General features: G+C 38.0%; 1 long non-coding RNA gene and 1 pseudogene across 2 annotated transcripts; both read left to right on the top strand.

The window, feature by feature from the left end:
- Positions 1 to 43,781: 43,781 nt before the first annotated feature.
- LOC138818849 (uncharacterized) lies at positions 43,782 to 140,608 on the top strand. 2 transcript variants are annotated; one of them, XR_011369233.1, is made up of 6 exons: positions 43,782 to 43,849; positions 46,254 to 46,387; positions 135,190 to 135,253; positions 137,899 to 137,979; positions 139,504 to 139,642; positions 140,555 to 140,608. It is a non-coding gene; the product is annotated as an uncharacterized lncRNA (long non-coding RNA). The 2 variants fall into 2 exon arrangements; XR_011369232.1 differs by having other exon boundaries at positions 139,494 to 139,642.
- On the top strand, positions 52,918 to 53,014 carry LOC138818852 (U6 spliceosomal RNA; annotated as a pseudogene).
- Positions 140,609 to 144,179: the final 3,571 nt, after the last annotated feature.

Below are 144,179 nucleotides of genomic sequence, written 5' to 3'. Positions count from 1 at the left end.
TGTATTAATAGTCAACAGATATAATGAATTAATAATACAAAAAATAAACACACTGAAAGCAATATGCAGTAAACATAAATATGTAGATATTAATCATTTCATATGTGGATGAATATTAATTAACAGGGTTGGGATTGAATTCAGGTCTAGGGAACAGGCCTGAATTGCTTGTATTCAAAGAGTGTGAGTTTCTCCATCCCCCAGAGTGCATTAGATTTTCCCAGACTCCAAGTGCAAATCCCAGGCCGAGCAGAAAAAAACGAGCATGAAATCCAAGCCAGAGAGCACCATTAGTATTTTTAAATTTTTAAAATTCATTTTATTTTATTTTCTATGTATGTATGTATGTATGTATGTATGTATGTATGTATGTATGTATGTATGTATGTATGTATGTATGTATTTTGCCAAGCACGGGATTTGCACTTAGGTCGTGGCAACTCTGCCTTAGCTTCCATCAGCTTAGGCTGGGTTTGTGCAGCCTTTGGACCCACAGCCCATCCTGGGAGCCTAGGCCTCATGGCTGACAGGAAAAAAAAAGAAAATACAAGGAAAAATAGCCACGAATTGCAAACAGTTAGAGGTTTCTCGGTTTTCCTTCCATGCATGGTGACCATCCCGGGTCCAAATGACATGACTGCAACCTGTAAGTCACCTGGCACTGCTGTCAGTGGGCTGTCAGCAAAGCCATAGGCCCATCTGCACACCTAGGCCCTGAGTTTGAATCCCGGTCTTGCCACTTACAAAGGGCTGGAGAGTGTAAGAAACTATTGCCTGCCCATAGGAACACCATAGGAATGTGATCAATGTTATGGTTGGATGACAATTAGTCTAGCAAAAACTAAATCCAGTATTCACAAGATGTGGATTGATTTTAATTTATAGTTTATTATACATTAAAAGAAATATTGTGTATGTGTGTGTGTGTGTGTGTGTGTGTGTGTGTGTGTGTGTGTGTGTTTGTGTGTGTGTGTTTTGTCAGTAGTGTGGACTGAACTCGGACCTGGGCGTTATCCCTCAGCTTTTCAGCTCAGGGTTAGGGCGGTACCATGTGAGACACAGTGCCATTCCCAGCTTTTTCTGATCATGTGTTGCTGAGGAATCAAAACCGGGACTCACGCATGCAAGGTAACGCTCTCCCAATAAGCCACCTTCCCATCCCCTAAAAGAATACTATTGATTAAATGGAGTCCTCACTAAATACCTGAGAATCTCTAGGAAGGTAGTATATGTCATTGAATAACAGATAGACATCACTGGCAATATCTACATATCTAAATATATATTTGTATACCACTGTCTGCATAGAAAGGTATTGCTATTTTGGCCAAACCTGTGTCTCCATCCTAGGTCCTGGGATCCACCTGGCACCTGAATGTGCTAGAGGCTGTTGTGCTGACACTCACCCATTTGTGAATGGGGCCTCTAGGCCCTCAGTTCAGTTTCCAGCATTGCTAAAAATGTCTTCCTGGAGTCAGATTGCAAGTATGATACCTGTTTTCCTTTTCTGTGCAAGTGCTCTGTGTCAGGTATGATATTTATAATATGTCTGCAAAGCTACCTACTATGGAATAGATTTGAATGAATGTAATAAATGTAATAGGTGTACTCACAGTCCATAAAATAAATTGTAAACAAATAAATATATAATAAAATATAATTAATCATTCCAACAAACAAGATATAGACTGAATGTATGGATGTAAGTATAAATGATAAAATAAAAATGGTTATAAATGTTATGTTCTCCGGGGGGGCTTGAATTCAGGCCTAGGGTACAGGCCTGAATTGCTTGCATTCAAGGGAGGAGATCTTCCTTTCCTCCGGCTCCCCCAAGTGCATCAGAGTTACCTAGATCCCAGGTGACATCCCTGGCATGGCAGACAATAAAATGGCACGAAATCCAAGACAGGGAGCTTCAATAGTGTTGTTAATTAATTAATTAATTTTTGCCAAGCACAGGGTTTGCACTCAGGTTTTGGCAACTCCTCGTCATTTTCCATCACCCTAGGCTGGGATAGTGCAGCCTCTGGACCCACAGCCCATCCTGTGGTCCTAGACCTCAGGGGCTCACAGGAAAAGAAAATGAAAATAGCATCGAAAAAAAGACACAAACCAAGGACGGTCAGCAGTTTCTGTTTTCCTTCCTTGCACGTTGACCATCCTGGATGTGAATGACATGGCTGCAACCTGTAGGTCATCAGGCATTTCTGAAGGCTGGCTCTTTCAGCGAAGCCATAGGCCAACGTGGACACTAGGCCCTGAGTTCGAATCCCGGTCATGCCACTTACAAGGGGCTGAAAAGCCTAAGAAAATATTCTTGTCCATAGGAATACCAGAAGAATGTGGTTAATGTCATGGTTGAATGAGTAGTCCGTCAATCTGTCTTGCTTAAAATTAGACCCAATAATCACTGGACAGGGATTGACTTTAATTCATAGTATATTATGTATTAAAAGAATACTATTGATTAAATGGTGTTCTCACTAAATACATGAGAATCGGTAGGAAGGTAGTATATGTCATTGAATACTAGATAGACACCTCTGGCAGTACCTAAATATCTAAATTTATATTTGGGCTGGGAAAGTGGCTCAGTGGTAGAGTGTTTGCCTTGCATGCCTGAGGCCCTGGGTTCGATTCTTCAGTACCGGAAGTGGCACTGTGGCTCAAGTGGTAGAGTGATAACCTTGAGCTGAAGAGCTGAGGGACAACCCCCAGGCCCAGAGTTCAGGCCCCACGACAGAACCCCAAAATAAATAAATAAATAAATAAATAAATAAATAAATAAATAAATAAATAAATTTATATTTATTTATATACCACCATCGTCATAGAAAGTTACTGCTATTTTGGCCAAACCTGGGGCTTACTCCCAGATCCTGAGATCCACTTGGCAGCTGAATGGACTAGAGGCTGCGGTGCTGACACTCACCCATTCATTCATCAATTGGGCCTCTCAGCCCTTCACATCAGGTCCATCATTACCAAAAATTTCTTCCTGGTGTAAGATTTCAAGGGTGACACCTGTTTTCCTTTTCTGTACAAGTTCATAATATGTCTGCAAAGCTACATGCTATGGAATAGATGGGAATAAATGTTATAGGTGTACTAACGGTCCATAAAATAAATGCTAAGTAAATAAATAAATGATAAAATATAATGTATCACTCCAAAAAACATGATATAGACTGAATATATTGATGTAAGTATAAATCATATATTTAAAATGTCTATAAAGGTTATGAGGTGCTTGAATTCATAGGAAATGATAGGCAAGATGTATGGCACAACAATTAGTTAAATTAAGAGCTCATGAAGTGTGACAATAAGAATAACATTCAGGAATTGTAGGCATTGGGAAAGATCCAAGAATTGGTACTCAAATGGTAGATAGGATTCGAATACAGCTCACTACATCTCCTACTCTATCTAAATAGGTAATTAGCATACTAGCTTCAGCTTATGAATGGATGAATATTGTGCCCCATCCCCACCCTGGGGCTTGATCTCAGGTACTGGGTATGGCGTACCTCCTTAGTGGCTCACAAGCTGAGGGGCTCATATAGACCTATTTGGCTGTTGGGCTTCCTAGACCCCAAGTTCAAATCCCAGCACTACCAAAAGATTTATACTGATGTGAGAAGCCAATCCTTGCACCTGTTTGCCTGTACTGTGCATATGCTGGGTCACAGCAAGAGTCGAGAAAGCATATGCAACTCTAGACCCGTGGGAATGGGTTGTCATCCACATCAGCACAATTTTATGTGTCATTCTATGCTCAATAAAATACACAATACATCCTTGAAAAAGACACAATATAAAAAGTATAACTACACTGAATGCAAGATGCATACCACACCTGTATGTAAATAGAGATCTTATGTTTAAAAGAGCTGGGCTTCTTATTTTGTCCAGTGCTGGGGCTTGAAATCAGGCCCTGGACCAGGCCTGACATTCTAGTCTTCAAGGATGGTGAGACTCCCCTTCCCCCACAGTGCAACAGAGTTACCAAGACCTGAGTTCAAATCCCAGCACTGACAAAAGTTTCATCCAGATGTCAGAAGCCAGTCATTGCACCTGTTTTCCTCTCCTGTGAAAGTCCTGGGTCTCAGCTAGGAAGGAGAATGAATGCATAGGCAACCCTATAACAATGGGAACAAGTTGTCCTCCATGTGAGCACAGTTATAATTGTCACCATACTCAGTAAAATACACAATACCTCCATGAATTAGACACAAATTAAGGAGAAGAAGTGCACCGAATGCAAGATGCTGTCTGCACATATATGTCAATATAGATCTTATGTTTAGATTATGAATTTAGGACTATACTGGCCTCAGCTTCAATCACCTCAGGGTTGCGGGCTGCCATGGGCCCTTAGCCAATCCTGGGATCCTGAAGACTTGCAGGAAAACACACACACACACACACACACACACACACACACACACACACACACACACACACACACACACACACACAGAAAAAAAGCAACAGGATGGATTTTTAACAATGGTTTCCTTTCCACGGTAATCATCCTGGGATTGAATGACACCCCTACAAATGGTACTTCACCTTGCATTGGCGAAGGCTAGTGGGCTATCAGAGAAGCCATAGGCCCATGCAGCAATGTTGGCCCTGAGTTCAAGTGCTGGTCCTGACAACTACCAACCGGGGGATTTCCCAAGAGACTCATTCCTCTGAATTAGAATACCGATGGAATGTGAGCAAACTCATGATTGAGAAGTTTCTCCATGGATCGGACTAGTCTAAAATTAGACCCAACGATCCTAGGATGCTGACTGATCTTATTGAATAGTTTATTAAGCATGAAAAGAATCCTATTATTTCAATGGTGGCATAATAACTACTTAAGAGTTGGTAAGAAAGTAGTTGATGTCATTGAATCCTAGGTAGATGTCTCTGGCACTCTACACAAATATATATTTATTGGTATACTACCCCTTGCCTATCCATGTATGGCTATTTTGTCCACCCCTCTGGCTTGATGTCTGGGAACTCAGTTTCCTGGAATAGAGGTTGCCGTTTTGACACACCCATTTGTGAATTGGTTCTGCTAGGTCCTGAGTTCAGATCCCAGCACTGCCCACACATGGATCGTGGAGTAAGAAGCCGGGTGTGACACCTGTTTTCCTTTGCTCTGAGCATTCTGGGTGTCAGACATGATGGAGAACACATCTACAAATCTAGATACTATGTGGTAGGATGTCATCAAAATAATAAATGGATTGTGTGTTACCACAGTCAATAAAATAAATGATAAATAAACGAATAAAACAGAAATACAATAAATAACTACAACAAACAGGATAGGTACTGAACATCTATAAGTAAGTACAAATCTTATCATTACAATGTATATAAATAGTATGTTTCCCAGGGCTGGGGCTTGAATTCAAGCCTAGGGACTAGGCCTGACTTTCTTGTCTTCAAGCACGGTGAGTGTCCCCTTTGTTCACAGTGCTGCAGTGTTACCCAGACCCTGAGTTCAAATCCAAACCCTGGCAGATAAAACGGCACCAATTGCAAGGCAGGGAGATAATTTTTTGTTTGTTTGTTTGTTTGTTTTTTGTGAAACAAGGTCTTGAACTCAGGTATGGCAACTCTAACTCAGCTTCCACCACCCTAGTCTGGGATGCAGCCACTGGAACCACTTAGACCTCCAGGCCTTGTGTGTCGGGGGAGGGGAGGAGGGAAACGCACAGAGAAGAAGTGGTGGGATGGCGCTTTAACATTTTGCACCATGATCATTTGGGTCTGAATGACAAGGCTCCAATGGGTACTTCACCTTGTATTGCTGAAGGCTGGCAGAGTACTGGGGAAGACATAGTCCTGCAGGGCAATATAATCCTAGAGTCAAATCCCAGTCATGTAACTCCCGAATGGTGGGAGATCCTAAGAGACTCGTTCCCATTTATAGGAATAATGATTGAATGTTGTTAGTGTCATGGTTGAATGAGTTGCTCATGAATAATACTTGTATAAATTTAGACATAATAATTTCAGTAGGCTGCTTGATTTTATTTAATATGAAACATTAAAAGACAACTATTTCTTACAGAGACACAATGATTTCAGGACACTGATTTACTTAATAGTTTATTAATGATGAAAACAATAATATTAATTTTATGGAGGCATAATAAATACCCAAGAATTGTTAGGAATGTAGTCTATATAACTGAATAATGGATAGACATCTCTGGCACACTATATATATATATATATTAGCATACTACCATGTGCATGCCAATCTGTTCTTAGTTTTTCAACCCCAGCGGCTCAATCTCAGGTCCTGGGAAATGTCTGTCAGCTCAGTTTGTCCCAGGATGTCATGTTGACACTCAATCATTCATGAATTTGGCCCTGTAGGCCATGAGTTCAGATGCCAGCACTCCCAAACAATGAATCATGGAGTAAGAAGCAGATGGTGACACATATTTCCTTCTCTGTGAAAGTCTTGAGTGTCAGGTATAAGTGGAATACATATACAGACCTATATCCTATGTAATCAATGTGATCAATATTCTCTGTGCCAGTCAATAAAATAAATGGTTACTACATGAACAAAAGAAAAGGTAAAATGAATAACTGCACTGAATGAAATATGGAGTCAATATTTGTATGTATATATAAATCATATATTTAAAATGTACACAAATAGGATGTTTTCTAGTGGTGGGGATTGATTTCAGGCCTAAGGAACAGACTTGAATTTCTTGACTTCAAAAAGCAAGCTTCCCCTTCCTACACAGTGCAACAGAGTTACCCAAACCATGAGTTGCAAGCCCAGTCCTGGCAGAAAAAAATGGCATCTCTATGCTATGTGACAACCAATTCTAAGGTATTTCATTATTTATCCTTTTAATGAATATAATTTTTTAAACGCTTCATAAAGTTTTGATTAAAATCAATCAGTATCCTAGAATATAACTGTATATAATTTTATCCTAGAATCATTCAAGAACTGACCATCCAATCATGACATACATCACATTCCATTGGTATACATATGGATAAAAATGAGTTTCTTAGGATCTCCTGCCATTTGGAGGTGGCAGGAACAGGATTCGAATTGTGGCCTCCAGCTCCTACCAATTAACCTGAAGATAGGGAACTCATCGTTCTGTCCAAGGACATCAGCAAGACCGATGATTAAGCAGGCACCAGTGGCTCTCAGCAGTCCTCCATGATACTTCCAAGGCTATGAAAGGAGATTCATGGTCAAAGTCACCCTAGGCTGGAAAGTACTTGAGACCCCTGTCCAACTTCAGTGTCAACAAAGTCAGAAGTAGAGCCATGTGGCTCCAGTGTAGAGGGGTAGATTTGAGCAAAAGCAGCTCATGGACTGTGCCCAGATCCTGAGTTCAATGTCCAGGACTGGCAACAAACAGATATACACAACAATCTGTGCAGCCATCCGGCCATCTGTTGGTTGACAACACTACCAGCAGTTGAGGAAGGTAGAGGTAACTGAGTGGTAAGCAAGAGTCTCGAGGCGAATTTGGAGTACAATAGGAAATTGACAACCTAGTCAGTGAGTGGGAGAATAGAGGATTTCCCAGAGCCTGGGAATGTGGCCAGCCCATCTTTCCCATCCCAGCGTTCAGATGTCTGAAACAACAAGACTCTTAGACAGAGCTGTGGGCAACAAATTACTGCCAGAACACCAGCAGAAGAATCCTCCCATCAGAACTTCAACATTCAAGAAAACAAAGAATACAAAAAAGGGAAGGATCCCAAAGACAAACACCACTGGGGAGGGTGATTCAATGGAGGGTCTGGTCAAAGGTGATGCCTACCACAGGGTTCCCCTGCCTTTGGACACAGTAACAGCCACCAGGGTCCAGAGTGTCAAGGGTCCTGATACCACCAAGAATCTGCAGAGGTGCTACCGACATGTGGTGCCTGCCCTGGATTGCAGCAAAAGAAGAAACCAGGTGCTCTGTGCCAAGATTCAACCACGGAAGCAGGAAAAGACAGACCTGCAGGACTGACAAGAGAAAGAGAAGGAGAAGGTAGCCCAAGTGCACAAAGCACCGAAAACAGAGCTAGACATCCACAAGCTACCAATACAGAGGTTGGTTTCGGCAGCAAGTGATTTACAATCGGCACTAGTCCACATGGAGCTCACGGCCGATGACAGAGAAATGGAGCATGAAGCTCTCACCAGCTGCCTACAAGCTGCAGAGCAGCGCATGGGGGAGCTGGAGAGGGTGGCTTCTGTGGTTACTACTTACAGAAGGAGACTGAAATGTTGTTCAAACAGCTGAATGATGTAACACTTCAGTTCAAGGAAAAGAGCAGAAGATTCTATGAACACAGAGTTTTAGGAGAAGTTGAAAGCACTCTGGACATAGATCAACAACAGGAAGAACAGAATCTGCAAGTTCCAACAGGTGCTGCAAATGCATGATGTACTAAAGAGGCTACAGTACAACCTGAGCTGAATGGTGACCGCAGCGAATCTGGAGACAGACAACTTCTCGCAGAACCTGAGCATTGAGAGGTCCGCGCAGAAGGAGGAGGCCTGGTGGCTGACCGAGCAGGTAAACCAACTGACAGAGGAGAAGGAGTGAGGATCGAGGTAGGTGCTACACCTAGAGAATAGCTGGGGGAACTGAGAATGAAGCTGGCAGAGCCATGGCCCCCCGAGGGTCCATCTCAGGAGGAGCAGCAACTGCAGGTCCATGCCTACCGCACACAGATGGGGTTGAAAATCCTGGAGGAACAACTTCACATCTAGGTCCAGGAAAACCAGAGGTTCCGTCTCCAGATTGTGGAGCAGAGGGAGCAACTGGCAAGACTAGAGGAGAAAACCAAGGATTGGCAGGAGAAACCCGAGACCCCACGATGTGCATGTGTGTGTAACCCACAGCTATAGGAACAGCTGGCCTTGCTGCGGGATGCTCTCCACAGGGTGAGCAGTGAGAAGGAAGATCTCACCAGCATTGTGGACTGAGAGCAGCAGGTGAAGAAACATCTGCGGGAACAGCTCGACTCCTGAGTGGAGAAGATAGAGGAATGGAAAGAGGTGGCTGAGAGAGAGAGAGCCAAGCAGGTCAGGAGCTGCAGGAGCGCAGGAGCAGTCCCTGGCCCAGCTGCAGGAGCTCTGAGCCACCTGTGAGCAGCACATCACTTCCAATGAGCAGCTGTACTCCAAGTAGCAGGTCCTGCACTAGCACCTGCAGAAGCAGACCCAGCTGTTGGAACAGCTGAAACAAGTGCATGGTCCGACCAAATGGGGGGACTAGGTGGTGCCCCCAAAGTGACAGGACAGTTTCAAGTGCCTGGAAGTGACCAGTCTACAGGAGGAGCACCTGCAGGCCCAGCTGAGCTTCCTGGCTTTCTCTGGGGATAGGGAAGTTGTGAACCCTGGAGAAGCAGAAGCTGAGGAAACGACTCTCCTCGATGTGCCCATGGCAGAGGATGGAGATGTTCCCCAAACACAGAGGGACTTGGCACTGTTACCTCTCTCAGATGCTGAGATCCACAGGAGGAAACTCCTGCGACTGCTGCAGGCTCTCCCCCTCCCCAGGACAGCTCAGTGCCAGATAGAGCCAGAGCCACAGGTCCCCCGCCCCGTGAGCTGCCACCACAACATGTGAGAGAATGGGAAGTGGGACATGTGGGCATCCGAGGAGAAAATCTGCTTCATCCACAACCTGCCTGATGAGGTGGACTTCCAGAGTCCTGCAGATGAGCTCCACCATTGATGCAACCACCTGTCGGCACATATCCGTACCATCCAGGAATCCCTCCTGGCATGTAAAGGACAGATGTTCATTCTGGATCAGCTGTGTCAGGAGAAATCAGAGTGCATGTGCCAGCAGTCCCAGGAGAAGATGAAGAATAGATAGCTGCAGGAACTGCTGTCGCTCCTACACGGGGCTCCAGATGCGGACACAGGCTGAGCTCCCCACCAGTACAGCTACTTCAGAGGCCTCAGGCTCCTGGGTGGTCAAAATGAGGGAGAAGCAGAGAGGTTTTGAAGAATTGCAACTTCAGGATAGTGTGGAAACTGCAAGAGGAGAGGTTAGGGTTCCCTGCCCTCTACAGGTCTCCCCCACAGCGCATGTCCTGATGCAGATTCTCACATCCAGAACTGCCCACAGCTGGTGCGCTCAGGCTTGCAGTGCTCTGTCCCTTTTTTCTGTAGACTGATGGGGATGATGACTCCCTATGTGACATACTGAGTCCCAAAATCCTCAGCAGCCACCAGAAGTAGGTGGCCAGGTGGGCTTCTCTAGGTCTCCATCTGCCTGGTGATAGGAAGGGTAAACTGCAGGCCTGTAAGAGCAGAGGCCGCTGGGAGAAGCTCCAAACTCCAGGGACATCTAATGGCCCATTGGTGGCCAGGGAAGAAGCCCATGTTATGCTTATCACAAAGAATAAATTGTTTCCAATGGGAAAATAAAGCCTCCACAAAGATTTGCCTTCGAGTTATGGGGCTTGAACTCAGGGCCTGGCCACTGTCCTTGAGCTCTATTTGATCAAGACTGGTGGTCTACAAGTTGAGTTCCACCTCCCCTTCCAGCCTTTGCTTTGTGGAATCGAACCCAGGGTTTCAGGCTTGCTAGGCGACCACTCTATCACTGAGCCACATTCTCAGCTAGGATGATCCCCCACTCCCAAACCCATATGGCCAATCCTCAGATAAATAGAAATAAGGGGCTAGGATGAATATGAAGCACAAGTCTGGTTCACACGGAAATACTTCCCTGTCCTCTCTTCGACACCCTTATTTAAAGTTTCTCTTTTACTATTGAGGGATGAGAGAGGGAGAGGGACGTCTGAGAGAGGAATACCAAGAACAGTGGCCCCCTGAGTCCCACAGCCTCCCCCACACAAGTGGTCCTACAGATTCCCGTCTTAACTGACTCAATATTGTGTCTACACTGTCTCCCTAACCATGCAAGGCTCAGAATGAAATAAATGTCAGTCGTGGCCTCAGCCCACACCCAGAATAGAAGCTCCTAGTCCCAGGCTGACTTCCACCTCTGACTTCCCTGAGTTAGACTGGACCCACCACTCACCACTGTGTTGATGTCAATGATCTCATGGATGGATTTCAGGAAGAAGGTCTATGGCAAAGAGCAGAAGCAGCAGTGTGAGTAGGGAGGAAGAAGCCGGAACAATTGGTCTGGGATCCTTAGAGCCTTCCTGTCAATCCAGAGCCATCCTGATCTGAAGCACAGCCAAGTCCAGGGGATGGACAAGATAGAGGAGCAAGGGAGGTACTGCTTTATCTTGGTGCACTTGAAATTTCCAATATTTGGCCCATGCCAATCCCAAAGCCAACATGCAATGCCTCTTCTTGTTGTTGTTGTTGTCCATGAGCATTGTCCCTGAGCTATTTTTTCTCAAGGCTTGCACTCTTCCACTTGAGCCACAGGGACACTTCTTGTTTTCTGATGGTTCTTCGAGGATAAGAGTCTCACACACTTTCCTGCCCAAGCTGGCTTGGATGCCAGATCTCACCTTCCTGAGTAGCTAGGATGACAGGCATGAGCCACCAGTGCCAAGCATGTGATGACTTTTTAAATGATCTTGGCGAGTCTGTCAAAGGAACTCCACAGGGTCTGGATAGACCATGACCCAATCAAAGAGCTGGGTTTGGGGAAGGCTGAGGTTATAGACATTCTTTTCCCCAAAATTATAGATGTCAGGTGGTGTTGGATGCATCAAACTCCTAGGCCAACCACCACTAGTCTTAGTGGGGAAAATGGTAGCTAATACCCAAAGGTTACAGTGTAGAAATCTTTGATTTTGCATGCATATGGGTTGTGTGTGTGTGTGTGTGTGTGTGTGTGTTTGTGTGTGTGTGTGTGTGTGTGTGTGTGTGTGTGTGTGTGTGTGTTTACCAAGGCTTGAAGATCCTAGGTGGTAACCTTTAGGATGTTTGCACAGGTTTGGTGCTCGAACATTTGAATTATAGTATTTGTTCTTCCCAGCTTTTTGGTGATTCTTTGGAGATAAGAGTATGCCCAGGCTAGCTTTGAATCTTGATTGATCCTTCAGTGTCAGACTTGAGTAGCTAGGATTATAGGCATGAGCAACTGGCAGGCAGCTGCACAGATGTCTTTTCATACTTTCTGTTCTAACAGCTGTCTACTTGCCCTGGCCTAGATCTCTGACCTCTACATCAGCTCCCAGCAGCCCTTGACTGTGTGGAGAAAATAATGCTCAAACCTGTCAGAGCATCCTATTTCTTTGTCCTCAGGGGAGAGTATGTTTCCTCTGAAGCCTGGAGGAGAAGGGGAAGGGGAGGGAGGGATAGCTGTAGATGGATGCTTGGCTAGGAAATAGGTATTCTGTTTTATCCAAGAAGGAAAGTGTGCCCAGATGCTAATGGCTCATATTCCTAGCTCCCTCAGCAGGCTGAGATCAGAGGACTGACATTCAGATGCAGCCCAACCAGGTTGAGCTAGAAGCTTTTCTTAAGCAAGAGTTCTTCCTTGCATTTGCCCTGACTCCTCCATGCAAAGAGGGCCTGAGGGTCAGGAGCTGTGAAAAATAGGCTTCCAGCCACAGAAATTGGCTGGGGTCTTTGGAGAAAAATCAAGCTAATCTTTCCCTGGGTCTCATTCTGGGACTCCACTTTCTGCCCTACCTGTGACTCAAGTACAAAACTTGACCCAGCCTTCAGTGTTTGGCTAGACTTGTCTGAAGCCACAGAACCTTCATTCCATCCACACCACCTGCTTTACACCACACCTCAGGACCTTTGCCCATGCTCTACCTTGTGCCTGAGGCTCTCTGTTCTTTTCCACAACTTAGAAATCCTGTGGAATTTTGGCACTGATTATATCACTTCCTGGAGCAAGTCTCTCCTTCCCTGCTCCCTCTTTTTTTTAACGAATGTTTCTAGAGGTGGAATTTGTGCAGGCTGACTGTCAAATTCTCTATCTTGGTGTGTGTTTGTGTGTGTGTGTGTGTGTTACATGTGCGTGTTTGCATGTGCCAGGCCTGGGGTTTGAATTCAGGGCCTGGACGCTATCCCTGATCTTTGGTGCTCAGACTAGCACTCTACTACTTCAACCACAGCTCTACTTCTGGATTTTGGGGAGTTTAATTGGAGAAAAGAGTCTCATATACACTTTCCTGCTTGCATTTGGGATCCTCAGATTTCAGCCTCCTGAGTAGCTAAGGTTACAGAGGTGAGCCAACAGCACCTGCCCTCTACCTGTTACCCATAACCTCAGCCCTCTTCTAAGTCCCAGTAGATAATGTCTCACCATGCTCACCTTTTTTTTTGGCCAGTCTTGGGGTTTGAACTCTGGGTCTGGGCATGTGCCTGAGCTTCTTTTGCTCAAGGTTAGCACTTTTATTGCTTAAGCCACAGTGCCAATTTTGGCTTTTTCTGTTTCTGTGGTAGGGAGGAATCGAACTCAGGGCTTCATGTGTGCTAAGTAAGCACTCTACCAGTAAGCCACATTTGAAGCCCAAGGCTTACTTCAAACGGGAGTTATGACAGTGGGATTTATTGGATTACTCCTTTTGGCACAGAAATTTCTGGCTATTTTCTATCTTTCCCAGGATTTGGGACCAGCCTGAGACTCGGCAATGAGGAATGATTAATGAGTGATGGCCACCAGGCCCCAGAAACCTAGGCTCACATTCTACAGAGGGATAGAGGATATGGAGCCACAACCTTCGACAACTCCTGCAGCCTAAGAATTGTGGTTTCCCTTGATAATTGCCAGGACATAATTCACCCGTTGCACACTCCAGTTGCACACACCAGCCCAGGCAAAGCCTTCCTTACTTCAGTTCTTAAACTGTAGTGAAGGATGCTTGTTCAAGCTACCTGCTCAGACTTAATACTCTCTGAGGGCTTGTTCCAGCTTGCCCAGGTTGAGGGGCTGGGCATGGGCAACTTGCTGAATGCCCATCATCCAGGCCCTTTCCCTGAGCTCTTTTGCTCAAGGGTAGTGCTCTGAAACTGGAGCCACGGGGCCACTCAGGATTTTTTTGTTATTATTTTTTTTGATTTCCTGTGATCTCTTAAGAAATATGAATGTTGCGGTCTTTCCTACCCAGGCTGAATTCAAATTGGCATCTCAGCCTCCTGAGGAGCTAGGATTACAGGCAAGAGCCATTACACCTGGCTTCCTTTTCTTCTTGTTGTTCTTTTTTTTTTTTTTGCAACAATCTGAAATCTTCACGGTGTCATTCCAATGGTTTACATTCGAAGTAAAATCCCAGGCCTGGAATTCAAATGCTAGGATGGCCACCCACAAATGGAGGGAGATCCTGACTAACTCATTCCTATACATGTGAATGCTAATGGAATGTTATAAAAGTAATAATTAAATTTGCAGTTAATTAATGACTTTATTTTAGAATGCCACACAAAAATTATTGAATTTATATCTTCCATTCTAGCACCTTTTTGGCAATTCATTGATATTTTAGTAATGATTTTATAAGTATTAGATGATGATACTTCATTAAATGGAAGCATAATTTAACAACTAATAATTTGTAAAAATATATAATTTAATAATATCCTCACATTCCCTCTGTCAGTATATATATGTATGCATATATATATATATATATATATATATATGTATGTATGTATATATATCGCACTACTGTGGCTTGATCACAGGTCCTCAGAACTTCCTGGCAGCTCAGTTTTCTGGAGGCTGTTGGGCTAAGTCTGTGACCCCATTTATGGATTGGGCATTGTAGGCTGTGAGTTGAAATCCCAGCATGGTCAATAATGTATTCATGGAGTAAGAAGCCAATTTTGACACATTTTTTTTCCTTCTCTGTTAATGTCCTAGGTCTCAGTATATGTGATATGATGTAATAAAATAAATTTTTATGTGTAATAATACTAAATAAATAAGGGTAATAAATTCCATATGGGAAAAACCCATGTGTGTAAATAGATCTCATATATGAGTATTATTATTTCCAGTACTGGGACTTCAATTCAGGCCCTTGGAACTTTCTGAACTTCTTGTGTTCAAGAACAGTGATCTACCCCTTCAACCAGAGTACCACAGAGTTACCCAGACCCCGAGTTTAAATGCCAGTAAAATGGTGCAAATTCCAAGCCAGGTCCTTATTCTTGTTATTGTTATTGTTATCATTATTATTATTATTTGGTATTAGGCCAACCACTGGGCTTGAACTCAAGTCTTGCATCTCTGCCATAGCCGATCCTGGGATCCTAGGTCCTGAATTCAAATCTGAGGGCTGGCAAAAAAAAAGTAAAAAGGAAAAGCATAAAACTGAGAAGTTCAATCAGGTGGTTTTACTTTTTTTTTCCTTTGTATTGTACCATCCTGGGTCTAAATACAATGCCCAGACAATGTACATGACATTATATTGCTGATGTTTGGCGGGCTATTAGGTAAGCCAAGCCAAAATCAGCAACTTAGGCCTGAAGTTTGAATCCCGGGACTCGCATTAATGAATGGCTGGCGGGAGATTCTAAGAAACGCTTTCTAGGCTGGGAAGGTGGCTGAGTGGTAGAGTGATTGCCTTGCATGCTAGAGGCCCTGGGTTCGATTCCTCAGCACCACATAAGCAAAAAGAAAAAAGCCAGAAGTGGCGCTGTGGGTCAAATGGTAGAGCTATAGCCTTGAGTTGAAGAGCTGAGAGAAAGTGACCAGGCAAAGAGTTCAGGCCCCACGAACCGACCCCAAAAAAACAAATTAAAAAAATTAAAATAAAAAAGAAATGCTTTCCAATAGATATCCGTACAAATAGAATGTTGTAAAAATAACAATTACATTAGTAGTTAGTGTACGATTATATTATAAAATTATATACAACAATTATACTACATTGACTAATTTTTAATGAATACTTTATTATGTATTCAATCATGATAGTTATAAAAGGAAGGAATAATTTAATTGGCAATATTTGGTAGAAATATCATATATGCAATTTCATAATTTGCAGACATCTCTCATTAAATATATCTACATCTCTCTATCTCTCTATCTATCTCTCTATCAATCTACACATTTATCTGTTTATACACTTGTCACTACTGGGGCTCAGTGGTAGAGTGCTCGCCTAGTAAGTACGAAGCCCTTGATTCAAGTCCTCACTACCATGTGCATAGAAAAATCCAGAAGTTGTGCTGTAGCTCAAACACTGGCGCACTAGCTTTGAGCACAAAGGCTTAGGGACTGTGTCTAGACCCTTACTCAAGACCCAGGACTGGCACCAAAACAAACAAAAAGGAAAAGAGTCTAGTGCTGACATTTGCCATCTAGCCTGAATTAGCCAGAGGTAAACCGCTGCAACCCAGTTCCATGGACTAGATGCTGCTGGCTTGCTCACCCTGTCATCCAAGATACTCGGGGGCTGACATATGACACTGGTGGATGTAAAACCCAGCCCTGGTAGGAATTCTGCGAAACTCTGAGCTGTGGCTTAAAGTGGTAGATGTCCAGTATGATCAAAAGATATAAGGACAGTACCCCCAAAATTTCAGTGCAATCCCTGTGGCTGACTTCCCCCCACAAAAATCTCATCCCTCTGAAATCTAAATTTGGATTGTTTGTGGTGTGTTTCTGAAAGAATGGTGATACTGATGAAAGTACCCTAATTCTAATGACATTATGTGGGTTACAGCTATGTGATGAGTCTTTCATGATTTGTTGTGTGCTGAGTCCTTTATGGGGTGCATTTTTTCATTTTTTCATCTGGTTATTATAAGAGCTCCACAAGTAAGATGATTGTGCAAATGAGAAACTTGTGGCTCAGATATGTCCTCATGTCAGGGCCAAAATTACGTATGTACCTAACTAGTGAGTTGTCTCCTGCAGACAATTGTTTTGGCTTATGTTTCTTGATCAGGAACCTTGAACTCAGGGCCTAGCCACTGACACTTATCAGTGGAGATCATGGATAGCACCCTACCACATGGAGCCAAGGACCCACTTGCAATAGAGTGTTACAGTCTAGGAATGTAGTAGCTGAGGTCTGTCACCCTGCCTACTTACGAAGCTGAGATCTGATGATCTGGGTTCAAAACTATCCCAGACACAAAAGGTCCCATGAGACTATTATCTCCTATTTACCACTTAGAAATTTGAAGTGGAAGCCAGTCACTGCTGACTCGTGCCTGTCATCATAGGTACTCAGGACTCTGAGAGCTGAGGATCAGGGTCCAAAACCAGCCTGGGCAGGAAATACTTTGAGATGCTTCTCTCCAGTGACCCTCCAAAAACCTCAAGGGGTACTGTTGCTCAAGTGGTAGAGCGATCGGCTTTAGCTAAAAAACTCAAGGATAGCAACCAGGCCTAGACCTAAATTCCTCCAACTTCCAACAAAAGAAAGAAAGAAACCTGAAGTAGAATGCTGGGAATGTGTCTTAAGAGAAGAGTGCTTTGCATGTATGAATCCCTGGGATTGATTCCTTAGTACTACATCACTAGAAAAAAGCCTGAAGTGGCTGTGTGCCTCAAGTGGTAGAGTGCTATCCTTGTACAGGAGAAACTCAGGTACAGTGTTCAGGTCCTGAGTTGAAGCTCCAGGACATGTATATGAACACACATGTATGTACACACACATACACACACAAATACCAGAAGTGAAGCTGTGACACTAAATGATAAAGAACTGAGCTGTCTGAGCTCATGGTCAGTACCCAGGTCCTGTGTTCAACCCTGAAACACAGCCACCTAGGACCCAACTAGGAGAGGTCAAAGTTTCAAAATCTGATGAGTTTCACCAGCCATAGATGACAGGAAGCACAGTGATATTACACATGTGCTTTGATTTAGCAAGCTTCTTTGAACACAGGGAGGCATCATTACCAATAATGAATCATTTCATTAGGTTGAGCTCCCTAGTTGTCTGCCCGAAGGACCCTTGAATTAATTGTAGCAGGTTATTTCAACACTGGAACATAGTTTAACAAAGACAGAATATGTGCAGGGAACTTGGACACGGGAGGTGCACAAATGAAGTCTACCTGTCACATCAGAGCTCTCGGCAAAGTGATAGCTTGTGGTATATAGAGGCCTTTTCCTCCTGGCCTGCAGAGCCCACCCACACTTCTCACTAATTGGCCTAGAAGGAGTTTTTTTTATCACTCAGCTGTACAGGAGTGAGGCCTGTTCCAACAATGAGGAAGACTTCTTAAAGCAGTCCCTGATGTGGAGAAAACCTAAAGCTACAATGGGAACAGTGAGAGGAGCCCCGGAAGATGCACTTGTCTTGAAAACTCTCTCTGTTCTATGAAATAATTCTATTCAAAGCAAATTTCCTAGCTGGATACCTTTCATCATAGGATCTCTAGACCTTCACCAATAGAAATACATGCATACATACAGGGGGAGACATGTTGTTACTGGCTTTTTTTTATTGGCAGGTGCGGGGGTTTTACTATGAGCCTAGGCAGTGTTCCTGAGCTCCTTTTGCTCAAGGGTAGCGCTCTGCCCTTGAGTCATAGCCCCATTCATGGGAATTTTTTATTCCTGTAATCCCTCATAAATAAGAGTGTGGTGGAATTTCCTGTCCTGGCTGAATTCAAACTGGCATTCTCTACTTCTCAGCCTCCTGAAGAGCTAGGATTACAGGTAGGAACTACTGACAATTGGCTTTCTTTTCTTCTCATTCTTTTCTTTCATCCTGACAATATGAAATCTTCACAGTGTCATTCCAATGGTTTGCATTTTGAAGTAAAATACCAAGGCCTGGAGTTGAAGTGCCTGGACTGACACCTATAAATTGAGGGAGATCTTGAGAAAATCATTCCTATCCATGGGAATGCCTAATGGATTGTTATAAAAGTAAAAATTAAAAGGCTGTATATGACAAACCTACAGCGAGCATTATACTCAATGGTGAAAAACTAAAGCCATTTCCTCTTAACTCAGGAACAAGACAAGGATGCCCACTCTCTCCACTTCTCTTCAATCTAGGATTAGAATGCCTAGCTACAGCAATAAGACAAGATGCAGACATAAAGGGGATCCAAATAGGGAAAGAAGAAATAAAACTCTCCCTCTTTGCAGATGACATGATCTTGTATTTAAAGAATCCCATAGACTCCACTCCCAAATTACTCAAGCTGATTCAAAACTTTGGCAAAGTAGCAGGTTATAAAATTAACCCCCCAAAATCAATGGCTTTTCTGTATGCCAACAATAAGAAAAGTGTGGCTGAAATTAGGAAAGCAACTCCATTTGTAATAGCCCCACAAAAAATAAAGTACCTAGGAGTTAACTTAACTAAAGAAGTGAAAGACCTCTATGATGAAAACTTTAAAATCTTGAAAAAGGAAACCAACACAGAACTTGAGGAGATGGGGACAAACAAGTCGTTTAAGGATTCAGGTGGACCTGTTGCAACAATGAGAAGTACAAAATGTCATGTTAAAACCAGCTTTACAATGTCGGTGTGGGGGGGGTGAGGGGGGTATGATTGGGTGTGGGGGAGGGGGGAGGCTGGGAAGGGAGGTGAAGTGTAAACAAAGGAGGAGGCTGCAATGCTTGGTAAGAAATGTATGCATTATCCTGCCCATGTAATTGTACCCCCTCTGTACAGTATGTTCTGAAATAAAATAAAATAAAATAAAATAAAATAAAAAAAAAGAAAAATGGCAAAACCTCCCATGCTCCTGGATTGGCAAGATTAACATCGTGAAAATGGCAATACTTCCCAGGCTATCTACAAATTCAACGTGATACCTATCAAAATTCCACCCTCGTTCTTCAAGGAAATAGAAGAGGCAATCCAAAAATTCATATGGAACAATAAAAAACCCCGAATAGCAAAAACGCTTCTCAACAGAAAGAACACTGCTGGAGGAATATCAATACCAAATTTCAAACTCTACTATAAGGCCATAGTAATCAAAATAGCTTGGTATTGGCATAAGAACAGACCTCAGGACCAATGGAATAGAGTTGAAAACCCAGAAATTAACCTACAGACCTATACCCATCTAATCTTCGATAAGGAAGCTAAAACAATAGAATGGAAGTAAGACAGCCTCTTCAGTAAATGGTGCTGGCAAAATTGGTTAACTACATATAGAAAACTAAACCTAGATCCTTATATATCACCCTGCTCCAGAATCAACTCCAAATGGATCAAAGACCTTGAACTCAAAGCAGACACTCTGAAAACATTACAGGATGGAATAGGAGAAACCCTAGGTCTCCTTGGCTCAGGCCGAAATTTTCTGAATAGAGCCCCGGAAGCACAACAAATCAAAGAAAGGTTTGGCAAATGGGATTGCATAAAGATGCAGAGCTTCTGCAGGACAAATGACATAGCTAGCAAGATCAATAGATAGCCCACCGATTGGGAGAAGATCTTTACTAGCCATAAAACGGACAAGGGTCTCATATATAAAATATACTCGGAACTCAAAAAATTAAACCACCCAACAACAAATCCTCAAAGAAACAACTGCCCAATAAAGAAGTGGACGAAAGACTTAAACAGAAGCTTCTCTGAAGAAGAAAGAAGGATGGCCAATAGACACATGAAGAAATGTTCAACATCCCTAGCCATAAAAGAAATGCAAATCAAAACAACATTGAGATATCACCTCACTCCAGTTAGAACAGCAAAAATCAAGAACTCTAACAACAACAGATGCTGGAGGGGATGTGGACAGAAAGGAACCTTACTTCATTGTTGGTGGGAATGTAAACTTGTTCAACCACTTTGGAAAGCAGTATGGAGGTTCCTCAAAAGACTTCACATAGATCTCCCTATGATCCAGCAATCCCACTTTTGGGCATTTACCCAAATGTTTACAAACAAGACCACACTAAAGCTACCAGCACAACTATGTTTATTGCAGCATTATTTACCATAGCTAAGATATGGAACCAACCCAGATGCCCCTCAGTAGATGAATGGATCAAGAAAATGTGGTATATATACACAATGGAATTCTATGCCACCATCAGAAAGAATGACATTTCCCCATTTGTTAGGAAATGGAAAGGTTTGTAAAAAATTATCTTAAGTGAAGTAAGCCAGGCCCAAAGAAGCATAGGTCCCATGGTTTCCCTTATTTGCAATATCTAGTATAGGTATGAGTCAAGCGGAAAAGGTCAGATAATGTGATGTTAGGAAAATGAACCCTTAAATATTTATTTTAATGTTTTCGTTTCTTTCATGCATGTGTTTCTAATGCATTTATAAGATTATTTCTTTGTTGCTCTGTATGTCCCTCCCCGACAGTGTAACCCCCACTTTCACTATATTTGATGTCAATATAACATGTGGAGGAGACGGGGACAAACAAGTCGTTTAAGGATTCAGGTGGACCTGTTGCAACAATGAGAAGTACAAAATGTCATGTCAAAACCAGCTTTACAATGTCGGTGTGGGGGAGGAGGAGGGTATGATTGGGTGGGGGGAGGGGGGAGGCTGGGAAGGGAGGTGAAGGGTAAACAAAGGAGGAGGCTGCAATGCTTGGTAAGAAATGTATGCATTATCCTGCCCATGTAATTGTACCCCCTCTGTACAGTATGTTCTCAAATAAAATAAAATAAAAATAAAAATAAATAATTAAATTTGCAGTTAGTTCATGATTCTCTTATAGACTGCCACATAAGAAATATTGGATAATGTCTTCCATTCTAGCACCATGGTATGATTCTCCCAATTAAGGAATACTGACTACTTTTACATTAATGCTTTAATAAGTATTCAACCATGATACTTCATTTCATTGAAAGTAGAAATAATTTAATAACAAATAATTCATAATATATACATACATATATATTAAATTATATATATTAATTTAATATCCTCATATTCTCTCTCGCATATACATAGCAAACTACACATCTATCTATCTATCTATCTATCTATCTATCTATCTATCTATCTATCTATCTATCTATCTATCTATCTATCTCTCTATCTATCTATCTATCTATCTATCCGCCACTACTATTGCTTGATCACAGGTCCTCAGAAATGGCTGGCAGTTCAGTTTTTCAAAGGCTTTTGTTTTACAACTGACCCTTCATGATTTGTGCATTGTGGGCTGAGTTCAAATCTCAGCATGGCCAAAAGTTTATATGTGGAGTCAGAAACCATTTTGACCCATTTTTTCCTTCTCTGTGAAAGCCCTGGGTCTCTGTATGATGTATAATCTATATGCAAATAAATCCATGTCATAAGATGTAATAAATGAAATAAATGTTATATATGTAATAATACTAAATAAAATAAATAAAAAGTAAATAAGGGTAATGAATGTCATATGGAGTAGCACATGTATGTAAATAGATCTCATGTATGAATATTATTTTTTCCAGTACTGGGGCTTGAATTCAGGCCTTGGAAACTGGTCTGAAATTCTTATCTTCAACGATGGTGGGTTTCCACTCCCCCACAGTGCCAGAGTTAATCAGACCCTGAGTTGAATTCCCAGGCCTGTCAGAAAAATGGTGCAAATTCCAAGCCAGGATCTTAAATTTTTTTTGACCAGAAACATGCACTGTCTTGAAAGCACTCTCTTTGGTATGACATCATTCTATTCAAAGCAAATTTGTTAGCTGGTTGCTATTCTTCCTAACGACTATGGATGTTCACTGATAGAAATACATGCATATATACACAGACACATGCAGTAACTGGCTTTTATTTTAGTGCAGATCCTGAAGCTTGAACTATGAGCCTAGAAATTGTCTCTGAGCTCCATTTACGCAAGGAAACACTTTATTGTGCCTTAATCCATGATACTTCATTAAATGGAGTTATAATTTAATACCTAATAATTATTAGTAATATATTACATGAAATTTAATAATATATAGACATCTCACATTCTATAAATATATTTATTTTTAAATGTACAGTGGAATATATATATATACATCTCTCTCTTTTTCTCTCTGTATATATTTATATACACATATTTGCAGCAATTTACACATCTATCTATTTATATATTGTCCACTCCTGGAGCTAGAACTCAGGTCCTGGGAAGTGCCTGGCATTGAATTTGTTTGAGGCTGCTGTGTTTAAACTGACTCCTTGATGAATTACACATTCCAGGACCTGAGTTCAAATTTCAGGAGTGCTGAAGTCAATAGGTGGAGTAAGAAGCCAATGTTGACCTGATTTCCCTTCTGTTGAAATATTTTGCCCTAGGTACAATAAGTAATATGTATACAAATACATGTATATGATATATATTATCATATATATAAGTATATATATATATATATATATATATATATATATATAATTTTTGCCAGTTCTAGGGCTGGAATTCACAACTGGGAAATGCTCCGGATTGTTTTTCTTCTAGGAGGTTAGCTTTCACTTCATCCAGAGCACAATAGTGTTACCCAGTCCCTGAGTTCAAATTCCAGGTATGGCAGAAAAAATGGCAAAAACTCCTACCCAGGACCTTAACTTTTTTGGGCAAGCAGGCACGGGGCTTGAACTCAGGTTGCCACAACTCTGCCTCAGCCTTGATTACCCTAGGCTGGGGTTCATCTTTTACACCCACCAACATCCAGGGATCCTACGACCCGTGTTCAACTCCCAGCTCTGGCAAAAAAATAAACCAACCAAGATGGAGGAGGAAAAACCAGGAAGTTTTAGACAAGAGTTTTACCTTTGTTTCCTTTGCACTGTGACCATCCTGGTTCTCAATGACTCGGCTTGAAAATTGTACATGACCTTGTATGGTTGAATGCTGGCGGGCTGTCAGTGAAACCTGAGCCCAACCAAGACACCTAGGCCTAGAGTTTGATCATGGGATTTGACTTACTCGTTCCTATTTATAGGAACAATAATAGAATCTTTGTAATGTACCAATTGAACTACTAATTATCTAGTCATTGTAGTTTAAGATTGTTCGCAATAAATATAGGACATTGATTAATTTAATTAATACTTTATTAAGTCTCCTACTGTGACTAATTAATGGAGGCATAATTTTAGACCAAATAATTCATAGTAATAGAATATATAAACATAAGATATAGGTCATCATTCTTTATATAGAGTTATACACTAGAATCTACATAAATGTCTATCTGTCTCTATAACTTTATTTATAGATTCATATACATATGTAAATACACACACACACACACACACACACACACACACACACACACACACTGCAATCTACCCATCCATCTGTTTATATATTGGCCAGTCCTAGGGCTTCATCTCAGGTCCTCAAATTTGCCTGAAAACTTCACCTGTGTCAGACTGGTGGGCTAAAATTGACCCATTCATGAAGTGGGCCTTCAAGGCCCAGAGTTCAAATCACAGAACTGCCAAAAACTTGATCCTGGTGGAAGAAGGAAATTGTCCCACTTATTTGCCTTACCAGTGAAAGTCCTGGGTCTCAGAAATGATGTATAATAAATAGCCAAATCTATGTTCTGTGTAATAGGATGTAAAAAATGTTATACATGTAATCATACTCTCTAAAATATATAATAAATAAATAAATAACAAAATAAAATGTATAACTACACTAACTGCAATATGTAGTAAACTTGTGTGTGTAAGTATAAATCATGTATTTAAAATGTATACGAATATTATTTTTGCAAGTGCTAGGAACAAGCCAGTCTTTCTTCTCTTCCAGCACTGTGAGCTTTCCCTTCCCCAACAGTACTGCAGATTTACCCAGACCCTCAGTTCAAATCCCAGGCCCGGCAGAAAAAAATGGCGTGAATACAATGCCAAGTAGCCTAATAATTGTTTAAATATTTTTAATGTATATATGTACTTACGCATGTATGTATTTCGTATTTTTATTTTGTCAACCACAGGGCTTGAACTCAGGGCATGGCAACTCTACCTCAGCTTTGATCACTCTAGGTTTGTTGCAGTCACTGGACCCACAGCCGAACCTAGGTTCCTGGGCCTCAAAGGCTAACAAGAAAAATAAATAAATAAAATGACACAGAAAAAAACCCAGATGGCTGCCGGTTTTACATTTATTTTCTTTTCAAGGTGACCATCCTGGGTCTAAATGACAGGGCTGAAAAGTGTTGGCAACTTGGCATTGCTGAAGGCTGTCGGGCTTCCAGAGAAGCCATGGGCCAACCCGACAACATAGGCCCTGTGTTCAAGCCGGGTCCTGACCCTTACCAATGGAAGGAGATCCTAAGAGTCTTATTCCTATTCAATGGAATACCGATGGAAAATTATGAATGTCAAGGTTGAATTAATTGTTCCTAAATGATACTAGCATAAAATTAGAGAGTGATTTTAGGAGGCCGATGGATTTTAATGAATATTTTTTGACACATTAAAAGAATACTATTAATTACATGGACACAATAGTTTCAGGACAGTGGTTGATATAATCAATAATTCATTAAGGATGAAAACAGTAATATTAATTACATGAAGGCATAATAAATTCCCAAGAATTGGTAGGAATGTAGCCTATATAACTAAATAATGTACAGACATCTCTGGCACTCTATAAACATCTATATTTATTTGTGTACAACCATCTGCATGTCCATCTGTTCTTGTTTTGTCAACCCCTAGGGCACAATCTCAAGTGCTGGGAACTGCTTGTCGGCTCAATATGCCCCAAGCTGGCATGCTGACTCTCATCCATTCGTTAATTGGGCCTTGTAGGCTGTGAGTTCAGATGCCAGCACTCACAAAAATTGAATCATGCAGTAAGACACAGGGAGACACATGTTTTCTTTTTATGTGAAATCCTGGTTGTCAGGTGTGAAGTTTCATACATAGGCAATGCTACATCCTATGTGATAAATGTAGTAAATATTCCATGTGTTATAGCAGTCAATAAAATAAATAGTAAATGAATAAAAAATAAAATGAATAACTACACTGCACAATTTAGAGTCAATATACGGGGCTCAATCTCAGGGCCTGGGCATTGCCTGGCAACTGAATTGGCTAGTGCTTGCTGTGCTGTCAGTCACACATTCATGAAGGGAGCCTTCTTTGCCCTAAGTTTAGATCCCAGCACTCCCAAAAATGTAATCTTGGAGTGAGAAGCCGAGCATGACATCTTTTCCTTTTCTGTGAAAGTGCTCGGTGTCAGGTAGGATGCATAATTTGGATGCAAATGTATAAGCTATGTAATATGATGTAATAAAGGTAAAAAACATCATAGGTTGAAGAATTACCACTACAGTAAGTGATAAACAGATTGAATTAGTAGTGAATCATTCTAGGATAAAATTAGATGCAATAAGTGTAGGATGTGCACTGTTTAATTAATATTTTATTAAGCATTAACAGAATAAAAATTACATGGAGTCCTAATTAAATAACTAATAATTGGGAGTAACACATGATGCATAATTTAATAATATTTAGACATTGGTCTCATTCTATGAAATATCTAATTATATGTATGGATATATGTACATATATGATAAACAATTATAGGATATTGAGTAATTATTAATTAATGCTTTATTAATTGTCAACTGGGACACATCATTAAATGGAGACATAATTTAATACCTAAGAAATGGTAGCAATATTATCTATAATTTAATAATATGCAGAAATCTCTTTTTGTGTATATAATATTTATATACAGCAATGTCTATCTATTTATACCTCGTTCACTCCTGAGGCTCGGTGGTTCAGTGCTCTCATAGTAAGCACGGAGCCCTGGGTTCAATTCCTCAGTGCCACAAAACAGAAAACTCAGAAGTTCTGCTGTCTTTCAATCAATTGAGTGCTAGCCTTGAGCACAAACGTTTAGGGACAGTGTCTAAGCTCTTATTCAAGCCCCAGGTCTGATGCCAAAAAAAGGTAGGATATTCTAACTGTAATTATAGAAGGACAGAACTTCAAAAACTTCATTACAGAGCAACTTAGGAGTATAGTGCTGACAACTGTCACCTAACCTGACTTAGCCACATGTAAACCGCTGCAACCCAGCTCCACATGTTACCCATGTCATCCTGGCTTATGCCCATTATCCTAGCTGCTCAGGGGCATTAAAACCAGTCCTGGCAGGAAGTCTGAGAGACACTTCAAAACGTGGCTCCAAGTGGTAGAGCTTTGAGTTCAAGCCCCATGGCTAACAAACCCTGCCCAGAAAAACACCTCATTAAACCATCAGATGTGAACTGGTATGGTTTGAAAATTTTTCCTCAAAGAATGGTGATACTGATGAAAGCACCCTAATTCTAGGGACAGCTTGTGGAATGGAGCTATGTGCTGAGTCCTCCATAGGGTGCTACGTTCTGAGTGCTGCACAGTGTGCTATGTGCTAAGTCTTTCACAGGATGCAGTGTGCTGAGTCCTGCATTGGGTGCTTGGTGCTGAGTCTTTCACAGGATGTTGTGTGCTGAGTGGTGCGAAGAGTGCCATGTGCTATGTCCTTAATTGGGTTCACGCTTACATCTTGTGTATGTAAGAGCTCCACAACTTAGATGATTATACAGACAAGAATATTGAGGCTCAAATAGGGCCCCATGTCAGGGACAAAATTATGTATTACTGAAGACTCATGAGTTGTCTACAGCAGACAATGGTTTGGTTTGGATTTTTATGGGTCATGAACCTTAAACTCGGGGCTGAGGCACTGACCCTTACCTCTTGGGCTCATGGCTAGCACTCCACCACGTGGAGCCATGGACTCCCTTGCAGCAGAGGCCATCGCCAAGGGGTCAGTACCTGAAGTCTGTCATCCTGCCTTCTCGAGAAGCTGAGTTCTAAAGATCTGGGTTCCAAACTATCCCAGACACAAAAGGTACCATGACACTATTATCTCCAACTCACTAAGAACCTGAAGGGGAAGCTGGGTGCTTGAGCTCATGTCGGTTATCCTACCTACTCAGGAGGATGAGATCTGAGGATCATGGTTCAAAGCTAGCCTAGGCAGGAAAGTCCTTGAGAAACTTAGCTCCATGAACCACCAGAAAACCTGAAGTAGCTCTGTGGCTCAAGTGGTAGAGCACAAGACTTGAGCTGAAGAGGTCAGGGACAGCACACATGCCAAGACTTCAACTCCTTCAATCCACAACAACCACAATAAAAAAAGACAGAAATTAACAAAGCTGAAGTAGAGGGCTGGAGATGTGCCTTAATGGTAGAATGCTTTGCATATATGAAATTGTGGGCTTCATTTCTCAGGACCACGTCACTAAGACAAAGCCTGAAGTGGCTCAAGTGGGAGAAGGATATCATTCTACAAGAGAAACTATGTACAGTGCTCAGGTCCTGAGGTCAAGCTTCAGGACTCATGTATATGTGTGCACGCACACACACACCCGTGCACACACACACCGTGGTGTGCACACATACACACACACAAATACACTCACAGACCAGAAGTGATATTGTTACACAAAATGGTAAAGCACTGGGATTCTGCACTGAGTTCATGGTCAGCACCCAGGCCCTGTTTTCAACCCCAAAACCTAGGCACCTAGGGCCCAACTAGGAGAAGTCAAAGGTTTCAAAACCTGATGAGCTTCACCAGTCCTAGATGACAGGAAGCTTTGTGATATCCAACATGTGCTTGGATTTCCCAATCTTCTGGAAACATAGGAGAGGCATCATAGGCCCAACATTGCCTGCAATGAATCGTTTCTTTATGTTCAGTGCCCTAGTTGTCTGCCTGAAAGGCTCCTGAATTATATTGAGCACTGTAACTGAACACCAGAATATAGTCACACAAAGGCAGGATAAGTGCACAAACTTGGCCTGCCATGGGAGGTGGCACAAATGAAGGTCTCCTGTTAAAACAGAGCACTGGGGTGAGAGATAGCTAAGGGTACAAAGAAGCCTTTTTCTCCTGACCTTCAGAGCCCACCCACACTCATCCTCACTAACTGGCCCAGATGGAGTAGTTTGTTACCCAGTTGTACAGGAGTGAGGGCTTTTGTGTGCCTATCCAGACAATGAGAGAGACTTCTTCCAGCAGGCCTGTGATGGAGAAAAACCCTCAGGTTACACTGTGAACAGTTAGGGGAGTCCCGGAATATGCACTATCTTGAAAGAAGTCTCTCTGTTATGAACTCATTGTACTGAATACAAATTTCCTAGTTTGGTGCCATTCATCATAGCCACTCGGGAATTTCACATAGACAAAGACATGGAAGTACAGGCTCTTTTTGTGGGGGCTGGTCCTGGGGTAGAAATATGAGCCTATGCATGGTCCCTGAGCTCCTTTTGCTTGAGTCACAGCCCCACTTCTGGGTATTTCTGTGATCTCTTAGAAATAACTGTGTCATGGACTTTCGTACACTGGCTGGATTCAAAGTAAGTTTCTGTACATCTCAGCGTCCTGAGGATCTGGGATTACAGGCAGCAGCCACTGGCACCTTATTTCTTCTCTTCTTCATTTTTTAATCTGGACAGTCTGACTTCTTAACAGGGTCATCCCCAAGGTTTTAAATTATAAGTAAACTACCCAATGTTCTTTATAGCTGCTTTCCCTGAGAAGGATTTTCTTTCTTCATCTTGCCCTCTGGTCACAGGTTTGAGGCCAAAAGTAAGAAATGAGTGTCACAAGATTTGGGAGTAAATATCCACAGTACATGCCAGTTCTGTCACTTAGCATTGAGCTGCTGTGAATTTACTCTCTTAGGATATGAGGACCGAAAGCTTGAGCGATCCTCATACAGTCTGCATTGCTCCTTTTGCCTATAAAATGATCTAATAATTATGAGTGTTTTGTGTCTCCAACGGTAAGTGTCTGGAACACACTAGTAGCATCTTCATGTGAAGAGTTAAAGTTTTGAGGCAGTGACCGCTTGTTGCTTGTTTCTAGCAGAGCAACACGTGGTGGTAATCCGAACACCTGGTTGGTTGTGTGCCTTTATAAACCCTGCAAATCTGTAGCTTGTGGTTCTCCTCCTAGGCTCCGCTGTGGTGGAGTGTAGGATGAGACCCAAGCTGCAGCCCGTTTAAATAAAACCTTAAAACAGCTGTAAAGTCTGACTCTCAATGGTCTTCTTGGTGGGGATCCTGCGACCTGGATGTAACATATTATTGGGGGCTCAACCGGGATCCCTCCAAAGACCCCGAGATCTCAGACTCCAAAGGTAAAACAGAGCTGTCTTTGTTAATTTGTCTTGTCCTGTCATTTGTCTGTTTTACTTTTATTTTCCTTTGTGAGGATGGCCACTCCGATTCGTAAAGGCTTGTTGAAGCAGATGCGCTTGCACCACAACCCTGGAGGAACTGGGAGACGTCCAAGAACCTCTTATGGGGTGGGGGTCCTTGGAACCCCGCTGTGTGGGGCAGGGGGGGAGGAGGCGGTCCTTGGAAAACTGCCGTGTGAATTGTGGGGCGGGGGTCAGTTCAGTGTTGGGCTGGAACTGACTAAGAGGGCCTCCTAACAAAGGCCCAACTCCCCCACTGTAGCTCTGCTCCTTCTGCTATGTGGCGTTGGTGTGAACCCCACCGTGACTGTAGTCAGTGGACCAATTGGGGAGATCTCCACTTTGTAAGTTTTTTTTTTTTTTTTTTTTTGGGAACTGTCAGGCCTGCGTGTGTTTTGTTTGTACTGTTTATCGTTTTTTTGGACTGTAGGTCTGATGGTACTGGAAACCATAGGCACCACTCCATCTAGCCCCCTAGACTTACAAAAAGAAACTGAGACAGAGGGAAAGAAAAGGTACCCCCTCCCCGGTTTTTCAGGGAGATTAATTGGAAGAAGAAATGTTTCCTCCCCCATACTCTTCTTTCTAGGTTCCTTTTGCAGAACCTGAGAATGATCAAGAGGAGGAGGGAGCTATAGAACACTTGGCACCTGCCCCTAAAGTTTCTGAGGGGCCAGTCACTCGACGATGCCATGTGATCAACCCCGCTTCTAATGCAGCTGTTTTTCCCTTACGCGTCATAGGTCCTCTGGATGCAGATGGTCAACAGCAACTCCAATATTGGCCATTTTCTAAAAGTGATCTATACAATTGGCCCACCCAAAATGCCCCCTTTTCTGAGAAACCCCAGGATTTACTTCATTTGCTTCAAATTATTCTCTTTACTCATCAGCCCACTTGGGATGATGTTAGTCAGTTTTTACAGGTCCTTTTTACCACCGAAGAGAGAGACTGTATCTAAGAGGCAGCCCAGAAACATATCCCTGGCCCCACAGGAGCACCTATCACCGATCCTGCCCTGATCACTGCCTATTTTCCTGAGATCTGACCAACATGGGACTGCAATACATTTGAAAGTATGGATAGACTCCTTGTCTATCACCAGGCTGTTGGCAGGTCTCAAGGCAGCAGGTTACCAACCTATTAATATGGCTAAAGTTTATGATGTTAGACAGGGAGAAAGTGAAAATCTGGCAGCATATCTTGAGCGGCTTATGGAAGATTTTAGTCAATATACCCATATGATCTTGAGACCCCAGAGTCAGCTCAGATGATTATGTTTGCCTATATAAATCAAGCTGCAGCAGACATAAAGCGAAAGTTGCAGGCTCTAGACAGACTTGGTGAAAAGTCTGTTAGTGATCTAGTAGCTGCGGCAGAATAAGAGAGAAACAGAGTTGCAAAGACAGGAAAGGAAGGACAGAGAATGTGAAATTGAGTGTGAAAAGAGCAACCAGGCCAATGAAAAGAGGCCAGAGTAGTTGGACTCGCTACTATCGCATGCCAAGCATACCTGGTTCATAGACAGAAGCAGTTTCATTTGAGATGGAAAAAGGTACTCTGATGCAGCAGTCACCATGGGCACTGAGATAGTGTGGGCAGTAGCACTCCCCCAGGGAACGTCTGCACAAAGAGAAGAATTAGTGGCACTAACAAAAGCCCTACAGATGGGAAAAGGAAAGAGACTAAACATTTACACGGGCAGTCGGTATGCTTTTGCCACTGTGCATGTCCATGGAGCCATTTACCAAGAGAGGGGGCTGTTGCCAGCTGAGAGAAAGGCTATTAAAAATGAACAAGAAATTTTAAGCCTCATCTGGGCCTTATGGGAACCAGCAAATATTGCCGTTATGCACTGTCCTGGCCATCAATAGGTAAGTGATTCAATAACTTGGCCGATCAGGCAGCTAAGGAGGTGGATCTCCAGCCCAGAGCAGAAGTAGACCCAGGGCCACAAGCTTTGCCTCCTGAGCCTCAGAACTTCCAAGAAGACTTGGAGTGGATAAAGAAAATTTCCATGGCCTATAGACCCACAAACAGAGAAAGAAATAAAGACTGGTGGAAAACTGGTGAGGGGAAACTTACCTTGCCACAAAGACTGGGCAAGAGGATTCTTATGAGAATCCATCGGGTCTCTCACATGGGTACCCAAAGAATGGAGGACTTCCTCCTACACTCTGAAGTAAAAATCAGGCAAGGAAATCAACTCATTGAGGACATTGTTAAAGATTTTAAAGCCTGTCAGCTCAACAATGCCCCTAATCAACTGGTTACAAAAGAAGCTCGCCTCCATGCAGACAGGCCAGGGGTTTATTGGGAAATAGACTTCACAGAAATTAAAACTGGAAAATTTGGATATAAATATTTGCTAGTTTTTGTAGACACCTTTTCAGGATTGGTTGCAGCCTACCCAACAAAGCATGAGACCACGAACCTCATATCTAAGAAGGTCCTGGAAGAAATCCTACCTAGATATGGCTTCCCATCCACCATTTGGTAGGACAATGGACCGGCATTCGTCTCAAAAGTAAGTCATGGAATAGCCGTGGCACTGGGAATGGATTGGAAATTGCACTGTGTTTATAGACTCCAGAGTTCAGGGCAGGTTGAAAGAATGAATCAGACTCTAAAAGAGACCTTAAGTAAATTGGCCTTGGAGACTGGCCCAGACTGGGTATCGCTGCTTCCTTTTTCCCTGTTTAGAGTAAGAAATTCACCCTATCAGCTTGGCTTTACTCCTTTTGAAATAATGTATGGACACCCTCCACCCATTATCCCTAGCCTTCAGACTGAATTGCTTGCTGATTTGGATGATATTGAATTTCTGTGTAAGCTTGACTATTTACAGCTGGTGCATAAGAGGATGTGGCCCCAGCTTAGAGTATTATATGATTCTGCTTCTATTCCTACCCCCCCATTTGTTTACACCAGGGGACTGGGTGTTTGTTCAAAGGCACAACTTGAGATCTCTGGAACCACGGTGGAAGGGACTTTACATGGTGCTACTGGCTACACCTATTGCTCTTAAGGTGGATGGCATTGCTGCTTGGATCCACTGATCACACGCCAGACTAGCTTACCCCTTTGCCCTAGACAACCATAGGGAAACATGGGAAGTCTCCAAGCATCCTACCCAACAACTCTGCATACACCTCAAGAAAATAAAAATGAACTGACTGTTACTGGTATTGTTGTTTAATAGTATGGCTAAGGTCAGTTAGGGACCATACCCGTTCAAGATCAAGAGCTGTTGGAGTTTAGTTTAAGGCTTGAGCCAAAGGATTGTGTCTCCGGACCATAAGTCAAGGGGGGGAATGAAGGGTTAAAGTTTTGAGGCACTGACCACTTGTTGCTTATTTCTAGCAGAGCAACATGTGGTGGTAATCCAAACACCTGGTTGGTTGTGTGCCTTTAAAGACCCTGCAAATCTTTACCTTGGGGCTCTCCTCCTAGGTGCTGCTGTGTCGGAGTGTAGGACAAGGCCCGTGCTGCAGCCTGTTTAAATAAAACCTTAAAACAACTGTAAAGTCTGAGTCTCGATGGTCTTTTTGGTGGGGTTCCTGCGACTGGGGTATAACAATGTTTCCATTTTTCTCTAGTACTCCTTGAGATTTAGACTAAGGGTTTGTGTGGCGGGGCTCCTCAGTGAATCCCTGAGGAAACCACTTGAAGCCTCCTCAGGAGAACGCCATTCAAGCCAGCCAAGCAGGAGAGTCTCTCAGACTATTTTCTCCAATAAACCACCAGAGAACCAGAAGTGGAGTCTCTGAGACTATTTTCTCCAATAAACCACCAGAGAACCAGAAGTGGAGCAGTCGCCCAGAGGGTAGAGCTCCAGCTTTGAGAGAGAAAACTGAGCAGGAAATACAATCCCGATGAGGCAGAAAAGCCTGGGAATTGCTTATGTCCAAATAACTACCAGCTGGCGGGAAGTGGAGCTGTGGTGGTGGTAGAGCCTCAGCCTTGAGCAAAGCAGCTCAGGAACACATCGGACCCTGAGTTTAAGCCCTGGGATGGCCACAAAAAATTCAAAAAGAGAAGGCCAAGTTTATGTATCAGTGTCCTACCTACTTACGTGTGTATCTATATTACCTCTCATAGTGCAAACTCTGCTTTTATTTTCTGGTTTGTTTTTCAGATATGCTAGTTGTACATACTGCATCATTCTCTTCATTTCAGGCCCATTGATTTTCTGTTCCAGGGTTCTAGGCCTGTGTCTTTATATGATGCACACTGAAGCTCTCATCAGCCTTTATTTACATTTTATTATGAGGGCAATGCAGTAACACTCACAAATCACGCAGGGGAAGAGAAGATCAGCTTTCTTAGAGGTAACTGGTATTCAGAAAATTAAATTTCAAAACATAAAATGGTAGTATACTTATGTAAAAACTACCATTAAGAAGAAAATGAAGGGGCTGGGAATATGGATTAATGAGAGAGTGCTTGCCTAGCATGCAAGAAGCCCTTGGTTCTATCCCTTAGGGACCCGTACACAGACAAAGCCAGAATATGTGCTGTGGCTCAAGTAGCAGAGTGTCTCAAGTAGAGACAGTGCCCAGGCCTTGAGTTCAACCCAACAACGGACAAAGAGATAGCTACCTAGGTAGGAGGGTAAGTAGATAGATAGAAAGAAAGAGAAAGAGAGAGAGAGAGAGAGAGAGAGAGAGAGAGAGAGAGAGAGAGAGAGAGAGAGAGAGAGAGAGAGAGAGAGAGAGAGAGAGAGAGAAAGAAAGAAAGAAAGAAAGAAAGAAAGAAAGAAAGAAAGAAAGAAAGAAAGTTGATAGATGAATCTGTTTTTGACATCAGAAGGAAAGAAGGGAACACTTCCCAGTCATGAGGCTTTTTGCAGTGTGCCAGGACACCAGCATCGCCTTCACACAAACATAGAGCAGGATGACTGTCTCCGTCCCACTTCTCAGGCAGCCAAGAGCCCCAGAGTCAAGAGAGCAGAGCCAGGTTCTAACTCAGGTGCTTGGAGACAGAAAAGAAATGGCCCTGCCCCTCCCTGGATTGGGGATTTGCATTAATGATGTGAAGAATGAAGTAAGGAGAATGGACTGGCAGAGATAGAAGGGCCTTCAAACCTGACAAATGGAGTCTCAAAAACCCACTCCCTAAGACCAGAGAGCAGGGTTTTGCTACTCTGTTCCTCCCCTTTCCCCCACTAAACTGGCTCTCTATTGGTAACCTAAAGATAGCTTGAGGCTCCCTTCACCTGAGGGAGGAAGGTTAATTAGTCATCGTTTGAAGAGACTGAGAAAAGCCTGACCCTGCTGTAACTATAACAAATGTTTCAGGTTTCCCCCATTGCTGGCTGTGCCTGGAATGAATGAAGTGGTTTTGCAGCTCACTTCTCTGTTGAGTGTGTACATTCTGCCTCCTAATCCTGCAGGCCTAGTTCTCTGCACCTTGCCTGGCTTTTGAAACTGTTTTCTGTCCTTCAAATACAGTGTTACACTGGATTTCTTCCTGCTAACAGAGATAGGGCTTGGATCCTGAGAACCTCTTTTGAACCCCAGATGGGTCAATAATATTTCTTTCCTTTTTCTGTAGCTCAAGAACTCCAAGAATGTTTAGAGTGCAAGTAACTTCTCATCACCAAGGGAAACATAGGAATTTCTTGAGCATGTGATGTTTCAGAACAGGAAGTCAGAATGTCCTAGACTTTCCTGCCTTGGCTGGGTTCACTCTGTGATAGAGACCTCAGCCTCCTGAGTTAGGGTGATGGTCATGAGCTACTGGTTCTCTGCTAGGGTCAGAACTGTAATGACATTGACAATACAAGTCAACTGCTTATCACAAAGGGCTTAGAGAGCATATTAAGCCTTTCAACAATGGGCCTTTCAGAACCCTGTAGGACATAAGTTTATAATGCTAGAATCTGAGAGGCTGGGCTTATGGGTGTGCTACACTTGAACCTTGAAGTCTGACTCCAATTCTGGTGTATATCAGCATTCATTTCCAAAAAATATTCTCATAAATAGTAAATAGGAAAATTACTTTGATTATCCCTCAATCTTTTTCCAGTTGTGTGTCTCAAACTGAAGCCTGGGCGCTGTCCTTTTAACCCCTCAACTCAAGGCAAACACTCTACCACTTGACCCACAGTGCCACATGATTTTTTTTGATGGTTTATTGGAGGTAACAGTCTAACAGGCTTTCCGTCCTTAGGCTGTCCTCAAACTGCGATCTTCAGATCTAAGCCTCCTGAGAAACTAGGTCTCCAGAGCCACTGGAATCTGGTGTATTGTTTTTGCCAGACCTGGGGCGTGAAATTAGGGACTGGGTACTGTTGTTGAGCTTCTTTTTCTCAAGGGTATCACTCTACACTTGAGTCAACCAGAGCTTCTGGCGTTTTCTAGTATGTGGCACTGAGGATTCAAACCCTGGCATTCATGCATGCTGAGCAAGCTCTCTACCACTCAGCCACATTCCCAGCCCCAACCTTACGATTGTATCCCTCAACTTGCCTATACACAAGAAAAGGCTTCTGAGTATAAATCATCTAAACAAATCCCTATAGGAAGTTGTCCAAAGATAAATAAGACAAAGTTCATATTGGGGACAGACTCTAACCATGTGATGACTTGACAAATGCCTCCATTTAATTATGTATCATGTTTCAACACTTAATAAAGTATTAATGAAAATGAGTCAATGTACTGAATTATTGTGTATAATTTTATAATATATGTACACAACATAATAAATATTATGTGTATAATAATACTAAATACAATAAACATTAAAATGAATGAAATAAAAATTAAATACAAAATCAATTATAATAATCATAGTATGAAATAAACATACATATGTACCTATATATTATATTACACATATATACAAATATTTTCTCTATTGCAGGGCCTTAATTCAGGCCCTGGGAACTCTAGCTTGAAAATCTTTTCCTCAAGGACAGGCAGCTTAGCCTTCACCCAAGGTGCAAAAGAGTTACTTGAACAGTGAGCTCAAATCCCAGTAATGGCAGAAATACTGGCCCCATTTCCAAGACTGTGACCTAATATTTGTAACAGAAACAGTTATGTTTATTCAGTTCAATACTAAACACTGAAAAAATCAGTGTAGAATTTTGTGCAGCTATTCAGACATCATCCATCCCTTACCCCCAAAGTGCTTCTTGAGCACTACATAATTTTTGTACGTTTTTTACTGTAAAAATGTTGTACAGAGGAGTCACAGTTACATGAGCACTTTCCTATTGAACATTGTTATCTCCAGGTTTGTTTTTCCCCTACCATCCCTTCCCTCCCATCTTCACAACTAACTTCCCTGCTGAGGTCAGTGGCTTAATTATTTTTGGCTTGGCATGGGGTTGTAACTCAAGTAATGGCAACTCTGCACCTTACATCACATTGCTATGGATTCATCAAGACTCTGAGTTCAAATCCCAGGCTAGGGAAGAAAACTGGCAGAAATTCCAAACCAAGGAGCTTTATTATTTCAATTTAGTTAGTTAGTTAATTAATGAATTAATTAGTTAATTAATTTTGCCAACCATGGGGCTTGAACTCAGGTCATGGCAACTCAGCTTCACTCTTCCTAGGCTGGGGTGCAGCCTCGGGACCCAAAGCAGATCCTGGGAAGCTAGGCCCAGAGTGCTTGCAGGAATTAAAAATAAGGAGAACAGCACAAAAACTGGGGAGCTGTAGAGGGCTCAGGGTTTTACAATTTTTTCTTTGCATGGTGACTAACCTAGGTCTGAATGACATGGTTTCAAAGTGGACCTGGCCTGCCATTGCTGATGGCTGGCAGGCAATGAGACCAACATATCAACCTAGGCCCTGGGTTTAATTCCTAATCCTTACACTTAGCAATGGCAGGAGAGCACAAGAGACTCGTTCCTATGCATAAGAATACAGATTGAAAGAGTAGTTCATGCATTTGTCTAGTCTAAAATTGGATGCAATAATCCTAGGATGCTGATTGATCTTAATTAATAGTTTATTAAGCATGAAAAGAATAATATTGTTTCAATGGAGATATAATAAATACCTAAGAGTTGGTAGGAATGTAGTATATGTCATTCAGTCATAGATAGACAGCTCTGGAACTCTAACAATATATATTTATTTGTATACCACCCTCTGCCTATCCATGTTTTGCTGTTTTGGCCAAACTTCAGGCTTGATCTCAGTGCCTGGGAACCACTTCACAGCTTCATTGGCTAGAGGTTTCTGTGCTCACACTCACTCAATCATGAATTGGGCCTGCTAGGACCTGAGTTTAGATCCCAGCACTGCCAAAAATTTAATCTTTGAGTAAGAAGCCGAGTGTGACACATGTTTTCCTTTTCTGGGAGAGTCCAGGCTCTCAGGCATGATGGAGAACACATCTACAAATATAGATGGTATGTGATATGATGTAAACAATGTAATAAATGGTATAGGTGTCATCAAAGTCAATAAAATAAATCGTAAATAAATGAATAAAAAAGAAATAAAATGAATAACCACACTAAACATGATATGGACTGAACATCTGTATGGATGTATAAATCCTACCCCACCAAACAGGGTACCTAATGAACATCTGTATGGAGGTATATATCTTATCTTTAAAATGTATATAAGGAGTATGTTTTTCATGCCTGAGGCTTGAATTCAGCCCTGCCCAATGAGAAAGCAATGGCAGGAAATCCTGATATACTGGTTTCTGGAGCAGGAAAAGTCATGGAATATGATTGATGTCGTCGAATGAGTATTTCATGCATGATGTGACTAGGAAATGATAGGCAAGACTCATGGGGCATCACTTATTTGTAAAGCAGTGTTGATTAAGCGTGACAATAATCATCACTGTCATGAAATGAATGCATCTGGAAAGATCCAAGAAACAGTAGACACACGGTAGATTGGATTCCATCACAGGTTATCATATCTCCTACTCTATACAAATGTGTACTTATTTGCGTACTACCTTCAACTTATGAATGAATGACTGCTGTGTGCCCTCCCCCCACACCCCCACCTAGGGGTCCATCTCAGGTCCTGGGAACAGCCTTACTCCTTAGTGGCTCACAGGCTGGTGTGTTCACATGGACCCATTCGTTAATGGGATCTGCTGGTCCCCGAGTTAATATCCCAGCAGTGCCAAAAGATTCATCCTGATGTCAGAAGTCAATTGTTGCACCTGTGTTCCTTTTCTGTGCAAGTCCTGGGTCTCAGATAGAATGAAGAATACATTGGCCACCCTGTGGCCATGGGAATAGGTTGTTACCATGTGAGCCCAGTTATACCTGTAATCATATACTGAAGAAAATACAATACGTCCATGAATAGCATACAAAATAGAATAACTACACTAAATGCATAATGCAGTCCACACACGGATTTGAATATATATCCCATATTTAAATGATGCATTCAGGACAATTGTGGCCTCCCTGGTGTCTGATCTCTGTTCCTGGGAACCCAACAGCTCCTTAGTGGCTCACAGTCCGGTGTGATTACGTGGACCCATTGGGCAGTTGGGCCTTCTAGGCCCAAAGTTCAAATCCCAGCACTGCCAAAATTCACCCTGATGTGAGAAGCCAGTCATTGCTCCAGTTTTCCTGTGCTGTGCAAATCCTGGGTCTCAGCTAGGATGGAAAATGCATAGGCAACTCTATACTCATAGGAATAGGTTGTCATCCAGGTCACCACAGTTATATGTCATCCTATACTGAAGAAAATACAAAATACATCAATGAATAAGACAAAAAATAAAGAGAATGACTACACAGAATGCAAGATGCTGCCCATCCATGTATGGAAATATAGAACCTCTGTTTAAATGATGAATTTATGACTGTATTGGCCCACACCAGGGCTTCATCTCAGGTCCTGGGAAAGCTTTATCTCCTTAGTGCCTCACAGGCTGGTGTGTTCACCATGGCCCATTCACAACTGGGCCTGCTAGACCATGAGTTCAAATCCCAACACTGCCAAAAGATTCATCTTGATTTGAGAAGCCAATCAATCCACCTGTTTTCCTGTCTTGTGAAAGTCCTGGGTCTCAGCGAGGATGGAGACTTCTATATAGACAATTCTATAGCCATCGAATACATTGTTATCCAAGTCAGCATAGTTATATCTATCACTATACTCAATAAAATACACAATACATCCATGAATAAGACACAAAATAAAAAGAATAACTACACTGAATGCAAGATGCATACCACATTTGTAGGTAAAGAGAGATCCTATGTTTAAAAAAGGCAGGCTTGTTATTTTGTCCAGTGCTGGGGCTTCAAATCAGGCCCTGGACCAGGCCTGACATCCTAGTCTTCAAGGATGGTGAGATTTCCCTTCTCCCAAAGTGCAACAGACCTATCCAGACCTCGGTTCAAATCCTAGCACTGACAAAGATTCATTCTGTTGTCAGAAGCCAGTCGTTGAACCTGTTTTCCTCTCCTGTGTAAGTCCCGGTCTTCCACTAGAAAGTAGAATGCATAGGCAACCATATACCTATAGGAACAGGTTGTCATCCATGTCAGCTCAGTTATACCTGTCACCATACTCAGTGAAATACACAATAACTCCATGAATTAGACACAAATTAAGGAGAAGTGCACCTAATGCAAGAAGATGTCCACACATGTATGTAAATATAGACCCTATGTTTAAATTATGAATTTATGACTATCTGGGCCTCCCTGGGACTCAATGTCAGGTCCTGGGAATGGCCTATCTCCTTCATTGCTCACAGGCTGATGTCGTAACCTTGACCCTTTCCCCAATTTGGCCTGATAGGCTCTGAGTTCAAATCCCAACACTGCCAAAAGATGAGTCCTGATGTGAGAAGCCTATCGATTCAGCTGTTTTCCTGTCCTGTGAAAGTCCTCGGTCTCAGCTTGGATGGAGAATGCATAGGAAACGCTATAGCCAGGGCAATAGGTTGTCTTCCATGTAAGTTCTGTTATATCTGTTACATTATTCAGTAAAATACACAATACTTACATAAGACAGAAAATAAGGAGAAAAAGTACTCCAAAGGCAAGATCCTGTTCATACATATATGTAAATATAGATTCTATGTTTAAATTATTAATTTATGACTATGGTGGCCCTCCCTGGGGATTAATGTCAGATCCTGGGAATGACCTAACTCCGTTGTTGCTCGTTGGCTGCTGTGATCACCTTGAACTATTCACCAATTGGTCCTGCTAGGCCCTGAGTTCAGATTCCAGCACTACCAACAATTGGATCATGCAGTAAGAAGCCAAGTGTGAAACTTTTGTCCTTTTCTCTGAGAGTCCTGGGTGTCAGGCATGATGGAGAACACGTGTACAAATTCAGATTACATGTGATAGGATGTCATCAATGTAATAAATGGAATGGGTGTCATCATAGTAAAATCAGTGGTATATAAATGAACAAAACAAAAAGTACAAGGAACAACCACAACAAACATGTATGGACTGAACATCCATAGATAAGTACAAATCCTGTATTACAATGTATATAAATGGTATGTTTTCCAAGGCTGGGACTTGAATTTTGGCTTAGAGTACAGGCCTGACTTTCTTATCTTCAAGTACGGTGAGCTTCCCCTTCTTCCACAGTGCTGCAGATTTATCCAGACTCTGAGTTCAAATCCAAAGCCTGGCAGAAAAAAAGGGGGTGAATTGCAAGCAAGGGAGCCAATCTCTTTTAATTATATTTTGCTCAGCAGGGGGCTTGAGCTCAGGTTGTGGTAACTCTGCCTCAGCTTCGATCACCCTATGCTGGGGTGTGGCCACTGGACCCACAGTAGATCCTGGGATCCTAGACCCCCAGGCCTTGTGTGGCAATAATGTACAGAAAAAAATGCAGCGAGATGGCCTTTTTATGTTTTCTTCTTTTGCCCGGTGACCTTCCTGGGTCTGAATGACACTGTTGCAAAGGGTACTCAACCTTGCATTGCTGAAGGTTGTCAGACTATTGAGGAAGTCATAGGTCCACATGGCAATGTAGGCCCTGATTTCCAATCCCCGTCTTGACACCAATTAATGGCAGGAGATACTAAGAGACTCGTTCCCATCCATGGGAATACAAGGTAATATTATCAATGCCACAGTTGAATGAATTGATGGTGAATGATGCTCCTATAAAATTAGACAGGATCATTTCAAGAGACTGATTTTATTTAATATTTATGAAGCATTAAAAGAATACTGTTACTTACAGAATGTAATAATTTCAGAATATTGATTGATTTACTTAATAGTTTGTTAAGAATGCAAACAATAACGTTAATTACATGGAGGCATTATAAATACCCAAGAATTGGTAGGAATGTAGTCTATATAACTGAATAATGTATAGACATCTTTAGCACTCTATAAAGATATATACTTATTAGTGTACTACCATCTGCACGTCAATCTGTTCTTATTTTGTCAAACGCTGGGTCTCGATCTCAGGTACTCAGAACTGCCTGTCAGCTCAATTTGCCACAGGATGGCAGGCTGACACTCACCCATTCATGAATTGGGCCTTGATGGCTGTGAGTTCAGATGCCAGCACTCCCAAAAAATGAATCGTGTAGTAAGAAGCTGATGGTGACACATGTTTTCCTTTTCTGTGAAAGTCCTGGGTTTCAGGAAAGATGTTCAATATATATGCAAACCTATATCCTATGTAATCAATGTAATCACTGTTCTATGTGTCATAATAGTCAATCAAATGAGTAGTCAATACATGAATAAAACAAAAAATAAAATAAATGACTACACTGAATGCAATATGGAATCAACATATGTATATAAATATAAATCATATATTTAAAATGTGCACAAATAGGATGTTTTCTAATGGTGGGCATCGATTTTAGGCCTAAGGAACAGACTTGAATTTCTTGAATTCAAGGAGGCAAGCTTCCCCTTCCCACACAGTGCAACAGCAGGGTTTCCTACACCATGAGTTCAAATCCCAGTCCTGGCAGAAAAAAAAATGGCATCTCCATGCTATGTGATGCCCAATTCGTAGGTATTTCATTTGGCCTCCATTTAATGAATGTGATTGTTTAAATGCTTCATAAAGTATTAATTAAAATCAACCAGTGTCCTATAATGTAATTGTGTATAATTTTATCCTCAAATCATTCAAATATTGCCCATTTCATCATGACATACATCACATTCCTTTGGTAATCATATGAATAGGAATGAGTTTCATAGGATCTCCTGCCATTTGTTGGTGGCAGGACCAGGATTCAAACTGTGAGCTCCAGCTCCTACCACTTAAACCTGAGGATAGGGAACTCACAGGTCTGTCCAGGAACATCAGCAAAACCAATGATTAGCCAGGCAATGGTGACTCTCAGCAGTCCTCCTTAAAACTTACAAGGCTGTGAAAGGAGGATCACAATCAAAGTCACCCTAGGCAGGAAAGTCTTGTCCAACTTGTGCCAACAAAGCCAGAAGTAAAGCCGTGTGGCTCCAGTGGTAGAGAGCTAGCTTTGATCAAAAGCAATTCACAGATTGTCCCCAGATCCTGAGCTCAAGGTCTGGGAACAAACAAACATACACAACAATCTGTGCAGCCATCCAGCTAAAGCAGGTCACCCTCTTGTCCCCAACTGGATTGGACAGAGCTGACTCCGCCCATTCTGCCTGCATCAGAGGATTCCAGCCACACCTCCATTGTTTCATGGTTCTTTCTGACCAATGGGATACAAGAATAGTGGCCTCGCCCACATTCCATGCTGCCCAGTAGCACCTTGATTCCCTCTGTTTGTTGACACCATTACCAGCAGTTGAGGAAGGTAGAGGTGGCTGAGTGGTGAGTAAGAGACTCGAGGCCTTAGAAGGATAGGCCTTCCTCAGGCCCTCCATTAGCCTGCCTGAGCCCTGGCCCCCTCCCCCTTTCTCATGGAGCAGCATTTCATACCTGGTGCTGCAGGCTCAGACCCATGGTTTCCTCAGGCAATGGTACAATGGTGTGCCAGGAGCCAGCTTGTGGCCCTGACCTGGTCCTGGCATCCCTATCCTCTGCTCAGGGCCTGAGTGTCTGTCATGCCTCTGCCATTGTTGCTTGCCCCACCTGGAACAGCTGCCAACAGCTTCTGCCAGCAACACATGTGAGTGGCTGCCACACAGCCCCGCACCTTGTGACTCCATATCCCCTCCCCTCTGACCCGGACCTATGCCTCCCCTGTGGCCCACACTCTGGCCCATGCCCTAACACAAATGTGCCCCAGGGTGGTGGTGAGTGTTGACCCGAGAATCACACCCCCATCCCTAGCGGCTAGTGTCCCAGGAAATGGGGAGATAAAGGGTTGGGTGAGGAGTGGGCGCCACAGATCTCCTGGCCTGGAGCAGTGGTAGCCACACAGCCACACATCTGCCCCCTTCCTCTCCCCGCTGGGAACCCGGTGGCTTTAGTCAGAGGTAGGGAACAGCATGTCTACACCTGCCTTCTGTTGTCTTTTTCTTTTTTTCTGGGGATGGGAGGTGTTGGATGCAGAAGATAGAAACCCTTGCTGTGTGAGCCATTGTCTTCTGTGATCGGTCAATCTTTCACCTAAAGACAGAGAGCCAGACAAATAGAGTGAGAGAGAGACAGAGAGAGAGAGATCATCTTTTTCCGTGTACAGCCTGACTGTGCTCAGGTGAATGATCAGTTGGCAATTTGCAGGTGCTGCATGGATGAGTCTTCTGTCACCAGTCTGGATGTGTGTGTGTGTGTGTGTGTGTGTGTGTGTGTGTGTGTGTGTGTGTGTGTGTGTGTGTGTGTGTGTGTAGAAGTGGTTTGTCACAAGGAGGATGAATGCTTTGGTAACTTCTACCGGCTATCTTTGGGGCATGTATGGGCTTCACAGCTGAGGTCTGGGGGCCTGGTGAGAAGCTTGAAGGGGACATAGAACTGTTAAATTACAAGAACAAGGGATCTGTGTGCAATGGAGCTGTGTACTCCCTTGGGCCTGGTTGGTGGCAGTGGGAGCTGGGGAGGACCTGGGAGTGTGGCCTGCAGGGGATGGCTTCCCAGGGGGACAGAGAGCATGGCCAACACTTAGTAAGGATATGAGTTCTGCTAGTATGGAGCGCAATAGCATAGGTCAGACTCTGGGTCTTCTCATCATGATGTCTGATGGGCGACACCAACCATATTTTAAATCTTGAGCTGTGATCTTCAGATCTCAGCCTCCTGAGTACCCAGGATTATAGACATGAGCCTCTGGCACTGGAACTCTGGTTCTTTTTGGTATATTAAGCTTTGACCTCAAGTCCTTAGGCTTGCCAGTCAGGACTTCTACCATGCAAGTCAAGCTTTTTTGTCTTGGGCATTTCTGAGATGGAGAATTAATATATACTCAGCCTGGTCTGGATCATGGTCCTCCTCTCTGTGACAGGCATGAGCCACCAGGCCCGGTCTTCTGTAGTTGGGATGGCAGACATGTAGCGCCACGCTCAGTCATTGGTTTAGATGGATTGTCCCAAACTCAGTCCACGGCAGCCGATTCTTGACCAGAGGTGAAGCTCTGGGTTGGGCCTCAACCATTGTACTTCAATCTCCTCATGGGACAGTTGTAAGGAAACAAGGGATTAATACAGAGGGATCTCTGGAGCAGGGACAAGCACAGAGGGAGGGGCCATCTGATACTGTTCTTGGCAATTCTGTGAGCATATAATAAGAAGATACCCGGAAAGATCTCAGATGGTGTGTGTTATTAATGGTGTAACAGGTATGGGATTATGAAACAAAACATGGCTCTCTTTCTTTATTACCCTATCCCCATGAGTAACGGGATTCTTCACCTTGTTCAGTTTTGAAGCTGGGGAAACTGAGGCACAGAGAAGCCGGGTGACCTACTAATGACTCCCAGCTGACAGAAAGCTCAGCCTGACTTCTCTGCCATGCTCCCTAGGACAATGGGTGCTATTCAGTCCACTTCTTGTGGTGGGAAGTCCAATTCTTTTCAGTCATGGGGCTTGAAATTTGGGCCTGGGCATCTCCTCAAGCTCCTCAGCTCAAAGCTAGCACTCTACAACTTGAGTCACAGCACCACTTCCAGTTTTCTGGTGATTCTTTGGAGATAAAAGTCTCACAGGTGTTCCTGCTCGGGCTGGCTATAAACCATCATCTTCATATCTCAGCCTCCATTGTACTTATGATTATAGGCCTGAGCCACCGGCACCTGGCTTAAGTAAAATTCTGACCGTCTTTCTTTCTCTTTCTCTCTCAGGAACTGATTCAATGCATGCTAGAGGAGGTGGCCCAGCTTCCCCATGTGGTTGGAACCAAGGTGGCCCTCTCATTCTGGAGGTAGGCTGTGGGTAAGGAGCTGTCTCACTCAGTCTGCTGTACTAGCTCCATGAGGTAAGTCCCTCTGTGCCCTGGCTACACTGTGACAGTTATCCATTGTTCATCTAGCCTTACTGGACTCAGTACTGTGTTTAATGCTCTTTTCTAGAAAAAATTTCTGGCTAAAATTATGATACATAGTTACAGAATGAAAATGTAATGCCAGCTTAAGAAAGTCATTTAGGGTTCTGGGAATGTGGCTTCATAGTATGGTGATTGCCTAGCATGCATGAAACCTTGGGTTCAATTCCTCAGTACCATAAAATTGAAAAGGAAACACTGGAAGTGGTCCTGTGCCTCAAGTGGTGGAGGGTTAGCGTTGAGGAAAAAAAAAAAAGCTGAGGAATAATTCCCAAGCACTGAGTTTCAGCCCCAGGACTTCCAAAACAACAACAGCAACAACAACAATGAACATTTAGTTAGTTAGTAAAATAAAGAACCCATACTTGGAATATATAATTGCTCTTTCCATACTGATACCTGAAAATAGTCCCTAATTCATATACTTTACCTATGATAGGATACTGTGTTGAAAAAATGTTTTGCTCATTAGGTCACGGCAATTAATGCCAGGAATGTGCTTAGATGTCAGGTGAAGATTAATTCTGGAAATTCAAAGATTCCAGGCTTTTCAGTGGGGTCACTACCAGTCACAATGAGAAGGGTAGTAAGTGAGATTTGGAAACTATTTTGGCCAGTCATCACACCAAAAAGGCAGAGGCTAATTAACAGTTGTGATAGAAGAGAAGGAATAACTCCAGATGGAATGAAAAAATGTTAGTAACTAAGGTATAGCAGAAACCATTCTAGGGAACCATTTTCGGTTATTGAAGAACTAGTTATCAACTAGGCTTATTCCTCATTGCCTTTATCATTCAAAATCTCCTAGGCTAGTTCTAAATCTCTGTGTGATAAATGTATCTCCTTCTATGCTGTTCTTTCATACCTGATCTCCTTTGCTTTCTAAAAATCTGTCTTTCTATATTTTTCTATGAACATTTCCTGATACTAAATACACCTACAAAGATGAAAGACGATGCTAATTTAAGAGTCCCATAGCTCATGAGTCATTAATGTAACAAAATGGAAAAGGAGGACATATTTATTGCTACCTCAATTCTTCTGAAAAGCTGTCATGTCACATAATTTGGTTCAGATTTCCATTCTTTCTCATAAAAATGCAAATATGAGCCAGGAGGTGGTGGCTCATGCCTGTAATCCTAGCTACTCAGTAGGTTGAAACCAGAGGATTGTGGTTCAAATCCAGCCTGGTCAGGAAAGTCCATGAATCACTTATCTTCAATTAACCCCAGAAACCCGGAAGTGGTGCTGTAGCTAAAGTGGTAGAGTGCTCAAGTTGTGCTGAATTGCTGAGAGACCATGCTCAGGATCAATGTTCAATCCCCACAACCAACAAAAAAGTACAAATATGGCTTTAAGTTTCCCCCAAAGGAATGAAGTCAATAATAATCTTCCCAAATGATTTAGTAGTGCTCCTACTTTTGCTGAGTTATTATGGCTTCTTTGCTAAACATATTCTCTTCTTTAAAAATTGTCAAATAATAATAATATTATGAAGTTTATAATAAACTTCATCTAATATTTCTTGGTTCAAAAGTGAAGTCCATACAGTTGATGTCACTTCACTTTCTCACTGTGTTAGTTCAAAGCCAACCCAGGCAAGAGAGTCTGTTAAACTCTTATCTGTAATTAAACACCAAAAAAGACAGAAGTGGAGTTTTGGCTCAAGTAGTGGAGTACTAGCTTTGGGCCAGGTGGGAAAGAAAGACAACTGTTCAAGGACATGGCCAACTCTCTAAGTTCAAGCCCCAGAACCATCACAAACTAAACAAACAAGCAAACAAAACAAACCCTGAGTATTTCTTTGGGACTCTTCTTAAAATAGTGGTGGTCTGAGAAGAGGCTGCCTTTGCTGATCATACTCACTGGATCTTGGTTTTTTGGAATCCTTATTGCTATGGAAAACTCAGGACCAGACTAAAGGAATTGATAACTGATTCCTGCAACAAGGTAATCATCTCAGGAGTGAAACATCCATCCAAAAGACACTTTAAAACCTCCATATCTTTGCTTCTTTGCAGTAGAACACTTTTAAAACAAAATTACTTCCTTTTGTTCTATGATGGCCTTCAAATGGCATATTGTAATACTCTCAAACAGAAGTTTACAGACAAGTTTTATATGAGTAAAGGACACACTCAAAAAAGTCAAGGACAGAGTTTCCTTCCAGCCTTGGATTCTTTTCTTGTATAGTAAAAAGGAAAGCAATACTTAACTTGAACTTTGTCATTTCTCTATGTTCAATTCCTCTCCTGGGATCAGTATCCACATCCAGTAACAGTTACTTCCAGTAACAATCTATAGTGCTGCTCCAGAAAAATAATGAATGTTTTCTGGCTTCATTGAAATAGCACAAGGACACTTTTGGACATGAGGTAACACGTGTTTCAGAGACAACTTAGTAAAGAGAAATGAAATTTAAATTGCTTATATATACATTATCCATGAGAACATTTTGTTCAAACTTCTTATGTGTGTTCTGTAAATTAAGGTGAACTTTAAATGGGAAGAAATTTCTCATATCATTTTTCGTGAGTCTATGTGCTGTGCATTAATTTCCCAAGTGTACATAAGTTAACAGTAAGAGAAACAATAGCAATTATAGGAGAAAAAGAAGTTCTGTGTTTATGTATAAGTGTTCAATACAATATAGAAGACTCTCCAAATAAGAAAACATTGAAACAATAAAGCCAAGTCTAGTATGTAGATTTATGGGAGTGAAATAGAGAAAGCATTACTCCTAAGTGGAACATGAAGCATGAGGCCACTCCCTTTCTAAATCACGCTTGCTAATCACGTAAATGTGCAAAAAGGAAAATGGAAGAATGATTGTGTTTCCAATACAAGTCAGATATGGGAGAATAGACTTAACTGGAAAAAAAGAGTCCATCTTGTGAGAACAGGTATACTAGGAATGAACCTGGTGGCTAAGATCACATTTCTGTTTCATTCCTTTTCTTATATTCTTTTGTTGTTGTTGTTGTTGTTGTTGTTCGTGGGATTATCCCTCTGAAACGCATGTCAAGGCTAGGGCTCTTCCACTTGAGCCACAGTGCCACTTCCAGTTTTCTGGCAATTATTGGAGAAAAGAGTCTCCAGGACTTTCCTACCCGTGCTGGCTTTAAACTCCAATCCTCAGATCTCACAACAACTTAGTTTATGATCACATTTCTAACAGTGTACACTCAGGATATGTAATGTATATTTTCATCTATCTTTATGTGAATTCTTGAGTTAAAAATCTGGGCTACAGGTTAGACTTTACACTCACAAAAGTGTTTGAAGTTTGAAAGTTGTTACTCCTGGAAAAATAAAACCTAAGATATAAAGGAGTCTGAGAAGTTCAATTTGCATCCAGCTTGGACAGTATAGTCTTTGAGACACTACCTATAATTAACCAGCCAAAAGCTGGAATTCCAGTCACGAGCAAGATTGCTGAATAACAGTTTTAGTTTTTTGCATACATACATACAAACATACATATACACACAGAGCAGTCAGTCTAGTGGTAAAGATCATAGGAGAAGTTCAGAATTGCTAGTTTGTTTCTAGATTAAATAAACAAACTATGGCAGGGCAATGTGATACAAGCCTGGAATTCTAGCACTCAGACAGGAGATTAGAGAATGGAATTACATAACGATACCTTCCCTGGACCAGGTAGAATAATTTTGTCTCAGTGAAACAAACCAAACAACAAGAAAGGAATACACATTTGGGAGTTTGGGCTAATTTTGTCATTATGTTTTGAGAAGTCAAGATTCCTATTGAATGCAACTCATATATATCCTCACTTGTGTTTTAAATGCTCTCATCATTACAGAACATTCCTAGATGCAAAATAGCTCATGATTCCCATCCAAAAATTTGCAAAACTAAATAAGCCTCATTCTGTTGGATTCCAAATAAATGTTGAAGGATTACAAAAGCTTAAGTCTGGAGAAATAGCAAAGTTCGTCTAATGTAGGACTTTGTAGAATTGCTAAATTAGAATTTAGATTTAAAATATATTTTTTTGTTTTGTTTATAATTTCATATTCTATAGGATACTACAAAATTCTTTTTAAGTAAAGGGATTAATTGAAAATTTCACAAATGATTCTGGCATTCTATTTGCCTAGATATTCTTTCAAGAGAGTTATAATTAGAACATAGATAATAGATAATTCCCATAGTTCATGTGTACCATGCTAATGTGAATAATCTAGACAGAGTTGCCAACAAATGGATGACATTAATTTATATATTTAGAAAAACAATTTTTAAGAGTTTGGTTTAATATGGTATGAAAAGATTAATTGCCTGACATCTTCTTTCTTCTACCTATATGTAACACAGGAAGCCATTTCTTATTTACGTGCCTCTGTATACATGGAGAAAAATGCTAGGTTTGGGGTTGGTTTTCAATTTTGTTTTTGTTTTATTGGTTCATCCTAGAGCTTGAACTCTTGGCCTGGATAGTGTCTCTGAGTCTGTTTATGCTCAAGGCTTGTGCCCTACCACTTCAACCTCAGTGCCACTTGAGTCTGACTTTTGTGGAGAAGTTTTTTGGAGATAAGATTCTAAGAAGCCTTCCTGCCTGAGTGGGCTTTGAACCATAATTTTCCTATCTTAGCATCCTGAATATCTATGATAGCCAAAAAATATAAATATAAATAATATTTGCACGTGTTCTGATCTCAAGAATACCAGTGGAGGAAAAATGATGCAGCTCAGTTTATTGTGGTGTTCTTTTCAGAACAAAGAGGGTGTCACATTAGCAGAGGTGTAGTATTTTTTCAAAATAGAGATAAGGTATTCATGATGTGAATTAAGTAATTTTAAACTGCCCCTTACAAGTTGGAAACTGTTGGGGTAGGATGACTTTATGACATAAATCTTGGGATTAATGGTCATAGAAATAATAGCTTACTCTAATAAACAATTGCTAAGTTGCCTTGCATTTCACAATTGCTTACTGCTAATTCCTGCATCTCAAGGAATTGGGGCCCTGAAATATAGGAAATGACAGATTGAGATGGGTCTTCAATTACTTTATGTTGACATGTTGCATGGGTCTTGGTGAGAAGTCTTGTCCCTGTTATCTGATGATGCAGGTAACTGGGACCTGGGATCCTAAAACCCATGGGTAATGCACAAGAATAATATGTTTTAGACATCTTAGAAAAATTTTGGCATAATCAGTAGGAATTCTTCAGAAATATGGAGAAAAACAGTTTGGGACCAGCGAGTTAAAACAATAAACAGAGCAGCAGAGTAAAATTCATTATAGATTAGAGGAAAACATTGTTTTTTTACCATGTGGATTCATAAGACAAAGAACAGTTAGAATGTATCACAAGTTTATATTAAAGACATTTTATTGATACTTTTTTATATTCTAATATATATTTTAAAACTAATTATTTATATTCCAATTCTATTTATTTGAATAAATATCAATTTATTTGTCAAATTATCAACTAATTCTAGTAAGTTTCACTGTGTGAAATATAAAATCAGCACATATAAATATAAAATATATAACTATATATAATATAATTAAAAGGCACACGTTTTGCATTGTTCTGTTGTAGTTACTGTATCAAAGGCAACTCTGTTTTAAAGTATTATTCCATTATCTCTACCTCAGTGTTTGATAGAGTTAGACCTAAAGCTTTACCATTTGCATGGAAGCAAGAGGAAACACTGTGATTAAAACATTATCAATTTAATGCCTAATAACGAGAAGAAACATATGGACTTCTCCTGCAACTATGAAAATATTTGGTGATACAAAGGCAGTAGTGTAAGTTCCTGCCTGGTTGTATGGTAGACAAGCCAGGACATTAAGTAATCATGCATATGAACAATTTTTTCACCTTCTTGGCTTTAGTTACTTTTGAAATGGAAGGTATAATAAACAACTATATTCTTATAAAATACCTTCTAGTCTGAACAGTTCTGTTTGAACTGTTTGTCTCTCTATGATCCCTTGTAACCATGATTAGTTTTGTTCCAGTAAGACAATCTATGCTGTCAGGGTAACATATTCTGATTGGTCTGTTCCCACATGGAAGAAGGGTAAAGGCTCAGGTAGACGTTTGTGCCAGTAACACCTCATTTGGGAAAATGTCAGCTAAAGAAGATTAGAAGTAGCTCTTAAGCAATGCTTACTTTGAATCCATTAGGTCCACAAAGCTAATTAAGTTGGATTCATAGTACTTGAAAAAGCCATCACCTTTGGACCTATCTATGAATAATTGAGAGTACAATCAAATTCCAAATAAAAAGACTTAAGATAGTCAATGACAAAAAAAAATTGCAAATGTGAGCAATTTTTCCACTATTCACAGAATTTTATGGAAATAAGATTGATAGCATTGTTAGGAACAAGAAGGTTTCCTTGTTTTCAAGTAGGCACCCATAGATATAAGCCTGTATATAGATTGCATCATTAACTACTTAAATTTAGAAGATACTACATGATTCAGCAGCACTTATACTCAAATTACAATACAGAGATTAACATGGCACTTGCACAAGGGTAATATGAAAGTTTGAGAAGCATTCCATATTTTTCATTCTTCAGATGCAAGAAATGAAAAACAGTTATTAAAAAGTTGATTACAAAATTACAAGTGTAACAAAACACGTAATTCATATAATTAAATTTCGTTTGACATCAATGTATTAAATCTTCACCTCAGAAAGGCGTTTACATAGCATAAACTTCACAAAACTTCAAATTAGACATTGTTATTTTATCCCAAAGAAAGATAATATTAAGACCTAGAAAAAAAGGAATCAAACTGTTTCTATATGGAACGTAATTGGAAAGGACACATTAATGAACTTATGTATTATAAAGTAATGTAGATTTCAAAGTATATATAGGAGAAAATAAAATAAATTATGAACATTATGCAAACATAGAATATAGAATATTTTAAAATATACTTTTTCAGACAAGCACTAGAAATATTTTAGTTTCTGTACTACTCATTTCAACAGGTAATTTAAAATTATTTCTGATTTAAAAAATCACAAACTCTGAAGAAATCATTATACATGTATACAAAAACTATTGAATACATTTTGACATCCAATGCAGGCAATTCACTTGGAAGAATTCCACGGAATCCATATTTACAGTAAAATATTGGTGTTGCTGGGCACTGGTGGCTCATGGTTCAAAGCCAGCCTGGGAAAGGAAGTCTGTGGTACGGTACTCTTATCTCCAATAAACCACTAGAAAACTGGAAGTGGACCTATGGCTCAAGTGGTAGAGCACTCACCTTGAGCTGAAGAGCACAGAGATAGCTCCCAGGCCCAGAGTTCAAACCCCATGATCGACCATTAAAAAAAGGGGATATTGCCCTTGTTTGTATTGTGAAAATATTTTGTAGGGACACAAAACATGGACTTGCATTTTTGAAATTTAAGAAACTTAACCCGACCATTAGGACTTAGGTGAACAATTTGTACAGCCTTCCACAATTTCATAGAGGAAGGGATACATGCTTATCCTTTTGGCAATTTCAAATGCAGTTTCTTCTATGTTGTTCTTCAGGCTTGGTTTTATATAATGGTTCAACAAAAGGAGACCCAGCATATCTTTGCTATCTCAATTCTCAGCAGCAAGATGTAAGGGGGTCAAGAGGCCTTTAGTTTGGGCATTGGTATCTGTATCATGATGAAGTAAGAAAGAAGCCACTCTGGTATTATTCCACAAATATGCACTGTGCAGGGGTGTCCAGTCAGCCACAGTTATTGTATGTGCCAATAGAGACACAAACTCACTGACAATGTCTAACTGTCCACTGTAGGCTCTCAATGAAGAGGGGTATACTAATCGTCATCCCTACTATTCACATGAGTGGCCTTTTTGGGAAAGAAGTCTCTGCACTGTAGTAAGCCAAATATTTTTGGCAGCCCAATGAAGAAATTTGCTTGGATCTTTCTCCATTTTTTTCTCTAATTGATAACATTCCTTACTTTTTCGTCTTGTTCCTCATATTCCTTAGAATTGCCTAACCAGAGATTTTGAGTGCCAGTGGGAATGAGATGGCCATGTATTTCCCTAATAGTTCACATTGGTTGAACTGGTCAGAAATATCCTGTGAATTTTCTGCATCTGTTTATTCACCATGATTTAATTTCTTTTTCTCCAATTTTACTATTCGAAATTATTCTAGCTGGAGAGTAGGGAATTGATGGAGAGTAGAGGAAAGATGTTCCTCCATATTCAATTGTACACACTGAAAATGAGGATCAATGATGTCTTCATGTGAAGCTTATTCTAGGAATGAGAAAATAGGAAATAATGCCTTCTATATAAATGATTTGGGAAATGGCAGAGCAAAAACTGAAATGAGGCAAGCAAATAAATAAAAGCAAAATAAATTAGAATAATTATGGAGCAATCATATTATCTATGAGAATGAAGAAAGGGAGAAAGAGACCGATGTGCAATGACCTATCTAGCCACAAAATCCATGCCTCTGATCAATTTATAGAGCAAACAAAATTTAGTTTTTAAAAAAGATGGAAATAGAATTTATGTATTTACTTGAAATTAGTAAATACATTTTTAGTAGCCTACATAACGAGATATAACTTTGACCAAATTACAGACAATAAACTAAGTCCTTGATAATTCTAGTAACAGAACTGACTGAAATCAGTTAAATCACACTTTTCCTGTACAATGAAGGAATAGGAAGGTAGTATAGCAGCAGAGAAGGCAGGGAGATTTGTACCTGTGAAAAAACTTTGTGGAAATTGGTATTGAGGATTTCTTACTGGTGATCCACTTGCACTGGAAGCATGATTCTGAACTATTGCTTGCTGATTCTGAACTATTGATTTGATCATTATATTCTACAAGAAGAAAAATGTGAATTGATAGTTAAGGACTACTAATACATTTTGACCTTCTCACTAAGCATGTTAAATCATCAAAATCACATGAGGACAATAGACAAGCCTCCTTTTTAGATGAAAGCAAGTGTCTTTAAAAAACAAGGAATGTATGTAGTCATGCAAAGGACTTCTATTTTACCAATGCCTCAGACATTTTTCTAATGTTGGGTACTAACAAATAATGGATCTATCAGAAAGCTCTTCAAGGTCATATGTTCAATAATGAGTTCTCTTACACTATATCATGGTATTGTTTGTGTATGCTCTTAAGAATAAATTTATATTACTAACTTGAATTTCTGACAGGACAGTATCATCACTGTTCATCTTGCTTCTATTCTCTAAGTTTTAAATTACTATCTAAGTAAGTGCAATAGATAACTATAGAGGAAAAAGTAGAAGCCACACTGATAGCTTATGTCTTTAGTAGTAGTTAATCAGAGAGATGAAATCTGAGGATTGTGTTTTGAAAGCAGACCAAGAAAAAAAAGTCCATTAGAATCTGATTTGAAAATAACCAGCAAAAGCTAAAAATGGAGCTGTGGTACAAGCAGTAAAATGCTAGCCTTGAGAAAACTGAAACAAAAAGTAAATTCTGGGACAAAGCCAGGGCCTGAGTTCAAGCCCTAGTATTAGCACCAAACAAATGAATCATTAACGTAATTAATTAATTAAAAATAAATTAAGTGGTCACATGTGGAGAGGCAGGTAAAATGTAACGTGTGGTGATGGTTTATGAATTATTTTTTAATAAGGCATATTATCATTTGTCCTAATCACTAACATTTTATTTGAACTTTTTTGTACAATAAACCATGAATTTAGCATGCATGTATATGTGTGTGTACATGTGCAAACATGTGTGCATGTGTATATGTGTGCATGTGCTGTTGCAATGTTGCTTGCCAATGTGGACACGGTGAGGCTGAAAAGAGCTAACTGTGTTGGAATGTTTTTATATACCAGTGTTCTGTCATGTCATTTCAGTGGAACCACCCTTCTGTACATATTATTTGTCTAATAATAACGTCATCATAATCAAACATTTATAACATTAAGTTAGATAAAGAGATCGCTTTCAGCTCTTATTGTATGTTGTGTAAGAAGATACAGACATAATTAGGTCGTAAGTTATTTTGCTGTAAGATGATTGTCAGTACACAATACGTATTTGACTTCTTAAATTGGTTATACTTTTAAGATACATTCATGGAGCGATTTGGACCGACTTGACCAAACAGGTATTACTCTCTGGTTATTCCTGTGAAACACAAGTTGGATAAACCCTTTCCGGATTTCTGTTGAAAATAACTTTCTTTACAAGATCATATCTATTCTCACTAAGAGATAATCAAACCCATATTACGTTTGAAGATCCCATCTTATTGACTGAAAATAAGTATTGTGGATATGCTTGTTAGATATTCCTTTCAAAAACGAATAAACAAAAAGGATGTGCATGTACAGATTGTGGATGCATTTGAAGGTGTTTTGTACATGCACAGGGATCTTAACTAATGGCTCTTTTGTGGGAGTAACTATGGCAACTTTAACAAATAAGGCTTTTTGAATATCTTTTCCAATATACATAACAGCCCAGAGCAAGTCTTTCAATTTCTGAAAATCCTTTGAATATTTTAGTATTATTTCAGTTCATTGACTGTAGAGCTAAAATTTCTGAAATAAATATTGTTAAGATCTGAAAATGTAAGTGGGTTTATAGTCTTTTTTATGGGTCATTTTATGAAAACCCAGTTTTTATCAAAGTAAATGGAATAGAATAAAAAATGAAAGTGAATTCGGTAAGCTAATTACTAGTATAACTTTGTTTTCTATTAACAGTCCATTGAATGAACATGATGCAATTAAATGATATCCTTTGTGTCTCTGTACTTCAGTTAGTTTTAGAATCTATAGTTATGAGTGAGTTTTGAGTATAAATAAAGGTCTTTTTAAATGTGGTAGGATTAACCTTGTGTTTTGTGTCCTACTCCCAAGAAAATGAGTTATTTTTAAGTGTTAATAGTTTATCATTATCATTATCATAGGGAATCAATTTCATTATCATAGGGAATTAAAAATGCAGTAGTATTGATGTCTTTTTAAACCAATTGTATTCACAAGTTGGAGAGTGTTTAATTCATACTTAGGTCTTGGTGTCTATGATTTTTAAACTCTCGTTCCTACTATTAATGATATATCAGACTGCCTTTTTGGGTATATGAAAGGTAAAATATTTATCTGGGGTCAAAAGTGATTTTTATATCAGTCTTTCTTTAATAACATTTTAAAGTAGTACATTTCTCTCAAAACGTTGGGTATAAAAAGCAATCACAATACTTCTAATGATAAACAATTTAGGTGAGCTACAATGTGGAAACGATTGCTCCAAAAGACTTGCAGTGTTTCCATGAGGAATTGGGCAGGTCATTCTTTCAGTAAGACTGTGTTAGCCAGAGATGGGGTCCCCAGGCAGTGCAGTGTTGAGAGAAGGGATAAAATATGGTTTCTACTATTTTGAGCTAGAAATCAAGAATGTTATAGTTCATCAGTTCCTTTCACCAGGGAGGTATAAATTGTTAATAAACTTGGAGTTTTCATATTACAGTTACTTATTTTCTTTTTTTGTTGTTGTTGTTGTTGGTCATGGGGCTTGAACTCTGGGCTTGGGTACTGTCCCTGTGCTCTTCTACTCAAGGCGAGAGCTCTACTACTTGGAACACAGTGCCACTTCCAGTTTACTCGTGGTTTATTAGAGATAAGAGTCTCACAATCTGTCCTGCCCGAGCTGGCTTTGAACCACAATCCTCAGATCTCAGCCTCTTGAGTAGCTAGCATTGTAGGAGTGAGCCACCGGTATCCAGCTTAGTTACCTATATTCTAAGAAAGATAAAGTGAAATATTATTAGAGTGTGCACAATAATTTTGGGAAATTTTCCTAGAATTAGTAGACTGAGTGCTAGTATTTAGTTATCAAATAGAATGAGGTTATTTCATATGGTGGGAATTGAATGCAGGCTAACACTTACCGTGTGTGCAATGTTGTACTAGTAATTCCAACTCTGAAGGCTTAAATATCATAATCTTAGAATTAAAAATAGAAGTAGTTCCACTTTATGGGATTATTGTGAGGATTAAATTAGATACCAAAGGTAAAATACTTGGAAAAACAATCAGAGTTTGATACTTTCTACCTGTTATTTTATCATGTGATATATTCTAATATTTTTATTGTGATTTTTATATTGTGTCTATTTAGGATATGCAAAGTGATGTATTTATATTCATTGTGTTGTTCACTTTTCTATCATTATGAGGAAAATACCTGCAAAGAAAATTTCTGAGAAGGAAATTATCATATTGACTCACGGTTTAAGATAAGATGTTTCCATCATTTTCAATTATATTTTTATAAAATATTTGTACAAAGGATTTTCCATTCAACGAATCAGTTTATAAGTACAATGGATCTTTACATAACTTTCTCACATCCTTCCAAACCTCACCCCACTTTCATTTTTTCAAGTTTCATACTATCTGCATTGAATATTATGGCTTCACTCTCTACTTCCAGAATTCTCTTTATTCCTTCCCTTTGACTTCCCCTCACTTTTTCCAAGTGATAGTTTCCTGGTATTCATTTTGTTGGATTAAAAGTTCAATTTTATAAGAAATTACACCTTTTAAATACTCCTCTGCAGGGCTGGGAAGGTGGCTCAGTGGTAGATTGCTTGTCTTGCATGCCTGAGGCCCTGGGTTCAATTCCTCAGCACCACATAAGCAAAAAGAAAAAAGCCAGAAGTGGCGCTGTGGCTCAAGTGGTAGAGCTCTAGCCTTGAGCTGAAGAGCTGAGGGACAGTGCCCAGGCCCAGAGTTCAGGCCCCATGACCGGACCCAAAAATAAATAAATAAATGAATAAATAAATAAATAAATAGATAGATAGATAGATAAATACTCCTCTGCAAATAGCATGCTTTGATTAATACTGTTGTTTAACTTCCATAAAATTCTGGCTTCCAAATGCGCATCCTTTGTGTGTCTGGCTCTGACTTCGTTTACTTATAATTTTAGATCTATCCATTTCTTTGCAAATGCTGTAACAGTCTTTATAATGGATGGGTGCGATCTGATTTTGTATTTGTGCAACACTTTCTCCAACCATCCCTCCACTAAAGGTCGTCTGGGCCGTTTCCATAAGTTCTCTACAGTAAATAGTTCAGTAGTGAACATGATTGTGAGAGTGATTTTAGTGTAACCTTTTGGAAGAATTAACCCTACTTTTCTGGGAGCAATCCTCTAGCCAATTTTCCAGAATAACCACATCCCTTCCTTCATCTCCATCACATTTATCAAATCCTCAAAAACACACTACCCCCTACAGGTCTCAATCACCTAAAATCACACTGTGCCCATATTCTTTGTTGTTGTTTTTCTGTCCATTTGAGGAGCCTGAACTCTGGGCCTCGGCGCTGTCCCTCAGCTTTTCTGCTCAAGGCTAGCGATCTACCACTGGAGCCACAGCTCCACTTCCGGCTTTCTTCTTTTTGCTTATGTGGTGCTGAGGAATCAAACCCAGGGCCTCATGCATGCAAGGTAAAAGCTCTACCACTGAGCCACTTTCCCAGCCCCAATGTGCCCATATTCTTTTAATAAATTTTTTCATAATTTTACACATAATTTAGTGAGAATCTTCTATGTACTTTCCTAATGTGAGCATAAGGGATATGACAATAGAATAAAAGTAAGAGATATGGAATTTAATTAGCTATTATCATATTTAAAATAATGTTCAGCTCTAACTCATAGTCTCAGTTACTATTATTTTAATCTTTATTTGATTACTTCACCTATCCGCTAAATTATAAGGTGATTTAAATACAAAGACAAAAAAGTTTGGTTTGACTTTGACACTCATGTGTGAGGATGCACGATATGGGCAAATAAAGAGATTGAAATTAATAGTCATTATCCATTTTGTTAAATGTTTTCCTCAAACTGATTCTCACAATTCATATTTCATTCAAAAACAAGAAACGTGACAATTCTCTTTGCTTTGATCCTCATTAAACTTGTTTCCACGTTATTTTATAATGAAGGATGATTTCATAAATCTACTGTAGATACAAAAATATGTTAAAATATTTCTATATGTATGCTCAACTCTCCTTCATAACTGAAGGTCAAATAAAAATCTTCCATAGCAAAGACAAACAAACAATATATCTCCACCAAATCAGTTCTTCAAAAGATACTTAAAGATGTCCTACACATTGAAAACCAACAAGACCATAATAAAGGCCAAGAAACCACACTCAAACAGAATCCAAGAACCATAGGAAGAACCCAGAAGGCGTAGCACCCAAGAAGGTGGATAAAATGGAAGGAACACCCAAATACCACTAGGTCCTATCTCTCAATATTAGTGAATGTAACTCTCCAATTAAGAGACGTAGACTGTCTAGTTGGTTTAAAATGCAAGATTTTTCTATCTGCTACCTTTGGGAATCACAACTTGCCCATAAAAAAACAAACACATTTTGAAAATGAAAAGCTGGAACAAAATCTACCAAGCAAACGGCCCCCATAAACAGGCAGGAGTTGCAATCCTAATATCAGATAAAATAGACTTCAAATTAAAATTATTGAGAAGAGATATAGGAGGTTACTACATACTAATTAAGGGATTTCTCCTTCAAGAGGATATTACAATTCTAAATATTTGCCAAACAATAGTGCACCCAAATTTATCCAAGAAATACTACTTTAAATCTCAAATAGATCCAAAGACATTAATTGTTGGGGACTTTAACACACAACTATCCTCACTAAATAGATCAACTCGGCAAAAACTCAACAGAAAACGCCAATTTAAACCAGTGCATACAACAAATGATTTAGCAGGCATCTAGCGAATGTTCATCCAGCAGCATCAGATTACACTTTTTACTCAGAAGCACATGGAACATTTTCCAAAATACAACACATTTTAGGTCACAAGTCAAACTTGTCAAAATTCAGAAACATTGAATTCATATCTTGCATTCTCTTACACCAAAAGGGAATAAAATTAGAACTCAACACAAAAAGCCACAAAAGAAAGTCCAGTAACACCTGAAGGCTGAAAAACACATTGTTGAAACACCAGTGTGTCATGGAAGAACTTAGAAATGAATTTCAAATGTTCATGATATTCAACAAAAATTAGCACAGAGATTATCTGCTCCTCGGGACGAAGCAAAGGCACGATTCAGAGGCAAGTTTATAGCTCTGAGTTCCTACATCAACAAATTGGAGAGATCTGAAACCAACAATTTAATGAGATTCGACACTCTTTGAAAAAGAGCATCAAGATAAACCCCAATCCAGTTGATGGAAAAAATAATTAAAATTCTCTCAGAATTAAATGAATTAGAATACAAAAAACCCATAGGAGGAATCAACAAAATGAGAAGTTTCTTCGAAAAAAATTAACAAAATTGACAGACCCTTAAAAAATCTCATCCGAAAAAGAAGAGTACACACCCAAATAAATAAACTCAGAGATGAGAATGGAAACATCACTACAGAAACAACAAAGATTCAGAACATTATAAAGGAATACTGCTCAAAACTTTAGGCTAATATGTTTGAGAACTTGGCAGAAATGGACCTTTTCCTGGCAAATATTGACATCCCGAAACTAAACCAAGATGAGTTAAACCATCTTAATTGGCCCATATCAAGCATTGAAATAGAAACAGCAATGAGACCTCCCATCTAAGAAAAGCCCAGGACCAGATGGTTTTAAAGCAGAATTCTACAAGGCCTTCAAAGCAGAGCTCACACCAATACTCCTCCAACTCTTCAATGAAATTGAAAGAGAAAGTTCACTACCGAACGCTTTCTATGAAGCCATCATAACCCTCATCCCAAACCCTAATCAAAGAAAGAGCACTGTAGACCCATTTCTTTGATGAACATTGATGCAAAGCATCTCAACAAAATTTTGCCTAATTGACTTCAACAATTCATCCAAAATATCATACACCACAATCAAACAGGATTCATTTCAGGGATGCAAAGCTGCTTCAATATATGAATTATATGCAAATATATATGCAAAAATATATGCAAATCAATTAACATAATTCATCACATCAACAAGAGCAAGGATAAGAACCACATGGTTATCTCAATAGATGCAGAAAAAGCCTTTGACAAGATCCAAGAACCCTTTATGGTGAAGGTCCTGGAAAAATTAGGAATCCATGGAACATTCCTCAATAAAATAAAGGCTGTGTATAACAAAAACTAAAGCTATTTACTCTAAACTCAGGAACGAGATAAGGATGCCCACTCTCTCTACTGCACTTCAATCTAGTATTAGAATTCCTATCTACAGCAAGTGGAGAAGATGCAAACATAAAGGGGATCCCAATAGGGAAAGAAGAAGTAAAACTCTCCCTCCTTGCAGAGCACATGATCTTGTATTTAAAGACTCTGCTCCCAATTTACTCAAGGTGACTCAAAACGTTGGCAAAATAGCAGGGTGTGAAAATAACCCTCAAAAATCAATGGCTTTACAGTATGCCAACAATGAGAAAAGTGTAGCTGAAATTAGGAAAGCAATTCCATTCGTAATAGCTCCACAAAAAAATACAATATCTAGGAATTAACATAACCAAAGGAGTGAAAGAACTCTATGATGAAAACTTTACATACCTAAAAAATGAAATCAAAACAGACTTAGAAAGTGGCAAAAACTTCCATGTTCCTAGATTGGAAAGATCAACATCATGAAAATGGCAATACTTCCCAACGCTATCTACAAATTGAATGTGATACCTATCAATATTCCAACCTCATTCTTCAAGGAAATAAAAGAGGCAATCCAAAAATTCATATGGAACAATAAAAGACCCCGAATAGCAAAAATGATCCTTAACAGAAAGAACAGTGCTGGAGGAAATCAATAACAAATTTAAAACTCTCCTACAAAGCCATACTAATAAAACCACCTTGGTAGTGGCACAAGAACATATCTCAGGACCAATGGAATAGAATTGAAACCCCAGAAATGAACCTAAAGGCCTACAGCCATCTAATCTTTGATAAGGGAGCTAAAAAAAGTAGAATGGAAGAAAGACAGCCTCTTCAGTAAATGGTGCTCTCAAAATTGTTTAACTAGTTGTAGAAAACTAAATCTAGATCCTTATATATCCCCCTGTATATCACCCTGTACCAGAATCAACTCCAAATTATCAAAGACCTCGGAGTCATGAAGACACTCTGAAAACATTACAGGATGTAATTGGAGAAAACCTAGATCTCCTTGGTACAGGCCAAAAGTTTCTTACTAGAGACCCAGAAACACAACAAATCATAGAAAAGTTGAACAAATGGAATAGCATGAAATTGCAGAGCTTCTGCATGGCAAAGGACATAGCTAGCAAGATCCATAGAAAGCCCATGAATTGGAAGAAGATCTTAGCTAGCCATACAATGGACAAGGGTTTCATATCTAAAATATATCTGGAACTCCAAAAAATTAAATCCCCCCAACAACAAATCCTCAAAGAAACAACTGCCCAATAAATAAGTGGGCTAAAGACTTAAAGAGAAACAACTCTGAAGAGGAAAGAAAGATGGCTAATAGACACATGAAGAAATGCTCCAACTCCCTAGCCATAGAAAATGCAAATCAAAACGACATTGAGATACCACCTCACTCCAGTTATAATGGCTAAAATCAAGAACTCTAATAACAACAGGTGTAGGAGGAGATGTGAATAGGGTAACCTTATTGTATTGTTGGTGTGAGTGTAAACTTGTTCAACCACTATGGAAAGTGGTATGGAGGTTTCTCAAAAGCCTCCACATAGAGTTCCCCTATACCCAGTAATCCCACTTTTGGGCATTTACCCAAATGATCACAAAGAAGACCACATTAAAGCTCCCAGCACAACTATGTTTATGGCAACATTATTTACCATAGCTCAGCTTGGAGCCAACCCAGATGCCCCTCAGTAGATGAATGGATCAAAAAATTGTGATATATATACACGATGGAATTTTTGTATCCATTAGAAAAAATGACATTGCCCCATTTTTAGGACAATGAAAGTCTTGGAAAAAATTATATTAAGTGAAGTAAGCCAGGCCCAAATACACATATGCCCCATGGTTTCCATTATTGGTAATAAATTGTATATGTCTGAGACAAGCAGAAAAGGTAAGATTCATTCATGTTAGGTGAAATGTACCCCAAGATAAGTATTCAAATATTTTTTTCATGCAATTGTTTTTAACACATTTATAATATGAATTTTTGTTGCTTTGCTTATTCCTCCCCCACGATATAACCCCTATTATCACTTATTTTATGTTGGTATAAATTGTGGAGGGGAAGGGAAAAAAACAAATCGTTTAAAAAGGGAGAGTTGGATCCATTGTAACAATGAGATGTACAAGATGTTATGTCGAAAAACGAACTTTAAAACTTTTGCAAGGCAGGGTATAATGGGGGGGCAGGAGAGTTGAGATGGAAGGGAATAGGAAGGGGAAACACAGGAGGAGGCAACAATGCTTGATAAGAAATGTACTCATTATCTTGCCCATGTAATTGTAACTCCTTTGTATGGTATTTTCAGGATAATAAAAAAAAATCCTTCATACCTATTAATGGTATACGAATTCTTTGTGCTTAGAAGGGTCTTTTTATATTCACAGCCATCTATGGCATACACAGACATCTCATGGATTGTATGAAGATAATAAATTTCCAGATGCTTGGCAGGAGGAGTAAAACCTATAGTTTAATTTTTTTTTCCCATAGGCTTCCCTTTTCATTAAAGAAATATGCTTCTTGATGAAGGATTTCACAAAATTATATTTCTAGGAAGAACTTAAACAATCATCTAACATTACAGAGTTTAGGGAGATGAATTGATCTACTAAATAATTTACTTTTGGGTCAAATAAAAGCAGGTTGCCAAAGGAGATTAGACTTTAGATAAACATGATGAGTTGTATGTAAATAGGTGCTTAGCTGATTTTTGTTAATTTGTGAACTAATACAGGGAAATAAAGTACAGCAAGTTAAAAAATAAGGAACTGTGCATTGAAATACTCATTTGTGTGTGTGTGCACACCTGCCTGTACACACACATGCATGTTCATGTGCTCATGCATGCATTCATCATTCCTGCTCTAAGTATCTTGCCCAAGGATGGTGGTCTACCACTTGAGCCACTGCTGCACTTCTGGTTATTTGGAGATAATCATATGTTTTTTTTCACGATTGGACTGGCTTTGAACAGTGGTCTTCAGATCTCGGCCTCCTGAGTAGTTAGCTAAGCTGATTCACCCTCTGAGTAGCTAGTTAAAATTTTATCTGTCCTCTATGCTTCACTGCTCTTTTTATTCTTTTCCTGAGGTTATCACAAGCCTGTCATTTATATATGTCTAATTGCTTTAAAAATACTGTTACTGCTTGGCACCAGGGGCTCCAATCTGTACTCTTAACTACTTAGGAGGCTTGAGAACAGAAACTAGGACAAATTTTAGGGGAGTTCCTTCGCAATTTATAGCTGGGTGCATTGGATCATTTCCACCATCCTGCACTATCTAGAGACTAAGATTGGAAGGACTGCAGGACCCAGGAAGCTAGACAAGTTGGTGTGCAACTCTGATGCCATTGATGATGGGAAGGACAAAAGGACAGATTAGGTGCATGTTCTTGTAGAAAGGGAACCCCTATCCTAAAATTGACCACTGATATAATGCCAGCCTAGTAATAACAATACCCCAAGTTGAAATCCCCACAATTTTCCAAAACCAAAATAAGTACATACATTAACATCCCAAATCTTTGTACAATCTGTTCTTTGCTCTAATATCATCTTTATCTGATTATTATATGGTGTGACAGAATAGTTTCTTCATTAAATTTATGATATATTTTAAAAGACCTAGAAAATTCTTTCTCACTTATTAAGTGCAAACGAATGGCATATTACCTCATTTCTTACATATTTGACTGCCACTAAAAATCCATCCAATGATTATTATAGTAATATATTCTGATTTATTACTTTATTTGTAACAGTTTTTAAACATTTTGCTTTTCTGCTGAAGTTTAAGTATTTAAATGGTATCATCAAAGTATAATCCTTGGGTACTTGGGGCAGTTTTTTATAAAGTTTTTAACTAATGGCTTCTAAGAATTCTTAATTGCTATATTATTTGTTTTATTTTTAATTTCAATATAATTTTATTGTAAAGGTAATGTACAGAGAGGTTACAGTTACATAAATAAGGTAATGAGTACATTTCTTTCGGAAGGAACATTGATATCCCCTCCATCGATTTTTTTTTGTACACTCAATTTCTGATGCTTTTGCTGTTGCTATTGATCAAATGTACTTTTGCTTTCTTTGTTCATGCATTTTTATTATAAAATTGATATAAAAAGGGTTTAGAGTTACTTAAGTCAACTAAAGAGTACACTTCATTTTATTTTCTATATTTCAAATTTTGATCTTAATTACTTATTTTCTTGTTTCTTTAGGATAATTCTTTTTTCAGAGTTGTAGGATTAGTTAATTTAATTTTGCATGATTTTTACACATGTAAATTATTCAGACACATATATGTTGCTTTTAAAATATTTAACATGTGAATATTTAAAATTATTTTCTTAATTTTTATATGGTTAGTGAATATAAATAAATTGATTTTCTTATAGTTCTAAACATATTTTTCCAGGTAACAAATAATTACTGTATTTTCAAGAAGCACATACTATATAAAGAAAGGTTTCATTTCCTGGTCACTTTTTTGTAAATATTTGTACTAGAATTAAAAAAAAAAATTTGAGCTGGGCATGGTGATTTGTAGCTTCCATTTTCTACCTATGGTAGGAACTGCAAATAGGGTTTGTAATTCGGGAGAGCCTGAGAAACTCTGAGACCTTATCATAAAAATATCTAGAGTGAAATGATTAGCGATCTAGCCACCCATAGCGAGATAGAGAGCACCTGGTTATCATATTCTAATTGTTGAGGTTAAAGCACCAGTAACATTAAACTTTTGTCAAAATAAAAAGATACATGTTTCAAAATTTTCATTATTTAAAAGTTATTTGCAAAGTTTCTCATCTCTTCTATTTCTTAATTTTCAATTTACTTAATCTATAAGAATCCAAGTATATCATGACTATTTGATTTCTACTAAACGTTTAAATAGTATGAGCAATATTATGATTTCATACCTTAACCTATTTTTATTATTTGTGATAATTTCCTCTATTTACTATTATAATATCAATATTCTAAATATGTGTATGTGATGTGTGTGTATGTGTGTGTATGTGTGTGTGTGTGTGTGAGTGTGTGTGTGTGTTTATGTGGTTTTTGTGTGTGTGTGCTTTGTGTGTACTTTGTAATGCTTGGGAGATCACACCATTATTTCACATATGCTATAACAAGATTTTACCACTGAACTATACTGTGTAGTTATAATGTAAATAGTGTTTTAAATGATGACTTTTAAATTTTCATTCCTAGTATGTTTTTTCAAAATTATATGATAAAATGTGATCCATTTTCTATCCATGTTAGCAATTTTTATTGTTATTTTATTGTTATTTAGAATATTTCCACTTCTTTTTCACTTCCAAATTCTTGTATTTGTTATTGATAAAGGTTTTACTTTGCTTCTTTTCTCTCTTCATTCTTTTTGCCTTTAGAGTTTACCTATTTTTCCTTTATTTCTTTGGAAATTAATTATCATATTCCTATTACAATTTCTTTACATTGTAACAGGTCTATACAATGCTTTATTTTCTATTTTATTTTTCCCATCTTCTCTGACTCTCAGTCCACACTCTTAGGTGGATTAAAAAGAAACTTGATTAAGGACACTTTGATTATTTTCCTCCTTCTCTTGTCTGAAGTTTTTCTGTTTTTGAAACCCAATAACAATGACATACAGCTCCTAGGTGTTACATCATTCTATATTCTCACTCTCCTCTGTAGTACAGCTCAAGTCGTAATCATTCAACTTTATAATGCTATAGTGTTATCTAAATCTTAACTATTCCTAAATTAATTTTAGTTGTTTTAAGCATTCTCTAAAGACATTTTTCCCTATATATGGAGTCTTGTGTTTTCACAAGGTGCAAAATATGGGTGACTATCAAACATCTAGATATCTGTAGAATATTGGTCCACCTGCTCAATAAAACATGTATGCTCAATAAAACATGTATGCTCAATAAAACATGTAAATTCAAGGAATTCAGGTCAGTCAGAACAATCTTGTAAAATGGTGTAGCTTGAGCCCTCATACTAGATTTGAATCTTATTATCATGTTTATTAGTGAAAAAACTGACACATAGAAGAATATAACAGATTTATCAAAAATAAATTCTTAGTTTTATTGTCAATCGATTTTGAAAAGGATTCCATGACTTAATGAAATAAAAATAGAATTTTAGAGGCATTATTGCCTCTCTAGTTATAAAGGATGATCTTAGGCTACTACTTCAAACCTTATACAAAAATTAAAATAAAATTATAAAAAAAATTTAAAAATAAAAAAAATAAAAAAATAAAGTGAGTTGTAAAAACTTACAAAACATAAATGTAAAAATTCATGACAATGGATCAGTAAAGGTTTCCAAAAATTTGACATGGAAAGCATTAGTGGCTAAAGAAAAGCAAGAATAAACTAATATCAACTGAAAACCTTTCTTAATTCTATGAAAGTAGTGAAAACATATCCAACAGATAGAGGGCACATATTTGTTAATGCTACAATATTAATGCTACAATGATCCTGAATCTTAAGTAGTTTTATATCTTCTAATTCTGTATAAATTTTTCCTGAACAGGATATTTCTATAAAGAACATATGTAAATTAATAGTCAATAGGAGGAGTATATGAATTAAGCTCCTCTTTAGTATGTAAGAAAAAAGAAAAAGAAAGTTCACTAGTATGACCATAATATAAAAAATGACACAAAATATTAATGCATTTGTGGAGAAATTTATATACTCCGCATAGCAGAATGATTTGTGTAATACTGCAGTCATTTTAGCAAGCAAGTTTTCAAGTCTTCCAAAAGGGCAAAGAGAATTGTATATGTTCTAGCCATTACACTTCCACTTACTATTAAAGAGAAGTAAAAAACTTATATGGATCGGGAATGTAGTTCACTGACAGTGCACTTGGACAGTATGAGTGAGAATGTGGAAATAATTCCCCAAAACAAATTTTGAAAAGACACCCTATACAAGATGTATGCAGGACAAATTCCTGTAACTGAATTTTATATCTATTTTAATATCTGTTATAAAATGTATAGCATTTCTATTTGAAGAAATGCAAGTTTGTGAAAATTCGGCTTGGAAAACCTATGATTGTACAATTCACTTACAAAGCACTAAAATGTATACAATGAAAGGAGATAATATATTGCATGTGAATTTCATGTCAGCAAAAAAATAAAACTATAGTTAAAAATTCTTCACACAAAATGCAAAATACCTAAAAAGATGTTTTTGGTGTTGGCTAAAAGTTCTTTGTAAACTACAGCTTCTAAAACAAAGATGTGATTTCTGTTCATTTTGAGTTTTTTTGTCTGTTTTTTGAGTTTATGCAGAGATAACCCAATCAAAAATGAATGTGATAACTGGAAGATCTAGGAATTACACATCACTTATACGAAATTGATAACCTTTTCTGAAAGAAACTTTTAGCAAATGATAGAAAACACAAATCTATGCATCTGCATTTTATGATACCCATATGTTACTTGCTCAATCCAATTGCTTTTCTCTACTTTACTAGAAAAAATATTCTCAGGATAAGAGCCAATAACGTGAAAAGAAACAAAATACACAATCTTCTTGATTTATTTGTGACAAAAACGAATGAATTAAAATAATTCCACTTAAGCGACTCCATTATTAGTATCTATGAAGATGATCCTGAATGCCAACATCCATTGAATTTTTTGAATTTTAATTTGTAAGAACATATGAAAACTAGAACAAGAAAACAAATATAGTCTTAGAGCAAACCAGCCTTGGAATAATTTTCTTAATTGTTTTGAAATTACCAAAGAATTAATACCATTAAAATTATCCTTTCCTAAGAAAATAATTTAAAAATGTTTATCACTTATTATAATTTAAAAACCAAGCAAGAGCAATTTTTCAGAATAATTACAAATATCATTTTATTACTATCGTAAAATAGAATAAAAGACCATTCCCAATATATTATCATTATTCTTAATTTCGAATCATAACCTAAATATCTTAAACAATCTAAATAGTCATGTCTTTAACATAGACGTAAATATTCTATACTTTTAACCTAACATTTTCCATGGGCGTGTATTCATGTGTCTAAGAAATGTTCACAGGAGGTGAAAGATGCTTCTGTGAAATTATTGTGATATATTTTGTTGTTGTTCTTGATGTTGTTTGCAAGGTTAGGCATTGTCCCTAAGCCATTTTTGCTCAAAGCCAGCACTCCACAACTTGAGACATAGAGCTAATTCCTGTTTTTAGTGTTTAATTGGAGATAAGAATCTAAACAAGTACTTTTCTGTCTGGGCTAGTTTCAAATACAATTCTAAGACCTCATTACCCAGAATAGCTGGAATTATAAGTGTGAGTCACTGGCACTTGGTTCAATGTATTTTTTTTTAATTTTAATTATACTGCAAGATTTTTGTTTCACTAAAATGTTCATCGTTCTACACATAAATTTAGAGATATGTATATATTTCTGATAATGAATAATCTCTAAAATGTATGTCTTTCTACACATAATATATATACAAATATATTTCTGAAAACAGACTCTCTCTAAAACTTTTTATGCTACTGTTTTTTACCTTTTTGTTTCAAAGATATACAGTCTATTTTTCCAAGAGTTTCCTAGAATAAAATAACTAATATTTCAATAGAATGTAGCATTTATTACTTTTAAGGGAATTTTAGAGACACACATGATATTCTAGTAATATTTATAGTATATTACTTGAAATAATTCAGTTCAAACTCTTAAATATTTGTGTGTAGTGGTGGGGAGAGAGGAAGTTAAGTCATACTGGTTAAGAAATTGCAATACTTCAAAAATCTATCCTATAATTTGTTATAAGCACAGAGTCAAGCTACCTGTTATGGTTTAGTTTTTTTTTTCTTTGTTCAAAATTTTTATATGGATGCATGCACAGTGGTAACATTAAAATTATTAATCAAAAGACAAATATTCACAAAATCAGAGATACATATCAGAGTTTCAATAGTTAGCACTTATGATGCTAATAATAATTTTGATGAGGATGATGATGACCACAGTGTACCTTGATAATGACAATATTGTGATTGAAAAGGAAAAAACATTACACATTTTTGAAGCTATATTTCCCATATTGAATATATAGTAATAAATAGCGTTGGATTACATACAATAAGAATAACAAGAGGAGAGTTTCAATATCAAGAAATACTATCACATAAACAGGGAGAGACAGTAAAAACCTTAATGTTATTCCTGCAGTCTCTCTAAGGTGTACACACTTTTCTTGTTGGTATTATTTTCTTATGAATAAACTTAATTATTTTCACATTTTGATGGACTAAGATGTAGTTTTCAGCTTAGTGTGATTAGTTCATATAGATATAGTATCATATAGATCTAGTTCATATAGATATAGTATCATATAGATACTATTCAATAACCAGTGTTTCCAATGATATATTAAGAGTATGTTCTTCAATACATCTGAAAAAACATGACACTATTTACATAGTACCACTTACATATCTGTAGTTACCTTAAAAGGACATAGATCTTAGAGCCAGGAGGTGAAATTTATTTTTATTTCTCCAGGAAACAATTTGTGAATTTATACCAATAAATTTAATTTGACTCTTTCCTTATTTGTAAGGTAAGGTGGAAAATGTAAGGACTCTTCACTTTTTCTTTTTCTTGCTCTAGAAGTCAACACATATATTCTTCATTATTTCTGGTAGATTACATCCGTTTATAGATGAGAAATGTAAGGCCAACTGTCAATGTAGTGAGTAAATAATGATACTAGAATTTGTGTCTTAACTCTTCACTCTGTGTGCTTACAAAGAGAGTAATTTGGTGATGGAGAGGACTAATATGAAAAGACTATGGGGAAAAAGCATAATTTGGAAATGGTTGTTTTAGGACGAGGTGACAGTGTTGAGTAAATGAAACAGGCTGGTGTCAGGGGCATAAAAAAGGAGTATATAGAAATCATTTGAGTGGAGGCTCGGAAGGTGGTTCAGTGGTAGAGCGCTTGCCTTGCATGCATGAGGCACTACGTTCAATTTCTCAGCACCACATAAGCAGAGAAAAAGAAGCCGGAAGTGGTGCTGTGGCTCAAGTGGTAGAGTGCTAGTCTTGAGCTGAAGAACTGAGGGACAACGCCCAGGCCCAGAGTTCAGGCCCCACGACCAGAATCACCCAAAAATCAGAAATCATTTGAGTGATAAAAAACTGAGAAAATCTTGATCATTCATCTTATCTAATGGGAGCGAGTAGAAGGGTAAGAAGAAATCTAATGTGCTTACACACGTTTGGCTGGCAACTGTGTTAGTGCTAATCTTAGTTATGAGGACCACAGGTGGAAATGATGGATTTAGGGGGAAAATTCTGATAGTTCTAAAGTTTAGATGCAAAATAGGTCTGTTTAAACATCATCAAAATATCCACTACCATGAATATGAAAAAGAGTAATAAAATTGGGGGCATTATTGAAGGGAAAAGGAAAAGGAAAGTTCTGACACAGGTGTGAGCAATGTGGGCAACACTATAAACAAGATTGGAAGAGATAAATAAGGAAATGGAAAAAGTAATAAACACAGATTGACAGTAGTAAAGGAAGGAATTTGCAAGAAGATATTGAAAAAAATATTCTATTTGGATTTGAAAAGTAAAAGGACATAGACAAGTTCAATAAAAACATTGTTTTGGTGAAAGTCATATTGAAAAATTTTGGTTTATGGGTGTGAAGTCATAAAATTCTGAATCCATAAATTCAACAGATCCTGTTGATTTTAAATGTTGGGAACCAATGCTTTTATCCTGACCTTAGAATAATTGTACAGATATAACTGTCATGAACATTACTCATAGGTATTGTGTGAATATTTTTGAAGACTTTGTTTATTCAGTAGTTTATAAATTGAGCTACAGCACAGACAAGCCTAATTTGTCCTACATTTCCAATGTGTGGCCATCCATCCACATTAGTTTGGGATTTTATTGAAATATCTTTAGATATCTTTGGATGTCTTATCTGTCTGTTCATTATAAATGTAGGACATGTAACATCAAGTATTAGGTTGAGCATACAGCATTACTGATGTGACTGAAGACTCCTCGAATTGATTCTTCTTTAGAATAGAAAATGCCTCAATAGCGATTGACACATCATAACTGTCATATATTCTATTTAACTCTAGTTCTTGTTAGTGATATCTCCGTGGTGAAATAACCCTGTCAATCAACCTGCAACAAATTCTTATATGTAGGGAATTCTTTTATAAACTTCAAGCTTTTATGGAATGCCTAAAAAGATAAGACATTTTACTTTAATGTCTTTCTTTCATTTTTTCATACCCATTGGCAAGTAGGGAAGGATTCTGATGTAACAATAATACAATGGTGACTTGTACTAACACAACATCTAGGATCTAGTGTTAATTCGGATACTTACTAATTAGCTCTAGATTTTGTGGATATTTATATTTCTCATGGGAAAACTAAAGAGCTCCAAGTAAATTGACCTAAGGATACTTTCAATTCTAATATCAGTTTGTCTCAAAATGCTTTAAATTCTACATCCTCTAATGTGGGCATAGAGTTACACTGTGGAACTTTTCTCCTCAAAGAGTGAGTACTACCTTATTGCTTAATATGGACAAAGTACTTTCATACATAGACTGATCTTGTGCAAACAAGAAGTAGTAGTTGAACAATGTTCTTAGCAGTTTGTATAGATGAAATGGAAATAGAGCAACTATGAACTCAGAAAGAATGTGCAAAAAAGCGAAAGGCACAACGTAGAATGTGCCAAGGAAATGCTGAAGTATAATTTCAAATTATGCGCTCAGGTGTGAGAGTGTGATCAAAGTACAGCTTAAGAAAATGTAGTTGGATATCTTGGGGAAAACTGCTTTAAACTCTTCTGGGATAATTGTACAAGTAGAAGCCACTAACTCTGACTAATCAGCCACATCATCATCAACTTAGGGACTATTTTCCAAGTGCAAAGAGAAAAAGAGGGCTCATCACAGTTAGTGTTCAGGTTGAAGTAATGGAAATAACATAATTTTTCTTATGACTTCACTTATTTTGGAGGGTTAAAGTAGGAAAAACTCAAGTAAATATTTTGCATGTATCTAAATTAAGTGGGACATAGTATATTACTCTCCTTTTAACTGGGAAGTTGTAGTTTATGTCTTTTTATACTCTAACATGGGACAATGATCTGCTGTCAGTCATTTTCTTCCTCCTCCCCATCTTTTGCCCTTCCAAATACATAATTTTTATTTAAAGAGACATTCTTGACCTTGCATTTCTAAATCCTTCAAAATTATCTGAACTACTTTTTACTTCTGGCAGCCTCCTATATCTTTCTCAAGGGAATATTTTGTCACTACCATTTTAACCCACATGATATTTGATATCTTCCTGCTTAATTCAGTGCAAGATATACATTAGACTTAACCAGATATCTCAACACTTGTACCACCATGAAATCCTATCTTCATAAAAATCATGATTTTATAATATCTGGAGAGGTGGCATCATACATGCAATCATGTTTTAAATCAACATGCCTCTCAGTAGATGAATGAAGTGACAAAATGTGATATATATTTATATCCACTGTGGAATTCTATGCTTTCAATTCATACGGAAATGGAAAAATCCTACTAAGTAAAATAAACAAGACACAAACAAAGAGATTCCATGTTTTCCCTAATTGTAACAAGTAGGAAATATCTAGGATATTCCTAGCAGATGAGCAGAATGGCTCAGTAGCTATGTATAAGATGACGATGAGCAAAATGAACTCCTACATATGGAAACAAAGGTTTACTTTGTGATTGTTGTTTTTAATGTACTCTGTGATTCTTTTTTCTTTTGTGTTTTCCCCTACGGTTTGTCCCCTGCTGTATTTGATTTCAGTATCATGTGTCATTGTATATGTATTTATCTTAATTAGGGAAGGGAAGAAGAGCAACAACATGGCGCGACAACGGACAAAGGACAAACCAATGTAATAGCAATGTTCACAAGACAACATGATGGAAATTTACATTACAACTTGTGAAAGATATTGGGGTGAAGGAAAACTGTGAGAAAAGTGAGGTATTGGGTAAAAATTTCGACATGTTATATATTCACCATCTTACAATTATGGCAACCCCTTCTATATATCACCTTGACAATAAAATTCAATTAAAAATAACTTACATAAAATATAATTTCACTGTATTGATATAGTAAATACCATTCTATTCCCCCTTTGTTTATCAGACGGTCATCAAATTGAATGTTATCAAACTATACAATATCTTCACAATATACTTGCCTTTATGTTGAAAAAACCCCATTATCTCATACGAAAACACAAAACAGTTCAATTCTACGGAAACTCCTAACTTTTAAAACTGAATAATTGTTAAGAGGACAGAATTTATGTATTCTTCAAAAATTCAGATGACTACTAACTAATCATTTTTAGATCATACCATATCAGAGACCTTTAAAACAGAATCTGTTTGCATTTTAATTAATTCTGCAATAGATGAAATTTCCAATGCTATGTTACATATTTTTTTTTAAATTTTATTTTATTTTAGTTGAATACATACTGTACAGAGGGGCTACAATTACATCGGCAGGATAATGCATACATTTCTTACCAAGCATTGCAGCCTCCTCCTTTGTTTACCCTTCACCTCCCTTCCCTGCCTCCCTCCTCACCGCACCCAATCATACCCCCCTCCCCCCCACACCGACATTGTAAAGCTGGTTTTGACATGACATTTTGTACTTCTCATTGTTGCAACAGGTCCACCTGAATCCTTAAACGACTTGTTTGTCCCCATCTCCTCCACATGTTATACTGACATCAAATATAGTGAAAGCGGGGGTTACACTGTGGGGGAGGGACATACAAAGCAACAAAGAAATAATCTTATAAATGCGTTAGAAACACATGCATGAAAGAAACGAAAACATTAAAATAAATATTTAAGGGTTCATTTTCCTAACATCACATTATCTGACCTTTTCCGCTTGACTCATACCTATACTAGATATTGCAAATAAGGGAAACCATGGGACCTATGCTTCTTTGGGCCTGGCTTACTTCACTTAATATAATTTTTTCCAAACCTTTCCATTTCCTAACAAATGGGGAAATGTCATTCTTTCTGATGGAGGCATAGAATTCCAATGTGTATATATACCAGATTTTCTTGATCCATTCATCTACTGAGGGGCATCTGGGTTGGTTCCATATCTTAGCTATGGTAAATAATGCTGCAATGAACATAGTTGTGCTGGTAGCTTTAGTGTGGTCTTGTTTGTAAACATTTGGGTAAATGCCCAAAAGTGGGATTGCTGGATCATAGGGGAGATCTATGTGAAGTCTTTTGAGGAACCTCCATACTGCTTTCCAAAGTGGTTGAACAAGTTTACATTCCCACCAACAATGAAGTAAGGTTCCTTCCTGTCCACATCCCCTCCAGCATCTGTTGTTGTTAGAGTTCTTGATTTTTGCTGTTCTAACTGGAGTGAGGTGATATCTCAATGTTGTTTTGATTTGCATTTCTTTTATGGCTAGGGATGTTGAACATTTCTTCATGTGTCTATTGGCCATCCTTCTTTCTTCTTCAGAGAAGTTTCTCTTTAAGTCTTTCGCCCACTTATTTATTGGGCAGTTGTTTCTTTGAGGATTTGTTGTTGGGGGGTTTAATTTTTTGAGTTCCAAGTATATTTTATATATGAGACCCTTGTCCGTTGTATGGCTAGTAAAGATCTTCTCCCAATCGGTGGGCTTTCTATTGATCTTGCCAGCTATGTCATTTGCCCTGCAGAAGCTCTGCAATCTTATGCAATCCCTTTTGTCCAACCTTTCTTTGATTTGTTGTGCTTCCGGGTCTCTATTCAGAAAATTTCGGCCTGAGCCAAGGAGACCTAGGTTTCTCCTATTCCATCCTGTAATGTTTTCAGAGTGTCTGCTTTGAGTTCAAGGTCTTTGATCCATTTGGAGTTGATTCTGGAGCAGGGTGATATATAAGGATCTAGCTTTAGTTTTCTACATGTAGTTAACCAATTTTGCCAGCACCATTTACTCAAGAGGCTGTCTTTCTTCCATTCTATTGTTTTAGCTTCCTTATCGAAGATTAGATGGCTATAGGTCTGTAGGTTCATTTCTGGGTTTTCAATTCTATTCCATTGGTCCTGAGGTCTGTTCTTATGCCAATACCAAGCTGTTTTGATTACTATGGCTTTATAGTAGAGTTTGAAATTTGGTATTGATATTCCTCCAGCAGTGTTCTTTCCGTTGAGGAGCGTTTTTGCTATTCGGGGTCTTTTATTGTTCCATATGAATTTTTGGATTGCCTCTTCTATTTCCTTGAAGAATGAGGGTGGAATTTTGATAGGTATCGCGTTGAATTTGTAGATAGCCTTGGGAAGTATTGCCATTTTCACGATGTTAATCTTGCCAATCCAGGAGCATGGGAGGTTTTGCCATTTTTTGAGATGTTACATTTTTAAAAGTCAATAAAAATACCCACATTCTGGTAGAAGATAAAACTGTGACCTATCTATAATAATTCCTGAAGAGTAAACCTTTGTTCATCATAGTAAGCTATTATTTCTATGACCATCATTCCCAAGGTTTTATGCTGTATAGTCATCCTAGCCCAACAGTTTGCAACTTATAAGGTGCACCTGAAAATTGCCTGAATTCACATCATGACTAGCTTATCACTATTGTGAAAAAAATACTACACTTCTGCTGTGATGCCCTCCCAATTGTGCAAACAGCACTACACTAAACTTTTCTGCATCATTTTCCCTCCAGTGGTATTCTTGAGATAGGAACACTTGCAAATAGTATTTATATTATTATTGTATATTGATGTTATTATATATTATTTTTATCTATCATAGATATTCAGGAGATCTGAATACTGAGATTTGAAGATTATGGTTCAAACCCACCCAGGTAGCAAGGTTCCTTAGATTCTTATTTCCAATAAACTCATAAGGAATAACCAGATACAAGTGGCACTGAGGTTCAGGTTGTAGAGCAGTAGCCTTGAGCAAAAACAGGCTCAGGGACAGTGCCCAAACCCAGAGGTCCAGCCCTAGCATAAACTAAACAACAAAAACAAAATAAAAACAAATATTAAAACTAGGTTTTTTTCCTCCTCATTGTATGAGTAATTAAGTGGTACATAAGGAAATTTCTTCCTGTGCTATATATAGGTAGAAGAAAAAAGATGTCATACAATTACTTTCTTTATACCATGTTACACCAAAGTCTCAAACAATTCTCCTTTTCTAAATTTATAAATTAATAGCATCCATTTTTTGGCAACTTTGTCTATATTATTCAGATTATCATGTAATACATGAACTGTTGGAATTATCATTTAACTAATTTCTAATTATACCTCACTTGAAAGAATATTCTAGGCAAATAGAATGCCAGAATCATTTGTGAATTTCTAAATCATATATTTTAGTTGAAAACAATTTTGTAGTATCCTAGAGAATATGAAATTACAAACAAAAAACATTTATTTCAAATCTAAATTCTAATTTAGGCAGGTCTCCAAAGTCCTACATAAGATGCACTTTGCTATTTCTCCAGGCTTAAGCTTTTGTAATCCTTCATCATTTCTTTGGAATCCAACAGAAGGATGCTTACTTTTTCAAATTTTTGATTGGGAATCATGAGCTATTTTGTATCTAGCAATGTTCTGTAATGAAGAGAGCATGTAAAACACAAGTGAGGATTATATATGAGTGCATTTCAATAAGAAACTTGACTTATCAAAACATAGTGATAAAATTAGCCCAAACTTCCACCTGTGTATTCCTTTCTTGTTGTTTGGCTTGTTTTATTGAGACAAAATTATACTACCTGGTCCAGGGAAGGTATCACTATGTAATTCTACTATCTAATCTCCTATCTTAGTCAGAGTGCGAGAATTCCTGGCTTGTATCACATTGCCCTACCATAGTTTGTTGGTTTATTTAATCTAGAAACAGGCTAGCAATTCTGAACTTCTCCGATGATCTTATCCACTAGACTGACTGCTCTGACTGTTTATGTACAATTTTCAAAGACGTTCTAACATTTGTCACAGGATATGAACATTTTCAGATGCACCTGCAGGGTTCTCTGATTCATTCGTCCATGGATCTGATCACTTTAATAATGATTTCTTGACTTTCTTAATATCTCTGGTATTTGTAATTTTCTCAAGCTTTTTTGGGAAAGTTCACTTGAGGACTGTATAATATTAAAAATTATCAGTTTTTCTAGTCTTAGGACATATTTTCTATTATTTTCTAACTTTTTCTACACATTCTGAGTGTTGTTTCATATGTGTGTTTACACATATAAATGCCTCTGTGTATGTGCATGCTTGCATGTATGTATGCCAAAACCTCAAGCTCTTATTCAGCAGTCTTGCTCATACCTAGTATTCCATCACTTCAGCATTCTTACAATGGAGGTTTAGGCTGTTTAATTATAGAAATTGTCACAAATACTTTTTTCCACCAGGCTGGATGCAAATGGAATTTCCCAGAATCCTTTACATTCTTAGGTTTTATCTTTCCAGGAGTATCAACTTTTAAACTTGAAACAGTTTTGTGAGTGTAAAGTTTAACTTGTAGCCCAGATTTTTAACTTAAGAATTCATATAAAGATAGATGAACACTTAATATAATTTTTTCCAATTTTTTCCATTTCCTAACAAATGGGGAAATGTCATTTTTTCTGATGGAGGCATAGAGTTCCATTGTGTATATATACCACATTTTCTTGATCCATTCATCTACTGAGGGGCATCTGGGTGGGTTCCATATCTTAGCCATGGTAAATAATGCTGCAATAAACATAGTTGTGCTGATAGCTTTAGTATGGTCTTGTTAGTAAACATTTGGGTAAAGGCCCAAAAGTGGGATTGCTGGGTCATAAGGGATTTCTATGTGAAGACTTTTGAGGAACCTCTATAGTGCTTTCCAAAGTGATTGAACAAGTTTACATTCCCACCAACAATGAAGTAAGGTTCCTTTCTGTCCACATCCCCTCCAGCATCTGTTGTTGTTAGAGTTCTTGATTTTTGCTGTTCTAACTGGAGTGAGGTGATATCTCAATGTTGTTTTGATTTGCATTTCTTTTATGGCTAGGGATGTTGAACATTTCTTCATGTGTCTATTGGCCATCCTTCTTTCTTCTTCAGAGAAGTTTCTCTTTAAGTCTTTCGCCCACTTATTTATTGGGCAGTTGTTTCTTTGAGGATTTGTTGTTGGGGGGTTTAATTTTTTGAGTTCCAAGTATATTTTATATATGAGACCCTTGTCCGTTGTATGGCTAGTAAAGATCTTCTCCCAATCGGTGGGCTTTCTATTGATCTTGCCAGCTATGTCATTTGCCCTGCAGAAGCTCTGCAATCTTATGCAATCCCTTTTGTCCAACCTTTCTTTGATTTGTTGTGCTTCCGGGTCTCTATTCAGAAAATTTCGGCCTGAGCCAAGGAGACCTAGGTTTCTCCTATTCCATCCTGTAATGTTTTCAGAGTGTCTGCTTTGAGTTCAAGGTCTTTGATCCATTTGGAGTTGATTCTGAGCAGGGTGATATATAAGGATCTAGCTTTAGTTTTCTACATGTAGTTAACCAATTTTGCCAGCACCATTTACTGAAGAGGCTGTCTTTCTTCCATTCTACTGTTTTAGCTCCCTTATCGAAGATTAGATGGCTATAGGTCTGTAGGTTCATTTCTGGGTTTTCAATTCTATTCCATTGGTCCTGAGGTCTGTTCTTATGCCAATACCAAGCTGTTTTGATTACTATGGCTTTATAGTAGTGTTTGAAGTTTGGTATTGATATTCCTCCAGCAGTGTTCTTTCCATTGAGGAGCATTTTTGCTATTCATAGGTCCCATGGTTTCCCTTATTTGTTATATCTAGTATATGAATAAATCAAGCGGAAAAGGTCAGATAATGTGATGTCAGGAAAATGAACCCTTAGATGTGTATTTTAATTTTTTTTCTTTCATGCATGTGTTTCTAACGCATTTATAAGATTATCTCTTTGTTGCTTTGTATGTCCCTCCCCCACAGTATAAGCCCTGATTACACTATATTTGATGTCAGTATAACTTGTGGAGGAGATGGGCAAAAACCAGTTGTTTAAGGATACAGGTGGACCTGTTGCAACAATGAGAAGTACAAGTTGTCATGTCCAAAACGAGCTTTACAACGTCGGTGCGGGGGTGGGGGTTGGGAAATGGGGGGAAGGAGAAGGATTGGGATTGGGGGGAGGGGGGAAGCTGGGAAGGGATGTGAAAGGTAAACAAAGGAGGAGCCTGCAATGCTTGGTAAGAAATGTACCCATTATCCTGCCCATGTAATTGTAACTCCTCTGTACAGTATGTTCACAAATAAAATAAAATTAAATTAAAAAAAAAGATAGAAGAACATACACATTACATATATTGAGTGTACACTGGTAGAAAGGTGATCTTAAACCGGGTGACAGTGGCTCACTCCTATAATCCTAGCTACTTAGGAGGCTGAGATCTGAAAGCTGCAGTTGAAATCCAACACAAGTAGGAAAGTTTATGTAGCACTTATCCCTAATTAACAACCAGAAAACTTGAAGTGACACTGTGGATCAAGTGGTAGACTGCTAGCCTTAAGCTGAAGAATAGAGGAAGAGTGCCTAGGCCCAGAGTTCAAGCCCCACAAATACTAAAGGAAAAAGAAAAGAAAAATAAAGAAATAAAAATATATGTGAACTTAGCCACCAGTTCATTGCTAGTATAATTCCTACTCTCTCAACATGACATTTTTCCAGTTAAGTCCATGCTCTTATATATGACTTGCTTTGAATCTAGAATTATTCTTCCATTCTACTTTTTACAAATTTGCATTATTAGTTGCCACGATTTAGAGCTAGTAGAAGAAACAGAGTGGCCTCATCCTTCATGTTCCACTTAGTAGTAATGCTTTCTCTATATCACTCCCGTAGATCTACATACTGGCCATGGCTTTATTGTTTCAAATTTGTCTTATTTGCAGTTTTCTAACTGTATTGAGCAACCATACTTAAACACAGAATTTCTTTTTCTCCTATTATTCATATTGTTTCTCCTACTGTGAACTTATATACACTTGTGAAATTATGCATAACACACACACAAATATTTCTGAGAACATTCTCACTTAAAATTGGTCTTGATTTATAGAGTACTTAGGAAATTTGAACTTATTGTACTCCAGGATAATGTTTTTTTTTTCATGATTTTCATTGGAAAAATGTTGTACAGAGGGGTTAGAGTTATATAAATAAGTTAATTAGTACATAATCTATCAAGCATTGTTACCTCTTCTTTTGTTTTTCCCCTGCTTTCCCTTTCCTCCTTGCCGCCCCAAATACCCTCTCCCCTCCCCAAGTTGTAAAGTTCATTTTCTACATAGTGTCTTGTAGAACTCATTGTGACAATGGGTTATACTGTATCCTTGTTTCAGCGTTTTGTTATTTCGCTTCCCCTCCACACATTAGAAAAAGGTATATGCAATATGCAGATCACCGACATCAAATACAGTGAAAACAGAGGTTATACCGTGGAGGTAGAAAATAGAAGAGAAACAAAAAAATCACATAGTACCTGTGAGGTAACAATAAAGATAAATCACGTTGTGTCCTATCTTGGAGTCCATTTCATTTAACATCATTTTATATGGCCATATGTACATGTATAATGTTTTATAAGCGATTTAAATTCTGTATTTTCTCATGACTCAGTTGTTTCTGAAACACATGTTGCCTCATGTACAAAGATATACTTGTGCTATTTCAATGAAGCCACAAAACGTTCATTTTACCTGGAGCAGCACCATAGATTGTTACTTGAAATAATTGGAAGGTACTGTTACTGGAAGTGGAAACTGATTCCAAGAGATGAATTGAACATAGAGAAATGACAAGTTCAACTTAATTTGTACTCTCGTTTTACTGTACAAGAAAAAAAATTCAAAGCTTGAAGGAAACTCTGTCTCTGACTTTTTCGAGTGCGTTCTTTACTCACATAAAACTTCTCTGTAAATTTCTAGTTGAGAGTATTACAAAAGGAAACAATATGCCATTTGAAGGCCAACAAAGATAAAAGGAAATAACGTTGTTTTAAAAGTGTTCTACTGCAAAGAACAAAGACATGTAGGTGTAAAGGTACCTTATGCCTTGATATTTCACTCCTGACATGACTGTCCTCTTGCAGGAGCCAGTTATCCATTCCTTTAATCTGGTCCTGAGTTCACCATAGCAATAAGGATTCCAAAAAGCAGGATCCAGTGAGTATGATCAGCAAAAGGAGCCTCTTTTCATACCAGTGCTTTAAGGATGGTCCCAAAGAAATATGTGGGGTTTTTTGCTTGCTTGTGTGTTTAGTTTGTGCTGGTTCTGGGGCTTGACCTCAGAGTCTGGACCCTGTCCCTGAACAGTTATATTTCTGCCCTCCTGCCACCATAGCTAGTACTCTACTGCTTGAGCCAAAACTTCACTTCTGGCTTTTTTGGTGTTTGATTACAGATAAGAGTTTGAGGGCTGGGAAGGTGGCTCAGTGGTAGAGCGCTTGCCTTGCATGCCTGAGGCCCTGAGTTCGATTCCTCAGCACCACATAAGCAAAAAGAAAAAATACCGGAAGTGGCGCTGTGACTCAGGTGGTAGTGTGCTAGCCTTGAGCTGAAGAGCTGAAGGATAGTGCCCAGGCCCAGAGTTCAGACTCCACGACCGTACCCCCCCCCAAAAAAAAAAAAAGTTTGACAGACTCTCCTGCCTGTTGGCTTGAGATTGTAATAAATCCAAGTGACATCAACTGTATGGACTTCTTTTTTGAACCAAGACATGTTAGATGAAGTTTATTATAAAGCTAGTATTTGACAATTTTTTTAAAAGAAGAGAATATGTTCAACAAAGAAACCATAACAACTCAGCAAAAGTAGGTGCACTGAATTATTTTGGAATTATGTTCTCTCCCTGGGAAGATTACTACTGACTTTGTAGTTCCTTTTGAGGAACTTTTTCTGTTGGTCATGGGAATTGAACTCTGATCCTGGGCGCTGTCCCTCAGCTCTTCAGCTCAAGTTGAGTGCTCTACCACTTTAGCTACAGCACCACTTCCGGATTTCTGGTGGTAATTGAAGATAAGATTCTCATGGATTTTCCTGACCACGCTGGCTTTGAACCACAATCCTCTGGTTTCAACGTCCAGAGTAGCTAGTATTACAAGTGTGAGTCACCGGCATCCAGCTCATATTTGCATTTATGTGCACATAATGACAGTATTTTGACAAAGAATGGAAATTTGAATCAAATGGTGTGACATTACAGCTTTTCAATAAAATGGAGGTAGCAATAAATATGTCCTTCTTTTCCATGTTCTTACATTAATGACTCGAGCTATGGGACTCTTACATTAGCATCCTCTGTTGTCTGGTATGTAGAATTAGTATCAGAAATTGTTAATAGAGAAATAGAGAAAGACAGATTTGTAGAAAGCAAAGGAGATCAGGTATGAAAGAGCAGTATAGAAGGATATACAACTTATCCCCCAGAGATTACGAACTAGTCTAATTTATTAGAATGCTAAAGGCAATGAGGAATAAGCCTAGTTGATAATTGTTCTTCAATAACCAAAAATGGTTCTTTAGAATAGTTTATGGTATAATTTAGTTATTATTATTTATTCCTTCCATCTGTAGTTATTCCTTCTGTCAAAACTATTAATTAACCTCTGCCTTTTTGGTGCCATAATTTAGCAAAAAGATTTCCAAATCTCACTTATACTACCCTTCTGATTGTGATTAGCAGTGGCCACTCAAGAGCCTGGAATCTGAATTTCCAGAATTAATCTTCACTGATATCTAAGCATATTGCTGGTATTAATTGCCATGACATATTAACTAAACGTTTTTTTTTTTGTTCAACACAGTATCCTAATATAGGTAAAGTACATGAATTAATGACTATTGATAGCTATCAGTTGGAAGGAGCAATTATATATTCCAAGGATGGGTTGTTTATTTTGCATTTCCTAGCTAAATGACTCTTTTGCCAGTCCTGGGGCTTGAACTCAGGGCAGGGAACTGTTCCAGAGCTTCTTGTTCTTCTTTTTTTTTTTTTTTTTTTGATCAAGGCTAATACTCTACCACTTGAGGCAAAACACAACTTCCAGTGTTTCTTTTTCTGTTTATGTCATACTGAGAAATTGAACCCAGGGTTTCATGCATGCTAAGCAATAACTGTTCCATGAAACCACATTCCCGGAGCCCTAAATGACTTTTTTTATATTAATAAGTTTTTGGTGTGTGAAAATACAGTACAGAGGGGTTATAATTACATGAGCAAGGTAATGAGTACATTTCTTATCAAGCATTTTTACTTCCTCCTTTGTTTCCCCTTACCATCCCCGCCCACCGATCTCCCCCATCCACTGGCAAAGTTGTAAAGTTCTTTATTCGGCATAATGTCTTGTTGCAATGGGAATTTCTTAAGCTGGCATTACTTTTTCATTCCGTTAATATGTATTACAATTTAGGTCAGGTGGTAGAAAAGGGAGTGGAAAACAATACTAAGTCCAGTAAGGCTGACATTCCTATAACATCACTAAGGAAGTTGTGTTAAGACCTACAGGACTCTTAGGTCTGTTGTATGTGACATTATTATGTAAAATACTATTAACTGTCATCCCGACATCCATAACATTCTGATTCCACTTTCCAGGTCAAGAACCAAATACCTACGCCTTTTTATTGATTGGGTGTGTTTCGTAGGAAGGAAGGAGGAGGATGTAGTAGGTGATGGTGGAAAAATATGTATATTGGCTCCCTGTCCACATTTTTTGCATTTTTAAAAAGTGCTACTGATGAACTCCCACTTACATCTAATTGACTTGCTGTTTGCACAAGATGCAGATAAATGAAGACATTTATTCTGGTGGATAGTCACCTATATTAACAAATCCATTTCTGGAAAAATAAGATACTAGGTAAGACATTATAAATTATTGTCTATAAAATGGTTTCTTTTCTTGGAGAACAAAAGGTAGTATTGAAATGATTACTCCAACTTTCTTTGAGATTTTATGTTGTCTCAGTATCAAAATGTTCTCTAATTTCTGTAACATCCAAACTTAAAAGACATGATTTGAAGATCTCAGTAGTTTTAGAAAATAAGGAACGTAATAGCATCCTTCTTGCAGAGTCATGTGATGACAAGTATAATTGATTGTATTATGGTTCTCTTTTTTTCCTCTTTATCTCAAGTGTTGCATATCTTGGCATACTACTCGATGTCCTGAATCAGCTTCCTGTAGGTGAGATTTACCTCTACTCTGCAGTGTCAAGATTGGTCATGTGACTTACTTCAGCTTACAAAAGTGAACCAGAAGTGGTGAAAGGCTATTTCTGGGGAAGATTTCTATATCATTATCTGTGTCTTTTTACCACTTAGCTATAAAAATAGCATATTTCCAGAGGGAGTCTTCTTTCAGCTTATATGTTGGAAGAGTATAGCATGTGAAATTGAGGTAAAACTCAAATACAGCCTCATACATATAACACAGGTATAACTAAGCTAATATTAGAATATGATATTAAGATGCTAGTTTCTTACCATGGTTTTATACTTTTATGATAGTTGATTATAGCACACCAGAATTTAACAAATCCTAAACAAGAACTAAACAAATTGATAACATTTCCTATTGGAAGATAGTACATTTTTTTTTATAAATAAGCATTCTCATTGTGATCAATTGTGGGATTAACTATTTTTTTATTTTTTATTTTTCATTGTGAAAATACTGTACAGAGGGGTTACAATTACACGGGTAAGATAATGAGTACATTTCTTATCAAGCATTGTAGCTACCTCCTTTGTTTCCCCTTGCCATCCCTTCCCAGCCTCCCCCCACCCCCACCAAAGTTGTAAAGTTCGTTTTCAACATGACAACTTGTACTTCTCATTGTTGCAATGGGTCCACCTGTATCCTTATTTAAACGACTTGTTTTTCCCATTCCCCTCCACAAATTATACTGACATCAAATACAGTGAAAGCAGGAGTTATACTGTGGGGGGACGGACATACAAAGTAACAAAGAAATAATCTTGTAAATGCGTTAGAAACAAATGCATGAAAGAAAAAAAACATTTAAATACATATCTTAGGGTTCATTTTCCTAACATCGCCTTATCTAACTTTTTCTGCTTGACTCATACATATACTAGATATTGCTAATAAGGGAAACCATGGGACCTATGTTTCTTTGGGCTTGGCTTACTTCACTTAATATAATTTTTTGCAAGTCTTTCCATTTCCTAACAAATGGGGCAATGCCATTCTTTCTGATGTAGGCATAGAATTCCATTTTGTATATACCACATTTTCTTGATCCATTCATCTACTGAGGGGCATCTGGGAAGCTACTGGGAAGCACAACTATGTTTATTCCAGCTTTATTTACCATAAGGGATTTTCTATTTCTATAGATGTGTTTAATCACTCTAGAGCACTGTATCTAATATCCACAATCATTATCCAGACCTTGTGATTGAGAGGAGCAAGAAAAAAATCTAGATTTCTCCTTCTCTTTTCCTCTTCACCTTTTTCTAGTGTGGATTCTTATCTTTTTTCCAAATTCTCCTATTAATAAAGGAAGAATTACCTATTGTGGATATGAAGCAAAAAGCTTCAAAACCAGAATTTTATTCTTTCAGAAATAGATGAAGTAAATCAGAGTGGCTCAAGGAAGAAAAAAACACGATTTTTTTTCTCTTTCTGGATTTCACCACAGACTCTGAACATGACTCTAAATAGCGAGTTAACCATTTGCCTTGACTAACTTTTTAAAAATATAGTTTTTAAAATAAGATTCAACTTCAATAACCAGTTCATGTAATTCAAGTGGCTGTGTTTCTTTTAGAAATAGAATAGACCCAAAAAAGTTAGAAAAAGAGAACCAGTATTGGGTAATGCATTCTTTAAAAATAGCAGTCAAATAAATATTAAACATAATTGCAAAATAATAACAATCAAATGCTCTTGAAAAGACAACATTGTAAGCAGAATATACAAAAAGTGATAGTGCCATAATTACTTTAGGAGCTGCTCTCTGACATTTAGGATTTCTAGTACATGACAATGTTTTAATGAGGATTAATTGCTTTCAGGGACTATTTTTTTAAGTTATATTTCATAGAAGAAATATGTTGTTCAAAATTAATGAAAGGATAACAATTTATAATAGAAAGAATGCTAAATACTCGTTTTACATAGCAAAATACCTTTCCATAATATCTGTCTTTCCCAAATAACTAATACCTCAAATGTACATTAGCATTATATGTATATGTTTGTAAAATAATCACCTTTCATAACCCAAGGAACACAAATATGAAGAATTATCAGATGGGGGAAATATTTTCAAATGGGTACTTTAAAGTCCCAGGTGTAGTTCGAAAGGACATGATGAGGTTAGAACCATCAGAGACATGTAAAGATGCTACATTAGAAAATAAAGAAAAAAACAACAACTGAGATTCTGAATTTATGGAAAGCAGAAGAGCAAGTAAATACTTTTCCACTAGAATCATTTGAAAAATATTTTTGCTCTGTAGGTGGCTCCATTTTAATGTAGTGAGACTTCTTTTAAATTTCTGTCCTATAGAACTGCAAAATGATAAATACGGATTATTCAAGCCAACTAACGTGTAGAAGTATTTTGCAGCACGTTAAGATTGGTAAACTAATTCAACTACAGCTTTTTCCTGATGCAACTACAGGGACACCACATTTCCTAGTTTTTGAGAATAAGAAAATGTTACCACTGGCTTTGCATGCTACTTACAGGCCTTAATTAAAGAAGTCTTGAAATTCTAAATAATATTTAAATAAGAGGTTTCCTATCTTTATTTTCACATTTGGGGATCACTAAATACCAAAATTATGTAGAAGGCTAGGGTAAGAATATGGAAATGAAATCTGTCTCCTAATATTATAAAGATAATTTATGTCATTTTGAGTTACAGTTTCTAAAGTAATAAAAAAAATAAGGTAAGACAGATACAAAAACTCAATTTTCTATCCTTCCTAACTTTTCAACAGCAATTAGAGAATCCAGTAAATGTACAGCCATCCCAGGATGGTATAGGATGTTATAGGATGACTAGATGGTGAAAAAGAAGATAATAAAAATGGTTCCCCTGGAACGATGGGAAACAAAATCTACAGCTACAGATTGTGATATAGCTAGAAAATAGTTTCCACTATTCTAAGTCTTTGATATTTTAGGCTTGTTTACAAACCGTCTTTCCACTCTTAGGAAATGACCCTTTATTAATACTTAAGTGTTTTCAGCTTATAACCCAGAAACAAACAATGCTTCTAAATGTAAAGAAGAATGATATTAAGAGTAATCAAGGCTACTTCCATAGCTATAGCTGATAAATAAGAATGATATTGGGGAATAGTCCAATAATCTTGAACTTTTTCATAACTTTACTCTTCTCCAACACGAGAAGTGCTAGTCAAAATATGATAAACATTAATAGAGGAATTTTATATTTTTATTGTTCATACCAAAGCAAATACACGTTCCTCTTTGCAAGCCTGATTTTGAAAGCGTCAGACCCTCAAAATTATTTTATAGACAAAAGTTTACTGCTTTGACTTAGGTGTTCTCCTGCCTTTGTGTATTGCTCTCTATTATTTTGGCAACTGCATAAAAAACAAGATAAATCCATTATGCTTGTGTTGAATTGTTCAAAGTAAACCTGTCTTCACTGCTAATTAAAGTTTAATTATTGCTCTTTAAATGCAACAATAAGTGATCCTTTAACATACATTCTCATTGAAATTGATGAAAACAAGAGTGTCTGTAATTGCTTTTTTAATAGTTTTCAAATATTTCCCTTGGCTCTTTTCATTATTGCCTTTGTTCCAGTCTTCTAATCAGGAACAGAGAGTTACCTAAGATATAGGATGTTAGGTAGAAAAAAATAGATGTATAATTAAAGATTTTCCTCTCCTTAAAGACTGAAAAGCTCAGAAGACATTGTGCTATCACTGGCATTGTTAAGATGATTTTAATGTTTTGGTTCTTAAACTAAGTGAAATACATGTGAAATGTTACTTGTTCCAACAATGATTATGGCTTATACTTTTCTGCTCCAATGAGATGAAACGTCTGACTATGTTGGAGGGCATATTGATTTCAGGGTAGGAGGGTTAATTATAGAAAGCCAAGGGAGAATCCTAAAACAGTATTGCCTTTCACGTATCACTTAATTATACTTAAGATATATAAGTATAGAAATATAAAAGTATGAATTGAGTGAGAAATATGGGATTTACAAATTGATTCAATGACAACTAATGCAGAAAGCAATTCTCTATATTTATATAAACTAGTATACCTAGTAAGGATTTAAAAATTGCTAGAATATATTTATTTAACATTTATGTGAAATATTTGTTTATTTGTAACTGTTTATTTTAAATTTTTGTTGGTCATGGGGCTTGAAATCTGGGCCTGGACACTGTCCCTAAGCTCTTCAGCTCAAGACTAGTGCTCTACCACTTGAGCCACTGCCACTTTTCTGGTGGCTCATTGGAAATAAGAGTGTCACAGACTTTCCTGACTAGGCTGGCTTTGAACCATTAGTCTCAACTCTCAGCCTTCGTAGTAGCTAGGGTTATAAGCATGAGCCACTGGCTCCTAGCTACACAATTATTTTTTACATAGCTATGAAATATTGATTGATAATCCCATTCATTTATATGTTGTGTAATGATAAAGCTACATCATATCCATTAATTTCTGCATGTAACATTTCTTCTTAGTGAGAATGCTCAAAAATTTATCTTCTGGCTAGGATAAAATATCCATTCTTAACTATAATCACTTTGCTTCATGTGGTATACAATTAATATATTTAGCTTTGGTCCTGGATGTCTGATAATTAAAGTTACATAAAACATGAATTGTTAAGTGAAAGAAATTCATGGTTCCATTACTTGTTGTAAGAAAACAATTATGCTTTTTGTATCCAATTATATTTCTGGGGGAATGTGTAATATTCATTGATTTAATTGTTAAAATTTAAAACAGTTACATTATATCATGTTGATTCAAACTTGTTTGGTCCTGGAGCTTGAACTCAGGGTCCCTGAGATTTGTTGCAATTTTTTTAACAATTTACCATTTCAGTCATGCCTCATTTCTGGCTTTTTTGCTGATTAATCAGAGATAAGATTATCAGGGAGTTTATTTTTTGGGCTGCCTTCAAACAGCAATACTCAAATCACAGCCTACCCAGTAGCTAGGATGAGATACATTCACCACCTGCTCCCAACTTCTATTCAATACTTGTATATGAGCTTTCATAGACTAAAGTGTTTTACACTATTATTGAGTCCAACTCTTTCGTTTTCCTTTCCTATAATTTTAATGCCAAATTTAAGACTGCTTCATCTCAAAATTGTCAAAACATCTTTGCTTTACATTTAAATCTCTCTTTTTGTTTTATATGCCACGTTTTAATCCTGCTTGAAGTTAACATTTGAATAAATTGTGATGTTTAAGTCAATGTTCACTTTTTAATTTTCCCAAATACTGCCTAACCTATCACCTCTTATTTAACTGAACGTCATTCCACAACTGTTGGGTTTTACCCCTTAGTTAATATTCCTTGATAATATTTATGTGGATCTAATCTGGTGCCCTACAGACCCATTGAGCTATATAATCTTTCCTCTACAAATATAACAATTTCATACTAATAGCTTTAATATTGGACAGAGAAATATATTCTAGTTTATTTTTCTTTATCAATGACTCAAAGAGTGCTAGTCAGGTGTTTTTAGAAATTGTCATAAACATAAATAAAACTGTGAAGCTGAGCGCTGTTGGCTCATGCTTGTAATCCTAGCTGCATAGGAGGCTGAGATCCGAAGATTGTGGTTGAAATCTAGCTGGAATGGGAATGTCTGTAATACTCTAATGTCCAATTAACCACCAGAAAAGCAGAAGTGGCACAGTTGCTCAATTAGTAGAGCATTCACTTCGAACTGAAGAGCCGAGGGACAATGCCCAGGACCAGATTTCAAGCCCCATGAATGACCAAAAAAGGGGAAGAGACAATTTATATCTTTTCTCAATTGTATCCTCCAATCCACAAAAATTATGTCTCCATTTATCTAGATTTTTGCTTTTATATTCAGCATTGCATAATTTTCAATGACAGTGAGTAAATAGAACTTTAATACATTTTGACAATATGTGAAGATAGCACAAAGAAATTCACAGAAAACAGTTGAAATATAAAGGGCAATGGGAATGGAGAAAACCAGAAACGGGTTTATCAGGCCCTTCATCAATATGTGAGAGTGTAAGATATTTCAATAAGATATATTCATATAATTAATATACACCAATTAATAACTATCTTCCAAAGGCTTTGGTATTCAAGTATGACATAAAGTATAAATACACATTCTGTGGTGAAATGAAAGATAGATGAGAAAATGCATACTTATAATGATTGTGTAAATAAACTAAGAAATTCAGTCAACATTCTGAGGGCTCATGGCTCGTTGGACTCAAAGTTTGCTGGTATCTAAGTTAATTCTAAAATGTTAGACTTGATCCTATCTTTAAGACTGCTTAATACTATTGCATTTTGAGTCTTTGACTTTTCTTGTTGTTGGTTGTGGTGGTGGTTCTGGGCCTTGAACCCTGGGTCTGGGCACTGTCCCTCAGCTCTTGAACTCAAAGCCTAGAGCTCTACTAGTTGAGTCATAGTACCACCTCTGGCTTTCTGGTGGTTTATTGGAGATTAGAGTCTCATGGACTTTTCCTGCACAGGCTGGCTTTGAACCATGATCCTCAGATCTCAGCCTCCTGAGTGCCTAGGATTAAAGGTGTGAGCCACCAGCACCTGGCTCCTCTTTACATCTTAAACATAAAATAAAATAAAGTAAAATCCATAAAGGGCATGTTTGGCAAATAAAATAAAACGATAACTTACAGACAAATGAAAATAATAATGTATGTATATTTATATATACATGTATGTACACATCTGTATATTCTTATATATGTATACATATATAGGTATTTGAATATATACACATATAAGTATGAATATATGCATGTGTACATGTAGTGTGTACAAATATACATTTATTTAAATAGACTTGAATCAGAAATATATTAAGAGCATATTAATGCCAATGAAATACTTTAACCATTCTGAATAAGTTATCCAAAAATCCAAAAACATATCTCTATAGTAATATAACAACAATCAAGGAAAATATGGAAAGATCATAACATACTTAGACATTGCATACATATAGAGATTAGTGGAAATAGAAACAATAAGATAGACCTGCACAACCATTATGTAAAAATTACAATCTTTATACATTGGTGCTTAGCACTTAAAATGATATAGTCAGTTTCTTAAACATATTGGAAACCTTTAAGACATTACACATAAAATTGCCTCTTTAATCCAGCATTTTGAATTATAATTTTATATAAAAAATAGATTTCAACATATGTCCAATGAGACACATATACAAAAATATACATAGCAAAACCCTTTATAATAACATATAATAAAACATTGAAATGCCCATTGAGAATGTTATTCCAATATACACATGCATACAAAACAATATGCTCTATCCATGAGAAAACTTACATGGACTTACTTTGGAAACAGTGATATCACATTGGAGAAATGGATAAAATAGACTACATTTTCTAATTACATGAGGTTTTTAAAATTGGCACATCTGTAGAGGTAGAATATGAAATAATAGCTGCTCAAGGGGAGAGTATGTTGAAATGATGATAGGAAATGATTATTAATAAATATTTGAGTATTTTGAGAGAGTAGTAATGATAAAATGTTCCTGAACTTCTGAAGGTGATGTTCTTACTCCAACTCTAACATTCTAAGAATCATTGTACTTTATCGAAGAATTACAGATTGCATTTGCATTAACCTTAGGAAAATTTTTAGGATAGTAGTGGGTGAATCTGAGTGATAATTTACAATTTAAAATCACAGAATTCTACAATGCACAACATTAGTATGTTGATGAATAAGACTGTCAAGAAAATATGATCTGTGATATATCCTCTGATTGACTATACATGATATTAAGAGCAGGTGAATATTCTACAAATTCATGTAAGTTGAGCTATGAGATAGGATTGATAAGGACAAGGGATAATGATCATCAAGATGCATTGTATTGGCCCTGGAATGTGGCTTATTGGTAGATGCTTGCCTTTGATCTTTGATCTTAACACCTTTGATCACAAGTTCTCAGTGACCAAATCTCTACAACTATGCCCACATGAAAGGATTCACCTTTTTATGGCAACTTAGTGAAAGCTAATTATTAATCTCAATCCTTTATGATTTCGATTTAATTTCTAGAGTGGTGGGTAGATATTTCTATATATTGTGATAACTTCTGGTCCTAAATATTAACTTGAATTATTCACAGAAGCTATTTGGCATGTAGGTGGTTTGGTTATACCATTACTGAAGAAATATTTTGAGTGCAAATTTATTTTATTTAACAGATAAGGAAGCTTCAGAGATTTCATTTTGTGACCTTCAAAAATGACTATTTCATCTAATTCATAATGACTTTAATTTTTAATAATTTTATGACATTTCTATTCAAGTTTTTGTCATCTATAGTTAGGTTCCTTCTTTCTAGTTGAAGGAAAAATAAATATTATGACAATCATTTATTTCTTAATTATTCTATAGAGTAGGAATAAAATGAATTTCCTACCATTCAAAAATAAGTTATATTCAAGTCTATAGGAATAATTGTATAAGTCATGGAATATCTTGCTTTATCTCATACGGAGATTGACTCAATTTCTAAAAATCACTGTTGACATAAAATACATGAAATTCCGTGTTTCGCTGAAATGTCTCGTTACTTAAACCTCAGAAATAAATGAGCAGTAATTAAGATTTTTATATACTCAAAAAATGTATGATTCTATATTTTATGTCAAAAATGTTTAGGTTTAAAAGAAGAGAATATCATGTGACCACAGTAGATAATATATAATTTAATGAAAATTACTTCATTCACCATGACACAGTCTATAGCTTTTAACTTACATGAAAAATTTGATTAACGATCCCTTCATCGCTTTTGAATATTAGAGTATTTCAATTTGTGCAAAAATTCTGTCATTTAAACTTTGAGTGTATATTTTTTCATAAAAATGAAAATTTTTGTCCACACTGCATGTTCAGATTCAATAACTAAATAAATATGTAAATGTTAATTTGTTAAATTAAGCTTCTACAATTCAAATAACAAGAAATTTATTTTATTCTTACATATATTATGTCATTGCTGAATATGGGAATCTCAAGCTTGTAATCCTCACTACTCAGGAACTTGGGGTTCAAACCCAGCCTTGACAACAAAGAAATCATCTTATAAATAAAAACAGTTACAAGAAAAATATTTGAATACTTATTTGGGGGTCCATTTCACCTAACATCAACTTATCTGACCTTTGCTGCTTGTCTCAGACATTCCCTCCACCACTGCATTCATTGTATTTGATGTTGATTTCATTGTATTAATTCGTAGAGGGGAAGGGAAAAACAAATGCTTTAAATAAGGATAAAGGTGGACCCATTGCAACTATGAGGTGTAAAAGTCGTTATGTTGAAAAACGAACTTTACTTTGAGTTCAAGGTCTTTGATCCATTTGGAGTTGATTCTGGTGCAGGGTGATATATAAGGATCTAGCTTTAGTTTTCTACATGTAGTTAACCAATTTTGCCAGCACCATTTACTGAAGAGGCTGTCTTTCTTCCATTCTATTGTTTTAGCCTCCTTATTGAAGATTAGATGGCTATAGGTCTCTAGGTTCATTTCTGGGTTTTCAATTCTATTCCATTGGTCCTGAGGTCTGTTCTTATGCCAATACCAAGCTGTTTTGATTACTATGGCTTTATAGTAGAGTTTGAAATTTGGTATTGATATTCCTCCAGCAGTGTTCTTTCCGTTGAGAAGCGTTTTTGCTATTCCGGGTCTTTTATTGTTCCATATGAATTTTTGGATTGCCTCTTCTATTTCCTTGAAGAATGAGGGTGGAATTTTGATAGGTATCGCGTTGAAATTGTAGATAGCCTTGGGAAGTATTGCCATTTTCACGATGTTAAGCTTGCCAATCCAGGAGCATGGGAGGTTTTGCCATTTTTTAATTTCTGTGTTGATTTCCTTTTTCAAGATTTTAAAGTTTTCATCATAGAGGTCCTTTACTTCTTTGGTTAAGTTAATTCCTAGGTATTTTATTTTTTGTGGGGCTATTACAAATGGAGTTGCTTTCCTAATTTCAGCCACACTTTTCTCATTGTTGGCATATAGAAAAGCCATTGATTTTGGGGGGTTAATTTTATAAACTGCTACTGTCAAAGCAGACACTGAAAACATTACAGGATGGAATAGGAGAAACCCTAGGTCTCCTTGGCTCAGGCCGAAATTTTCTGAATAGAGACCCGGAAGCACAACAAATCAAAGAAAGGTTGGACAAAAGGGATTGCATAAGATTGCAGAGCTTCTGCAGGGCAAATGACATAGCTAGCAAGATCAATAGAAAGCCCACCAATTGGGAGAAGATCTTTACTAGCCATACAACGGACAAGGGTCTCATATCTAAAATATACTTGGAACTCAAAAAATTAAACCACCCAACAACAAATCCTCAAAGAAACAACTGCCCAATAAATAAGTGGGCAAAAGACTTAAAGAGAAGCTTCTCTGAAGAAGAAAGAAGGATGGCCAATAGACACATGAAGAAATGTTCAACATCCCTAGCCATAAAAGAAATGCAAATCAAAACAACATTGAGAAATCACCTCACTCCAGTTAGAACAGCAAAAATCAAGAAATCTAACAACAACAGATGCTGGAGGGGATGTGGACAGAAAGGAACCTTACTTCATTGTAGGTGGGAATGTAAACTTGTTCAACCACTTTGGAAAGCAGTATGGAGGTTCCTCAAAAGACTTCACATAGATCTCCCCTATGATCCAGCAATCCCAGTTTTGGGCATTTACCCAAATGTTTACAAACAAGACCACACTAAAGCTACCAGCACAACTATGTTTATTGCAGCATTATTTACCATAGCTAAGATATGGAACCAACCCAGATGCCCCTCAGTAGATGAATGGATCAAGAAAATCTGGTATATATACACAATGGAATTCTATGACTCCATCAGAAAGAATGACATTTCCCCATTTGTTAGGAAATGGAAAGGTTTGTAAAAAATTATCTTAAGTGAAGTAAGCCAGGCCCAAAGAAGCATAGGTCCCATGGTTTCCCTTATTTGCAATATCTAATATAGGTATGAGTCAAGCGGAAAAGGTCAGATAATGTGATGTTAGGAAAATGAACCCTTAAATATGTATTTTAATGTTTTCGTTTCTTTCATGCATGTGTTTCTAACGCATTTATAAGATTATTTCTTTGTTGCTTTGTATGTCCCTCCCCCACAGTGTAACCCCCGCTTTCACTATATTTGATGTCAGTATAACATGTGGAGGAGATGGGGACAAACAAGTCGTTTAAGGATTCAGGTGGACCTGTTGCAACAATGAGAAGTACAAAATGTCATGTCAAAACCAGCTTTACAATGTCGGTGTGTGGGGGGGGAGGGGGTATAATTGGGTGGGGGGAAAGGGGAGGCTGGGAAGGGAGGTGAAGGGTAAACAAAGGAGGAGGCTGCAATGCTTGGTAAGAAATGTATGCATTATCCTGCCCATGTAATTGTAGCCCCTCTGTACAGTATGTTCTCAAATAAAATAAAATAATATTAAAAAAAAAGAAAAATAGAAAAACGAACTTTACAACTTTGGCCAGGTGAGGGGCACAGGGGGGGTAGATGGGAAGGGTTCGGAAGGGGAAACAAAAGAGGAGGCAACAATGCTTGATAAGAAATGTACTCATTACTTTGCCCATGTAATTATAACCCCTCTGTACGGTATTTTCACAATAAAAAATAAAATAAATTTAAAAAGCCAGACTTGACAAGAGTTTGTGTGTCGCATCTCAATTAATTACACACGCATCACAACACACGCACACACATACAAAGCCAGAAGTGGAGTTGTGGCTCAAATGTTAGAGCAATGTCCTTGCTAGGAAAAAAATATCAAGGGATAGGTCTGGAGTTCAAATCACAAGAACAACACAACATAATATTATGTATAAATTATTATTTATTTTGAAGAAATAAACAATATCATGGAAAGTAATATTTGATACTTATCATGAAATTTTGTGAAGTTGTCTTAAGATATAACATAGGTTATTAAGATTAATATTAATATAGTATATTTATAATTACTCATAACACCTTGGATTATAACAGTTGGTATTTTTCTATAACCATAAGAAATAGTCTGCGTAAAAGAAAGAAAGGAAGAAAAAGAAGGAAAGAAAGAAGGAAAGAAAAGGAAGGAAGAGAGAAAGAGAGAGAGGGGTAGGGATGGAGGGAAGGAGGGAAAAAGGAAAGAAGAAAAGAAGGAAGGAAGGAAATAGGAAGGAATTAAGGAATGAAGCTACGAAGAAAGAAAGAAGAGAGAGAGGAGGGAAGGGACAAAAACAATTTAATTTATAAAATGTGGTATTTAGCCCAACTTAAACTTGTAATTAACCCTTTAGTAAATGTAAGTTTGCAATTTTCATTTCTCTACATGTTCCCCATGCATGAATGAAACCAACAATTGAAGATTAAGAAATAACCAGGTGAATCTGTTTGCATCTGTAGTAAATATGTATGCAAATTTTTTCTCATTTTCCATCCATCATCAAATAATTATTTGTAAACAATTTACATTTAGTTATAAATATTCTAAAAATTGAGGTAACCAAGCTCTCTGTCGTTATGGCTGCTACAAATGTCTCTGCTACCAACTCTGCAACTGCAGCCATGGATAGCTGCATGTGTTCAGATCTGTTTCCTTGCTTGGATTTACCCTCTCTGTCCAAACTCTCTGTATTTAGATGACACACTTGGTGTGACTCTGTAGCGTAAGACTGTTCACTGGAATACTAAAATGCTTTCAATGGAAGAGCTTGTTTGGCCTACAACTTCTCCTCTGCCATCTTCCCCCGAATTTCATGATTTTTTTATCAGTGTTTTTTTTTAGGGAAAAATATCATTGGTGTTTATATTTTGTGTTGGCATAAAATAAGCCTTCTATTGTCTTAATTTAAAGACATCTTTGGATATGAGGTAACAAACCTTTCAGAGACAACTTAGTAAATACAAAATATAAAATTTAAATGGCTTATAAAAACATTATTCATGTACATATGGCCATATAAGATGTTAAGTAAAATGAACCCCAAGATAGGGACACAACTTTTTTTTCTTTATTGCAATTGTTTTTGATGTATCTAAAATGTATTATGTGATTTTTTTCGTTTCTCCTCCATGTTCTTCCCCCATGATATAACTCCTGTTTTCACTGGATATGATGTTGGTGCCCTGCATCTTGTATATACATTTTTCTAGTGTGGGGAGGGGAAGGGAAACAACAAAATGCTGAAACAAAGATTCAGGATGACCTATTGTAACAGCGATATGAAGAAGACACTATGTAGAAAACGAACTTTACAACTTGGGGAAGGGAGGGGGAATTTGGTAGATGGGGATGGAATGGATACCATAGGAAAAACAAAAGAGGATGTAACAATAGGACATGTACTCATTACCTTACTTATGTAACTGTAAGCCCTCTGTACACTATTTTTACTATAATACATAAAAGAAACCATTATCCAGGAGTACATTAAGTTCAAATTTCATAAGTGCTCTTAAATTAAATTTAACTGGGAGAAGATTCTCAGAAAAGTTTATTTGTGTGTGTGTTGTGCATTATTTCCCAAGTGTACACAAGTTTACAGTAGAAGAAAAAATAGGAAGAATAAGAGAAAGAAAAGTTCTGTGTTTAAGTATAATGGATCAATATACTATAGAAGACTCTGAAAATAAGACAACATTGAACCAAGAAAGCCAAGGCCATTATGTAGATCTATGGGAGTGACATAGAGAAATAATTAATACTAAGAGGGACATGAACAATGAGGCCACTCTCTCATCTTCTATCTCTAAATTATGGTTGCTTATCACGCAAATTTGTAAAATGTACAATGGAAGAATAATTCTGGTTCCAAAGCAAGTTACATATAAGAGCATGGACTTAACTGGAAAAAAAGTCCATGGTGAGAAAGCAGGAATTATACTAGCAATGAACTGGTGGCCATGATCTTATTTCTTTTCCTTTCTTTTATCTTTTTTCTATTTTTTTGTGATGGTTGTGGCGGAGTTTGAACTCGGCCTGGGCAATATCTCTCCACTCTTCAGCTCAAGGCTAGTTGCTCTACTTCTTGAGCCACAGCGCCACTTCCAATTTTCTGGTGGTTAATTGGAGATAAGTGTCTCAGAACCTTTCTTTCCTACTCATACTGGATTTGAACTGCAATCCTCAGATCTCAGCCTCCTGAGTAGCTACAATAATAGGCGTTAGCTCAAGTGATGGAATACTAGTCATGAGCAAGATTGCTAAATAAGGTTGCTGAGGCTTTTGCATACACACATACAAACATTCACATACACACAGAGGCACATACATGTGCAAACACACCTGCACAAATGAAACAACTCTCACAATATGGAAAAATGTTAGAAAACAATAGAAAATATATCTTGAGTAAGACTAGATCAAGTGGTAATTTTTAATATTAGAAAGTCCTCGGAGGGTTCCGGGAAGATGGCGGAGGAGAAGCTGGAATCTGAACAAGCTCTCGCATAGAAAGCAGCTTTAGAGTTCCAGTGAACAGTCCTAAGCCAGAGAATCACACCAAGTGTGCCATCACAGGACAGAGAGTTAGACAAGAGAGGGGAAGCCAAGGCAAAAAGAAGCACCCGAGTGGTCGCCAGCAGCCGCCACGGCGGCGGCGGCGGCGGCAGGGTCGCAAGTGGCAGAGACCACAGCCGGGGGCCATACCTGAGCGCTCACACAGAGAGTCCAGGACGAAAGAGCCAGACGCAGCGGGCGAGCGGATTCTACTCAACACCAGCAAGAACCAACAAAGAGCGGACATCTACACCCTGCAGCTTGCAGACCAGAGACGACCCAGGATCCAAGACTCGGCACCAGAGACGACCCAGGATCCAAGACTCGGCGTGAGTACAAGCCCGACATCCTCACTCCTCAGGGAGCAGAGGAAGGAAGGCCACCCCTCCCCCCCCAGCACCGGTGATCTCCATCTTGGATACCGACAAAGCTCGGAGTTGCTGCTAGCTCCAGCTCAGGCCTTGGAATAAAATGAGTCATTTAGCAGGTCACAAGAACTTAACGCCGAAGTGACCTGCCAGACTCAGCTCCATCCAGGGAAAAGTCACCCAGCTCAGGCGCCAGCCTAGCCTCACTGGGTAACCAGAGCCAGAGGCTGCCCCTCCCTCTAGCAGCCACCACAATCAATTGAAAAACAGAAACCCTGAGAATGGCTCCAGGCTGGGCGCTGAGATTTATCACAAAATAGCCCCAGGGAAAAGCTACTGTTTGTTGAAAGGCCTCAACTCTACCCAGAACCTAGCCTCATCACCACATCCCCCTCTTTTGTGACTCTCAAAGCAGACCACCCTCCCAGAAAACTAACCTGGGAGGGGGATCTCAAAATCTTGGGTAAAGCAGAGCATTTTTCTGCCTCTTCCAACAAACCGACTTAAGAAACCAATCAAGCCACAGGACCTCAAGCTGACCAGAGACTCCAACAAGAGACTGGTTGCAGACAAAAGGGAGATACAGGATTCCTCCCACTCCTCCCCCCCCCAAAAAAAAAAAATCAAAAGACTTTTTTTTTTTTTTCTTCTTCTACTTCTTTTCTTTTTTTTTGCTTGTTTTTTGTTTTTTGTTACCTTATATATATATATATATATATATATATATATATGTATAAAAATTTTTTTCCCTTCTAAAACTTTTATTAATCTTTAATTTTTGCCTCTTCTGAAAAAATAATTGTTTTCCAGTAACTTTTTTTTTCTCATCTTATAATTTTTATTTCAGAATTACATGAATGAGAGTTTTCCTTTCTTTTCTTGTCTTCTTTCTCTTTTTCTTTCTTTCTTAATTATCTTTTTGTTTTTTATCTAGCTCTACTGAACTTCTGATCTTTTCTTCTCCCTTAAAGCTTTTCACATCTCCTCTATGTCCCTCCCCTTCTCTGAACATATTCACATTCCTCTCTAAATAGACGGTCTTATAACCTCTATAATAACATTAATTTTTACGTTTCTATTCTTTTTCTGGTCTCTCTTTATTCCCCTTTCCGTCTCTTCTTTTTCTCTCTCTCTCTACTTGCATCCTACCCAACCCATTTCCTGCACTGTGATTAGGACATAGTTAACTCTCCCTGTGCCTCCCCACACCAATCTATTCCTATTTTTTACCCACATCTCTCACTAATCCTAATAATTTCTGGTTTTCCAAATTCTTTTCTGCGGTTCGAAGTCCTTTAACATATAGTCGTTTGATGTTGAATAGATGTATCTGTTGAACTAGATTGTATCTGTAGACTATTGACTGTACAAATGCAAACTTTGGTTGATGGTTGCCTTAAGATAGTGTTCTAGCACAAAACGGGTGCAATCTTTATCTCAAATGGGCCGAGTAAGCCGGAAAAACACAAGAAAAATGGCAAATTCGGGTATCTCAATTCCCAACCTTGATAATCAGGGATTAGAACAGATAAAGAATAATCCAGAGGAGAGTTCCCAAATAGCTCTACAAACACTAATAGCAAACATGATAAATGAGAAGTTTGACAATGTACAAAGGACTCTGTATGAGCGTGATAGGGAGAGAGAGGAGGCATCCCAGAAGTTTATACAGGAATATCATAAGCGTGAGGAAGCTTCTCAAAAACTGATACAGGATTTGCGTGAACAACTTGAGAATACTCAAAGAGAAAGGGAGGAATGGCGTGAGCAGGCAGAGAACACTCAAAGAGAACTGCAGGAATCCCACAGAAGGGAGGAAACTAATCAAAGAGTAATTCACAAATTAAGAGACCAGGTAGAGAATACACAAAGATCACTAAAGACATTCATGGAATCCATTAACAAAGAGCTGAAGGAAGTCAGGGAGACCACAAAGGGAATGCTGAATGGAACCCAACAGAAGGAATGGGAGTCCAAAGAAACCATAACCAATCAACTAAGTGATTTGAGAACAAACACTGAACACCAAATTAAGGAAGTAAAGAAATTCATACAAGACCTAAAACAGAGCTTCAACAAAGAACTTGAAGCCATCAAAGCTGACCAATTAGAAGGAAAAGAGATAAAAAACAAAGTAGAGAGTCTTGACAGCAGGTTAGACCATGCAGAAGATCGAATCTCAGGGATTGAAGACAGCCTAGATATTATAGAGAAAGAACATACAACCATCCAAGACAAGTCCAAGAAATATGATAGGTCTATCCAACACCTGGAGGACACCATCAGAAGGCCCAATCTAAGGATAATGGGTGTAGAGGAGCACCTAGAAACAGAAGTTAATGGTCTAGGAAATTTGTTTAACAGGATCCTAGCAGAGAACTTCCCAAACATACAAAAAGATAGGCCTATTCAGATTCAAGAAGCTTTTAGAACCCCAAATAGACCAGACCAGAATAGGACATCCCACCGTCACATTATAATCCACACAGGATCAACCCAGACCAAGGAAAAGATCCTTAAAGCTGTCAAGGAGAAAAGGTTAATCACCTATAAAGGGAAACCAATTAGAATTACCTCAGATTTCTCAGCAGAGACAATCAAAGCAAGAAGAGCCTGGAATGACGTATGCCATGCCCTAAAAACAAACAACTATCAACCAAGAATACTGTAACCAGCTAAACTCTCCTTCATAACTGAAGGCCAAATAAAAACCTTCCATAGCAAAGAAAAATTGAAACAATACATCTCCACCAAACCAGCCCTGCAAAAGATTCTTAAAGATGTCCTACACATAGAAAACCAACAAGAACGCAACAAAGGCCAAGAAACTGCACCCAAACTGAGAATCCAAGAACCTTAGGAAGAACCCAGTTTTCACAGCCCCCAAGAAGGTGGATAACATGGCAGGAACTCCCAAATACCTCTCAGTCCTATCTCTTAACGTTAACGGACTGAACTCTCCAATTAAGCGACATAGACTGTCTAGTTGGATTAAAAAACAAGACCCTTCTATCTGCTGCCTGCAGGAGTCACATCTTGCCCGTAAAAACAAACATATTTTCAAGGTTAAAGGCTGGAACAAAATCTACCAAGCAAACGGCCCTCATAAACAGGCGGGAGTTGCAATCCTAATATCAGATAAAATAGACTTCAAATTAAAATTCGTGAGAAGAGATAAAGAAGGTCGCTACATACTAATGAAAGGATCTCTCCTTCATGAGGATATTACAATTCTAAATATCTATTCGCCAAACAATGGAGCACCCAAATTTATCAAAGAAACACTACTTTCCCTCAAATCCCAGATAGATCCAAAGACATTTATCGTTGGGGATTTTAACACACCACTCTCCCCACTAGATAGATCAACTCGGCAAAAACTCAACAGAGAAACCGTAGATCTAAACAGCTGCATAGATCAACTAGACTTAACAGACATTTACCGAACATTTCACCCAGCAACATCAGAATACACGTTCTTCTCAGCAGCACATGGAACGTTTTCTAAAATAGACCACATTTTAGGCCACAAAGCAAACTTGTCTAAATTCAGAAACATTGAAGTTATACCTTGCATTCTCTCTGACCACAAGGGAATAAAATTAGAACTCAACACCAAAAGCCACCAAAGAAAGTCCGGTATCACATGGAGGCTGAACAACACACTGTGAATCATGAGTGGGTCATGGAAGAGATTAGAAAGGAAATTCAAATGTTCATGCTATTCAACAAAAATGAACACACAAATTACCATCTCCTCTGGGACACAGCAAAGGCAGTACTCAGAGGAAAGTTTATAGCTCTGAGCTCCTACATCAACAAATTGGAGAGATCGGAAACTAACAATTTAATGACACATCTAAACCTCCTTGAAAAAGAGCAGCAAGATAAACCCCAATCCAGTAGACGGAAAGAAATAATCAAAATTAAATCAGAATTAAATGAATTAGAATCCAAAAAAACTATAGAAAGAATCAACAAAACAAAGAGTTGGTTCTTCGAAAAACTTAACAAAATTGACAGACCCTTAGCAAACCTTATCAGAAAAAGGAGAGAGCACACCCAAATTAATAAACTCAGAGATGAGAATGGAAACATCACCACGGAAACAACCAAGATTCAGAACATTATAAGGGAATACTTCTCAAAACTTTATGCTAATAAGTTTGAGAACTTGACAGAAATGGACCTTTTCCTAGCAAATATTGACATGCCAAAACTAAACCAAGATGAGTTAAACCAGCTTAAGAGGCCCATATCAAGCATTGAAATAGAAACAGCAATAAGAGACCTCCCAGCTAAGAAAAGTCCAGGACCAGATGGTTTTACAGCGGAATTTTACAAGGCCTTCAAAGCAGAGCTCACACCAATACTCCTCCAACTCTTCAATGAAATTGAAAGAGAAAGCTCACTACCCAACACATTCTATGAAGCCATCATAACCCTCATCCCAAAACCAGGCAGGGACTCATCAAAGAAAGAGAACTATAGACCCATTTCTTTGATGAACATTGATGCAAAACTTCTCAACAAAATTTTGGCCAATCGACTTCAACAATTCATCCAAAAAATCATACACCATGATCAAACAGGATTCATTTCAGGGATGCAAATCTGGTTCAATATACGCAAATCAATTAATATTATTCATCACATCAACAGGAGCAAGAATAAGAACCACATGGTTATCTCAATAGATGCAGAAAAAGCATTTGACAAGATCCAACACCCCTTTATGATGAAGGTTCTGGAAAAATTAGGAATCCATGGAACATTCCTCAATACAATAAAGGCTGTATATGACAAACCTACAGCCAGCATTATACTCAATGGTGAAAAACTAAAGCCATTTCCTCTTAACTCAGGAACAAGACAAGGATGCCCACTCTCTCCACTTCTCTTCAATCTAGTATTAGAATGCCTAGCTACAGCAATAAGGCAAGATGCAGACATAAAGGGGATCCAAATAGGGAAAGAAGAAATAAAACTTTCCCTCTTTGCAGATGACATGATCTTGTATTTAAAGAATCCTATAGACTCCACTCCCAAATTACTCAAGCGGATTCAAAACTTTGGCAAAGTAGCAGGATATAAAATTAACCCCCAAAAATCAAAGGCTTTTCTATATGCCAACAATGAGAAAAGTGTGGCTGAAATTAGGAAAGCAACTCCATTTGTAATAGCCCCACAAAAAATAAAATACCTAGGAATTAACTTAACCAAAGAAGTGAAGGACCTCTATGATGAAAACTTTAAAATCTTGAAAAAGGAAATCAACACAGAACTTAAAAAATGGCAAAACCTCCCATGCTCCTGGATTGGCAAGATTAACATCGTGAAAATGGCAATACTTCCCAAGGCTATCTACAAATTCAACGCGATACCTATCAAATTTCCACCCTCATTCTTCAAGGAAATAGAGGAGGCAATCCAAAAATTCATATGGAACAATAAAAGACCCCGAATAGCAAAAACGCTCCTCAACGGAAAGAACACTGCTGGAGGAATATCAATACCAAATTTCAAACTCTACTATAAAGCCATAGTAATCAAAACAGCTTGGTATTGGCATAAGAATAGACCTCAGGACCAATGGAATAGAATTGAAAACCCAGAAATGAACCTACAGACCTATAGCCATCTAATCTTCGATAAGGAAGCTAAAACAATACAATGGAAGAAAGACAGCCTCTTCAGTAAATGGTGCTGGCAAAATTGGTTAACTACATGTAGAAAACTAAAGCTAGATCCTTATATATCACCCTGCACCAGAATCAACTCCAAATGGATCAAAGACCTTGAACTCAAAGCAGACACTCTGAAAACATTACAGGATGGAATAGGAGAAACCCTAGGTCTCCTTGGCTCAGGTCGAAATTTTCTGAATAGAGACCCGGAAGCACAACAAATCAAAGAAAGGTTGGAAAAATGGGATTGCATAAGATTGCAGAGCTTCTGCAGGGCAAATGACATAGCTGGCAAGATCAATAGAAAGCCCACCGATTGGGAGAAGATCTTTACTAGCCATACAACGGACAAGGGTCTCATATCTAAAATATACTTGGAACTCAAAAAATTAAACCACCCAACAACAAATCCTCAAAGAAACAACTGCCCAATAAATAAGTGGGCGAAAGACTTAAAGAGAAGCTTCTCTGAAGAAGAAAGAAGGATGGCCAATAGACACATGAAGAAATGTTCAACATCCCTAGCCATAAAAGAAATGCAAATCAAAACAACATTGAGATATCACCTCACTCCAGTTAGAACAGCAAAAATCAAGAACTCTAATAACAACAGATGCTGGAGGGGATGTGGACAGAAAGGAACCTTACTTCATTGTTGGTGGGAATGTAAACTTGTTCAACCACTTTGGAAAGCAGTATGGAGGTTCCTCAAAAGACTTCACATAGATCTCCCCTATGATCCAGCAATCCCACTTTTGGGCATTTACACAAATGTTTACAAACAAGACCACCCTAAAGCTACCAGCACAACTATGTTTATTGCAGCATTATTTACCATAGCTAAGATATGGAACCAACCCAGATGCCCCTCAGTAGATGAATGGATCAAGAAAATCTGGTATATATACACAATGGAATTCTATGCCTCCATCAGAAAGAATGACATTTCCCCATTTGTTAGGAAATGGAAAGGTTTGGAAAAAATTATATTAAGTGAAATAAGCCAGGCCCAAAGAAGCATAGGTCCCATGGTTTCCCTTATTTGCAATATCTAGTATAGGTATGAGTCAAGCGGAAAAGGCCAGATAATGTGATGTTAGGAACATGAACCCTTAAATAAGTATTTTAATGTTTTCGTTTCTTTCATGCATGTGTTTCTAATGCATTTATAAGATTATTTCTTTGTTGCTTTGTATGTCCCTCCCCCACAGTGTAACCCCCGCTTTCACTATATTTGATGTCAGTATAACATGTGGAGGAGATGGGGACAAACAAGTCGTTTAAGGATTCAGGTGGACCTGTTGCAACAATGAGAAGTACAAAATGTCATGTCAAAACCAGCTTTACAATGTCGGTGTGGGGGGGGAGGGGGGTATAATTGGGTGGGGGGAGGGGGGTAAAATTGGGTGGGGGGAGGGGGGAGGCGGGGAAGGGAAGTGAAGTGTAAACAAAGGAGGAGGCTGCAATGCTTGGTAAGAAATGTATGCATTATCCTGCCCATGTAATTGTAGCCCCTCTGTACAGTATGTTCTCAAATAAAATAAAATACAATTAAAAAAAAAAAAAAAGAATGTCAAGGTTAAAACTTTAAAAAAAAAAAAAAAAAAAAAAAGAAAGTCCTCAAGTGAAATTTCTTCAAAGAAGTTTGAGAATATTCCATACCTAGGGACCAGAGATAACAAGAAATTCAAGTAATCATTATTAAAGGGATTGGATCCATGGAAGAATGAATCAGAGACCCCTGCAGGTGCATCTGAAAATGTTCATATCCTGTGTCAAATGATAAAACATCTTTGAAAATAGTACATAAACGGTTTGAGCAGTCAGTCTAATGTATAAGATCATACGAGAAGTTCAGAATTGCTAGTCTGTATCTAGATTAAATAAACCATCAAACTATGGCAGGGCAATTTGATAAAATCTTGGAATTCTAGCCCTCAGAATAAGACAGGAGATTAGAGAGTGGGATTACATAGTGATACGTTCCCTGGTCCAGGTAGTATAATTTTGTCTCAATGAAACAAGCCAAACAACAAGAGAGGAATACACAGTTGGAAGTTTGGGCTAATTTTGTCATTATATTTTGAGAAGGCAAGTTTCCTATTGAAATGCAACTCATATATAATCCTCAGTTGTGTTTTAAATGCTCTCTTCATTACACAACATTCCTAGATGCAAAATGGCTCATGATTCCCAATCAAAAATTCGAAAAACTAAGCATCATTCTGTTGGATTTCAAAGAAATAATGAAGGATTACAAAAGTTTAAGGCTGGAAAAAATACAAAAGTCATCTAATGTAGGACTTTGTAGACCTTGCTAAATTAGAATTCAGATTTAAAATAAATATTTTGGTTTTGTTTGTAATGTCATATTCTATAGGATACTGCAAAATTCTTTTTAAGTAGAGGTTTTAATTGACAAATTCACAAATGAAGCTGGCATTTTATTTGCCTAATTGATAATTCCAACAGTTCATGTATAAAATGATCGTATTAATAATCTAGACAGAATTGCCAACAAATGGATGATATTAATTTATAAATTTAGAACAAGCAATTTTTTGAGGCTTTGGTGTAACATGGTATGAAGAGAGTAATTGTGTGAGGTCTTGGTCTTCTATCTATTCGTAATACAGGAAGAAATTTCCTTAATTACATGCCTCTGTATAAAATGAGAAAAATGCTAGGGTTGGAGTTGGTTTTTATTTTTTGGTGTGTCCTCAGGTTTGAACTCTGGGCCTGGCCACTCCCTTTGAGCCGGTTTGTGCTCAAGGCTCATGCCCTACATCTTAAACCTCAGTGCCACTTGAGTCTATGTTTTCCTGAGAAGTTTATGGGAGATAAGAATCTAAAGAATCTTCCTGACTGGGTGGACTTTGAACCATAATCTTCTGATCTTAGCCTCCTGAATATCTATGATAGATAAAAAATATAAATAATATTTGCAAGTGTCCTGATTTCTAGAAATCAGAAAAATGTTGCAGCAAAGTTTAGTGTAGTGTACTTTCCACAATAGGAAGGCATCATATTAGCACAAGTGCGGTAGTTTTTTCACAATAGTGATAAGCTATTCATGATGTGAATTAAGGGAATTTTAAGGTGCACCCTACAAATTGGAAACTGTTGGGCTAGGAAGACCTTATGGCATTAAAGCTTGGGATAGATGGTCACAGAAATAATAGCTTACTCTGATGAACAAATGTTTATTCTTGAGGAATTAATTATTACACATACATTGTAGTTATATCTCCCACCAGAATGTGGCTATTTTTTTCTGTTGATTTCTCAGTATGTAACACCCCATTAGAAACTACAGCTATTGCAGAATTAAATAACATGCAAACAGGTACTACTTTGAATATCTCTGATATGGAATGTTCAGTATTTGAAAATGAGTACTTAGTATTTGAAAGAACTTTGACGAACACATATATTCTCTCTTTTTAACAATTATTCAGTTTTAAAAGCTAGGAGTTTCCAAAGAATTAAACTGTTTTCTGTTTTACTATCAGACAATACCAAACTTAATTTTTTTTTAAATTATGGCAGGTCTATTGAGAAAATATTGTATATTTGGATAACATTCAAGTTTATGAACCTCTGATAAAGAAAGGTGTAATTAACTCAACATAGATGCCAAATAGTGTTCATTTTTAAAAAGGTAATGCACATAGAATAATATTTACTATAGCAATACAGTGAAATTATACTTTATGTATACTTTATTTATTCATGTATACTTCATTTTTAGTTTAATTTTATCTTTAAGGTGATATATACAGGGGTTGCATTAATTGTAAGGTATTGAATACATAACATGTCAAAATTTTACCCACTACCTCATTTGTCTCACACTTTTCCTTTCCCCCCAAACCCCTCACAAGTTGTAATGTAAATTTCCAACATGTTGTCTTGTGAGTATGCTATTGCATTGGTTTACCCTTTGTCCTTTGTCTCTCCAATTTGTTGTTCATGTTATTTTGTCAAATTAAGATCAATGCATGTGCAATACACACAGTACTGAAATCAAATACAGCAGTGGATAAACTATAGGGTAAAACACAAAAGAAAAAATAAATCACATAGTACATTAAAAAAAACAACCACAAAGAAAAACCTCTATTTCCATATCTAGGTGTTCATTTTGCTCAAGATGATCTTGTATGGTCCTATATACAAAGCTTTTGAGCCATTCTGCTCATCTGCTAGTGTTAATCTATAAATTTCCTATTATTAAAATGAGGGAAACTAAGGAATCTGTTTCTTTGAGTGTTGCTTATTTTATTTAGCACGATTTTTAAAAATGTTTCCATTTCCTATTGAATTGGAAGCATAGAATTCAACCATATATAATATATATATATATATATATATATATATATATATATATATATATAATCACATTTTGTTGAGTCGTTCATCTACTGAATGGCATATTGGTTTAAAACATGTTTGCATATAAGTATCACTTAGGGTAATTCAAAAATGACAGATGACACCTCCCCAGAAATACTAAAATCATGGTTTCTACATAAGAAAGGAGTTTATGGTGGTACAAGTGTTGAAATATCTGGATGAGTGTAATTTATATCTTGCACTGAACTAGGCAGAACGATATCCAATATCATATAGGATAAAAATGGTAGTGACAAAATATTCCCTTGAGAAATATATAGGAGGCTGCCAGAAGTATAATGAAATTCAGATAATTTTGAAGAATTTAGAAATACAAGCTCAAATATGTTTCTTTAAATAAAAATTATGTAAGTGGAAGGGCAAAAGAAGGAGAAAAGAAGAAAACCACTGACAGCAGATCATTGTCCCAAGTTAGAGTATAAAAAGTCATAATCTAGAGTTCAGAGGAAGATGGCAGAAGGTCTAGGCTAAACAAGCTTTTGCGTAGACAACAGTTTTAGTGTTCCAATCAACGGTGCTAGGCTAGAGAATCACACCCAATGTGCCATCACAGTACAGAGAGTTTGGCCAGAGATGGAATATCCAGGCAAGGAAACAGATCTGAGCATCAGCGCCGGAGCCACCATGCCTACAGTGAAAGTCCAGTCAAAAAGATGCCAGACACAGTGTGCATATTCTACTCAACACCAGGAAGAACTGACAAGGAACAGATATATTCATGCGGCAGATCGCAGACCACAGAGAGCCCAGAAACGAAGACTGGCATGAGTAGAACCCTGACATCCTCACTCCTCAGAAACCAGAGAGTTACATCTTTGATACCGACAAAGGCCCAGAAATTGATACTGACAAAAGGCCCAGATTTTTGACTGTGCAACTATAGGACTTTGGTTGATGCCTTCCTTAAAATAGTGTTCTAGCACAAAAATGGTGTTACTTTCTTACCAAATAGAGGCATTCATGGAATTCAATAAAAGACAGCTGAAAGAAGTCAGGGAGACCAGAAAGGGAATGTTGAATGGAGCCCTACAGAATGAATGGGAGTCCAAGGAAACCATAACCGATCAACTAAGTGATTTGAGAATAAACATAAAACCAAATTACGGAAGTAATGAAGTTCATATAAGATCTAAAACAAAGCTCCAACAAAGAATTTGAAGTCATCAAAGCTGACCAAATAGAAGGAAAAGAAATTAAAAACAAAGTGGAAAGTCTTGAGAGCAGGGTAGACCATGCACAAGATTGAATCTGAGGGATTGAAGACAGCCAGGTTATTATAAAGAATGAGAATACAACTATCCAAGACAAATCCAAGAAATATGTTGGATCTATTCAACATTTGGAAGACACCCTTAGAAGGCCTAATCTGAAGATAATCGGTATAGAGGAGAACCTAGAGTCAGAAGTTAATGGTCTAGGAAATTTGGTTAACATGTTCCAAGCAGAGAACTTCACAAACATGCAAAAAGATAGACCTATTCAGATTCAAGAAGCTTTTAGTACCCCAAATCGACCAGACAAGGACAGGATATCCCACCGTGACATTATAATCCCCACAGGATCAATTCCAAGGAAAAAATCCTTAAAGCTGTCAAGGAGAAAAGATCAACCATTTACAAAGGGAAACCAATTAGAATAACCTCAGATATCTCAGCGGAGACAGCAAGAAGTGCCTGGAATGACATATGCCATGCCCTAAAAACAAACAACTATCAACCAAGAATACTGTATCCACCTATACTCTCCTTCATAACCGAAGGCCAAATAAAAACCTTCCATACCAAAGAACAACTGAAACAATATATATCCACCAAGCCCTATACTTGACACTTCACCATGCCCTACACATAGAAAACCAACAAGATGACAATAAAGGCCAAGAAACCACACCCAAACTGAGAATCCAAGAACCATAGGAAGAACCCAGTTGCTGTAGCCCTTAAGAAGGGGCATAAAATGTCAGGAACTCCCAAACATGTCTCAAACCAAACTCTCAACATTAACGGATTGACTCTCAATTAAGCGACATAGACTGTCAAGTTGGATTAAGAAGCAATATCCTTCTATCTGCTGCCTTCAGGAGTTACATATTACTCATAAAAACAAACACATTTTCAGTGTGAAAGGCTGGAACAAAATCTACCAAGCAAACAGCCCCCATTAACAGGTGGAAGTTTCAATCCTAATAACAGATAAAATAGACTTCCAATTAAATTTAGTGAGAAGAGATAAGGAAGGTTGCTACTTACTAATTAAGGGATCTCTCCTTCACGAGAATATTACAATTCAAACCATCTATTCAGCAAACAACCAAGCACCCAAATTATTCAAGAAACACTACTTTCCCTCAAATCTGACATAGCTCCAAAGACATTAATTGTTTGGGACTTTAGCACACCACTTTCCCCACTAGATAGATCGACTCGGCAAAAACTCAACAGAGAAACAGAAACAGAGAGATCTAAACAACTGCATATATCAACTAGATTTAACAGACATCGACCAAATATTTCACCCAGCAGCATCAGAATACACATTTTTATCAGCAGCACATGGAACATTTTCCAAAATAGACCACATTTTAAGTGACAAAGCAAACTTTTCCACATTCAGAAACATTGAAATTATACCTTGCATTCTCACACAACAAGGGAATAAAATTAGAACTCACCACCAAAAGACACTGAAGAACGTCCTGTATCACATGGAGGCTGATAAACAAACACACTGTAGAATGACCAGTGGGTCATGAAAGACATTAGAAAGGAAATTCAAATATTCATGATATTCAGCAAAGATGAACACACAAATTACCGGCTACTCTGGGACACAGCAAAGGCAGTACTCAGAGACCAGTTTATAGCTCTGAGTTCCAACCCAAACAACTTCTACAGATCTGAAACCAACAATTTAATGAGACATCTGAGCCTCCTTGAATAAGAGCAACAAGATAATCCCCAATCCAGTAGATGGAAATAAATAATTAATATTAAATCAGAATTAAAGAAATAGAATCCAAAAAAAATAGAAAGAATCAACAAAAGAAAGAGTTGATTCATCGATAAAATTAACAAAATTGACAGAACTTTAGCAAATCTTATCAGAAAAACAAGAGAACACAACAAAATAAACTCAGAGATAAGAATGGAAACATCACCAGAGACACAACCAGATTCAGAACATTATAAGGGAATACTTCTCAAAACTTTATGCTAATGAGTTTGAGAACTTGGCAGAAATGGACCTTTTCTTAGCAAATATTGACATGCCGAAACTAAACCAAGATGAGTTAAACCATCTTAACAGGCCCATATCCAACATTGAAATAGAAACAGCAGTAAGAGTTCTCCCATCTAACAAAAGCCCAGATCCTGATGGTTTTACAGTGGAATTCTACAAGGCCTTCATGAACAGCTCACACCAACACTCCTCCAAATCTTCAATGAAACTGAAAGAGAAAGTTCACTACCAAACTCATTCTATGAAGCCATCAAAACCCTCATCCCAAAACCAGGCAGGAAGTCATCAAAGAAAGAGAACTATAGACCCATTTCTGGGATGATCATTAATGCAAGAATTCTCAACACACTTTTGGCCAATCGACTTCAACAATTCATCCAAAAAAATCATACATCACGATCAAACAGGATTCTTTTCAGGTTTCATTTCTTGCAAAGTTGGTTCAATATATGCAAGACAATTAATATAATTCATCATATCAACAAGAGAAAGGACAAGAACCACATAAAGCATTTGACAAGATCCAACACCCCCTTTACGTTGCAGATTCTGCAAAAATTAGGAATCCAGGGAACATTCCTCAGCACAACAAAGGCTCTATATGACAAAAGTACAGCCAGCATTATACTTAATGGTGAAAAACTAAAGCCATTTCCTCTTAACTAAGGAACGAACAAGAATGTCCACTCTCTACACTTCTCTTCAATTTAGAATTAAAGTGCCTGGTTTAACCATAAAACAAGATCCAAATAGGGAAAGAAGAAGTAAAACTCTCCCTCTTTGCAGATGACATGATCTTGTATTTAAAGAAACCACAGACTCCACTCTCAAATTATTCATGGTGACTAAAAATATTGGTAAAGTAACAGAGTATAAAATTAACCTTCAAAAATCAATGGCTTTTCTGTATGCCAACAATGAGAAAAACGTGCTGAAATCCAGAAAACAACTTTATTTGTAATACCCCACAAAAAATAAAATACCTAGAAATTAATATACCCAAAGAAATGGAGGATCTCTATGATGAAAACTTTAAAAACTTGAAAAAGGAAATCAAAACACAACTTAGAAATGGACAAAAAAAACTCCCATGCTCCTGTATTGGAAGAATCAACATTGTAAAAATGGCAACATTTCCCAAGGCTATCTACAAATCCAATGTGATACTTATCAATATTCCAACCTCATTCTTCAAGAAAATAGAAAAGGCAATCCAAAAATTCATATGGAACAATAAAAGACCCTAATAGCTAAAACGATCCTTAACAGAAAGAACAGTGCTGGAGGAATATCAATACCAAATTTAAAACAGTACTACAAAACCATTATAATCAAAACAGCTTGGTACTGGCACAAGAACAGACCTCAGGACCAATGGAATAGAATTGAAAACCCAAAAATAAACCCACAGACCTATAGTCACTTAATATTTGATAAGGGAGCTAAAAAAATAGAATGGAAGAAAAACAGCCTCTACAGTAAATGGTGCTGGCAAAATTGGTTAATTACTTGTAGAAAATAAAAAAATAGATCCATACATGTCATTCTGCACCAGAATCAAATCCAAATGGATCAAGGACCTCGGAGTCAAAGTAGACACTCTAAAATCATTACAGGTCTGAACTCATTATTAGATCTCCTTGGCATAGGCCGAAAGTTTCTTAAAAGAGACGCAGAAACACAACAAATCAAGAAAATTTGGAAAAATGGGATTGCATGAAATTGCAGAGTTTCTGCATGGCAAAGGATATAGCTTGCAAGATCATATAAAGCCTACTTATTGGGAGAAGATATTCACTAGCCATACATTGGACAAGGTTCCCATATGTTAACTATACCTGGAACTCAAAACATTAAATCCCCCAACAACAAATCCTCAAAGAAACAACTGCCCAATAAATAAGTGAGCTACATTGCAACAATGAGATGTACAAGTCGTTATTTCGAAAACGAACTTTACAACATTCGTGGGGGAGGCAATGAGGATTGGGGGTGGGTGGGAAGAGGATGGCAAAGGACAGAAAGGGGAAACAAAGGAGGAGGCTAAAATGCTTGATAGGAAATGTACTCATTATATTGCCCATGTAATTGTAACTCCTCTGTACACTATTTTCAAAATAAAAATAAAAAAAATAAGTGAGCTAAAGACTTACAGAGAAAATTCTGTGAAGAGGAAAGAAGGATTGCCAATAGACACATGAAGAAATCCCCGACCTCCCCAAATGCAAATCAAAAAAAACATGGAGATGCCATGGCCACAGACAAGAACAATAATAACAGATGCTGGAGTGGATGTGGCCAGAAGGGTATCTTACTTCATTGTTATTGGGAGTGTAAACTTGTTCAACCACTTTGGAAAAATTGTATGGAGGATCCTCAAAAAACTCCTAAGCTCTCCTATGACCCAGCAACCCCACTTTGGGGCATTTACCCAAATGATCACAAACAAGACCATATTAAATCTTCCATCACAACCATGTTTATTGCAGTATTATTTACCATAGCTACGATATGGAACCAACCCAGATGCCCTTGAGTAGATGAATGAATCAAGAAAATGTGGAATATATAAACGAAGGAATTATTTGCCTCCATCAGAAAGAATAACAATGCTCCATTTGTTAGGAAATGGAAAGACTTAGAAAAAAATATATTAAGTGAAGTAATCCAGCCCCAAAGAAACATAGGTCCCATGTTTTCCCTTGTTCAAGTACCACTACTTGTGAGCACACACCCAGTCTATGCGTGAGGGTACTTTCTCCATTTTAAGCCATAGGGTAGTACTCACTATCTGAAGGGGAAAGTTCCACATTATAACCCTATGCCCACATTAGAGGGCGTATAATTTAAAGTATTTTGAGACAAACAGTGATATGAGATTTGAAATGCTCTTTAGGGACATTTTCTTGGAGCTCATTAGTTTACCCAGGAGAAATATAAATATCCATAATTTTTGGAGCTAATTAGTAAATACCGAATTAACACTAGATCCTAGATGTTGTGTTATTACAAGTTATCATTGTATTATTTTTACATCAGAATCCTCCACTACTTGCCAATGTGTAAGAGAAAATGAAAGAAAGGCATTAAAGCAAAATGCCTTATCCTTTTAGGAATGTAATCCTAGTGGTGAGGGTAATGTCTGAACTCTTCCATTGAATAAAAGCTTGAAGTTTATAAGAGCACTTCCTACATATAAGAATTTGTGGCAGGTTGATTGACAGGGTTATTTCATCATGGAGATATCTCCAAAACACTGTTCTTATTTAAATTGTCTATATCTTTTTAGTTTTCAAATCCAAATAGCATATTTCTTTCAATATCTCTGTAACATTTTTGACCTATTCTTCCTGCAAATTCTTTCCTTTCTTTACTTCTGTAAATCTGCGTTTATTACTTTCTTGTTTCCTTATTTATCTCATTCTTCCTATCTTGTCCACACTGGTAAACACATTGTTCAAAATTGTGTCAGGACTTTCCTTTTCCTCTTCCCTTTAATAATGCCCCCGATTTTATTATTCTTTTTCATATTCATGGTCATGGATATTTTGATAATGTCTAAACAAACCTATCTTTGCATGTGTTTAATATAAACTTAAGAAATATCAGAGTTTTTTTCCCCTAAATCCATCATTTCCACCTGCAATCCCTATCACCAAGAATATCTCTAACATAGTTGCCTGGCCAGAGATGTAGAACCCTTTAGATTTCTTCTTACCCTTCCGCTCCCACCCATTAGATAAGATGAATGATCAAGATTTTCTGAACTTCTGTCACTAATATGATTTCTATGTACTCCTTATTATGCCCCTGACACCAGCCTGTTTCATGTAATCATCACTGGTCACCTAGACTTAAACAAACTTTTACAAAGTATGTTTTTCCCCATAGACTTTTCATATTGGTTCTTTCCATCACCAAATTACTTCTGCATGTAAGTACACAGAGTGAAGAGCTCAGACATAAATTCTAGTATCATTATTTACTCATTACATTGGCTACTGGCCTTACATTTCTCATCTGTAAATGGATGTAATCTACCAGAAGTATTGAAAAATATATTTGTTGACTTCTAGAGCAAAAAAAAAAAAAAAAAGAAAAGTGAAGGGTTCTTACGTTTTCCATCTAGCTCACAAATAAGGAAAGAGTCAAATTCAGTTTACTGGTATAAAGTCACAAATTGTTTCATGAGGAAATAAAAATAAATTTTCCTCCTGGCTCTGAGAACCGTGTCTTTTTAAGGTAACTCCAGATATGTAAGTGGCATTATGTAAATTGTGTCATGTGTTTACAGCTATATTGAAGAATATGTCATTGGAAAACATTGGTTAATGAATAATGTCTTTATGTGAATGGTATTTGAACTAATCACACGAAGTTGAAAACTACATCTTAGTCCATCAAAATTTTTCTTATTGCTTTATTTGTTGGCAAGTGTGCTTAATAAATTTATACATAGATATTCTCCAGTTAACTGGATGGAAACTAAAACTGATCATGGATTTCTGCCTAATGAGTGAAGCATGCTTGAGGCATGTGTTGTTAACTTCTAGGGATATATAACTAAGCCAATAGCTATGTGGGTAGTGAAAGGCTTTCTCCTCAATTCCCAAGGCTAGAACAAACAAGATCATTTCTAACAGAAAGCATTCAGCTTATTATATTTTACCTACGTGGGATAAACTACATGTGCAAATAAATATTTTATTTATAAGAAAACAATAGTACCAAGAAAAGTGAGTATATTTAGAGAGACTGAAAGAATAACATAAGGGTTTTTAGTCTCTCACCTGTTTATGTGATTGTATTTCTTGATATTGAAACTCTCCTCTTGTTATTCTTATTGTATTAATCCATTGCTTTTTAGTACTATGTGGGAAATCCGGCTTAAAAGATGTCTAAAAATTTTTCCTTTTCAATCACAACTTTGTCATTATCAGGCTACACTGTGGTCATCATCATCTTCATCAAAATTATTATTAGAATCATAAGTGCTAACTATTGATGTATGATACCTGTCTATGATTTTGCAATATTTATATTTTGATTAATAATTTTAATGTTACCACTGTGCATGCATCCATGATAAAATATTGAATAAATTAAGAAACAAAATAAAACTAAGCCATATCAGGTAGTTTGACTATGTGCTTATAACAAATTATTGAATATATTTTTGAGGCATTGCAAATTCCTAACCAGTATGAATTATCTTCCTCTGTCCCTGTCATTACACACAAATATTTAAGAGTTTGAACAGAATTTTTTCAAGTAATATACTATAAACTTTACTACAATATCATGTGTATATCTAAAATTCCCTTGAAATTAATAAACTCTACTTTCTATTGAAATATTAGTTATTTTACACTAGGAAACTTTTGGAAAAATAGACTGCCTATCTTTGAAATGAAAAATAGTTGAGTAAAAGTTTCAGAGGGAGATCCGGGATGATGGAGGAGGAGAAGCTGGAGGCTAAACAAGCTCTCACATAAAAAGCAGGTTTTTTGTTCCAGTGAACAGTTCTAAGCCAGAGAATCACACCAAGTGTGCCATCACAGGACAGAGAGTTAGGCCAGAGAGGGAAAATCCAGGCAAGGAGACAGATCTGAGCACTTGCCAGCTGCCCCAGCTGCGGTAAAATCTGTGGCGGCAGTGGCGGCGGCTATAGCCGCCATACCTGCAACACAGAAAGGGACGAAGGCACCAGAGGCAGAGCCAGCAAGTGAGCGGACTCTACTCAACACCAGCAAGAACTGACAAGGAGCAGATATCTTCATCCTGCAGGTGGCAGATCAGAGACGACACAGGAACCAAGATTCTGGCATGAGTAGAAGCTTGACATCCTCACTACTTCTCAGGGATCAGAGGAGGGAAGGCCACCCCTCCCTTCCCCACTACCAGAGATCTCCATCTTTGATACTGACAAAGGCCTAGCTGAGCAGCTAGCTCCAACTCAGGCATTGGAAGAAAACAAGAGTAATTTAGCAGGTCACAGGAACCTAACCTGACCTGTTAGGCTCAGCTCCATCCAGGGAAAAGTCACCCAGCACAGGCCGCAAGCCCCAGGAATGGATTTCTTCACTGGGTACACACAGAGAGAGGCTGCTCCTCCCTACAGCAGCCTTGAAAATCAATTGAAATACACTAAAAATAAACCCTGAAAAAGGCTCCAGGGTGGGCTCTGTGAGTGACCCAGAAGCTAGCCCCTCAGGGAAAAGCTACTGTTTGCTGAAAGGCCTCAACTCTACCCAGAACATTGCCTCATCACAGCATCTCTAACCTAGAAGAAACAGCCATCTCCCTCTTTTGTGATACTCAAAGCAGATCTCCCTCCCATTGAACTACCCTGGGAGGAGGATCAAAAAATCCTGGGTAAGCAGAGCATTTTTCTCCCTGCTCATATTAACAGACTTAAGAAACCAACCAAGCCACAGCAAAATCAAACACCACAAGCAGACCAGAGACTCCAACTAGAGACAGGTTAAGGACACAAGGGAGATACAGGATCTTCCCATTCCCCAGAAAAAAAAAATCAAAGAAATTTCTTGTACCTTTTATTAAAAATTTTTTTCTAAAACTTAAAAAAAATTAATATTGAGCTTTTTTTAAAAAAATGATTTCTATTAACTTTGTATCTTCCTCTTATACTTTTTATTTTAAGGGTATAAGTGTGTGCTTTTTTCTCTCTTTTCTTTTTTTTCTTTCTTTTCTTTTTTTTCTTTTTTGTTTAGAGCTACTGACCTTTTAATCCTTTTTTCTTTCCTTCTCATTCTTTTCACCTTTTCTTTTCTTTTGTTCCTCTTTGCATGACTTAATTGTTCTTCTGCTTATCCTCATATATACCAATAGTCGATTATTAGATCTTATTCCACATTGTGTACACACTTAATCTGGAAAGGTATTACTCAATTCAAAACATTTTAGACTTAAATTCATTTATATCTTTGTAATATTTTAAGCATTTTTTAAGTTTTCCACATCTCCTTTTTATCCCTACCCTTATCTTATTCTATCCACATTCTTCTGTGAATATTACGTTTTTAATTTTGCATAATTTTTAAGTTTTTAATTGTTTCACTTTTTAATTTTTGATATTTGTTTTTCTATTTTTTCTTGTCTCTTTTTATATCGTTTTCTTCTTTTATTTTCTCTCTCTCTACTATCAATCTAGCAAACCTATTTCCCACTTTGAGATTAGGACTTAGTTAACTCACCCTCTGCCTTTCCATATCCTTCTGTCCCTATTTTTACCCATATCTCACCCTAAACCTAATAATTTCTGGTTTGCCAAATTCTTCTTTGCGGTTCTTAACCCATTAATACATAGTTTTGATGTTGAATAGATATATCTGTTGAACTAGAGTGTATCTGCAGACTTTGACTTAGCAACTACAGACGTTGGTTGATGATTACCTTAAGATAGTGATCTAGCACAAAAGTGTTACTTTCATCCCAAATGGGCAAGACAAGTAGGAAAAACATAAGAAAAATGGCAAGTCCGAGTATCTCAACTCCCAATCATGATAATCAGTGGACAGAACAGATAATTAATAATCCAGACGAGAGCTCCCTAAAAGCTCTACAAACACTTCTGGAAAACATGGTAAATGAAAACATTGAAAACCTGCAAAGGACTCTGTATGAGCATGATAGGGAGAGAGAGGAGGCAAAAGAAAGACCAATACAGGAATATTATGAGCATGAGGAAGCTACTCAAAGACTGATACAGGAATTGCATGAGCAGCTTGAGAGAACTCAAACAGAAATAAATAAATAACAGGTTGAAATGAGTCAAAGAGAGCCCCTGGAATCGCATGAACCAGAGGAATCTAATCAAAGAGTAATACAGGAATTGTGAGAGTAAGATGAGAATACACAAAGATCATTAAAGGCATTCATGGAGTCCATAAATGGAGAACTGAAAGAACTCAAGGATTCCACAAAGAGAATGCTGAATGGAACCCAGCAGAAAGAATGGGAGTCCAAGGAAACCATAACCAATCAACTAAGTGATTTGAGAATAAACACTGAACACCAAATTAAGGAAGTAAAGAAGTCCATACAAGAGCTAAAGCAAAGCTCCAACAAAGAATTTGAAGCCATCAAAGCCAAGCAACTAGAAAGAAAAGAAAAAAAAAACAAAGTAGAAAGTCTTGATCGTAGGTTAGAACATTCAGAAGATTGAATCTCGGGGATCGAAGACAGCATGGATATTATAGAGAAAAAACATATAACCATCCAAGACAAATCCAAGAAATATGATAGATCTACTCAACATTTGGAAGACACCATCAGAAGGCCTAATCTGAGGATACTGGGTGTAGAGGAGCACTTAAAAAGAGAAGTTAATGTTCTAGGAAATTTGTTTAACAGGATCCTAGCAGAAAACTTCCCAAACATGAAAAAAGATAGACCTATTCAGATACAATAAGTTTTAGGACTTCAAATAGACCAGACCAGAATAGGACATCCCACTGTCACATTATAATCCACACTGGATCAATTCAGACCAAGGAAAAGATCCTTAAAGCTGTCAAGGAGAAAAGATGAATCACCTATAAAGGGAAACCAATTAGAATCACCTCAGATTTCTCAGCAAAGGCAAACAAAGCAAGAAGAGCCTGGAATGATGTATGCCATGCACTAAAAACAAACAACTATCAACCAAGAATACTGTACCCAGCTTAACTCTCCTTCATAACCGAAGGTAAACTAAAAACCTTCCATACAAAAGAACAACTGAAACAATATATCTCCCCCACACCAGCCCTACAAAAGATTCTTAATGATTTCCTACACAGAGAAAACCAACAAGACCACAATAAATGCCAAGAAACCACACCCAAACTGAGAATCCAAGAACCATAGGAAGAACCCAGTTGCTGCAGCCCCCAAGAAGTTGCATAAAATGGAAGAAACTCCCAAACACCTCTCAGTCCTATCTGTGGACCTTAACGGACTTAACTCTCCAATTAAGCAACATAGACTGCCCAGTTGGATTTAAAAGCAAGATCCTTCTATCTGTTCCCTTCAGGAGTCACGACTTGCCCATAAAAACAAGCACATTTTCAACATGAAAAGCTGGAACCAAATCTACCAAGCAAACGGCCCTCATAAACAGGCCAGAGTTGCAATCCTAATATCAGATAAAATAGACTTCAAATTAAAATTAGTAAGAAGTGATAAAGAAGGTCGCTACATACTAATAATTAAGGGATATCTCCTGCATGAGAATATTCCAATTGCAAATACCTATTAAACAAACAACGGAGCTCCTAAATTTATCCAAAAAACACTACTTTTCCTCATATCCCACATAGATCCAAAGACTTTAATTGTTGGGGACTTTAACACACCACTTTCCCCACTAGAGAGATCAACTCGAGAAATCGCATATCTAAACAACTGTATAGATCAACTAGATTTAACAGACATCTAGCAAATATTTCACCCAGCAGCATAAGAATACATGTTTTTTCTCAGCAACACATGGAACATTTTCCAAAGTAGTCCACATTTTAGGCCACAAAGCAAACTTGTCCAAATTCAAAAACATTGAACTTATACCTTGCATTCTCTCAGACCACAAGGGAATAAAAGTAGAACTCAACACCAAAAGCCATCAAAGAAAGTCCTGTAACACATGGAGGCTGAACAACACACTGCTGGATCACAAGTGGGTCATGGAAGAGATTAGAAAAGAAATTCAAATGTTCATGATATTCAACAAAAATGAACACACAAATTACCAGCTCCTCTGGGACACAGCAAAGGCAATACTCAGAGGCAAGTTTATAGCTCTGAGTTCCTACATCAACAAATTGGAAAGATCTGAAACCAACGGTTTAATAAGGCATCTGAGCCTCCTTAAATAAGAGCAGCAATATAAACCCCAATCCAGTAGAAGGAAAGAAATAATTAAAATTAAATCAGAATTAAATGAATTAGAATCCACAAAAAAACATAAAAAGAATCAACAAAACAAACGGTTCTCTGAAAAAATTAACAAAATTGACAGACCCTTAGCAAACCTTATCAGAAAAAGAAGAAAACAACCCAAATAAATAAACTCAGAGATTAGAATAGAAACATCACCAGAGAAACAATCGAGATTCAGAACATTATAAGGGAATACTTCTGAAAACTTTATACTAATAAATTTGTGAACTTGGCAGAAATGGACATTTTCCTAGCAAATATTGACATGCCGAAACTAAACCAAGATGAGTTAAATCATTTTAACAGGCCCATATCAAGTATTGAAGTAGAAACAGCAATTTAGTCCTCCCAAGAAAAGCCCAGGACCAGATGGTATTACAGCAGAATTCTACAAGGCATTCAAAGCAGAGCTCACACAAATACTCATCCAACTCTTCAATGAAATTGAAAAAGAAAGTTCACTACCGAAATCATTCTATGAAACCATCATAACCTGTCGGGTCTTCGTTCGTCCGTCCCACGAATGATAGATGGGGGCCAAGGAAAGGTAATGCAGCCACTCGCCTGTTACCCAGCCTCCCTTAGCCCATGAGATAATGAGACCCATCGGTTAGTCAAGTCAAGCAGGAAAACTCATTTATTAACACAGAGCAGGCCCTTTTCAAAGCAAAAAAAAAAAAAAGCAGCATGGCAGTGGAGGAGAAGGAACCTATCACTGTCAAGGTCACACCCTATCATGCGCCTAAGTTTCCACGGGCTGGTTACACACTGAACGTAAACCAAATTGGGCTCTTCCCACTCAACTCCCTCTCAGAGCCATCTTTGGTGCCCATGTGCTCTATAGATTCCCCCTTTTTTGTTTTAATGGCAGACCCACCACCCAATTAGTTATCCTTTTCCCTCCTCTGTAATGGTTATTTTAACAGGATTACATTGGTAAGAATAGCATTGGCCACACTGGGGGTTCAAGGCAAGTCTGGGGGGGTCTGATTCGCCAGACAAGGATAGGGAGGGCCCTCGTGCATGATCCAAGAGCCTGTCCCAGTTACCTCAAATGTCCACCTAGTACACTAATAAACATCAGTCCCACCACAGTTAGAAATGTCCAAAGCAGTTCAATTAGTTCTTGGGCATATATAAAAAAATCAGTATCTTGTAAGGTCATTCTCTTTAGAATATGGGAGCACCCTGGGTATTGGGAGTCCTATACATCCTGCAGGGTGCATCCTCGTGGGCCCCCACACATAGGCCATTCTATTATAGTCCAGAAAAATATGAAAATATAAAACAAACTGCAGACATAGCAAAGTAATCCTGGGCACCTGGTGTCTTTTAAATAAGCCAGTTTCTTGTTCGTGCCTTTAAGTGAGCACAGGTGTCAAGAGGAACTTTGAGCTTTACTCTCAGCTCCCAACAACTCCCAACTTCTCCCCCTTCTTTGTTTAAAAAAGCGAAGCCAGGGCTGGGAAGGTGGCTCAGTGGTAGAGCGCTTGCCTTGCATGCCTGAGGCCCTGGGTTTGATTCCTCAGCACCACATAAGCAAAAAGAAAAAAGCCGGAAGTGGTGCTGTGGCTCAAGTGGTAGAGCGCTAGCCTTGAGCTGAAGAGCTGAAGGACAGCACCCAGGCCCAGAGTTCAGGCCCCACGACCGGATTAAAAAAAAAAATTAAAAAAGCGAAGCCACCTGTCTTACGTTGGGTGGATTGCCTTGTCTGACTTATCCGTCATCAGGAACTTCTTCAGAGTGAAGCTGAAGGCCCTGTCTTTGGTTGGTCACTGACACCCCCTCTTACCGATCTCTGGCTGCAATTCCTCTCGAGGGAAATTCATTTCCTTGGAGCTTGATCTTATGTAACTGGCTGGCTAAGCTCATAAGAGTTTTGTAGTGCGCGTATAATGCAAGGAAAGCATTTCATTATCAGCAAAAGCATTATAGGGCCAAGAAATGTCAATAGCAGTCCTTTAACAGTCAAGAATGGGATAGAGTATTTGCCAGTTCAGAGTCCAGAGGTGGGGCTTTTTCTAATCCAGCTATTTGCCTGTGGAGTTGAAAAAGATCTAAACTGGAAGCATAACAAAAGGTGATTTTTTAACAATACCTATGGATTCAATAATGCCATTATACAAGCAATTAGTAAAAGGACAATTAAAGCAGGTAACATTAAAATAATTAGCTCCTACAGGAATATTAAATAGTCCGTACATAATGACATAGGGTGGTGATCAAAATGAAGGTCAGGCCACCAGGTCTAAGGGACAGCTTCTCTTGGGGTGCTACTGATGATTTCTGCATTGCCAGTGCTGATCATTGCCCAGGTCACCCATTGAAGTTGATGCAGATTCCGTAGGGTAATTGCCAGGACTGGGAGTAACAGCTAGAGTATCGCCATCTGCAATTGTTAGAGAACACAAGGCTTCTCAAGGGCTGGTTTCCCTTGGGGATGGTTAATGGTTATCTTTGTGGCTTTCCACTTTTAAACTCAAGCCTAGGCCACCATAGCTGTTTTTCTTTTCTTGTTGGTTAGTTTATCCTTGAACATCCTCCTGTATAGAGGAAATGGATAAAAACTTAAGGTTCCTCGAAGGTATCCAAATGGCGTTGTCTCCCATATTGGAAAAAAACGCATCCAAATCCCCTGCCGATAGTAACTAGGGGGTCACGTTTTCTCCATTGTTGTGTCAGGGGGTCCTTTAGCTGACTTTTAGTTGGGGCTTAGAATTTAGTTGTCCCCAGTGCTTCTGAAATCTGGATTCAGTTGCCCTTTTTGAAAAATATAAAATATTAATGGTAAACAAAGCTATGGAACTGTAAAAATATTGCCTTATGGCTTTCTGTAATTGTAATAAATTCTTGGGGCATCCTGTCTTTTAGTTGGGCAAATAAGGGCACAAGACTATCTTTAGGGACAGAAACCCATGGCAACATCCAATTGATTTCCCCTAAAAGACTCTGAAGTTGGATTAAGGTTAGAGAGCCTGGAATATCCAGCAAAGGCTTAAGGGGACTGGCCTGAGTCAAGGTAAGGTGGGACCCAAGCATTTTAAAAGGAGGTGCATTTTGAATTTTATTGAGTGCTATGGTAAAACCCCCCTTTTTTAATATGGCGAGAACCTGGGCCAGAATGCCCTCCAGGTTTCTGGGGTCTTGGTGCCCCAGAATTATATCATCCATGTAAGCATAAGCAGCGGAGGTATCTAAACCTATCACAGGCCCTAAAAGTGTGGCCAAGTAGTGTTGGAAAAAGGCTTGGCTATTAGCTATTCCCTGTGGCAGCACCATCTGTTCAATCCTCCGTTCAGGCTGGGAAAATTAAGAAAAGGGATGGAGAAAGAAAACTTCTCACAGTCATCTGGATGCAGGAGGACATAAAAAATATTTAATATCAATCAAAACCAACGTATATTCTGAAGGTATAGTGGAAGTCCAGGGCATGCCTATTAGGGGCATTCCTACTAACTCCTTCCTTTCATTTACCTAACATAGATCTTGGAGCATATGCCAAGCCTCAGAGGCTTTTTGATTAACAAATACAGGTATGTTCCAAGGACTCAGAGTAGGGCATATGTGCCCAAGGTTTATCTGTTCCTCCACCATAAGGTATAGGGGTATAAGTTTAGGTTTGGTTAATGGCCGTTGCTACACCAAAATAGGGCTTCTCATGTAAATAAAACTTGGATCCACAATCCTTTTTCCAATGGTATCCCTCCCTGTCCCAGGACAGGGTGTAGGGGACAGTGTGCCCCCTCCCTCCCCTGTTGGCAGGGATTGTTGTAAACAGTCCCTCTTAAAGTGCCCCTCCTGCCCTCATTTAAAACAAATCCCTCTCCCCGATGGTCTTGGGGTTCCTCGGCCCTGGGTTGCCAGTACCTGGTAATAGCCTCAGACATTGCAAATGTGTGAGCCTGTAAAGCTAAAGCTAATGATTGGGACTGTTGCTGTTGCATTCCCACATCCTGCAAGGCCACCACCCATCTGCTCAAGGAACTCTCTCTCAATCCCGTGCAGGCCATGCGATGGTCTTCATTCATTCCTTCCCAGACAAGCAGCTTTACGAACTGATCTCAGAAGTTACCTGCTGGCAGCTTGTGGTGAACGCTCTGTTGGACCCAGTCTACAAACTCAGCTAGAGGCTCACCAGGGTTTTGTTTTACTCCTGCTATGGGGGACTCAGTAGGCCCATCGTCCAGTTTGTACCACGTGACAAGTCCTGCCTGACTCACCTGGTCATGGTAGGGGCCAGGTATTATGGCCTGTTTGACTCCAGTGGAGTACCCTTCCGCCATCCCTGTTAACATGGCATAAGTAGTAGGTATCTTGGGTTGAGGCTGCCATATATTCTTTGCTCATACTCTGCATTCCTCCTTAAAGAAAGCACATCATTTAATAAACAGAACTGTTTAGGACACTCAGTGCTTAAGGACACATGGGTAATAAGCAATATCCTGTAAAAAGTTCTGGGCCCAAGGAGAGTTTGGGCCATACTCCACCACCTCTTTGTAGAGCTCATTAAGATCCTTAGCTTCCCATGGATACCATTCCCAGGGCCTGTTAGATCCTGGTGCCAGATTGACCAGATATGCTTGGGGAAGTGAATCCTGTAGCCTAGGGTCCAGGCTCTCAATTGGCCCTTCCCTTCTAAGGTAGGCCTCTGAGTAGGTTACTTCTCAAGGCCTCGGTCCATCCACAGAAGGTCAGTAGGGATCCGGGTATTGCAGGTACCTCTTGAGGGTTGAGTGGGGTGCCGTACCTCCTCCCCTATAGGAGGAATAGGGAGGGGGCTTAGTACCATCAAGAGCACCTGAGTCAGAGGGAGTAACTTTCACCCTCGTTTTGATTTCCACTGTGCTTGTTTCAGTGTGTTCTCCATCAAATTTGACCCATTCTTGTTCCTTCTCAATTCTCAAGTCCTCCTTACTCCTTCTAGGCCTAATGTTACCTCTTCCTCTTTTTTCTGTGAGATAGCATTACACATACTAAGGGTTTCACTTACCCTGAGAGCATTTAACCTCAGCCAGTATCTTTTCCTGTTAAGCAACAAGTGGGACGCCAGATGTCCTGTCTTGTCCAGCCCACAAAAGATGTATGAGGTCTGAGGAAAGGTAACGCGGATGCTATCATGTTCCTCAGACTCCCTTACCCTGGGAGATAATCAGACCCAGCGGGGAGTCAAGTCAAGCAGGAAAACTCATTTATTAACACAGAACAAGTCCTTTTTAAAGCAAAAAAAAAGAGCAGCGGGTGAGATGGCAGTGGAGGAGAAGGAACCAATCACTGTCAAGGTCACATCTTATCATGTACCTAAGCTTCCTCTGGTTGGTTACGCACTGAATGTAAAGCAAATTGGGCTCTGCCCATTCAACTCACTCTCAGCGCCATCTTTGGTGCCCATGTGCTTTACAATAACACACATCCCAAAACCAGGCAGGGACTCATCAAAGAAAGAGAACTGTAGATCCATTTCTTTTTTTTCTGTAGACCCATTTCTTTGGTGAATATTGATGCAAAATTTCTCAACAAAATTTTGGCCAATCGACTTCAACAATTCATCCAAAAAACCATCCACCACAATCAAACAGGATTTATTTCAGGTATGCAAAGCTGGTTCAATATACACAAATCAATTAATATAATTCATCACTTCAACAGGAGCAAGGAAAAGAACCACATGGGTATTTCAATAGATGCAGAAAAACTATTGGACAAGATCAAACACCCCTTTATGATGAAGGTTCTGGAAAAATTAGGAATCCATGGAACATTCTTCAATACAATAAAGGCTGTATAAGACAAACATGCGGAAGCATTATATTTAATGGTGAAAAACTAAAGCAATTTCCTCTTAACTCAGGTAGGAGACAAGGTTGTCCATTGGCTCTAGTGCTCTTCAATCTAGTATTGGAATGCCTAGCTACAGCAATAAGACAAGATGCAAACATAAACGGGATCCAGATAGGCAAAGAAGCAATAAAACTCCCCTTTTTGCAAATGACATGATCTCGTATTTAAAGAATTCCACAAAAGCCACTCCCAAATTACTCAAGCTGATTCAAAATTTTGGCAGAGTAGCAGGGTATACAAATAACCCTCAAAAACCAATGGCTTTTCTATATGCCAACAATGAGAAAAGTGTGGCGGAATTTAGGAAAGCAACTTCATTTGTAATAGCCCCACAAAAAATTACCTAGTAATTAACTTAACTAAAAACCTGAAAAAGGAAATGAAAACAGAACTTAGAAAGTGGCAAAAACTCCCATACACCTGGATTGGAAAGATCAAAATCCTGAAAATGGCAATACTTCCCAAGGCTACCTACAAATTCAATGATATACCTATCAATATTCCATCATCATTCTTCAAGTAAATAGAAGAGACAATCCAAAAATTCATATGGAACAATAGAAGAATCGAATAGATAAAACGATCCTCTACAGAAAGAACAGTGCTGGAGGAATATCAATACCAAATTTCAATCTCTACTATAAAGCCATAGTAATCAAAACAGATTAGTACTGACACAAGAACAGACCTCAGGACTAATGGAATAGAATTGAAAACCCAGAAATGGACCTACAGACGTATAGCCATCTAATTTCTCGATAAGGGAGCTAAAAAGTAGAATGGAAGAAATACAGCCTCTTCAGTAAATGGTGGTGGCAAAATTGGTCAACTAATTGCAGAAAATTAAGCTACATCCATATGTATCATCCTGCACCAGAATCAACTCCAAATGGATCAAAGAACTCGGAGTCAGACACCTTGAAAACATTACAGGATGGAATAGGAGAAACCCTAGGACTCCTTGGCACAGGCCGAAATTTTCTTAATAGAGACCCAGAAACACAACAAATCAAAGAAAGGTTGGTCAAATGGGATTGCATGAAATTGCAGAGCTTCTGAATTGCAAAGGACATAGCTAGCAAGATCAATTGAAAGCCCACAGATTGGGAGAACATCTTCACTAGTCTTACAACAGACAAGGATCTCATATCTAAAATATACCTGGAATTCAATAAATTAAATCCACCAACAAACAATCTTCAAAGAAACAACTGCCCAATAAATAATTGAGCTAAACACTTAAAGAGAATCTTCTCTGAAGAGGAAAGAAGGATGGCCAATAGACACAAGCAGAAATGCTCAAACTCCCTCGCCATAAAATTAATGCAAATCAAAACAACATTGAAATACCACCTCACCCCATTTAAAATGGCTATAATCAAGAATTCTAATAACCACAGATGCTGGGGGGATATGGACAGAAGGAAACCTTACCTCATTGTTGGTGGTAGTCTAAATTTGTTCAACCACTTTGGAAAGCAGTATGGAGATTCCTCAAAAGACTCCACATAGAGCTCCCCTATGACCCAGCATTTACCCACATGATCACAAACAGGGCCACACTAAAGCTCACAGCACGACTATGTTTATTGCAACAGCATTTACCACAGCTAAGATATGGAACCAACACAGATGCCCCTCAGTAGATGAATGGATCAAGAAAATGTGGTTTATATACACAATGGAATTCTATGCCTCCATCAGAAAGAATGGCATTGCTCCATTTGTTAGGAAATGAAAAGTATTGGGAAAATTATATTAAGTGAAGTAAGCCAGGCCCAAAGACACTTGGGTCCCATGGTTTCCTTTATTTGCAATAATTAGTATATGTCTGAGTCAAGCAGAAAAAGGTCAGATAAGTTGATGTTAGAAAAATGAACCCTAAGTTATGTATTCAAATGCTTTTTTTTCTTTCATGTGGTTGTTTCTAACACATTTATGAGATTATTTTTTGGTTGCTTTGTATGTCCCTCCCCCCTGGTATAACCCCTGCTTTCACTGTAGTGTACGTTGGTATAATTTGTAGAAGAGAAGCGAAAAAACAAATAGTTTAAATAGGGATACAGGTGAATCCGTGGCAATAATGAGATGTACAATACGTTATGTGCAAAAATGAACTTCATGTCTTTGCTTGAGGGGAGCAGGATTGAGAGGGGGGTAGGGGGAGGATGAGAAGGGATGGAAAGGGGAAACAAAGAATAGGCAACAATGCTTGATAAGAAATGTATTCATTATCTTGCCCATGTAATTGTAACTCCTCTGTATGGTATTTTCACAGTAAGAAAAAATCAAAAATAAAATAAGATAAATAAATGTTTGAAGACCTTAAAAAACAGAAATTGTAACTCCTCTGCAGGTATTTTCACAATAAAAATTTTATTAATAAAATTTTAAAAAGAAGAAGAAGAAAAAGAAAACAATTAAGAAAATTATTCCAGGGCTTGGAAGGTGGCTCAGTGGTAAAGTGCTTGCTTTGCATTCATGAGGCCCTGGGTTCGATTCCTTAGCACCCCATAAGCAAAAAGAAAAAAGCCAGAATTGGCACTGTGGCTGAATTTGTAGTGTGCTAGCCTTGAGCTGAAGAGCTGAGGGACCGCACCCAGGCCCAGAGTTCAGGACCCACCACCGGACCCCTTCAAAAAAATATTCCTAGCCTAGTTTGATCTAAGACTAAATTTCTTTTCTTGTTCTAGTTTTCATATGTTCATAGAAATTAAAATTCCAAAAATTCAATGGATGTTGGCATTCAGGAATATCTTCATAGACACTAATATTGGAGGCCCTTTAGTGGAATTTTTTTATTTCATTTATTATTTTCCCAAATAAATCACCATGATTGTGTATTTTGTTTCTTTTCATTGTTATTGGCTCTTATGTTGAGTATACTTTTTCCTAGCAAAGTAGAGAAAAGCAATTTGATTGAGCAAGTAACATATGGCTTTCATAAAATGCAGATGCATATATTTGTGTCTTCTGTCATTTCTAATATTTCTTCCAGAAAAAGTTATTAATTACTCATAAGAGATACCTAATTTCAAGGTATTCCAGTTATCACATACACTTTTTGATTGAGTTATCTCTGTATAAACTCAAAATAAACAGAAATCACATCTTCGTTTTAAAAACTGTAGTTTACAAAGAGTTTTTAGCCAACACCAAAAATATTTCTAGGTATTCTGAATTTTGTGTGAAATATTTTTAACAATAGTTTTTTGCTAACATGTAATTCACATGTCTTCAAATAGAAAATGTGTAAACTTTAGAACAGACATTAAAATAGTTGTAAAATTCAGTTACAGGTATTTGTCCAGCATACATCCTCTATAGCGTGTCTTTTCAAAATTTGTTTTTGCGGATTATTTCTAGGGTCTAACATATACCGGTCCAGTGTACTGTCAATGAACTACATTACCTGTGCAAACAAGTTTTTTACTTCTCTATACATTCATAGAAGTGTAATGCATGGATCTTATACAATTATCTTTGACCTTTTGAAGACTTGAAAACTTGCGTGCTAAAATGATTGCAGTATTATACAAATTGATCTGATATTTGGAGTATAGCAATTTCTCCACAAATGCATTAATATATTTTGTGTCATCTTCTTATATAATGGTCATGCTAGTAACATTTTCTTTTTTCTTAGTTACTAAAGAGGAGCTTATTTCATATGCTTCTCCTATTGACTACTAATTTACATATGTTCTTTAAATAAATATCCTATTCAGAAATAATTTATATAGAATTAGATGACATAAAAATACTTAAGACTCAGGATCATTCATTGTAGATATAACAATGTAGCATTAACAAATATATGCCCTCTATCTGTTGCATATATTTTCAATTATGTTATACTGTCCTTTTTTGAAATATGAATGGTTATCAGTTGATGTTATCTAGTTTATTCTTGCTTGCCTTTAGCCACTAATGAGCCTCCTGAGCATCTAGGATTATAGGCATGACCGATTGGTGCATGTTTGTCTTTCAAGATTTTAAGTGTTTTCCTCTTTCTTTTGAATTCAAATATTGTCCTTTCAGGAATTCTGCAAATTCTCAGACTGTTATTCTCCAACTGTCAAGAAGATAAGCATCTGTTTGATGGGTAACTGTCCTTTTTATTGTGTTTGACATATTTTTCATGATTTTTATTGTTTTATCCTTCCTAATTATTGCATATCATGATTAGAATATTTAATATATAGACTTCAGCTTTGCCTCAAGAGAGATAGTAGAAGTCATGTCAAAAGAATGCTTTAAGGAAGTGGCGCTGTAGCTCAAGTGGTAGAGCACTTATCTTGAGCTGAAGAGCTGAGGAACAGCGCTCAAACACAGAGATCAAGCAAATGACTGACAAAAAAAAGAATGTTTGAAAAGATTCTTATAGAGACAGAATTTTGAACTTTATACATAAAAATGACCAAAAAATTTAGTTGGTCTTTGTTCCTATGAAGAAATTTTAAATAGGCGTTAAATTATATAGCAATATATTTTAAATGCCAACTAAACAAAAAATTAAAATATTATAATCAGCAAAGTTTTCCCTAGATGATTGTCTCATGTATTCCTCCCCCACATCCTTTTCCCTGTTTTGGAGCCTAGAAAGGAAAGGTAAATTGGTGTTGATTATTAAGCATTGTAAAGTTCTCAAACTAGCTTTTCAGAAGTTCTACAGGCTTGGGATGTAGAACTGTGGTAGATACCAAGTTTAGCATGTGCAAGGCCCTGCATTGGATCTTCAGCACTGAGAAAAGAAGAAGACCACGACGATGACGACGGTGAGGAAGAAGAAGAAGAAGAAAGAAGAAGAAGAAGAAGAAGAAGAAGAAGAAGAAGAAGAAGAAGAAGAAGAAGAAGAAGAAGAAGAAGAAGAAGAAGAAGAAGAAGAAGAAGAAGAAGAAGAAGAAGAAGAAGAAGAAGAAGAAGAAGAAGAAGAAGAAGGAGAAGAGAAGAAGGAGAAGAAGAAGGAGAAGAAGAAGGAGAAGAAGACGAAGGAGAAGGAGAAGAAGGAGAAGAAGGAGAAGAAGAAGAAGAAGAAGAAGAAGAAGAAGAGAAGAAGAAGAAGAAGAGAAGAAGAAGAAGAAGAGAAGAAGAAGAAGAAGAAGAGAGGATGAGGAGGAGGAGGAGAGGAAGGAGGAGGAGGAGGAGGAGGAGGAGGAGGAGGAGGAGAGGAGGAGGAGGAGGAGGAGGAGGAGAAGGAGAAGAAGAAGGAGAAGAAGAAGGAGAAGAAGAAGGAGAAGAAGAAGAAGAAGAACAAGAAGAAGAAGAAGAAGAAGAGAAGAGAAAGAAGAAGAAGAAGAAGAAGAAGAAGAAGAAGAGAAGAAGATGAAGAAGAAGAAGAAGGAGGGGAGGAGGAGGAGGAGGAGGAGGAGGGAGGAGGAGGAGGAGAGGAGGAGGAGGAGGAGGAGGAGGAGGAGGAGGAGGAGGAGGAGGAGGAGAAGGAGAAGAAGAAGGAGAAGAAGAAGGAGAAGAAGAAGGAGAAGAAGAAGAAGGAGAAGAAGAAGGAGAAGAAGAAGAAGGAGAAGAAGAAGGAGAAGAAGAAGGAGAAGAAGAAGGAGACGAAGAAGAAGAGGAAGAAGAAGAGGAAGGAGGAGGAGGAGGAGGAGGAGGAGGAGGAGGAGGAGGAGGAGGAGGAGGAGGAGGAGGAGTGGAGGAGGAGGGAAGAAGAAAAAGAAAAAGAGGGGAAGGAAGAAAAAGAAAAAGAGGGGGAAGAAGAAAAAGAAAAAGAGGAGGAGGGGAAGAGAAGGAAGAGGTACAGAATCACATTATCCACATTTTATTGAGTGAATAATTATGTCAAAATAAGAGTTTCAAGTTTCTTTTTGATCTTTACAGTAGTTCCTGCTTAGCCTCCGGATATACATTCCAACTGGATATCTGAAATCAATGAAGTAACCTCTGTATTCAGAATTTGCACATTAGGTGTTCACCCAACCAGAAATTTAAAATATTCAGGAAAAAATTCTTCCCCACAGATTCAATATAACAACTATTTACATACTGTTACATATATGTTGGTAATAGATATAACCTTGAAGTGATGTAAAGTGTAGCTTACTTTATATGACATATTATGCTATTTTCTACATGGGCCTGGAGCCTATACTGATTTTAGTACACTCAATCAGTTCTCAAAGCCACCCTATAAATACAAAGATGAAAATTTTATGCGTTTACCCAGACAAATATAGCTACAATAAAGCTTAAGTTATAAATTAGGTACAGTAAGACAATAATTACAGTAACTAATAAAATAGAAGAAATGAAACAATATACTGTAAAAAAAGTGATGTGAAATAGGTGTGGAAGTGCACACCTGTAATCCCAGAAAACAAAGTGGAGGCAAGAAAATAATGAGAGAGATTTACAGTGAGACCTTACATCCACAAAAACCAAAAAAGGTATTGTGTGAATGTGATCTCTTTCAAAATACGAAATTTTTTTCCTTTTAATCTTTACAGAGCACAGTTGAGCACAGGTAACTAACTAAAGAAGGAAATTAGAGTGAAGGAGACTACTCTATAATTGCTTTGTGAAGAGAAAAATGTATCCTATTTAAAGGTTCTCTTCTGAGAAGAAAACCCATGCTCCATTCTTTTGTCTTTTTTCTGAAACTAAGACATTTCTCCCCTCCCATCTAACCACCTTACCACCTAGGTTGTGGAAAGGACAAACCCTTTCAAACTAGATTAGCTGTGCCATCAAGGCTTTCCATGGAATTACAAACATCTTTATTCTTGAACAATTCAGTTTCCTGTAGCCGGTTTCACTCCTATCTTGCTCCTTGATGCCCAGAAGACCCTCCTTTGAAGACATATTCAGTATTTTCAGGTGAGTAAGATAAATGACTTCCTTAGGAGAAAATGTGAATTTGAAGATTTAAATTGAGAAGGGAAATCAAACTCTTCCATCTTTTTTTTTATTAAGGATCAGAAAAAAATGATATGTGCTTATGTGCTGAGAGTAAGCAACTTTTTTGGAGGGGGGGGTGGATCCTGTCGTGGTGCCTGAACTCTGGGCCTGGGCGCAGTCTCTTAGCTCTTCACCTCAAGGCTAGCGCTCTACCACTTGAGCCACAGTGACACTTCTGACTTTTTTCTTTTTTGCTTATGTGGTGCTGAGGAATCGAACCCAGGGCCTCAGGCATGCAAGGCAAGCTCTCTATCACTGAGCCTCCTTCCCAGCCCGAGTAAGCAACTTTTGCAGCCTGTGCTAATGAATTTAATCTTGATGCTGAAATGAAATGTCTGCCATGTGTCCTGAACCGGAATTCCTTATTTTCTGAGAGTACCACTCCTTCAGAAATTCAGATTTGTGCTGTGAATAATTACTTTCTGTAAAATGTAGTTGCTTGGATGTTTTGATTTTGTGAAGGCTTGGTGAATTTGATGTTCTTTCAGTTAAATTAAGCATGTAAAAATGAATTGAACCTGATTAAATGAATTTCTTTCTGCCCATTTTCTCTGGTACAGATTTTTCTGATTTAGGAAATCTATATTTTAAGTAATTCTGGATGCCTAATTAGGTCTGTGTATGTACATGAGTCAATAAGAAATGCAGAATTCTCCACATTGATTTTGGAGCAAAGACTCACAGCTGGTAACTGGGCAATGATTCAGAAGACAGCTGAGGCTGAAGCCATAAGCCTTCCTGCCTGTGTTCGGCTCCCAATCTCTTCTAAAACGCCCCTCACTTTCCATGCGTTGGTTTCTCTTTCTGTCCAGAGGTTTCTGGAGCTTCATCTTATTCTGGCCTCTTAGTATACCAACATGATGGGAGTGAAAGCAAGCAAGGGAGATGTGTCAGAGGGATTTTTTTCGGGGTCGGTTGTGGGGCCTGACCTCTGAGCATGTCCACTGTCCCTCAGCTCTTCAGCTCAAGGCCAACACTTTCCCACTTGAGCGCCACTTCTGGCTTTTTCTGTGGTGCTGAGGAATTGAACCTAGGTCCTCATGCATGCAAAACAATAACTTTACCACTGAGCCACCTTCCCAACCCCAGCAGAACGATTTTATCTCGGGATCCATCACACTTGGGAGCTTCTGGCTGAAAACCCCAGAAAGACAAAAGTGAGGAAACACCTAAAAAATGTAATATAGGAAGTTGAAATGTTTAACCCTAAAAACAGTTTCTTGGATAAGGAGACTCAGGAACTGGTGTCACCTGAGGAGAATCTGATAGAAGAGAAAATATTCAGAAAATGAGAAGGGGTGTGAGGGAGTGGAGAGAAAGAGGCCTAGATTACCTAGAACTGGACTTGAGTGTGAGCTTAATTTCACTGTGGGAAACCAAACACAATGACACAGTAGTTTACAACTTTGATTACTTTCTCTCATGCTACCAAGCCTTTTCCAGGTCCACTGCCACTCAGCATGGTGTCCATTCTGGGATTCACTGACTGCTGGTGGTTCCCAGTGGAAGAAAAGAACGTAAACCACAGGACTAAAGCTCAGAAAAGACACATGTCATCATTTTTCACATTTCCTTTGTCAAAGTAAGTTATACAACAAAGCCTGGTATCAATGGGGAGGGGAATACATATTGTGAGCAATATAATAATATCTATTATTATTGTCATAATAAGCTAACATCTATTGTTTTCACCAAAGTGAAGGGATGGCATTTCTCCTTTTTCAGGAGTATGGGACAAGGCATTCTGTAGAATGTTCTTCAATTGGGGGCTCTCTGAATCTTTTCTCCTGAGGTTTCAAGAAGGAGAATTACAGTGCAAAAGTATGTTCTCAAGCTGAGCACTAGTGGCTCACACCTATATTCTGAGCCTGAGAATTATGATTAGAAGTCACCCTGGGCAGGACAACCCATGAGACTCATCTCCAATTAACCAGAAAGAGCCAGATTTGGAGCTGTGGCTCAAATGTTGGAGCACTAGCTTTGACGGAGTGTGGGTGAGAGGAAGCTCTGGGACAGAATCTTGGCCCTGAGTTCAAACCCAGGATTGAGGGATGGAGGGGAAATATGCTCTAATTGCATGAAATCAAGGGTGTATGTCAACATCAATATTGATGGTAACTTTGGGGTAGAGTTGACAAGTTTTATTCAGGAAATGATATGTTCCACTTTTCTCTGTTCTGTATTCTTAAAAAAAAAAAAACAGCTACGTGCAATCTAAACCTAAGAGGTGTGGATTGCACTGATGGATTGGTTACACTTTTCTCTACTTAAGAAATTATACATAAGTCGTGTAAAAAGTGTTTTTATTTTTAGGAGTTTTAATTTAATATGTCATTTTGTGAGTACATCTTGATCAATGTCACCAATTTAATCATTCTTCTCTCTCTCTACCAACCCATCCCCTCAATTTACCTGGTTACACTTTCACACAGTTACATTATGACTGGATTAGCCTACTGCACCAGTTTTGTAAAGAATTTTCTTCATTGTACAGGCAAGGAAGATGAAGATGAGGACGACAAGCCCAAGACAGCATAGCTATTAATTGGCATCAAGATTATTAGACTTACAAAATCTTCACCAAAAGAAGCATTATTAAAAAGAACATGGCCAGGAAAAGTAGAAGCATCTGTATTTGTGTGTGTGTGCTAGTTCTGGGGCCTGTGTGCTGTCCCTGAGCTGCTTTGCTACCACTTGAGCGACAGTAACACTTCCAGCTTTTTGGTACTTAATTGGAGGTAAGAATTTCATGGACTTTCTATTCTGGGCTCACTTTGAACCACAATCTTCAGATCTCAGTCTCCTGAGTAGCTAGGATTGCTGGTGTGAGCCACGGGCAGCTAACAGAATACCTATTAGTTGTCCCACTTAAACAAATGGAGCAGTAGGTCAATTGATACTGGTAAAATGCAGATAATGATTCCTCTACTTGTTCCTCTCTGGTTTTTATGACTGGTGTGATACTGTTTATATGACTGTGCAATCATTGTTCCATTTTGTTCAGTAAACAGTTTTTCCGGACAGGAGAACTGTAAGGGGAGAATATGGGACAAAAATTTTATCTGTAGTTTTTGTGGCCTGGCAATATCTTCTCAGAATATTTGCAAGGGAAATAAGACTCCATATCGCCTGAATAAAGGAAAAGACACACATGTGCCCCAGAAGCAGTGCCACAGAAGGACAAATGGGAAAACTCATCTAGGTTCAGAGCAAAGCAATAGGATGGGTTGTTCAGGTGCGTGAAAATTTGTGAAGATTTTCTTTCTTACCATGGAGCTATCATTAAATGCTGGCATTTATGATATGTTCCAGGACTCATATCTATTGAGGTATGTTTCCTCTGAAGCATCTGTGATAATGACTGAAAGGAGAATGTAACAATGGCACCTGGTTATGTTTTCTGAAGGAGATTTCAGCTCTCTCCCAAAACAAGTTAGGGTTGTAATGAATGACTTTTATTTCCTTAGAGAATCCATGTTTAATTTTTTGTTTCTATTAAGGTTATCAAATTAATAACTTTAAATTTGTAAGACGTTATTATAACATATATGGAATTATGATTTTTATGTTACTAAGAGGCACCCAGTTTCCTTTTAGATAGAAAACATTTGGCTGGATTTCAACTAAAGTTTTACATATCAGCCTCCTGAGTACTTAGGATTGTAGGCATCAGTCACCTCTCCTGGCTAAGACAAATATTTTTGATAAGGAAAATCACTATGCTATGGAACATGAGGCATGAAGAATGTAGACTAAAAAGGAATATTTTGAAAGCATTAACAAACTGAAGTTATCACAAACTTGCCAGCTTCAGTGAGGAGAAAAATGAGAAAGAAGTTCCAGAGTCAGAATTGGAGACTAAAGAGAAGTTATTGAATATCTCTTTGTTAGCAGAACTACTGAAGTTTCCTTTTTAGAAAAAATCATTTTGATGTAGTGGTACATGCTTATAATTCTAACTACTTATGACCTACACACTGGAAGTTATAGAAGGTTTGCTGCTGGTATGGTAAAATTAGAATACTGGTACCTCAATACCCAAAACAAACTAGTGCCACATGTTGATAAGAGAGCCAGTTTGAGGCAGAAGTGGGCTTTTGTTTATATGTGGATGATAATTAAGTCATAGAGGCAAGCCTTCATGAATGGGATTAAAATAAAACCGAATAGATTTTACTTCTGATAGTTAATACAGTGCATTACACAGAAGAAAAAAAAATCCTGTCTATGCCGGCATTGCAATCTTGTATCTCCAGCCTCCAGAATGTAGAAATAAATTTGTTGTTTAAAACCAATTCAGTAATGGGTAATTTGTCATCATAGGTCTAAAGGGCTAACAGTAAGACATCTGAAATGGACTGTTTGTGTTTTTGTTTTGTTTTGTTTTTGTGGGTTTTTTTGTTTGTCGTGAGGCCTGAACTCTGCACCTGTGCACTGTCCCTCAGCTCTACAACTGTAGACTAGTACTCTACCACTTGAACTTCAGCCCCACTTCCGGCTTTTTCTGCTGAGGAATGGAACCAAAGTAATCGAACCAAGGGCCTCAGGCATACAAGGCAAGCACTCTACCACTGAGCCACCTTCCAGCCCTGGTTTCTATATTTTATTTTTCCATCTTTCCAGAGACCTTTTGATACTGAAAAATGCTAAGGCTCCATAGAGAAAAGTTTTAAAACTGCCCATTGTCCAACTCTGACTTCATAAATTTGGGAGTGTAAGGAATGACATCAAGTACCTGAGTGACCTAAGACAGGACACTTCATAGTCTTCGGCCATGCTCCTCAGCACCTGGTGCACATTCACACTATGTAATCAAGTTAACTAATGGTAGTTATAATAAATTTAAAAATACATAGCCAGAAAACACTTTATGAACACTCTTGCACTGTAGTCTCATTATTTCCCATGTCCAAAATAGGAAACAGAGGCTTCAAATGAGGTAAGTAATTTACCAAAAGTTGCAAAGCTGGTATATTGATACATTTAAACTCGGAGTAATCTATATCCATACTTAGGCTAACATACCATGTGCATTTATTTTTCTGCAGAAATAAAGGCTCACAGACCTTTATTCAAGTTCTAGACTCATATTTGCTACCATGATATGTCTATCCTGGGTGCTTTACTGGTGCCCCCAAGTCATATCAGCTGTAGTTGATACATCTGTACCCATGCATATAAAAATTGCTGAGATTGGGCAAGTGTACTTTTAAAATCTCCCATGCAGTAATAATGTGTAATTAACAGTATGAAATCCAGGGCTAGAGAATAAAACTTCTATGATGGTGCCAGACCCACTTTGCAATTATTTCTTGGTCTCTTTCCTTCCTTCCCTTTTAGTGCTGGGGATTGAACCCAGGGCCCTGTGCATATTAAGAAAGTGCCATAATACCAAGGAATATGGTCATTTCAATCTCTCCAACTTCACTCTCCAATTCACTGCTACCTTGTTCCTGATACTTTACATTTCTTGATCATTATATTTGGAGATTACCGAAATTCATAAGATTTTCTTCATTTTACAGAATATTTGTTTTCTCTCTTCCTATGTATCACGATACTAAGCAATAAGGATTTTCTTGAACTCCCCAGGCAGAGTTCATGGCTCATCATCAGGTTCTATTTTACCATGTATATCATTATATTATTACATTTATAATAACAACTCACGTAAATAATTGTTTCTCTTCTTCAGTCTATTGGTAGACCCATGTCCAATCCTAGTTTTTATATAAACAGGAATAGAATTTTTCTTGTCTTATTTTCCTCTTTTTTATTTGGTGCAAATTTTCCTGATCTTGTAGAACTGTTTTTATCCATGAATATTTTTCAGGACATTTCTGCATATTTTGCATAATTCAATTAAGAGATTTCCAGCCAAAGAAAACAACTCAGAATTCTAGAGGTTAATGACTGTACTCTGGGTTCTTGTGCACTTGGCACTGGATTTGGTATCTCTATGTTACAACAATAAAAATATATATATTGAAAGTTGCTTTCTTTTTGGTTTCCCATTTTGAGCCATAGGAAGCATTTAAGGTGCATAGCAAGTTAACCGTGGAAGTATGAGCTGGTAATATTTTAAAAAATATTTTTTTATTGTGAAGAAACTTTATAGA

Source organism: Dipodomys merriami, unplaced genomic scaffold (assembly GCF_024711535.1).
Source record: "Dipodomys merriami isolate MVZ:Mamm:240054 unplaced genomic scaffold, mDipMer1.0.p SCAF_782, whole genome shotgun sequence".
NCBI classification, from domain to species: domain Eukaryota; kingdom Metazoa; phylum Chordata; class Mammalia; order Rodentia; family Heteromyidae; genus Dipodomys; species Dipodomys merriami.
This window is presented reverse-complemented; position numbering and strand designations above follow the sequence as displayed.